General features: G+C 25.7%; 12 protein-coding genes, 1 long non-coding RNA gene and 1 other non-coding gene across 21 annotated transcripts; 10 read left to right on the top strand and 4 right to left on the bottom strand.

Moving 5' to 3' along the window:
* Positions 1 to 5,863: 5,863 nt before the first annotated feature.
* On the top strand, positions 5,864 to 20,166 carry LOC124429267. Its single transcript, XR_006943403.1, has 3 exons — positions 5,864 to 6,147; positions 19,333 to 19,534; positions 19,671 to 20,166. It is a non-coding gene; the product is annotated as an uncharacterized LOC124429267 (long non-coding RNA).
* Positions 20,167 to 39,718: 19,552 nt separating this feature from the next.
* LOC124429273 lies at positions 39,719 to 39,909 on the top strand. The gene has a single exon (XR_006943404.1). It is a non-coding gene; the product is annotated as a U2 spliceosomal RNA (small nuclear RNA).
* Positions 39,910 to 42,781: 2,872 nt separating this feature from the next.
* LOC124429264 (piggyBac transposable element-derived protein 4-like) lies at positions 42,782 to 50,363 on the top strand. Its single transcript, XM_046974307.1, has 3 exons — positions 42,782 to 42,800; positions 42,941 to 43,023; positions 48,615 to 50,363. Exon 3 carries the CDS (start codon positions 49,088 to 49,090, stop codon positions 50,321 to 50,323), a length of 1,236 nt encoding a protein of 411 aa, XP_046830263.1. The 5' UTR covers positions 42,782 to 42,800; positions 42,941 to 43,023; positions 48,615 to 49,087; the 3' UTR covers positions 50,324 to 50,363.
* A 2,139-nt stretch (positions 50,364 to 52,502) lies between these two features.
* Positions 52,503 to 56,111, bottom strand: LOC124429266 (active regulator of SIRT1-like). Of its 2 annotated transcripts, XM_046974310.1 has the most exons (5): positions 55,989 to 56,111; positions 55,832 to 55,921; positions 55,598 to 55,746; positions 55,403 to 55,526; positions 52,503 to 52,776 (listed from the first exon to the last, which is right to left on the bottom strand). In XM_046974310.1, the coding sequence occupies exons 1-4, from the start codon at positions 56,047 to 56,049 to the stop codon at positions 55,404 to 55,406; spliced, it is 423 nt and encodes a 140-aa protein (XP_046830266.1). In that variant the 5' UTR covers positions 56,050 to 56,111; the 3' UTR covers positions 52,503 to 52,776; position 55,403. The 2 variants fall into 2 exon arrangements, with proteins under 2 accessions (XP_046830266.1, XP_046830265.1); XM_046974309.1 differs by lacking the exon at positions 52,503 to 52,776 and having other exon boundaries at positions 54,381 to 55,526.
* A 158-nt stretch (positions 56,112 to 56,269) lies between these two features.
* Positions 56,270 to 58,910, top strand: LOC124429265 (nicotinamide riboside kinase 1). Its single transcript, XM_046974308.1, has 3 exons — positions 56,270 to 56,411; positions 56,491 to 56,611; positions 57,326 to 58,910. The coding sequence occupies exon 3, from the start codon at positions 57,359 to 57,361 to the stop codon at positions 57,947 to 57,949; it is 591 nt and encodes a 196-aa protein (XP_046830264.1). The 5' UTR covers positions 56,270 to 56,411; positions 56,491 to 56,611; positions 57,326 to 57,358; the 3' UTR covers positions 57,950 to 58,910.
* On the bottom strand, positions 58,438 to 61,155 carry LOC124429263 (COP9 signalosome complex subunit 3). Of its 2 annotated transcripts, none has more exons than XM_046974304.1 (4): positions 60,915 to 61,155; positions 60,225 to 60,485; positions 59,413 to 60,137; positions 58,438 to 59,327 (listed from the first exon to the last, which is right to left on the bottom strand). In XM_046974304.1, exons 1-4 carry the CDS (start codon positions 60,982 to 60,984, stop codon positions 59,037 to 59,039), a joined length of 1,347 nt encoding a protein of 448 aa, XP_046830260.1. In that variant the 5' UTR covers positions 60,985 to 61,155; the 3' UTR covers positions 58,438 to 59,036. The 2 variants fall into 2 exon arrangements, with proteins under 2 accessions (XP_046830260.1, XP_046830262.1); XM_046974306.1 differs by having other exon boundaries at positions 60,930 to 61,147.
* A 1,850-nt stretch (positions 61,156 to 63,005) lies between these two features.
* Positions 63,006 to 69,399, top strand: LOC124429262 (dynein regulatory complex protein 11). The gene is made up of 10 exons (XM_046974303.1): positions 63,006 to 63,730; positions 64,326 to 64,536; positions 64,924 to 65,201; positions 65,708 to 66,020; positions 66,684 to 66,968; positions 67,366 to 67,610; positions 68,375 to 68,662; positions 68,853 to 68,945; positions 69,062 to 69,179; positions 69,258 to 69,399. The coding sequence occupies exons 1-10, from the start codon at positions 63,227 to 63,229 to the stop codon at positions 69,368 to 69,370; spliced, it is 2,448 nt and encodes an 815-aa protein (XP_046830259.1). The 5' UTR covers positions 63,006 to 63,226; the 3' UTR covers positions 69,371 to 69,399.
* A 3,576-nt stretch (positions 69,400 to 72,975) lies between these two features.
* LOC124428953 (fatty acid synthase-like) lies at positions 72,976 to 98,527 on the top strand. The gene is made up of 10 exons (XM_046973559.1): positions 72,976 to 73,316; positions 88,364 to 88,573; positions 88,668 to 89,021; positions 89,762 to 92,925; positions 93,009 to 93,462; positions 93,727 to 94,090; positions 94,168 to 95,654; positions 95,763 to 96,691; positions 96,782 to 97,018; positions 97,101 to 98,527. Exons 2-10 carry the CDS (start codon positions 88,465 to 88,467, stop codon positions 97,200 to 97,202), a joined length of 7,200 nt encoding a protein of 2,399 aa, XP_046829515.1. The 5' UTR covers positions 72,976 to 73,316; positions 88,364 to 88,464; the 3' UTR covers positions 97,203 to 98,527.
* A 538-nt stretch (positions 98,528 to 99,065) lies between these two features.
* Positions 99,066 to 100,820, bottom strand: LOC124428978 (2-oxoglutarate and iron-dependent oxygenase domain-containing protein 3-like). Its single transcript, XM_046973616.1, has 5 exons — positions 100,615 to 100,820; positions 99,972 to 100,409; positions 99,736 to 99,889; positions 99,543 to 99,669; positions 99,066 to 99,478 (listed from the first exon to the last, which is right to left on the bottom strand). The coding sequence occupies exons 1-5, from the start codon at positions 100,728 to 100,730 to the stop codon at positions 99,330 to 99,332; spliced, it is 984 nt and encodes a 327-aa protein (XP_046829572.1). The 5' UTR covers positions 100,731 to 100,820; the 3' UTR covers positions 99,066 to 99,329.
* An 829-nt stretch (positions 100,821 to 101,649) lies between these two features.
* LOC124429147 (serine/threonine-protein kinase dyf-5) lies at positions 101,650 to 117,882 on the top strand. 4 transcript variants are annotated; one of them, XM_046974041.1, is made up of 10 exons: positions 101,650 to 101,772; positions 110,405 to 110,703; positions 111,326 to 111,447; positions 112,307 to 112,519; positions 112,684 to 113,031; positions 113,100 to 113,267; positions 113,379 to 113,501; positions 113,582 to 113,824; positions 115,276 to 115,493; positions 115,679 to 117,882. In XM_046974041.1, the coding sequence occupies exons 2-10, from the start codon at positions 110,536 to 110,538 to the stop codon at positions 115,792 to 115,794; spliced, it is 1,719 nt and encodes a 572-aa protein (XP_046829997.1). In that variant the 5' UTR covers positions 101,650 to 101,772; positions 110,405 to 110,535; the 3' UTR covers positions 115,795 to 117,882. The 4 variants fall into 4 exon arrangements, with proteins under 4 accessions (XP_046829997.1, XP_046829996.1, XP_046829995.1 ...); XM_046974040.1 differs by having other exon boundaries at positions 113,582 to 113,860; positions 115,276 to 115,478; XM_046974039.1 differs by having other exon boundaries at positions 113,582 to 113,860.
* A 1,689-nt stretch (positions 117,883 to 119,571) lies between these two features.
* Positions 119,572 to 127,782, bottom strand: LOC124429166 (equilibrative nucleoside transporter 4). 3 transcript variants are annotated; one of them, XM_046974077.1, is made up of 11 exons: positions 127,675 to 127,782; positions 127,204 to 127,553; positions 126,051 to 126,205; positions 125,825 to 125,953; positions 125,652 to 125,726; positions 125,166 to 125,389; positions 124,960 to 125,071; positions 124,473 to 124,640; positions 123,674 to 123,861; positions 123,148 to 123,388; positions 119,572 to 122,172 (listed from the first exon to the last, which is right to left on the bottom strand). In XM_046974077.1, the coding sequence occupies exons 2-11, from the start codon at positions 127,371 to 127,373 to the stop codon at positions 121,802 to 121,804; spliced, it is 1,833 nt and encodes a 610-aa protein (XP_046830033.1). In that variant the 5' UTR covers positions 127,374 to 127,553; positions 127,675 to 127,782; the 3' UTR covers positions 119,572 to 121,801. The 3 variants fall into 3 exon arrangements, with proteins under 3 accessions (XP_046830033.1, XP_046830035.1, XP_046830032.1); XM_046974079.1 differs by having other exon boundaries at positions 127,686 to 127,769; XM_046974076.1 differs by having other exon boundaries at positions 127,204 to 127,759.
* A 914-nt stretch (positions 127,783 to 128,696) lies between these two features.
* LOC124429165 (THAP domain-containing protein 1-like) lies at positions 128,697 to 129,780 on the top strand. Its single transcript, XM_046974075.1, has 2 exons — positions 128,697 to 128,909; positions 129,168 to 129,780. Exons 1-2 carry the CDS (start codon positions 128,839 to 128,841, stop codon positions 129,778 to 129,780), a joined length of 684 nt encoding a protein of 227 aa, XP_046830031.1. The 5' UTR covers positions 128,697 to 128,838.
* A 491-nt stretch (positions 129,781 to 130,271) lies between these two features.
* LOC124429164 lies at positions 130,272 to 131,645 on the top strand. The gene is made up of 2 exons (XM_046974074.1): positions 130,272 to 130,458; positions 130,675 to 131,645. The coding sequence occupies exons 1-2, from the start codon at positions 130,272 to 130,274 to the stop codon at positions 131,430 to 131,432; spliced, it is 945 nt and encodes a 314-aa protein (XP_046830030.1). The 3' UTR covers positions 131,433 to 131,645.
* A 169-nt stretch (positions 131,646 to 131,814) lies between these two features.
* Positions 131,815 to 138,388, top strand: LOC124429163 (putative uncharacterized protein DDB_G0282133). The gene is made up of 4 exons (XM_046974073.1): positions 131,815 to 131,893; positions 133,361 to 133,810; positions 134,390 to 136,409; positions 137,956 to 138,388. Exons 2-4 carry the CDS (start codon positions 133,556 to 133,558, stop codon positions 138,009 to 138,011), a joined length of 2,331 nt encoding a protein of 776 aa, XP_046830029.1. The 5' UTR covers positions 131,815 to 131,893; positions 133,361 to 133,555; the 3' UTR covers positions 138,012 to 138,388.
* Positions 138,389 to 144,179: the final 5,791 nt, after the last annotated feature.

The raw sequence follows: 144,179 nt of genomic DNA, 5'->3' as shown, positions 1-144,179 counted from the left end.
TAAGTCTATTCGCGCCTCGTAGTCCGAAACGGTGCCTACATCATATTTGTTTTTTGCAAATATAAAATTATATTTTTCTATTAGTTTTTTTATCTTTGTTTTTTTTTGTATTATCCAAGTGATTCAGATCTGATCTAAATTCGTCCTCATTCACATGTTCGTTAAAGTTTATTTTAACTTCTTTTATTTCTTTCTTTGTATCCAATGTACTTATATTTTCTTTTGTCTGTGTTTCTCTCTTTCGAGATATTTGTAGATTTTCATCTTGGGTTAGTTTGAATTTCTTTATCATATCCAACCCAATAATAAAATCTTCAAAGTCATTTCTTTCTACGATAAATACGTCAACGTATTCTTCTTTATCGAAAATTTTTATTTTAATGGTTACTAAACCTTTTGTTTGTGTCACACCATTGACCGTTTTTAAAAATATTTTATTTTTATCTTTTATCTCTTTTTCTTTTTTTTTATTTTAACTAGTCTCGAATTTATTAGAGAGACTTGGGAACCTGGGTCATATGTTCCGTTTACTTCTAACATCTCTTCTAATATCATCTTTACCTTGATCAATGGTGTGGTTATTCGTTTTTTTGTTCCTTGCATAGGTCTACTTCTATCATCGAGTTGCTTTTGTTTATTCTGGTTTCTTTTCTAAACCAACAGACGTCCTCTGAGTGATATCTAATACCTTTGTTTAGTTTTTCACAGTTCTTACATGGTCTTTTTTCTTCAAATTTCTTGTTGTTATCTTGTCTTTCCTCTTTCTTCTTTTTAAAATTGTTCTTACCAGATTTTCACATTTCTTTATCTCCTGTAATAGTTCTGTCGAATTTTGACACTTTTCTCTGTCTATCTTATTTCTTATAAATTCTGTTAGTCCTGCTGCTATAAGCATTATCAGGGTCTTCGTACCTATATTGTTGTCCATATCGAGTAGTAGTTTTTCATTCTTCATAGCGTACTCCATCAGTGAACCTTCCTTATATCTGTAGGGTGTAGCGTATATACCTGTATTCCATCCCTTGTCTGCAAATGATTTCAAGAACTTTTGTTTCCATTCGTTCCAACTAGCCTGTTAATGTTGCTGAGTGCCAATCCACACATGCTCTGTCAAGGAATAATCTTAGGATTTCGATTTTTGTGTTATCTCTATTAATTTTGAATCTTTGACATTCTCTTTCAAATGTCTCCAACCATTGTTCTGCATTTGAATGTTTGCACACAAATTGTTCGATCATAAATTGTTCCGATATATTCTTTAAATCTATTTGGTGTTCTTTTTCCTGTGCGGGTTCTACTATGTCTTTCTCTACTACTTCGTCTAGGTATAGATCATTGAATATTACGTTTCCATTTTCGTCGAAATACGTACTTTCCATTTCCTGTGTGCATTTAATCCATATTTTTTTCTCCTGGCCTCTTTGATTGAGGCTTTTTTTCATTCTCTTATAACTTTCCGTTTTTATTAGTTCGCTGTGATTACTTACGAATTTCTCGTTTTCCGGCAATATGTATTTTTCTTTATCCTCAGTTGTGATAGAGGTTATAGCAATCACGTTTGTTTTTCTGTCGCTTGGTGATGCCACACACTTAAATGCAAACTGTAGTTTTCTTTCCATTATAAACAAAGAATTGTCGTTTTATAATATCTTAATTTTTTTATTTTAACTCGTTTTAATTAGGGTGAAGTGACAAACGGAAATATGTTTCTCTGTGAACAAAGAAACGACAATTCACGTTTATTATTAAATTTTATATTTTACTCTCGTACTACTTCTCTCGTCTACGTTCTATTTCTTACTGCCAGTTTCTCTCCCCAAATCTTAACGGCTCGCTTTGTGGGTAACAAAAGAATTTGTAGATAACAAAAACAAAGGAAGGGCGGGCCATGAGACGCGTGACAAATCTACCTGGAGAAAGTATACTTTCTTTACATATATATATGTATATATAAAAGATATATAAACGAAATGCTTAAAGTTGTATCGTGAGGAGCGCAACTACGAATGCGTTTTCAGGCACGCTTCTCGCACCGGACCAGCAATGATAATATTTGCACAGAGAAAGTTGCCCTATGTTTTTCTAATCGTCAGAATTGTAGACCCACTAGTCACGATAAATAAAGGAGGTGGCATTAGGATAATAGCAAAATATTGAAGGCTATCAGCAAAATATCGCTCGCTACGTTCCGACAAATTGATGGGACAATGTAAATTATTTTGAAGGATCCCGCGAAACTCATAAGTAAATACGAGATAAGAAATATAGTGTAAATTGTAATATATTTGCCGAGTTATGATGCAATTGTTGATATGATGTAATTGATATGTAATAACATGTAATTAGTGTTGTTGGTTTTTTCTGAGAAATTATAGCTATTAATGTATATAAAACTTGAAGGTCTAAATGTTGTGAGTTGGAAAGATGTAAAGTTAACTATTACGATTTTGTACTGAATACCTTTATTAAAAACATAGTTGGTATTATTGGTAAGATCTGTTTGTCTTAATGATGAATGCGAATGTTTGGATGCGACTGTCTGTACATTTTTTTCCAACTATCCGTGAAGGCATTAATAATTTAGGAAAGGAAAATGAAAAAAGAGAAATTAAAGTAAAAAATACTTGAACAGGAAAGCAATATTCTTATTCTTAGTGAGCATGTCGGGATAGTTCGTTCAAAATGTTTAACTAATTTCATGCATAATTTGTCGTGGTGCCCGTATGGACCCATGGATATTGTATTGATTTTTTTGAAAGCTTGATACTCGGCTCGATACATTATCGAAAACTAAGTAATTTACTTATAACGCCTAAACTCGGACAAAGGTGACAATATGTTCTTTATTTATTCGTTTTCTTAACGATTATTCAAGAAATTCCCAGAAACAGATATACCCACTAGGAATATGTAGCTCTTAGGTGAAAGTACAGTGAAGTGAGATACTTGAGGTAAGAAATCTGACGTTGCGCACGTATATCAATATACACTTAGGAAATAGTACTGTAAATATTTTAGGTTGCGCATGTGTGTATGAATAGTAATAATCAGATATTAAACAAAAATTTAATGTTTAATACTTAAGTACAAATCATATGCTATTTAAAATAAATAATTATTTAGTAAATATTTCAAAGATATTACTTACATATAGGAAATTAAAAAAAACAAGCATCATCGAAATAAAAACAGCAATTAAGTAAATCATCTTGGACAAATTATTCAATAATTCAACAAACCTTGAAAAGAAAAAAAATGGAAATTAATTGTGATAATACATAATTTAGGTATACATACTATAAATGTTCAAACTAATGCATACTTTTACAGAAAATAGCTAAACATATGCAACTCAGGAAGAAATTGATTTTTTAATAAAAAGATGGCAAAAAATAATTTATTATTATTTTTGTTTGTAATTTTTAATATTTTTTATATTTTTTTTAGACATTTCCAAAATATTTTCGTATACGTTTCTTGGATATATTTTGTAAAATACTTAAAAAAATATTTTACTAATCATTCGAGAGCAATGACGATTAAATAAAATAATTTAAAATTTTTATCAAAATTCAAATTACACGATTCGAAGATATACAAAAAATTCCGACTTGATCCAACTTTAGATTAAAAAATAACAGCAATTTTGAAAATAACACAATTTTTTTTACAAATGACATGCATCTTAAATAGTTACAAATGCGTTGGAATCTTTACAAAAAAAATTGTAAGATAATTGAAACGAACATTGTCAGTCGTGTTATAGCGAAAGACAAAATATTAAAAAAAAATTTAATTAACACAAAATTTATCTCAAACTTACTTCGTGATTCTTGTATAAAACTTAATTATGTGGACCATCCATTTTCTTTCTCCCTGAGGTGTTGTAATACACCAATTATTTTGTACAAGTTTATAATCATTATTAAATGGTTCACGTATATTCATTCTACAATTAACACGTTAAATAACCCTTGCATTCATAAAATAAAATATATTACTATTTTCTATTAAATCTTTCAATGCAGGAATTATAAACAAATGTTATTTAAGATAAAAGCAATAATACTTTCCCGTACATTATAACACGCAATTGGCCACATGCGTGCTGTATTAATACCCAATACAATGAATAAAAAATAATCCCTATTGTAATTAAAATAAAGACTACTAATACTTGATAAATAAGCAAACTATAATAAAGTAATCCTGCCTGTAAAACACTATTAACGAAAAAAGGTAATGTTAAATGAACGTCTTTAGTTGTTCCAAAAATGTACAAAAGGACGTTCAAAATACTTGGAAACGTTATTGAAATAAGATAGAGATAGAGGAGAACTGTAACAAAACAGAAAAAATGGATATTTGCAATATAATTTTACTATTATATAAACACACTTTATTTGACCTACCCACAAGAACATACACATACAATTTGCTCTTGTTCGTGTACTCTTCCATAATATTTAGTTCCATTTCATTCCTCACAACCTCGTAATCATATCTGATATGAGCAAATAATAATTTGATCTGAAATATAAACATACTATCTTGTAAATAATTATGTTTGAAAAGAATGAAAATTAATGCTAAAACAATAATACGAACCGTTGTTATATTAAAATAAACGGTAATATAACAATAAATTATATATAAACTAGGTATCATTGACTCAAATACTTTGATAGACGGTTGCTGCTTCTTGTCTGTCGTGTAGAGCTGATAGAACTAAAATTGTGGAATTCTTTTGAAATCTGACGTTATAATTAATATCTGATCTTATAAAAATAGCTAATAAACAGTAATAGTCGATTGACGATGGGTAGTTTTGTTTACTGAAAATTACATAAATAATTATATGACAAATCAATAAATTATTTTACTGAACTGAATACTTTCTTTCATGATTATTACAAAATTTAATATAGCAGACAATAAATTTTTTATATCTTATTTTTTATTTGTTTCGAAGATATTGTACTTTTAATATATGATACAATGTAACTAACTTAAAGAAAAGATTAAAGTGATCTTTTGCTTAAACCGGATTTTTCATACAAAATTCTAAAAAAAAATAATAGATTTCAATTTGTGTTTAAAATGATATTAAATATATAATACGAATTTTTTCAAATATTAAATATTAATTTACATAAAAAAGCTTATCGAAGAAGAAAATAGCAAATTATTACGCGTTAATGAAATGAAAACTTACCCAAATATAATATATAACATAATAAAAACAATAATATTACTAACAAAATTTCTATGTACTATTCATGTAATATTTTAAAAATATTAATTACGTTAATATATTAATTACTAGAATCATATTAGAGCAATATCACTATATATTTAAGACAGGTACATTTACCTGATGAACTATCATTGGTAATAAATAAAAAACTGTTACACAAAGTATGATCAACTGACTACGGCATCTTAATCCCAGAACAAATAGGATTAATCGATTTGAAAAAAGAAAATGCTGTTCATAGTAATTAAGACCTCTTGGTAACATTCTGAAGTGTCTTGCGTTTATCAAAAAGAGTTGACGAATAAACTTTACCCTTCTTCTGCATTCTAATTGCCGTCTATTACAGTAGGTATAACGCTTTGTTATATATTAATACAAAAAATATTATCATAATTATTGAACCTATAGAATGTAACGTTCGAATATTACTCCCCATTCGACAATTATAATATCGAATACTTCGAAATACGGTAAAATATGAAAACAGATGATTGTTCCCAACGATTGAAAAGAAAGGTGTTGTATGGTTTGCCTTTGTAAGTCGAGAAACATGCGCAAAAGCGTCGCTCGATAGTAACCGTTTTCAGTCGGCGCCCGATCGCCGTAAGGGACACTCGCTTAAGGATTAGCAAATGTCAAAATAAACAGTTTAGTCGATTAGATAACGTAACTCCTCATATCCAACACAAGTGTTGGATTATAAGTGTAACATAAATGAAAAAGTATTCTGCTGAAATATAAAGTGCACTCCTTTTTTTTTTTTTTTTTTTTTTTTTTTGAGAAAATATAGATATGGTAATTGGAATGTCAGTACGATTAAAAAAATACAATGGAATTTTGATAAGCAATATATACTTTACTACTTATGACTGCCATCTTATCTAATTAATGTGAGTATATTTATATTCTTCTTGGAAAAAAATAGAATCTTTTCAGCGTATAATAATTGGTCTCGTATTTCCATTGTCATAAGATTGTTTTGGTTTATAACATGCTGTAATAAACCGTAGCAAAGGAAAAAGCTTTTTGTATTAACTGGAATAATGTAATTCTCGTTAATATAAAGAGTATTTGAAAATGATTGAAAACAACATTCTGCTTACTGTCGCAAAGATTTCGTGCGATGCTATAAAGATACCACCGATTGAAATCGTACTTTGTTTTATGCTCCTTATTAATAATAATAATAGCAATTTTTTAGTTCTTATGGATAATGTATAGAATGGAATTTGACATCTGCAAAATGATATATTTCGGTTTTTTTCTCATATTTAACAATTAATAACTTTTTTATGAGAACACATTTTAAATTAATTCAATTGAATATGGCATTTAGCTGTATATAAATCTATGTATGTATATATCAGTCTTACAATTCCATGAAAGTCTCATTGCTGTGATCCATAAGCAATTGCCCAACGTAAAAAGTAATATAAATAATAGAAATTGATCCTGCCATGTAAATGATATATTTGATTATTTCGCTTGTACTTTGCAATACCATAGATAATTGAAGCATCTGAAAGCAAAGAAAACATTAAAAATTAAAAATTAAAAATTAAAAATAAGATAATGATTAAATATAAATGAAAAAAAAAATATTCCTCTATAATTTTTTATGATATATGCAAATATGCATATGAATCAAATAATTGTATTATTACTCACATATAAAAAATTGAAGAAAACGAGTATCATTGAAATAGAAACTGCAATTAAGTAATTCATCTTGCAATAATCGTTTATCAAATCAATGAGTCTTGAACAGGAAATTAAAAAAAGAATTATTATCATAATATATATAGTAAAGGAACGTATTTAGTATATTGCAAAGGTACTCTTGTGCTAATATAAAATTTAATAAAATTTAAAGATGAGATTTTTTAATTGTAAAACAAACATATTTGTTCAATAATATCCTTTCAACTATGAATTTTCTTATACATATTTCTCATATTTCATATATTCACCATATTGTTCTTAATAACATATGCAAAAATATATTGCATTATCGTATACCTATGTTTAAATCATTTTTAAAATTACAATTTTTAGAATTTTACGATTTTAGAATATCTAATATTATTTATTGAAATTCTTTGAAAAGGAGTAAGAGGAAAAATAAAAGGAAATATTTAAAAAATTAATTTCATAAAAATATTATTTCTCACTAACTCCGTGATTCTTGTATAACACTTAATTATATCGATTATCCAATTCCATTCTTCCAAAGATGTTGTATTACACCAATCATTTTCTACGTGTTTTTTGTCATTTTTAAAAGGTCGATGTATTTTCCACCTACAATGAATATGTTACAAAAAGAAATAAATAAAAAACAGAAAAAAAGGAACAAAAGCAAACAAAACAATATTTACATTTACATACATAATATCGAATTAATCGTAAATTATTTTTTATATTCAAAATTTTAAAAGCAATTATTATTCAATCCGATAGATATTAACATAAAAACAAACATACTTTTTAAATAAAATACATACTTACATTATAACGCTAAACTGACCACATACGTGTTGTATTAATACCCAATACAATGAATAACACGCACTTCCTATTATTCCTATTATAAAGAGTGCTATTACTTGATAAATAAGCAAACTGTAATATATCAATCCCGCATTTAACACATTATTTACGGGAAAAGGTAATGTTAAATTAATATCATCCGATGTTCCAAAAATATAGAGAAATACGTTTATTATACTTGGAAACGTTATTGAAATAACATAGAGAATGATGAGAACTGTAATAACGAGAAGATATTTACATCATTGAAATATTGTATGTTAATTATAATTATTTTTTACATGAAATTCTTTTTTTTTTGCTTTCCTTTTCTTTTGCCTTCCTTTTTTTTCGCTTACCCACTATAAGATACACATATAATTTGCTTCGGTTTGTGTACTTTATCATAATGTTTAATTCCTCCTCGTCCGATAACACCTCATAATCAAGCTTAAAATGAACGTACAATAATTTCACCTTAAAACGACATATTTTTTCCCGTAAAAATTAGTTTTCTTTTTTTTCTCTTTTTTTTTTTTTTTTTTTTTTTGACAAGAAGAAATAATTAATACGAACTGTTAGTAAATCAAAGTAAACGCTAAAATAACAATAGATGATAAATAGACCAGGTATCATTGTTTCCAGAACTCTTATAGTCGATTGCAGATTGAAGTCCGACACGAAAAGCTGATAAAACTGGAATATATTGTTAAATATAATTCAAAATATTACGTGATAATAAATAAATATTGTTTCATATAAATAATTAATATAAAAAGACTGGGATTGTTTAAATCAATGTTTCTCAATTTTTTATCGATCTAATATTAATATAAAATTTGTAAAAATCTATTGGAAACTGGTGTCACTGTATATTGTTTTAAAGATAAGCCTGTATTTATGAGCAACAACTTTACGAGAACTTTCTGTAAAACTTACGAATTAATTTTAACTTTTTACGCTTCGACTTAAATAGCATTTCACGGCACATTGAACATTTAATAAGTTGAGAAATGCCAATATATAAATAGTGGTATGAAAAATAACGACATTACTTATTAGTCGATCTAATATATTATATCTAATACATTATATAATATAATTAAATTTTCTCGTCACTCTTAAATATTTACTTAATTATTTATTATTTCTGATCATTTCGATACTCTTTAGAAATTATATAGTGTGACAAACGAAAATGAAAGTGTTGAAAGTAGTGGGTAAGTGTAATTGAACCAGTTATTTGAATTTTTTTCACTAAGTTGTAAAGATTAATTGATAAAAAATTATTTCGTTTTGAGGGGGAAAATCTGCACGTAATAATGAATATTTGAAATATTCAATTTTACGTTCCACTTTGACAAACTCTCTCTCTCTCTCTCTCTCTCTCTCTCTCTCTTTCTCTCTCTCTCTTTTTCTCTCTCTCTCTCTCTCTTCCTCTCTCTTTCTCTCTCACTATCATCCCTCTCATCCCCTTAGCCCTTACACACAAATATAAACATCCATACATCATTCTCCCGAAACTCGAAAGTTTTTTCTAAGAAAGCCTAATTATTATCGTTATATTTCATTCTAATTATTACTGTTGTTGTTGTTATTATTATTATTGATGTTATTGTTGTTGTTATTGTTATTATTATCATTATGCGTGAAATAAATGAGTAAATCAACGAAACAATATATATGATGCAGATAAAGAATGTTTAGATAACCATAAATTTAGATGTGCATAATATAAAAGAGAAATGTTAAAGAAACGATTCTAAGAATGGATATCACAAAAATAATGATTGCGTGACAAGAATATATATGCATGTGTGTGCACACGCGCGTGTATAAATATGTATGTATGTATATGTGTCACAGATACATACATATAGATACATACATATAGACACATACAATACAAAAGAATACAAATAGACGATTAGTCTTTGTTTAAGAATAGAATTCTCAAGCAAAACTGAAGAATTATTTATATCACTTCTATATATTTGATAAATATTCTTATTAATTGTTAATAAGTATTTTGTAAAATAAATGATCAATATATAGGTATATGAATACTTTAATCAATATTTATAATAAAATATCAGTATGTAATATAAGTAATCAATATAAATAATTAAATGTCCCGGTTATGTCTAGGTTGATTATAAGTAATTAATGTTAATTTAATATACTGATAGATTATTATATTTACAAATATTTTAATAAAAATTCTGATAATTTGTTTTAATTATCTACAATAGTGTATTACTGACCGCTTATAATACGTACTAATATTATAAATATTCACAATTTATATTGAATATTATTAATTAAAAATGTTGAAAAATACTGATCCAATAAATAGCAGGCTATTTATATTATGGAAACAGTATATTTCAATTGTATTCTTTATATAAATAAATTTGTCGGATAAAGTTAAAATCTCATATTTTTTTTTCGAATAGCCATCATCAATCAGAAATAAATCATAAACAAATTTAAGATCTCAAACGAGATGATGTTAATAATTGTGATCAAGAATCCATGAAGCAATTATCTTTCAGAAAATAAATCCATTTATGCGTTTTGGAATCGAACATGCTTGGCACTAAACATTTAAATATTATATTTCATAAAAATGTTTACTGAATAAGAAATAAAAGAAAATAAATAAAAAGAAAACTAAAAATAAATCCCCTAAAAAGAAATGAATATCTTAATTGATACGATATTGACAATTTCATCTTTATATACAATGAAGAATTTCCTCGTTAAATTTCTGATCACGTATTTATTTATTTAAATAGTATTATTAATAATAAATAATAATCTTGTTTCAATCGATGATGGATAATCATGATGTAATTACTTGTATTAACTAATATAATTACCTGATGTAATATCATTGGTGATACGTAAACGGTTACAGCACAAAACAAAAAGAACTGATCATTCGTATTTTGTTCGGGGCGTATACGTATTATAAATTGCAATAATCGATTCGAGAGAAGAAAATGTTGATCAAAGTATGCTAGACCTCTCAGAGACATTTTTAATCAGTGAACCTCGTGTTTATTGAAACGAAATAAAGAAGAAACTTGACGTTGCTTCTTCATTATGCATTCTATTTGACCTCTTTTTGCAATAGATATAACACTTTATAAAATATTAACACATAAAAAAGAACCATATAATTATTGGAATTCATAGAATGTAACGTTCTAATAATCACCCTCATGATACTTTTTTTTCTTTTTGAAAATTATAGTATCGAATACTCGAAGGTACAATGAATTCTTTTGTATGTATAGTAGCAACAGATGATCGTTCTCAAATAATTAAAAAGAGGGTTGCTATATCTTAGATATTTAGTTAGAAGAGACATGCGCAGAAATGTGCTTGATCGATTTCAATTCTTTTCAGTCAGCGTCCAACCACCGTAAAGAACAATCACTTAAGAAGAAGCAACATATGCTTAAATAAACAGTGTACTAAAAGACTTTTTCAACAAATTACACAAGCCGTCATATTTTTCATACTTGTAAAAAAAAGAAAATCGTTCGAATATACAAAGTGAAAATTTTCTTTTGAAAAATTTTAGAACAAATCGATGAATTAAATGTCATTCATAATTACAAGAGAATGAAATGAAATTTTAATGCACAATATACGTAATACTATTGACACAAGTAAGTATATTTGTATTGCTCTAAGAAAAAATGGAAAACTCTTTTTTTTTAATTATATCTAAATTTGATTGAAATCTAATTTTTTTTTAATTATATTGTTTTCGTAATTTAAATCAAATAAGTTATATTATTTGATTAATAAATATCATAATTTTTATTGTCAAAAAATAATATAAGAATACAACGTGGATACTGTAAATACATTGTAAAGAAATATAATGGTTTTTGTATTAACTGAAACAATAGAATTGATGTTAACGTAAAAAAAATACTTAAAACGAATATTTTAAAAAATAAATAATATGGAGGAATGTAATAGAACATGTAATAGATCCATATACATTCCTATATATTTACGTTCATATATACATTTATATATAATATTCTATAGTGAAACTTACGACATTACTTATGATCAAACTAATACATTAATTAATTAATGATCTCGTTATGGTTAAATATTTTTTATTAGCAAAATATTTATTTTTTATGGACAAAGAATATAAATCCTTTTTTTATATTATTTTTTATAATCTTTAATCATAAATACTTACAAAAAATTATTAATTAAAGAAAGGGTAAGAATAAAATAAATATCGATACTGACAATTCTTTTCTATTTATTGAATAGAATGCAATGACATTTCTTTACTAAATTACTAAATTTTTGATTACATATTTTTTTTTTTATTAAAAAAAAAAATAAATCCACTAATTAAGTAGCTATAATAAAAATAATAATAATCATGTGTACCTTAAGAACAGATAAATTTACCTGATGTAATGTTATTGATAATACAATAGTTATTACATAAATCAAAAATCCGATGCTATGCGTTAAACTTTTAATTTTCAAGGCTATGCATAGTATCGTCGATAATAAATATAACATAATAGGTATATAAAATAATATAAGACAAAAAAAACAAGATTTTATCGATTATTTTGTCAAAAATAATAATTAATAATTGATTATAATACTAAATATCAAATAAAAATAAGAAAAAAAAACAAACAAACAAGCAATCTGCTAGTTCACGGAAACAAAACACACGTCACAAAAGCGTGTATATGAAAATTAGTAATGAAAGTAAGAACTTCGTTTCTTTCATCGCAGATTTCAAGGAGCGCCATTATACGAAAAATGTCAAGAACAACAAAAGCAACATTTTGGAGTTTACCCTAATAATGAATTCAGACGTAATTCTTGACTGATATTGATGAATAATGAAGATTTAAACCTTTATCTTTAAAATAAGATGTTATTTATCGAAATCAAAAAAATTGAAAAATTTTGTCTGAATTAATTGTTTGCATAAATCATTGAGAAACCGGAGACAGTGAACAACCTTAAATAAGACACGTCAGAAAAAACAAACACCTATTTGATAGTAGGTTATATTTTTAGATGACTTTATCGCATACACAGTTCTCCAAATTTTCTATTCTTGTGAAAAAAAGTTGAATGATGATAAAAATTGAACACAGTCGAGAATTAAAAGTATCTATGATCGAAAAAACGAATACAATGCATAATTTAACGTTTAACGTCAAACAATTAATACTCAATATAGATAATGCATATTTTAATCATTACTATCAACGTCTTATTTAATAGATACAATTTCATTGTTGCAACATAAATTATATGTTAACAAATACTATAATATACAGTAGCGAAAGATAATGATTTTTGCATTAACTAAAAGAACAGATTCAATGTTATCAAAATACTTCGAACATTAAGTATTTAATTTTACTTACCATAGAAAAAACTTCATGCGACGAAATGAACATACCTCCGATTGAAAGCACGCATGGTTTCATGCTTCTCACAATCATAAATAACAGCATTTTTTGTGTTTTTATGGTAAGATTATTAAACGGAACTTGACGTCTGTGTAAAAAAGAAAAGAACAAAATTGTTGAATTTTTTTCTGTAAAAAATAATTAATGATTTATTTATCGGACAATCTGTTGAATAAGATTGTTACGTTGCTATTCATGTTAGACAAATAAATAATCGGAGTGACGAAGCTTTATAGAAACTTACAATTCTTCAAAAATTGCATTGCCATGATCCAACAGTTTCTGTCCGACGTAAAAATTAAGGTATAAGATTACAATTGTACCAACAATGATAATGCAACAATCTATTATTTCTAATGCATTATGCAACATCTCCGATAATTGAAACATCTAAATAAAAACCATATAATATAATTCATATAAAAGAAGAAAAGAAAGATTTCTATAATAATTTTTAAACGGCATATAATGAACATTTACAAAAATAATTAATTGTAAATATTTCGTAATATAAATACTCAGTATCTATGAATATTATATTATCGATATAAATAATTAATATGTCAAGATTGCATTAGTATTTCGTCAGGATTATAAATTATCATAATTTGATATTTACAAATATTGTAATTAAAATATTAACAGTTTTTGTATTAATCGGTGTTATATTGACAACGGGCTATATTACGTATTGATATTTTTTATTATAAATACTAATTAAAAATATTTAAAATACTGATTGAATAACAGCACAAGTAGGTCAGTATACATAAATATTTTGATCAAATAATTTTACCGAGGTACGGCATCGATGTAATATCAGTTATATTATCTACTAATATTTTTTGTTAAAAATATTAACTATTTATTTAAAATACTAATGAAAAATGTGTAAAATACCGATCGAATAAATAGCAACCTACTACACATATGTCACTTATTGCAAATATATTTTACTTACATAAAGAAAATCAAAGATAACGATCAGCATCGCAAAGAAACATATTATTATGTAAGTTCTACTGGAAAATTTGTTTAACAAATCAACAAACCTTAAACAAACAAAAAAGAACAAATGAATTACAATGAGATGTAATAAAGGAAAACAAAAGACAAAAAAGAAAGAAAAAAAAACAAAAATTTTGTTCAGCTAACTCGGTGGCTTTCGTATAACGTTTTATTATATCGATTATCCAATCATATTCTTCACGAGATGTTCTACAATACCACGGACTTTCTATATATTTCTGATCCCTTTTAAATGGTTGACGAATTTTCAGCCTGAAAATAGTACGTTATAAAATGCATATTCTCTTTTAAATTTAATACTTGTGACAAAAACAAATATAAATAAGTACTTAAAAAATTAAACACGTACATTATAACGCTAAATTGAGTGCACGCGTGTTGTACAAATATCAAATACAAAGATATAAACAAACTGGCTACTGTTATTAAAAGAAAGATTAATATCACTTGATAAATAAGCAAACTATAATATAACGCTCCTGGTTTTAATGCATTATTAATGGATAAAGGTAATCTTAGTTCATTATCATCCAATTTACCGAAGATGTAAAAGAAAACATTTAAAATGCATGGAAATATAGTTAGAAATACATAAGAGTTAGAGAAACCTAAAACAATAAAAAATTATATATAATTATAATATCATAATTAAATTTTCTTCATTAACATTGGCATAGACAATTGACATTCTTACCTATGATAACATACATATATAATTTGCTTTGTTTTGTATAATTTTCAAAAATATTCAATTCATTCTCATCCGACAGCTGATCGTAATCATCCTTAAAACGAGCGATTATAAATTTCATCTAAAATTAAATGATATTATTTTTCCGTAGTTAAATATTTTTTTTTGTTTTTTTAAATATGAAAAAAGGAAAAATATATACTAACTGTTACGAAGCCAAAGTATGATGTACTATAACCGTAGAGAATACATATCCCTGATAATAATTTTTGCAGTATTTTTATGGTGACTTGTAATGTCATGTCCAATGTGAATAGCTGATAAAACTGAAATAAAAGTACGTATTGACAAATGTGGTCATACATTAAATAATATAATTAGGTAAAATAAGAATTAAAGCCAAATAAAAAAAAAAGAAAAAAGAAATAGAATAACTAAGGTAAATATAATAATAATGATAATAATAATAATAATAATAATAACTATAAATATAAAATAAAAATATTAATATAATAATTATTATTATATAATTACATAAAAATCCATTTTTTTATAAATAAAAATATAGATAATAATAACTACATAACGATAATTAAATAACAGATACTTATACGAAAATATCAAAATAAAAATGTTTACCTGATACACAATCGTTGGAAATGAGAAAATTGTTACAATAGAAACAAGAAACAACTGCTCGTTCGAACTTTGAGAAGGTCGTAGACCAATCAATAATTGAACTAATCGGTTTGTAAGAAAGAAATGCCGTTCGTAATAACTTAGACCTCTCAGGGACATTCTGATATATCTGAAGATTACTACTGAATTGAAGGAAAAAAAGAACTCCACGTTTTTCTTTCATTGCGCATTCAAATTGCTTTTTATTACACCCAATAGCAGGAAACGTTTTTGAAAATACAATTAAATCTATAGAACGCAACTTAAAAATTTTTCTTTATTTTCTTTATTCTCATAATACTAAACACTTTCTAATACAACTTGCGTGCCACATATGTGTTTAAGCAGATGGTAATTCTCAGCAATTAAATAAGGGGAAATATACCTTTTACTGTTAATTTTCACGGACATGCGCAGTAGAGTCTGCTAACTGAAACCATTGTCAGTCGCTCACTGACCACGATCTAAAACATTTGCTTAAGAAGAAGCTAACAAATCGATACGAAAACATTAGTGAGGTATTGTTGATTATATCGATCACATGACTCGTTAAATGTTGTATAATTGTAAAAAAAAAAAAAAAAACATTTTGCAGAAAATGAATGCACTTAACAAAAAAAATTAATTATATGTAATATTGAATTTCATTATATATTTATTATATTAAAAATCTATATGTGGACATGCACAATGAATAATTTCATTTTAAATACCATAGTCCTGATTAATACAAATGAGAATATCTCTTGAATAATTAAATCTTTTATATACAATAAAAAGGCATATATTTGCATCGTTGTTATATCAATTAGACTAAATTCACACGAAGATACATAGCATAAAAAAGACCGTTACAACTATGGATGAGCTGTAATTGATTAATTATTTATTATTAAATATTATATAATTAATTAAATACTAATTCATTTTTGAACAGAAAAAGTTTAACAAATCAGAATAAATATCCTCAAATTTTATCAATTTTCAATATAACTTGGATAAAAATTTTTATCAAATAAGAAATATAAAATAAAATATCTTAATTGATATGATCTTTTGTAGAAATCTTCATTATATAACAAATTCTTTTCTTTTTTCTTTTTTTTTTTTTTTTTTTTTTAAATAATTATCATATTATTACATGGATTAAATAAAAGCATTCCTTGTCTTTATATCAGATTTTGACATCATCTGACGTATAATTTTTCTAATATTTCATAGATATTGTTTTTCTTTCTGTTTTTTTTTTAACATACTTAATAGACATTTAATATTTATGTTTGAATTTTACCTTAAATTGATAATTAGTTGTCTTCAAATTCATCTGATGAAAGAAGTGGAACTAAATATTTTGGAAAAATATAAAAAAGAAAAATTATGTAGTACGATTATTCTCGGTAAATATATATATATATATATGTTTAAATGTTAAAAGCTAAAATAACATATTTTCGATTATTTTATTGTTGCAACAATCTTCATCATTTATATTAGTTTAGTAACAATCCCGTCTATCATAAATATTATTTTTCATCTCTATGGAACATTGGATGTTAATCAATTAACATTATCTTTTCCCATGTTGGAAATTTCATACCCTGGCCCGTTATTTTATACTTTACTTATTTATCAAGTAATAATTCTTTATTCATTGGCAACAGTAGGCTGTCTATACTATGTCATATTAGGTTTATGTACAACATATACGTTGTCGATTCAGCGTTATGACGTACATATATAATTTGTGAGAGTATATTTATTTGTTTTTTCTTTTTATTTATTTCTTTTCTTTTTTACTTTTTTTGCTTAAAGTATCATCACGAAAGCAAATTTTTCATCATTTTTACAATTTATACTTTGCAAGTTGAAAATTCCTCAACGATTCAAAAACGATCAGAAACGTATATAGAACATTTTTGAAAGATTACGATTAGATTAATCGATATAGCAGAACATTATGGAAAAATTACAGAGTTAGTCTGAAAACATTTGTTTTGTGTTTTTTCATTTCTTTTTTGTTCTCTTTATTACATCTTCATTTAATTCGGTGTTTTCTTCTTTGTTCAAAATTTTTTGATTTGTTAAATAAATTTTCCAAAAATACTTACTTGGAATCAATTATCTTTGCGATGTTACTCATTGTCTTTGATTTTTTTTTATGTAAATAATACGCTTATAAATAAGTTTCGTATATAAAAGTAAAGAAATAGTTGTTTTTTTTTTTTGCAAGAACAATATAATTATTTTACTTCATCGATATTAATGTACAGATGATAATTATTTTTATGAAGTAAAATAAAATATATGATTGAAGTAATTGATAGTAAACTTACGAATGAAAAAATAAGATGAGATTAAAAATAGCAAAATTCAGATTATTAAATGAGATAAATTAGATCATGATGTTGGAAGAAAAAGAAAAAATATGTAGAAAAAGAAGGGATTGTAGGTATAAGTGTGAAAGAAAAAGATTTAAGATAGAAACAAAAGTAAAAAAAAGGTGGAGAGTAGAGGAAACCGAGGCAAGTTGATACGTTTTTTTCAGTTTTCACTTTCGCGATTTTTGTTTGAATTACTTACTTAATAAAAAATATGATAAAATATAATTTGCTCAATTATTCGTTATATATCGTAAAATTAAACTTTTGACAAAATACATATAAAACAAATTAGAAAATATTTATTTGACGAAATAAAAATTTATCAATTTACACCACTATGTGGCAAGTTGTAAAATATCTTGTTATGATTCTTAATAAATATTTTTATTACTCAAAATATGTTATTAAAGTCATTATATACTAAATGTTAGTTATATAACTAAATTATAATATTATTATAGTGAACAAGATTTAAATAACATATTTTACATAAATAAATTCTTTTAGAATTTAATCGGCGGTACGATAAAAAATTAATTTCAATTCTAAATAACAATTAAATCATATATAATTAGAATATCTGATAATTAGAATATATCACGTGAGAATATATTTCATACAAAATATGCATTGAATTCATTCATTATCTAACTTAGATTTTGAGAATGAATCATTTCCATCGTGCACACTTTGTTATTGATCTCTTTTTTAATTGATATTTCCATGATATTTTTCTTACTTCTACCTATGGCGTTCATTTTTTTCAAATTCAAAAAAAAATTTTTTCAAATCATAAGAAATTTCACACATAAAAACAACGTCACAAAAAAAAATAGAAATGTGGACCACATAAACAAAGTAACAAAGCATAATCATTTCATATTCAAATGATTCAATAAGAAATTAAACCCAATCCATGATCTAAAATGTTATATAGGGTCTCAAAGACAAATTCAAATGTCGATACGAATATTTAATTTTTCTTCATAAAAACGAAAATAATTGAACAAAAATCGTTATTGTCATTGTACGCAAACGTAACATCTCTTTCATATTAAATAAATAAACAATAAACTTAAAGCATCTAATATTGTTGGAGCTATATATATACAGTTTCTAAATAATTTCTATTTATCAATTTACGCTCCCATTTTCTTCGGTAAAAGAAATGTAATAGAAGTAAAAATAACGTTAAAGGTTCAAATATTTATAGAGAATAATTAAAGTCATATGAATTAAGGATTCTCGTCAATGACTAATGTCTATTCGTTTTGATAGATATTTCAAAAATGACTGTTTACCAAGCAAAACAATTTAAAAGATTTGGAAAGAAAAAGGACGAAACATTGAAAGTATTAAAGAGTAATGAAGGAGGAAAGGAATGAACTGTGACCCGAAGAAATGTATGCGATGTTTTCGTGAAATAAGCAACTGCGCAGATTTATAGCCAGAAATATTTTCGGACCAAATTCAAGGCAAAGTAATAATTCAGCCATAAATCAGTAATATTTATATATAAGTAATTATAAATAATAATTATAATATATAATTCAATAATAAATAGAAGTTTATTTCTTGACTTGAATTTTCATAACTTGTCCATGAATTCTTTTCAGTGAACCCCCGAACAAACTTTTAGTGCCAATCATGTCATATAAAAATAAAAAATTCGTCTTTGACGAATGTTTAATTAATGCCAAACGATATACTCATTTGACTTAATATATAATAAGTAAAACCTAATGTAAATTTTACAGTTTCCGGGGATAACATTTTATTTAATAGAAGTAAATACATTTAATTTTATCTGATGCTAATTAATTTTACTACGTATAGTAATAACAATTAATTATCATTTATCAATTCTGACTTGGAGTTATTGAACATTATAATACATCATAGCAAAAGAAACTGCTTTTTGTATTAACTGAAAAATAAAAGTCGCCGTTAAAAGAGATATTATCATCAACAACTTATTACTATATACCTGAGAAAAAACTTCATGCGATGAAACGAATAATCCACCGATCGAAAGCATGCATGGCTTCATACTTCTTGCTATCATAAATAACAATATCTTTTGAGTTTTTATAGGTAATAAGTAGAAAGGAATTTGACACCTGCAAAAAAGATATATTGTTTCCCAACCAAAATAATTAATAACTCATCCGATAAATTAAATTTTGTGAACTTTAAACATTTCATCCATAAGATTAATTTTAGCTAACAGATTTGTCAAATATTATATATTAATTAATGGTGTTAAAAAGAAACTTTGTAACATCTTACAATTCCTCAAAAACTGCATTGCTGTAATTCAATATCTCTTGGCCAATATAAAAATTAATATATGTGGTAAATATAGAACCCATAACGTAGATAGTGAACTCGATTATTTTTGAGGCATTTTGTAATACTATAGATATTTGAAATATCTAAAAGTAAACCATATACAAAATAAATATTTAACAATGATTTTTAAATAATAACGACGATTTGTTAGATCGGATAATAAATAATACAGAAATATATAGTAAAAACTATTGAATTAAATTTATTTTATTCAGATAGAAACCGTTAAAGATTCTTCTTTTTATTATGATTTCCGATTGATAATGTACGTAATACTTACACAAAGTAGATCAATTACAACGATGGTCATCCCAAGAAAAACTACAATTAAGTAAATTACATTGGAAAAATAGTTTATCAAATCCACATACCTTAGGAACAAAAAAATGTGATTTAGAATTTAATATAATAAGAGAGAATGATGGAAGTTTATTTCGAACTAACTCCGTGACATATCTATAACGTTTTATGAGGTCTACTATCCAATGAAAATCTTGGCAAGGTCTTTGACTAAACGAACTTCTTTGTAAATATTTTGTATCATTTGTAAATTGTTGCTGTATTTTCAATCTGCAATAAATAACATGCAAAATTACGTTTAAATAATTCATAACAATTAGATTAAAAACGTATAACATTTGTTAACTTAGCACGTACATTATAATACTAAATAGACAACATGCGTGCTGTATTACTACCAAATATGATATAAAAACCACACAGCCTATTATCAGCACAATATAAAATGCACCAGTTTGGTAAATAAGCAGAAAATAATATAAAGGCCCAGAGTTTGAAAAATTATTAATGGGAAAGGGTAATGTTAATTGATTATTGTCCAATGTACCAAAGAGATATAGAAGAACATTCAAGATGCATGAAGATGTTATTGAAATAAAATAGATGCTAAACAATACTGTAACAATGTAAAGTATTGCAATACCTTGTTTAAAGTTGTTTTTTTTTGTTTTTTTTTTTTCTAAGTTTTTTTGTACTTACCTATGACAGCATATGCATACGTCTTAGTTTTCTTCGTATATTTTTCCACAATGAACAGTTCCATCTCATCAGACATGTGCTCACAATCCAGTCTAATACGAAATAAGAGTAATCTTACCTAAAAATTATAAATACTTTTTATTTAAATACATACGATTTCGACTAGTAAAAAAGAAGCTAATATAATAAAGCTAATACGAACAGTTACGAACTGAAAGTAAGTGGTACTATAAGCAGAAATCATAATAAGAAATGCTACTATCTTTCGAAGTTCTATGACAGTCGTTGTCAAATTGAAATCCATCGTTAATAGTTGATACAGCTGCAGAAAAGTAAGATTTTTACTAAAAGAATGTTAATGCGTACGCTATAATTAACAAGGACAGATTTAATAAAAAAAATGTATAAGAATAGATGATACAAATTTATTGCATTGAATGCCAATATAAAATATTTATTCAAATTTGTATGAAAATAAATATAAATATAATAATTATAACAGCAATAATAATAAAAATGCTAATAATTTACATATTTAGAAAATAAATGTTTACCTCATAGACAATTATTGGCAATATGTACACAGTGATTGTACAAACCACAAACAACTGTTTTTTTGAATTTTGATTAGAACGCAGTCCCAATATGAATTGAACTAGTCGATTCGACAAGAGGAAGTGCTGTTCAACAAATCTCTCACTTCTTGAAGCCATAACTAGTGAACTAAGTTAGTGAACTAACTTATGTTATCCACAGTGAAGTAATCAATATACTTCCCACTACTATTTCAATAAAAATTCTAATTGCCATCTATTAGATACAGTTATAGTATGTTATGTAAAAGGGTGACATGAAAATATAAGTGCAATAATTTAATCGATAGAATACAATATTAAAATGTTTCGCCCCTCTATACTACCGTAGTGTTAAATACGTTCAAATACCAATACATTATAAATACTTCTATAGAAACAGATAATAGAAACATCTATAGAAACAGATGATTATTCGCAATAATTAAAAGAGGAGGATTAATACCTTTTACTTTTCACGGACATGCGCAGAAAGTTATATTCACTAAGAACTTTTTCAGTTGCTCTTCGACCACGCTCTAAAACACTTGCTTAAGAACGAACAAAGACATCGCTATAACAGTTAGTAAAGAGAACTTAAGTTTATGGATAATACAATTTGTGAAATGTTCTATAATTGCGAAAATAAATTCTGCAACAGTTCCAGTGCATCTACAGGTAAAAAATATTTATTTAAAAGTTTTCTAAGGAATATATTATTATGTTTATAAAATCAATGTGCAAAATAATTCTGCTGATGTTAAGTAATAATAAAAGACATTTAACCATATTTTAACCATTGCTACCATCTAATTACATTATTCAAGTAAAATTCTATATTATATCCAAAAATACGTTTCAATAACTAATTAAATATTTATAATAATTAATTATTACATATATATAATAATTAAATATTTAATAATATATATAATAAAAAATATATATAATAATTAAATATATTAAATATATTAATAATTAATATGCCTAATAATTAAATATATATAATAATTAAATATTTATATATATTAAGAATGATCAAACAGATTTACAATTACAGTTTGTCCGATATAATTGATATTATCGATAACACAACTGGTCAAATGTATACTTGTAAAAAATAGTCATCGTCGATAATAAATGAATATGATGAGATTATTTAAAAGTGAATCAAAAGAAAATATCTTAATTTAAGGAATAAGGACAATTTATAAATAGACTAATATCAAACAACAATACGTGAAATACATAATGCACATTTTGACTATAATTATTATTTTATTAATTAATACATGTGAGTATGTCCGATTTTTTATGAAAATTAAATAATAACTATAAAATTAAATAACAATAATTTATAAAAACTTCGCTATTCGATAGTGGATCTCAAATTATTGTAGTTGTAAGATAAATTGTAGTTAATTAACATTATAATAAACCATCGCAAAAGAAAGTGCTTTTTGGATTAACTAAAATAATACATTCGTTATTAACGTGATGCATTAAAAAAATGCTTTAAAATATGTAGCTACGTACCCCAGCAAAAATTTTATTCGATGATATGCACATTTTCCCGATTGAAAGCATGCATGGTTTCATACTTCTCATAATCATAAATAACAGCAATTTTTGAGATTCCATAGAAAGATTGTAAAACGGAATTTTACATCTGCGAAAACGATATACATTATTTCTTATCCCAAATAATTAACAGCCCATCTGTTAAATTTAATTTTCAATTTGGCTTATTATTATTAATCATTTCGTTATTAAAATTTATATTAGCTTTACAGATTCAACAAATTTTGTATATTAATTGTTGGTACGACTATATTTTGCAAAATCTTACAATTCATCAAAAACTTCATCACTATGATTCAATAAGTTTTGACCAATGTAAAAGTTAAGGTATAAGATCAATATAGATACAAAAATGTTAATACTGCATCCAATTGTTTCCATTAGACTATGCAATATTTCCGACCATTGATACATCTAAAATGATTATATGATTTAATGAAAGAAAATTCTTCTAAAACTTATATATGTTTAAATATATATTAAAGTAAATAAATGATTATTTTGAATTCATAAAAAAGAAAAACAATTATAGAGGCTCATAAATAATATAGGATGTATTAACATTAAAAAGTTGAATACAATTCTATGAAATTATAAAACCTACAGAAATCGGATTTTTTGTAAGAATTTTTGATTTATTCATAAATTATTACTTACGTAAAGAAAATCGAAGACAATAAGGATTGTTGCAAAAAAAACTGCAATCAAATAAGTTATCTCGGAAAAACAGTTTATCAACTGAACGAATCTTTAAAAAATATTGATTCTAGTAAACAATGTATACAAGAGAAATAAAAAATATAGTCTTAGACTTACTCTGTAACATTTTTATAATGTTTTATAATGTCGATCATCCAATCATGTTCATCCAGATGTGTTTTGCTATTACTATTTGTTTTCTTATGTTTCTGATTCATTTTAAATTGTTCACGTATTTTAAAACTGAAATGAATACGTAATAAGTGATAATATTTGAAATAAAAATAAGTATATTTTTCAAATTGAATTATACCAACATTATCAGGCTTAATTGACAGCACGCGTGTTGGACACACACCAAATATATTGAATAACACGAACTACCTATCGTCAATAGGATAAAGCCTCCTATTAGTTGATAAATAAGCAAATTGTAATATAAGGCTCCTACTAATAAACCATCATTTTCGGTAAAAGGTAACGTTAATTGATTATCGTCCAACGCACCAATGATATAGAGAAGAACACTTAAAATACTTGGAAACATCATTGAAATAATATAGAGACTGAAGAAAGCTATAATAATACGAAAAACAATAAACATTACAATATAATAGTTATTTTTAATTACATTTTCTTCCTTACAAACAATAATATAAGTATACAATTGAGATTGTATCGTATACTTTTTTATAATGTTCAATAACTTTTCATCACCAAACTGCCGATAATCACATTTAATGCGTGCAAAAATTCTTTTCATCTGCAAGTAATGAATTTTTGCTTAATATAATTAATATTTGTAAAAATAGAGCTAATGCAAAAATAAATGATACAGACTGTTATAAATGAAAAGTAAGTAGTAGTGTAAGTAAACAGCAGAAGAAGAGTACTGAATAATTTATGCAGCAATTTCACAGATGATTGCAAGTTCAATTTTAACGTAGTTAGATGATACAACTGAAATCAACGAACGCTTTTATAAATCACATATAAATATATTTATATTAATAATTGTTGATAAAAATAGATAATATAAACATTTTATTGTAATTCGACACAAGATATCTCTTTGCAAATATATTATTTTAAAAGATATAAATAATAAAATTATAATATCGAAATAGCCAATAATAATATAAGTAATAATCGTGCATAAAAATAGAAAAAATTGTTTACCTGATGCACAATAATTGGGAATAGGTAAATAGTTACCAAACAAACTAGAAACAATTGATTATTTAAATTACGATTAGGATGTAGACCTATAACTAATGCAACTAGCCGATTCGAAAACAAGAAGTGCTGTTCGAAATTGGTCAGATCTCCTCGAAACATTATAGTATATCTGAATCAAAACGAACTTTCTCGAAATAAATACAATATATAATAATTCTAATAATAATAATAATAAAACTAATAATAATGTACATATTTAGGAAAGAAAAATTTACCTGATGGACAATTATTAATAATACGTAAGCAATTATTATACAAAGTAGAAAAATCTGGTGGTAAATAATTTTGATTAGGACGCAGTCCCAATAAAACTAATCGATTTGAACGGAAGAAGTGCTGTTTAAAGAAGTTCCCACTTCTCGAAGCATAGTGAACTAACTTATGTTATCCACAGAGAAGTAATCGATACACTCCCCATTATTATTTCATTAAAAATTCTAATTGCCTTCTATTAGATACAGCTGTAGCACGTTATGTAAAAGGATGGCATGAAAATATAACCATAATAATTTAATCGATAGAACACAATATAAAGATGTTTCGCCCCTCTTTCGTAGTGCTGAATAAGTTATAGCACTTATACACAGTTATATTACTTATTACACAAGTAAGTAATACCACTAAGATACCTATATGTATAGAAACAAGTGGGTATTCCCACAATTAAACGAGGGAATATATATCTTCTACTGTTAATTTTTCTGGACATGCGCAGAAGATTCTATTGACTAAGAACTTTTTCAGTTGTTCTTCGACTACGCTCTAGAATACTTGCTTAAGAACGAGCAGAGAGATCGCTATAACAATAAATAAAGAGAACTTAAGTTTGTCGATAATACAATCTGTGAAATGTTCTGTGAATTGCGTAAACATGTTCTGCAATGGTTCCCAGTGCATCTACAGGTAAAAAATAATTATTTAAAAGTTTTCTAGGGAGCATATTACGTTTATAAAACTATTATGCAAAATAATTCTACTAATTTCCAACAATATTAAAGATTTTCACCATCTTTTGTTCAAAGCGTATGTAACTGTAACGACAGGTATAGATAAAATATAAACTACGAATACAAGCCCGGAATGTTGTCACCCATCATCTGTCTATCGTATATATGTGAATAAGCTTATTTGATTATTACCTCATACGTACATAACAATTGATTTCGTGTGAGTATAGTAAGTATGGTTAGTAAATTGTGAACTCACACTTTTCAGTTTCTCATAAGTGTATCTTTCTTTGATGGTAGCGTGCGTCTCGTAGTAATCCGTGCTAGATACGACATTAATATGCATTTATTTTACGATAAATGCATAAAGAATAATAAATATAATTGACACATAGAAGAATTAGTATATAAATCTACAATAAAAATAAGAATTTGTCCAATATTTTCTTAAAAATTAAAAATAAAATTAGTGAATATTTATATACTATATTATTATAATACAAATTAAAACATGAGTTCATTTCCACACTACCTATGAAGTAGAACTAGTGCTTTTTTTTTACGTGATTGCCCTTGTAGAACTACTCCGCTCTATATGACTTCGATTATTACTACTACTAATAATAACATGATGTTATTACTATTATTGATAATAATAATAATTAATATAATGTAATATAATATAATATAATAATAATAATAAAAGTGTATTTAAATATTATTTATATACATTTAGATATTATTTAACATATTTTATATTATAAAGACAATTAGCTTCGACTGATCATGAGTAAGAAACAGTATAAAAATCATGAGGTAATAAGACAAAGAGAAACAATAGCGAACGAAAACAAAAGAAACGTTTTGTACTTCTCTTCATATGTCGTTTGTCTTAAATGGATGGTCATGTGTTGACATTATCAAGCAAAATGATACATTTTTCCTTCTTTTGTTATCAGAAATTATATGTGTACATAAGCATATTCTTCTGTTTCTTCTTCTTATTACTGTTTTTTATTACTATATTATTACATGACATTATTATTATAGTAATAGTAGTAGTAATAGTAATAATATGAAGTGAACTTCTTCAGAAGAAATTATAACAAAATAGCGTTAGGAGAAAAATCTCGTAGATAATGTAGAAATGAACTCGTATTTTAATATTTATTCAAAATAAAATATATGTATGTTCAATAATTATTAATTTTGAAAAAATAATTGACAAATGTATATACTTTATATGCATTTGTTATCGAACAAAATTATACTGCTGCTGTGTCCTATCTAGCGAAATTCATGTCAGCCATCACTGGAAAAAAGTAAATATAAAAAATTAGATAGACACCTTACTAAATTATCAAAAAAGGAAAAAAGAATAAATTTGTTCATTATTTTCGTTTACATCGATACAATAAAAAAAAAAAACCAGCGAAATTTACTTAGCTTCTAGCCTACAATTCCTAAATTACGAATCCAGTCATTTTGCCAATGACCTGCACATTGTAGTCTTTATCTTATTAGTCAATAAAACCTAAAAGAAACTACAAATTTTTTCAAAATTTAACAATATTATAGAAACTCAGATCCTTTAATATAAATGATTGGATAAAAGATATCATTTTAAAGACAAAGCTTTAATCTATGACGTTCTTTTGGCGGACTTCTAAAAAAGCTTTTTATTTGTGCATAAGCTATTCTTGAAAAATACCATTTTTTAACATGACTTTTTTTCAAAGAAAATAAAGCTTTTTCAAAAATCTTCCAAAAAAGCGACGTATATTAAATCTTTTTCTTTAAAATGAAACCTTGTTCGTCAAAATCGGCCAAGAATTATGTCTGTTCTCATTGATGACATAAATCATTAAAAAATCAAAGCCTTGAGAAACATATGTATTAAACGTTTTAACAATTACCAGCATCTGATTACTTTATTTAAATGAATACACTTTAATTTACTTAAAACTAATTCAATATTTTATATATATATATATTTTTAATATATAAAAATAATCGAACAGATCGCAATGACGATCTATATCAAGTGATATAGATTCGTAAAAAGACGATAATAAATGAATGTGATGAGAAAAAATAATTATTTAAAAGTAAATCAGAAAAATATTTCATGATTTAAGATTAAGGATAGTTTATAAATAAATTAACATCAAACAATAGTACGAAAGATACCTAATGCACATTTTGTTTATAATTACTATCATACTATTTAATACAAATGAATATGTTTGTTTTTCTATGAATTTTTAATAAAAATCGTAAGTATCAAAACATCTTCATTTAATAACAGATCTTACATTTTCATATTTCCAAGATGATTTGATATTAACGAATACTATAATACGTCATTGTAAAATAAATGCTTTTTGCATTAATTGAAATAATAAATTTGTTATTAACGCGATGTTTTAACAAAATCGATAATTTGTTGTTATCTACCTCAGCAAAAAATTTATGCGATGATACGAACTTTCTTCCAATTGAAACGATACATGGCTTCTTGCTTCTCGTTATCAAAAATATCATCAATTGTTGAAATTTTATGGAAAAAGTGTATAACGGAATTTTATACCTGCAAAAAGAATATATTCTTTTATTATGACAAATAATTCATAAGTCAACCGTTAAATCATATTTTGAATTTGATCTATTGATCGCAACCTTTGTTAGTCTTTCTCCAAGTACAGTCTAGGATACTTACTTAAAAATGAGCAAACATATTAATATAACAATTAATAAAGTGTACTTAAGTTCGATCTGTAAAGTATACTTAAGTTCGATCTGTCAAATATTGTATACTTGTAAAAAACAGCTCCACAACGCTACGCAGTGCACGTGTATTTGAAAAAATAATTATTAAAAAGTTATTCTCGAAGAATAATATGTTTATAAATCGTATGCACATAGTAAATCTATTAGTATCAAGAAATTATACGAGATTTACATAATGCACGTTTTGATTAATTTATTGGAATAGAAACATTTTACTTTTTCTAAAATGTATTAAATCTTTTACATATATGATATTAATATGTATAACTTTTTATGCTGTTACTGAACATTATGATATACCATTTATATTTAGCATTACTGAACACTATAATATACCATTGCAAAAGAAAGTGCTTTTTCCATCAGCAGAAATATAATATTAAACTCGTCGTTAAAATATTATATTAAACATCGATAATTAATTGCTATTTACTTGAGCAAAAACTTGATGTGCCGATATATACAATCCACCAATTAAAAGCATGGATGGCTTCATGCTTCTTTTTATCACGAATAACAACATCTTTTGAGTTTTTGTAGAGAGAATATAGAATGGAACTTGACATCTACGAACGAAGATATTTAAAAAAATATTAGTAATTATATCGTTAAATTACATTTTTAACTATATTAATTATTATTAATCATTTGATTAATAAAATTAATTTTAGATTTATAAATACGTTAAATCTTCCATAATAATTACGGGGATTATAACGAAACTTTGTAATATCTTACAATTCCTCGAAAACAGCTTCACTATGATTCAGTAGCTTTTGCCCAACGTAAAAATTAATATATATAGTAAATACAGAGCCAGAAATGTAGAAGCTATATTCGATTATTTCTCTTGCGTTTTTCAATTCTATAGATACTTGAAACATCTAAAAGTAAATCATGTAATATATAAATATTTTTCAATTATCTCCAATGATTATAAACATACATTAAACCAAATGATAGTATAATCTTTGTACGTTTTTATTTTATTATTACCAATATGTAGTATTGAAATTTTCGATAAAAAATATAGAAAATATAATGTTTTTTATTTAAATATAAAAGATTTAATATTTTAATTTTTTATTATAATTTCCGATTTATGAAAAACTTATTACTTACATAAACAAAATCAAAGACAACGAGGATCACCGCAAAAAAAATTGTAATTAAGGAAGTTACCTTTGTGAGAGAATTAAGCGTGTCAACGTACCTTAACAGAATATAAAACATGTGAATTATATTGATCTATGAATCTATATTATATTATATATATATATGTATATATATATATATATATATATATATATATATATATACATATACACACACAGTCACATGCTCACATATACACAAACAGAGTATTATAGAAATAAAGAAATTATTTCAAAACTAACTCCGTCACCGTTCTATAGCAGTTTATAATTTCGACTATCCAATTCCATTCCTCCTGAGATGTTTTGACATGGCAAGACTTTTGCATATATTTCATATGCTTCTTAAACGGTTTCCGTACTTTCGATCTTTAATAAAAAAAAATCATTAAAATTCACTTAGACAAATAATAACATTTGAGTTGAAAACAAATATACTTTCTTTAACTGAACACATACATTATAATATTGAATTGGCAACAAGCGTATTGTACAGCTACCAAATATACTCCAAAACATACACTTCCTACTATTAGCACAATATAAAATGCTATTGTTTGATAAATGAGCAGACAATAATATAATGACCCTGCATTTGAGACATTAACAGGTATGGGTAATGTTAAATGATTATCGTCCAATTTACCAAATAGATATAGAATAACATTTAAAATACAAGAAAATGTTATTGATATAACATAAAGACTAAGCGATACTGCAACAATGTGATAACATAAATAATTGGAAGATATTGTTTAAGATTGTTTGCATAAATATTTTCGTTATTACCTACTACAATATACACATAAGATTTGGATTGTTTGGTATACTTTTCCATAATATTCAATTCATCCTCATCAGACAACTGTGCGCAATCCCGTTTAAAATTAATTAAAAGTAACTTCACCTAAAAATAATAATAATTCTCTTATTATGTTTCGATTAATAAATGATTAATAAAAATAAAATTAATCCGACAAAAATAATACGGACTTCTACGAAGTGAAAATAAGTGGCGCTGTAATTAGAAAGCATAGCTAAAGCTCCTACTATTTTCCGCAACTCCATAGTCGTTTTAAGTTTGAAATCAGTCATGAAGATCTAATATAACAACACCAAAAAAATACTTTTACGAAACAAAAGTTATATCACGTTAAAAATTTATAAATGTATATAATATTGTAGATATTTATTTTGTTGTATATCAACATAAAGTAGTTATTAATAAGAAAAATTAATGTAAATATAATAATACAAATAGTAATAATAATAAAAGTATTAATAATATACATAGTAAGGAAACAAATGTTTACCTGATGAATAATAATTGGTAATACGTAAGCGATTACTGTACAAAGCTGAAAAAGCTGATCGTTAGAATTTTGATTAGGACGTAGACCCAATACAAATTGTACTAATCGATTGGAAAAGAGGAAGTGCTGTTCAAAGAAGCACGCACCTCTAGTAGACATTGTGAAATAACTTACATTTGCCTCAGCGAAATAATCGAAACACTCTCTATCATTACTTCATTAAAAATTCTAATTCCTATCTATTAGATTACATGAAAATATAATAATAATAATTTAATCGATAGACGCTATGTAACCCCTTCATATTTTTCACCCCTTTATATTTTTGTAATATCTAACATTTTCTAAAGCGGTTAAATTATCTACATGTGTAAAAGCAGGTAGTTATTCTCAACAATTAGACAAGGGGAGATATACCTTCTACTGTTAATTTTCCTGGACATGCGCAGAAGAGTCTATTCATCTGCAAACTTTGTCAGTCGTTTTCCGGCCACGGTCTAGAACATTTGCTTAAGAATGAGCAAAGAGATCGCTATAACAATTAGAGAACTTAAGTTCGTCGATAATACGATCTGTCAAATGTTGTATACTTGGCAAAAACAGCTCCGCAAAGCTACACAGTGTGCGTATATTTACGTAAAAAATAATTATTAAAAAGTTCTTATAGAGAATATTACGTTTATAAAAAGTAATATACAAGACAAATCTCTTAATCACAAATAATAATATCAAATATACATAATGCGTATTTTAATCATCACGTACTCATTATTATCTAATACAAATGAATACACTTTATTTTATCTAAATCTTATTAAATATTATATATATATATATATATAGCTTGGTTACGGTGACAAAAAGCTTGTAATCATACATTATAGTATACCATAGCAAAAGAAAGTGCTTTCCGCATTAACTAAATGATCAAATTTGTCATTAACACAATGTATTAAACATAAATAATTTATTGTTACTTACCCCAATGAAAACTTCATGTGACGACACGAACATATCTCCAATTGAAAGCACGCACGGTTTCCCGCTTCTGACTATCATAAATAACAGCAATTTTTGAGTATTTATTGAAAGCATATAAAATGGAATATTACATCTGCAAAAAGATATTTTGATTTTCATATGAAATAATTAATTTCTGATAAATGATGAATAATTTCAGAAATAAGAATAATCTTTTATTATTATTCGTTTTATTAATAAAATTTATTTTTGCTTTATAAGTTCATAAAATTTTGTATATTAATTTTTAATGTGACGAAGCTTTGTAACATCTTACAATTCGTCAAAAGCTGCATCATTATAATTCAATAGCTTTTGTCCAATGTAAAAATTAATATATGTAGTAAATACAGAAGCAGTAGTGTAAAAGCTGCTTTCCATTATTTCGATTACATTTAGTGATTCCCTATATAAATGAAACAACTGAAAATAAGTCATATGATAGATAAATATTCTTCAATGGTGCCAAGTTTATAAATATACATTGAACACAATAAATGTATTGTACGCGTACAAACAATATGTTATTGTAGTAAGCAAATAGTAATATTTACATTTTTCCTCAAAAAAAATATAAAGTATATAATGTTTCTTTTTTAATTATAAAAAAACTGAATAATCGGACTTTTTATCGTAATTTTAATTAATGATAAATGGTATTACTTACAAAAATGAAATCGAAGGCTATGAGGATCATCGCAAAAAAAATTGCAATTAAATAATTTATCTTTGAAACACTATTTATCAAGTCGATATACCTTGAAAAAAATATAAATTATGAATTATATTAATCTATAGATCTATATTACCTGCATATGCGAGAGTCGAAAAAATTATTTCGTACTAACTCCGACACCTTTCTATAGCGCTTTATAATGTCGACTATCCAATCCCATTCTTCCCGAGCTGATTTATCATTCCAAGTATTTTCCATACATTTTTGATTCTTTTTAAATGGTTGTCGTATTTTCAAACTATAATAAATAGATTTGTAACATGACGCTCAGATGCATGATAGGACTTGAGTTATAAAATATCCTTTTTTTAATTAAAAACGTACATTATAACGCTAAATTGGCAGCACGCGTGTTGTATAAATACCAAATATGTTGAATAAAACACACTTCCTACTATTAGGAAGATAAAACTGCTTATTATTTGATAAATAAGCAAACTAAAAAAAAGCGCACTTGCGTTTGAAACGTTATTTACGGGGTTGATTAACGTTAATTGATTATCTTCCAATATATCAAAAAGATAAAGAAAAACATTAAAAATGGATGAAAATATTATTGATATACCATAAAGATTGAAAAAAACTGTAACAAAATACATGGAGATGTACCATTGCGATATCGTGTTTAGAACTGTTCGCATAAATTTTTTCATGCTTACCTATGACACTATACGCATATAATTTTGTTTCTCTCGTATATTCTTTCATAATATTTAATTCCTCCTCATCGAACAACTCCTCGTAATCCAATTTAAAATGAGTGATAATTAATTTAATCTAGAAAATAATATATTCTCTTTCCATTTCTAAATGTATCTTCGTCGAATAAAACCAAAGCTAATTCAAAAAGAAAATAATACAAACTGTTTTGAAACTAAAGCAAGAGATGCTATAAGCTATGAACATCATAATAGACGGTATTGTTTTCTGCAGCTCTTTTATCGTTTGCAATGTCAAGTTTGATATAAAAATCTGATACAACTGCAATAAAAGTACATACATTTACAATTACGTACATTTATTTAATTACATAAATATAATAACGATAATAATAAAATTATTAATCGTTTATACATTTAAGAAAAACACTTACCTGATAGAAAATTCCAGGAAATAGAAAAATAGTTATTATACATAGTGTAATCAATTGGCCGTTCCAATTTTGATAAGGACGTAAACCTAATACTAATTGAACAAGTCGATTAGAAAGGAGGAAGTGCTGTTCAAAGAAGTTTACACCTCTCGTAGTCATTGTGAAATAACTTACATTTTCAGCAACGAAGTAATCAATGTACTCCCCACTATTATATTATTATAAATTCTAACTGCCATCTATCAGGTATAGCAAATATTCCGTTATGTAAAAGAGTAACGTAAAAATATAACCATAATAATTTAATCAATAGAAAAATGTTTCTTTCCTTTATACTTTTGTAGTATCCAACACTTTCGAATGTGACTAAGTTGTCTACATGTATAAAAACAGATGGTTATTCTCAACAATTAGACGAGGGGAGATATACCTTCTACTGCTAATTTTTCTGAACATGCGCAGAAGGTTTTATTGACTGCCACTTTTACCAGTCTTTCTCCAACCACGGTCTAGAACACTCCCTTAAAAATAAGCAAAGAGATTGCTATAACAATTAGTAAAGAAAACTTAAGTTCGTCGATAATACGATCTGTTAAATGTCATATACTTGTGAAAATAAGTTCTGCAACAATGCGCAATGCGCATATACTTAAAAAAGTAATTATTTAAAAGTTAACTTATTAAAATATCTATATCAATTATCATCTAAATCTGGGTAACATTTTTTATCTCAATTTTTGCTGGAACATGTAATAAAATATAAGAACAATCGATTTAACTTTTTTCGTTTCGGCACAGTTTCTAAAAAAATGCGATCGGCGTGGACTAAGTTTGTCATTAATATCCTGATGTTCAAGTAGGAATGTACTGAAACGTCACTGAAAATCAAGAAACTTTGAAATATTGGAAAATTCGAGACTTTTCATACGAAACCTATATAAACACATACAGCACTTCTTTTCTTAGTTCGAGAGAGATTAATTTTAATTAATTGCACAATAATTGCGACTCAATAGAGATCGAATACGAGATGAGCGTAGCTAGATCTTTCAATTAATCAAATATAAATAATTATTTGCATTAATTACTAACATTACCATTAGCAAATCAACTCAAACCAGAGCTGAACTACTCCTTCGAATAGAAGTCCAGTTGATCTAGATAAGGCAGGCATGAAAGCCTCTTCCAAGGAAGATTCTCATCACCATCTGCACTACACGATTGGGTAATCCACCGAAACAAAGAATCGATGTTCTTATAACTAAACAATCCTATTTCGACTATAAGGAGTCAACGAAAATCTCAATATTTTGTTCTTACCAATCAGTCCATTATAAATAGTTGATTAACTCGGTCTATTCTAAAATCTAATTTTTTAATTATTGATCAATTTTGGTTATAGTCAATTACAATCATAAAGTCTAATTCATTTTCAGTCTTAAAAGTATCACTTTTATTATCGAATTTATTAAATAATGAATAAAAAAATATAATTCTAAAAAAAATTGTAAAAGTTCTGTCCCACTCAAGTTCTATCTCAAAAAGCTCAATCAATTTTCATTTCATTTTTCCTGTATACTGAACATTGTAATTATTATCCAAAATATATTTTTATTTGTTTATAATATATTATTTTGTACTACGGGACTAATTATCAATACAACTCTCATTGAAATTATTTCTTATTGCTTCTCCCCTCAACTCCTTCGATCTCTTCTACCAATAGAGATTTTACACTACAAATCCAACTTTTTGCAAATCAAATTCACCTTTTTATAAATCAAATTTTTTTACGAAATTATTTTCTTACGCATTTATAATAAAAATCAAATCAAATGTGAATTTATTGTTAAGTAATTTAAAATTGTATCATATGTAGTACAATGATATACATAAAATATTTAAAATATTTATTTAATAACAATTACCAATTCATTACATATTGAATTTATAAATATAAATTCAACATTATCCACATCTTTCTCTTGTTCAGTAAAATAAAATCGAAGCAATTATTATTTTTATTAAATAGATAATCTCTAGACAGGTCTCGATTATATTTAACATTTAACTTGCCACTTGAATTCTTACAATCTACGAAAAAGAGAAATTTTATATAAATATGTAATTTGAGTTGGAACTCAAAATGTAAATTCGTATAGATTTTCATGATTATTGAGCGGATAATTTTGATAAATTGCGGTTTGAAATTTTAATGTCGAGTAAAAAAATATTTAAATTTCGAATTAAAAATATTTTTACTGTTACTTTCTATTTCAAAAATTTTATATAAATTTCTTCAATTGTTACTGACCGATCTATTTTAATAATAAAACTTCTTAACATACTAACAAGTATTCCCTTCATTTCTAACATAACAAATTTGTAACTTAAAAGAATAAAATCAATTATAAACGTATTTTGTTGTGGATAACTATAACTTTTAATGGCAATTTCAAAATGACTTATTAAAATATTTAATTACCTATGTAATTTCTAAGTTCATCGCTGAACAATAAGAAATTATCAGGATGAAAAATTTTCTTCCATTGTCTCGTAAAAACCTATCTATATCAATATTATATATATATATATATATTGTACACTGAAATAAATAAATATGTGCAATACATTAATAACCTCTATAAAGATATGTTTAAGCAGCTTAAAAGATATACGATAAATAAAAATATTTATTTATTTAATATGCACTTCTTAATACATTATTCCATAAAAAATTTTTTTAGTGTACATTATAAACAAAATATTGTTCAATGTAATATCTTTTATTTAAAATAAATATATCTATATAATATTAAATATTTAGTTTTTAAATATAAAAATTAAATACAGCCGGTAACCAGCGATATAAATTTATATATTGCTTAAGAACTTACAAATTTATAATTTCAATTATAAAATTTTATAATAATAAATTACCTCATATGGCTAGTCGTTGAATTCATCTGAACAAATATTATCGAATTACAACTTACTAATAAAGCAGAAATATACAGTTTCATTACAAAAAAAAATGAATTTGCCTTTGAAAATTTCTCTATCATTGGTCTTGCAAAAAATGTCACCATACAATGTGTCTCACCATACGAAATAAATTCGTAAAAAAAATTGTTTGATAAATCCAATCCGTCACGAGATATTCCAATTTTTCAAGATAAACGGGACATCCTGTATATATATATATATATATATGTGTGTGAAGGAAATATAAATACCATTTCTAATTCAATAATAGACAGTAAATTACTTATTTCTAATGTCCTTCATGGTGACGGGCTAACGGTCGCTCTATTGAAGCGGTAATCAGAAGAGAGAGCGGTAATCATTACACAAAGATCTCCTATTGGATGAAAATTGTCGACTAATCGGAATAAACCATAAATGACGATGCTGAAAAGTTGCTAAATGTGAAAAAGTAGCAAATAATGTGTTTATTCATCCATTAATGTGTACATATTTATTTATTTATTTCCCTATCTATTCTAATAATATATTTATTCACCTATTGCTTATATATTTATTTATTATGTATTATTTATTTAATGCTTATTTATTCATTTGCTATGTTTATCTAAATTTCATTTTTCTTTTTTTTTTCCGTTGTCATATCTTTGTCACTCTTTTGTTCCTTCTTCTTTTGTCACTATGATACATTAATAAGCCAATAGTTTAATGTCAGAGTAAAATCTTCAAATATATCAGTTCTAACGAAGATATTATCATTCAGCAATTAAGTTGATCTAAGAGTGTTCTTTAGCTAGTAAGATTTACAAATAAAAATAAAGAAAAGTAAACTTTATAATGTTTTATAACATGTAATTCGATAATTATAATAGCTAGGGAAAAAAACCATTTTTATAAAAAAACAAAAAAAAAAAGAATTGAAATCTATAAGAACAAAAACAATAGTTACAGATAAGAATTACAAAAGACAAAAAAAATTCTAACGGTACATAATGTTTCTAAACGATTCCTCCAGGTACTAACCGTGCCCTACATTACTTAACTTCAGTTACTGAACGAGAACTTATTTTTTTTTTTTTTTTATAAATAAATATCCTTTATTTGTCAACATATTAAAATACAAAAATCTGTGTAAACAAGTTCTACAAATAATTATACTAAAATAACAGTTTTGTATTTTTATGTAATTCCTGCCTAATTGATCTAATTTTTTGGCCTTATATGAAAAAATATTTATTTTCTTTTTTTTACATGCCATTCAGTCTTTGATTTTCGCTCAATATTCAGTGAATGTTGTACTGGTTTATATTAATATATAATAATAGTTGTGTTTGAGTGTAGACAAAATTTCTAAAAAATTTATTTTATACCTATGGTATTCGGATGAGAACTGGTGTAACAACATGATATGACCATTAACTTGATAGAAATTGGTTCACTAGTCTATTAAATTGAAAATTTTATGTATTCCTTATATTAGTAATTATATAATTTTATATTAAGTTTTTCTAAAAGCGTGATCGTAAACAAAAATGTAAATGTTCTAATTTGAATGAACTACGAGCAAGAGCTTTTGTGATTAAGTTAACATAAAGAAAAATTGATGTTACTTAAAATTGATGTTAATAGAATAAAATTTATTAACAACAAAACCTTCAAATTTAATTGTATTTTATATGACTTTCAATAAACTTATTGTAAAAGAATACGAATATATTAACAATGAGACAATGAACATGTTTACAATTATCTTGTATATTATATTTTTTAAATAAAAAATCTACGAGTTGTAATAAAATTGTAAAAAATTGTAAAACAGATATATGAATGAAGTAATTTATATATATATACATATTAAAATTTTCTTTAATCTTTTCATTGTAAAACATGATAGTAAAAGTATCGTAACAGGTTATCGAATAAATACATTCTATTTAAATATCTAATTTAATTAATATTCTCTATTAATTATTATTCTCTAATTAATTACTATTAATTATTATTCTCATCGTTTTAGCAATCGTATTGTCAATTGTATTATTGATCGATCGTACTACCATCGGCATGCGAGCGTTTTTTGAAGAAACAAATAATTCAAGCGACGACCACAACGTGTCGTTCTATACTCGAATCCATTTTTCGATATAGAAATGCTTATTTGAACGATTCTAACCATTTGTCTTTATCGCTTCTCGGCCTATGGCTAAGATCAAAGTGTAGTATCTGTTCTTATCAGCTTAATATCTGATACGCTGCTCATGGAGCAGCCAGAATATTAGCTAGATTTTTGAAATTTGGCGGAAGGTCGGAGCTTGCTCTGCCTCTGCCGAGGGTTGAGCCGGTATTGCAGTATCACCGGATTCAGCCCATCCTAAATCATATAAAAACATAAATCTCTAATATTTATTTTATTATAAAGAAAATTACAGTAAAACCTGTTTTTGTGCAGTGGATAAGGATCGCATAAAAGAAATCGTACAAAAAAATATTCGGAAATCTTATAAATTCTTACATATAATAAACAACTTTGTACGATATACTCCCAAAATTTTTTTTATGCGGTGGACAGGGACCGCATAAAAAGTTGGACTTTTAGAAAATACATCAATAATTTATGAAATAGATGAGAGAATGCTTTCAATTAAATTAAATAATTAAATTAGACCTAAAGAAATTGTAAAAATATTTAATTCTTCATTGTACATACATGGAAAAGTTTTCAAATTATACATTAAATAGTTTGGTGCTACTCGTCGTAATCCAAAACGCGCATCTTCTTGTGATGAATTAGTTCAAAATCGTTATCGTCGCTTGAATATAGGATTTCAATTGATTTATTTTTTGGTACCATAAAATCAGTGATCAGTTTTTGTGACGACGGTCGACTAGTCAATTGCTTATAAACATCACGATAGCGAAACATGCATGATCTCAGCTCTTTTTGGAATTAAGCGTCTTTCCGCATTGGTATCTATTTTAAGAAAATGCGTTTCCAATTTTTTAGAAATCTGGATCCTTGCATATATTTTATTTGCTGTAATAGATTCCGGTCCTTCTTGTCCATTTTCATAATCTATCAAACTATTGATAATGTCTCTATCATTGACAGTTTGGTCCTCAATCATCTCGTCCAGATCATTTTCACCGAAAGTATCAAAGCCTTCTCCGCCGATGTTATGTGCGAACGCACTAATTTCAGATAATAACGTTGATGCGTTTTCGGTAACGTTTCGATTAATTACACATTCAGGCCAGATCGCTTTCCAGCACGAATTTAATGTCTGTTGTTTTATTTGTCTAATTGCTGCAATAATATGGTTTATGCAGTCTAAAATTGAGAATTTTCTCCAAATTTCAGTCAGGCTTAATTTATCGTTCTTTAGTTTTTTTAAAATGTAGCTGAAAGTTAATTTGATATAATGTTTCTTAAAATTTGTGATTATGCCTTGATCCAGTGGTTGTACAAGGCTAGTCGTATTTGGTGATAAAAACACTATTTGTATATTAGGATGTACTATACAGGGATGACCGGGTGCATTATCTACAATTAGCAAAAAATAAAAATCGCACAAAACCAATCGCACAAAAATAAAATCGCATAAAAAAGGACCGCACAAAACCAGGTTTTACTGTATAAGAATTACATATTTTTCGAAAAACCAAAACAATTTAGAAAAATTGCAAAAATTTATGCAGTTAATACACAATTATAATTTAGGCAATTGTAATTTTTCTACGCAATTTTTTAATCATTTACTACCTAATTTTAATCATGTAATTGTTAGAACTTAAAATATAAAATAATAATGACAATCGCACATTATAATAGAATTTTTCCAAGAAATTCCAGACCAACGATTTTGGGAACAAAGTTTCAAGAACTTTTCTAAATTATCAAAGTAGGAAATTGGAGAAATTGAGAATTATTATATATAATGAAATCCAAATTTTAAACATTAATAAAAAGTATGAAGAAAATAGATTTTTTGATCATCAAACTTATATTTTCCATTGAAATCTCTTGATCGATCTTAATTTGTCAGCTAATTCGCGTTATAAAATATAATTATTTCTTCATATCGTGTAATCAGTGTAGATGAGAGAAAAAAGAACAAAAATAGATAACATACATATATGATTATGATAAAAAATAGAAATACAGATTTCGACTCTAGTTTTAATTTCATACAGTAGACTTTGTCTTGTAACTAAGAAAATAAAAATAAGTGAATAAAAAGAACTAGAAATGTACATAAAAATGAAAAAGTATAATAAATATAATAAATAATATAAATAATAATAATAAATTATAATAAATAATAAATTATAATAAATATATAAATAATAATAAAGTAATTAAATAAAAAAGTATAAATATTGATCAATAGAAGATTTAAAAAAAGGCGATATTGTAAAGATGGCCAGTAAAAACGCTTTACCGACACGTGATTGATTAGTTTGTGTCGATAGGCTCTACTGGGCACACTCATTGGTCGGCAAATCGTTGTGTGATTGGTCGACAAATCATTGTATGATTGGTCGGCAAATCATTGTGCACCATTTGGTCATATCTACTTTTCCTGACACCATTAATGTTCCTTTTCAAGAAAGAATAGATTGAGAAAAACGTTAGATCAATTCGATGACATGCGAATTTGTATATAATGTATATACCTTTCCTTCTTGTTTTAGCAGGTGTTCTCGAAAAACTTGATAGGTAATAATAAATTAACTCCGCCATGTTAAATTCCGTGAGATAAGGAAACACATGCTACTTATTGCTACTACAATTATTAGCAAAGATGGAAGAGAAATGGCATCATACAAGAAAAAGAGAAGTTGAAGGTGAGAAAAAAATATAATAAAATAATAGAGATAAATAGATATGGTGTATCTGTTTTTTCCTTCTTCGTTCTCTTATGATATTTATTGTGATAAAGAAACTATGTATAAAAACAATTTCGAAAGAATCGAATATAATCGATATTTGAATATCGATCATGGATAGTGATTAATGAATAAATGAGTCTTCAAGCAAATTGGATCAGAAAATGGTTTGACGATGGATGCATTGAACACAACATTATGCTCCAGTTGGTGATCGCAAATATACGTCAGGAGAGGAAAAAATGCGCGATAACATTACTGGATTTGTCCAATGCCTTTGAGTCAATATCACATCAGACAATATTTTGAACTGAAAATATGTTAAACTGGACAGGACTAAATGACTCGGGAATTGTCACAATACAACGCTTTTATACCGGTAAGAAGCAATAGTAGAATCAGACAGATCATTAAAATTAATATAATAATAATGAATAACGTAAGACTACCTTAGAATTTATATTTAACCTATCCATGAAGCCCGTACTGTGATCTATAACCTACCCAAATGCGTTACAGGTACGTGACAGACCACGTGAATGAAAGGTTTCAGTGGTTCTTCGACCGCACGGAAGAAGTAGCCAACTTGTATTCAACACAAAGTAGGTCTTTTATTCGATATACGGAAATTTACTTCACATTAATAAACGCAACTATGTAGCTCTTCTAACAACCTTTAATATTTAAAGATCATCGAAGTTACTAATAGAGCAGCTATTAGCCATATAGCCGTTTCAGAGCATCTGTTGAGTTCCATGTAACGTAATCGGCGATAAAAGCATTAGATATAATGAACAACAATATAAACCAAGTCGATTATTTATACCATGTGGGCAAAAATGTGATGCGATTTGTACATTTATTCTATCATGCATCTCATTTCACCTGAAGAATGGAGTAGTCCGAAAGAAGTCATTAATGGTATTGAACAAGAAGATCAAAGCAGCCGATAAAACATGGCTCAATCTTCGGCAAAAGTGAAAATATGTCTCAATCACTAAATGAGAGGAATAAATATGCTATCAATCAATGTCCTGACAGATTATCTCATAGCTCTCACGGTTATCCAGCAGTCTAAGCCCACTTTTGATTATCATACTCCTCAAAAGTGTAATTATAATATGAAAGTTAAATTATAATATAAGTGTAATAGATGTTGCAAGGTAGCATGAAGGTGGAACTTTCGAACGAGTCCACAGAAATCATTAACAAATAGACCCGCCTAAGTAATGTGACTAAAAAATTATCTTGTAGGATGAATGTCCACTAGTCAACGTCACCAAAGCCTCAACAACAAACCCCCCAATTCAGGCTTCTCTCCGAAACACGATCCGCGGATATTATCATAATCAACTATTTGCTAAATCGAACCAGAGAAAGATATACGAGGACACGTTAGCAGCAACTATACTAAATCACTTTGTTCGAAATGGGAACTTTGCTGATTCGCAGACCAGTGTTTCATTCATCGCACCTATCTTGACTATCTACTGCTGAATGAGACTTGACGCTTGAAAATAATAACAAGAAATGCCGGAAATGTAATGCGGTCAATGAGATACTGTCACACGTGATCTCACCATTGCAAATCTAATAATCTAGTCGCTGTCATAAAACAGTATAATGCCGTCCTAAATTGATTAATAAAGGCCTTTAATACTTTTAAACAAACAATAAAAACAACGGTAAAAATTAATTAAACGTCATTAGGATTTGCAAAAGATAATATGATCTCGTTTTCATTCAGCGAGAAATTAAAGAAGGTCGACATTACATCCCCAATTGAGAACTGCTACGCCGCATTAGAGACAGCCCGTTAATTGAAGAAAAAAGAATATGAAATGGTAACTATTTCCAGCAGCAAGCTTTCAAGATAAAACTGAAAAGCTTCATCGTCGATGCATTAAGCAAATGGATTCCCTACAATGAAATAATCTTACTGAAAGTGGGGATCAACATGTCCTATGTCAGGATAATGAGGAAACTAATGTGCAATGAAGCCATAGAGTAGAGCTGTGATATCGATATCGAGCACGTAACTGATAAAGAGATAGTATTCAAATAAAAAAAGGAGAAACTCACAGATATTTTTAGCGATCGGAGCTAAGAAAAACCATAAACAGGACTGAAGATGTTAGGTAAACACTAGAATAACATATCATTATATATAAAGGAAGAAATCTAATCAGTAGGTGGTTATAGGTGGTGGTTAAAGAATATCACTTACAATTGATTACCTCTTGTTTATATATGTATCTGTTTAATTATATTGTAAAGATTTTTTTTTAAGTTTATCTTGAAAAAATGACAATTCTGTATAAACATGGCTATATAAGTTTGCTTAGTTCACTCTTAACACTTTATCGACTGGTTGTGGTTGAGGCTGCCACTCAAGTAAAAATCGGCTTAGTCACGTTCGCATTTGCTCTCAGTACTGGCTAAATTTTCGCTATTCATTGTGTTGTGCTTATTGCTTTTGTTTCAAAGGAATGTAATTTTATTGATATTTATACTTTATTTTGCATTTATTTTATATAATAAAAACCCTTATAAACTAATATACATAGAATATATTCAAGGTAATAGTAATTCAATTTTTAATAATTTTTTAGAGTGTGATATCGCTCGTAACAGTCACCCTTATGTAATGGAATATTACAAAATTTACATACGAAACATGTTCTACTTCTTATCTTTTTCGATGCACATACTCTACATTGTTTTTGAGGTATTTTGCTTTTACCACTTGTCACTATTCTTATAAGTTTATGCTTCTTTATGCATGATAATCTTTCTGGAGGATCTGATCTTGGTGCTCTTCTCGTAGGCTCTGAAATATTTGATTTGTTAGTTGAATCTGCTGTTTCGTCACTTTCAGAATCTATTGGTGATAAATCGGATATCCACGCAATTGCCGCCTTGTGTAAGAATTTCTTATATGTCAACTTCTTTCCGTTCAATATTGTGTACGTTTTAAATGCATTAAAAAGCGCACAATTGATTAAAAACAGTACTACTCGTTTGGTCCACTTCTTCGTTTTTCTAAAAATAGAGTAGTAAGACAGATATTTATCTGCGCGATCTACCCCCTTCATATACTTGTTGTAATCAATTATCGACTCAGGCTGTTGAACTGATCTTCTATTTACACTTTCGGATTCCATTATTCGCGCCGAATGTATCGTCGATATCATGTTTACTTTTCGTTTACCGTTATTCCATATTTGTAACAGAATATCGTGTTTTCTACGAAATGTAGCTTGACCATTTGAAAAGGTTATTTTTTGGAGACATTGAGGAAGACCACTATTTTTCCGAATAATTCCACATACCCGTACTTTATTTTGTAAGAGAACTTCAGCCATATCGACACTGTTGTAATAATTGTCCTGATAAATGTGATGCCAAATATTTTTATAAGGATCAATAACTTCTAGAATAGTGTTTTCCAATTTCATTTCTTGGCAAGCATACACTTCAAAATTACAAACGTATCCCGTGTGAGCTTCACAGACTGCTCTCACAAGTATACCGTACTTTACAATTTTCGCGGAATTGTTGATTCTGAATGACAGTCTTCCCCGCCACGGAATAATATATTCATTTAATGATAATTGTTGACAAGGTTTATATACATCAATAAATCTATTCTTTAAATAATTTATAACTGGCTGAACTTTTATAAGTCTGTTTGAATTTGTGGGTATATCTTCATTGTTACAAAAGTGCCAGCTCTGCAGTATCTGCATAAATCTGGTTCTGCTCATTACTTTCGAAAAAAATGGAGTTTCGATGCTTGGATCAGTTGACCAATAATCGTGAAGTCTGTCTTTTTTTACTTGTCCCATTAGAACAATTAGACCTAAAAATTTTTTCATTTCTGACAACGTAATATCCATCCATTTCTTCGTCCTTGAGATATTTTTATATTTATTGATTATTTGATAGTGATATCTATTCGATTCTTTAACCAAATATTCCAAAAAGTCATCTCCAATAAATAACTTTACAATGTCCATTACACTTTCTTCATATTTTGGTGGAATTTTTATACCTGGGCTACCTTCGAAAGGTTCCAAAATAATTGATTTGTCATTTGTTGACCATGTGTCGATATTTACTTCAGTGATGTCATCATTATCACTTTCTGAATCGCTAGATTGCAGTGACAATAATTTGCGCAGCATTTGTATGTTTATAGAAGAATCACTGCTATCACTATCACTGTTACTTTCTGAATAACAGCTATGGTCTGACAAAGTATCTAAGCAAAACTCTTCATCTGGACGATCTTTATCCATTGTAAATGGTAAAAAATAAAAATATTATAATTCGTAAAAATATGGAAAGGTTAATATACAGCTACTAACAAAACAGTAAATCCCACTGGACGAAACCCGTCGATAACTAAAAGCCGATTAATAGGCTATCGGTCGATAAGCGTTGGCCATCGAAAAGCCGATTAATAGGCTAGCGGTTGATAAAGTGTTAAGTGGCTTAAGTAATTTTCCTGTTTCATCTTTTTATAGCATCATATGCGTCTCTTTCCTGCAATTCCAATAACCCAATATACAAAAAGTAACGAAAAATATGCAAAATATCTCTGCATATAAAATTTATAAATTTTTATAAGTAAAAATAGTATTTATTTAAATTTAATACTTTTTTATGAATTATTAAACAAAAGATAATCTGATAATACCAAAAATAAATTTAATACCATTTTTCTGTTTTATAAATTTCATTGTAATGAAAAAATATTGAATTAAATTACTTAAATTTAATTCAAAGAGGTTCCTACCTGATGATATAGATCATTATACCTTACAATTATTTAACATTCAGAAGTAGAATTAAATATTATACACGAGCGAATACATTCCAAGAAGTTATACATACATTTATAATTGATTTCAATTCTCTAGATTATAAACTTGCTATGTTTGAAATAAAGTCAATAATCTGCAATAATTATGAGAAGATTAATTATTAAAACAAATAAGCCAATACAAATTGAACCAATTGAAAGTAGACAAACTGAGATTATGTTAAGATCTAAAAAAAAAAGTAATATCTATATAACAAATGATTGAATTAAAAATTCTTTATTTTCTGAGAGATATTAGGAAGCTTCTTTATACTTTGTCAAAAAATAAACAGAACTAAGACAAGTTTTCATTAAATTGTATCACATTCTTAGAAACAAGATCAATTATTTATATTAAAAATAAAATATTCTTTTCAAACATAAAGATTAATAAAATTGGTAAAATGTGGAGAAAAATAAACGTTCCAAGTAACCAACTGCCATAAAATGTAATTTGTGATAAATTTTAACAATTATTTTTAAGTAGAATATTTAACTCTTGTTGTTCATATCATTATCCATGAAAATAATTATATCATATAAATTACAAATAATTAAAAAGTAAATAAATAAAAAGAATTAAAAACATGTATAAAAATGAATTAAATAAAAAAGTATAAAAATTAATCATCGATAGAAGATTCAAGGCGGTATTGTAAAGATGGCCGGTGAAGATGCTTCGATGATTGGCCTACGTCATCGATATTCGCTGAGCGCACTCATTGGTCGGCGTTGTGTGATTGGTCAATCTGCATTGGTGTACCCTCTGGTGACTGTATGTTTATTCTTCCTGATGCTCTGCTACGAAACAGATGAATTGAGGTTAGATCAGTTGGACGATTTACGAATTTGTGTATGATGTATTTCTCGTTTTAACACTATGCCGTCCGGCGGTACCACAGTGGTGTCGTGCGCAAAATAACGGCCAACGGCCGGCGATACCACAGTGGTGTTGTGCGCAAAATAACGGCCAACGGCCGGCGACACCACAGTGGTGTTGTGCGCAAAATAGCGGCCAACGGCCGGCGACACCACAGTGGTGTTGTGCGCAAAATAGCAGCCAACAGCCGGCGACATCATAGTGGTGTCGTGCGCAAAATAGCGGCCAACGGCTGGCGACAACACAGTGGTGTCGTGCGCAAAATAGCGGCCAACGGCCGGCGACATCACAGTGGTGTGTGTATAGTATAGCTCAGTGGCCGGCGACAGCACTTTAGTATCTTTTGCATTCTATTAGTTGTTTAGGTTTTGTTTAGGTAACAATAAGTTACATACGTGAACAAGTTTTTTGTTTTTATAAATACTTGTGTCCTTTCATCATGACAGACGAAAGAGACGATACGATTATTTACGATGAATGCGCGGACGTCTTGTCTGACGTTCCGGACGACTTGGCCGATTGGGAAGAAGACAATGGATATCAAAAAAATGAAAGTGAAGCAGAATCGTCAGAAGATAGAGAAATACCTACAAGAAGAATTCGGCGAACACTACAGTTGCCAACTGATTCGGATGAATCAGACGAAGAAGACAGTCCTCAGTGGTCAGACTTTGATTTACCGAGGACCAATAATAAATTTGAAGGATCTCCGGGTCCAAACATATTTCCCAAAGATACACAAAGCGTCGAGGATATCGTAGAATTATATATTGGAAACGATCTATTTGAATATATTAGCAATGAAACTAACAAGTACTACAGTCAAAATTACAATAGAAGGAAACTGAATAAAAAAAATGCCAAATTTGTGGACATTACGGCAACCGAACTTAGAAAATGGTTTGGGCTTGCTATACTTATGGGTATTATAAAAAAAGCAAGGATCGATGATTATTGGTCAACGAATCCGTTGATAGACACACCGATATTTCGCAAAACGATGTCCCGCAACCGATTCAGACAAATATTATCATTTTTACATTTTTTCGACAACAACAATAAACCGGATAATGCCGATCGGCTTTTCAAAGTGCAATTCGTAATTGATTATTTTTCCAAAAAGTTTAAAGAAAATTTTAATCTAAGTCAAAACATCTCAATTGATGAAGGAATAATACCGTGGCGTGGACGGTTAAATTTTAAAGTTTACAATCCGTCGAAAATTACGAAATATGGCATACTTATTCGGATGCTGTGTGATTCGATTACGGGATACATTTCTTCATTCAAGATATACTCCGGCGTTGAACAGCCTTTAGCTAAAACAGTGATGGAACTATTAGCACCTTCTTATGGAAAGTGGCATCACCTCTACATGGATAATTATTATAACAGTGTAGAACTTGCAGGGAATTTACTTGAAAAGAAAATCCGAGTTTGTGGAACGATAAGACAAAATAGAGGATTTCCGGAAAAATTAAAGCGCGTAAATATCAATGTATTTGAAGCTTGTCATCAACGGAAAGGTGAAGTACTCGCACTGGTATGGAGAGCTTCGAAAACTAAAACGATACGAATGATCTCTACAATACATAATGCCACTTTGACTAACACTCAAACAAAATGTAGAAAAATCAATTACACAATAAAAAAACCTGAAAGTGTTTTAGACTACAACAAATACATGAAAAGAGTGGATCGGGCAGACCAATATTTGAGTTATTACCCTATATACAGAAAAACTATAAAATGGTCAAAAAAGGTTTGCATGTACCTCTTTAATTGCGCATTATTTAATGCATTTCATACATATCAATATTTCAATACAGAACACAAAAGTCTCCGATTTCACGACTTTTTATTGAAAGTGTCTGATTCGTGGATAAAATACCATGTACCTGTTTCTGAGCAAAACTTGGAGGTTACCATTACATCGCGTACGTCTCATTATGATCCGATTGACAGACTTTCCGGTCACATAAAGCAACACCAACTAGTACTTATTTGCGAAACGAATAAACGAAAACGAAGAAACTGCCACGTATGTTCCAGAAATAAAAAAAGAAGAATAACAAACTTAATGTGCAAGTCTTGTGGAGTTGCGTTACATCTTGGAGACTGTTTTGCTGCATACCATACGAAAGAGAAATACTAAGTACCAAATAAAATGCAAATGAACAAATATATAAAACAAACAAATTTTGTATTTATTTTATCTTCGAAATTTCATGAAATTAGGGGAACAGGGTTGAGAACTTACGAGAACTAACGATGAGATTAGTAAAACTTAACAATTTATAATCTCCCGATAATGAAAAGAACGGCCGGCTACAAGCCAAATAATCCGAATTAGCGCTGCCGGCGCCAAGCGAATAAATTTTTACAAGACGTGTGGACGGCAAAGTGTTAGTATATGTTTTAGAAAAACTTAACAGATGACAATAAATTAGCTCCATCATATTAGATTTCGTAAGATAAAGAAACTCATGCTTTCTACCATCACTAGAAGAGGTAGAAAAGAAATATATAGTAAGAGAAAAAATTGAAGGTTAAAAAAAAATGATATATAAGAGATAACAAATAAATAGAGATAGTGTAATTATTTTGTTTTTCTTCGCTCTCCCATGATTTTTATTGATAATTATGTTTGTAAAAATATAAAACAATTTCTTTTATTTCCGTTAAAAATAAAATCAATTTGTATGTAAAAAGATTAAGATAGATCTGATTACTGTATAAATTAAAATTTCTGATGTTACAAATTCATAACAAGAATGTATGTTTCAGAACGATATATATATATATTTTTTTTATAATATATATTATATACATAAAATACATATAAATGAATTGGTAATGAGTAGTTCGAATGTATTAATTATTTGATCAGAAAATTTCTTTGTGTTATAATAACAAAACTAAAAAATAGTTTTGGACTGATAGGAGTGCTAATAATATTAAATGTATTTCCAACCTAAGTAAACAAAAAAATATTAATTATAACATAATTATATATTTAATTAGAAACGATGGAAAAACAATTGGTCGTTGCTTAAAAAAAAAAAAAGTTACATTTTTGTTATATTCTAATAAGTTAAGGAAAAAAGTACTATTGTTTCATTGTCCCATTTTATTTTGAATTTATTTAAGTTATAAAAGTATAATTACAAAGATAATTTACTATGAAAAAAAGAATTATATTAAAATTTGGTTATATTCAATGAAGTTAAGTAAAAAAATTATTATTATTATGTCTTTTCTATGTATTTAACATAATACCAATTTAATTTTGATAAGAATTCGAAAGAAAACAAAGATATTTGATTAGAAAAGAAGAATAAACAAATAAAAAATTAATTTAAATTGTTTTGATTTTCTAAGAAATAACAAATATTTATTCCAAATAAATTTTTCGTGTGTCAATGAGGCTCGCAATACTTAGAGACAAAATTTTCTGGATTTAATTATAACAAGTATATATTAAAAACAAGATATTTCAGATAAATACTATTTATTTTTTATATTTATAATAAAAATAATTATTGATATTGCAATATTCATTTTAAAAATCCTTCTAATTAATAAAATGAAATTCAAACTTCATATAATTGAATGGTATGACAGCTTTACTCATATATGATAGTCTATGAATATGAATACAATAATTCTATAATTAATATAACTCAAACAAGATAAAAAATTCTATTATATATATATACATATAAATTAAATTCTATTATATATATAATAAAATGATTATCCGTTAATTATTTAGTGTGTTTCATTTCTGTTTGACCTTTATAAAAAGAGTAATGGGATATGATTAAAGTTTAATATTTTAATTAATTAAACAGTTAAATCAAATATTCGCAATAAAACTTAAAGGTCTTAGGTTAAAATAAGACAAAAATAATAAATATAATTTTATCAATAGAAAAATTTAATTTATGTAAAGTATCAATATACACATGTATTTGTTATGTAATAATAACAGTCTTGTTATTATTATTGTTATGTCGTTATTATTATTGTTATGTTGTTATTATTATTATTAGATATTAAAATTTGAATACACCACATATTTTTATAATTTTAATTGATAACTTTTTTTATTCATTTCCTGTTAAAATACAAAATAATTCTCTATAGAACTTGTTGTACTGTGCCAACATAACATACGTAAATCTCTTAATTATTATTATAATCATAAAATATCTGTTTATTATGAAATAAAATATAAGTTTTTTTTTTTTCAAATAAAATTGATCATGATTTCAATAACAACAATAAATGTTATTATAATTATTACTTGTATTGTTCTATATGATATAGAATATTTTTTAAAGAAATTACATTACAATATTATAAAAATTTGCCTTATTAAGAATTAGAAAATACAAAAAGATGGATAAAGAGTATGAAGCGTAACTTTAATATATTTTATATTCTTACTTAGTTACTTATGGTTTAAAGATTACTTATGAAGTAACCCTTGTTACTTCATACTCTATCAGTATCGTACTATTTATTATTTTTCTTTTGAGTACTCACAATATGATCAGAAGATTCTTGATTCGCGACTATATTCAATAATTGGAAATGGTGAATCTGCAATATTAAGGTAAAATTCATTAATTTTATTATAATTATTTATAAAGAATTAATATAATTTACTTTTTTTCCATAAAGTATCAGATATAATAAACTTGATGAAACAAAAGTAAAATCGATCTTATATGTATTTAGTCGTATAACTTTATGGAATACAATTAGATATGCAATTTTTAACTCCTCCCCTAAACGGTTAGTAATTGCACGGATTACGATTGTCTATGTTTTATGAAAAAAATCAATCATTTCAACGGTAATATTTAAATCTTTAGTTGGAAAAAAATAAATATTCATTATTATGTGATTCATTGTACCCTAGCTATATTTTACGATAAATTTTGAAAATTTGTTAATATGTACAAAATTTATATGTATTTAAGTAAATTTATTATAATTTTTTCACATTTTTTTAATTGAAAAATCGTATGTAGAATACTCAAATAAATTTGCAAACCAATCCGGATTGTAAACTAGGTGAATCTATAGAATGTTAATAATAATACAGATTAAATATTTTTAATGTTTTATTTTTTATTTATTATTTTTTTTCCCTCAATGGGATAGGCATAATTACAAGAAGGATTTTAAAACATTAAAAATATTAAAACTATTGAATATGAAATATATGAACTTTGCTCGTGCGATCAACACATGTCTCAGGAAATTATTTCTTGTTAGATCTGAAGTGCACGCAAATATATGATTCACAGAAGCAATAAAAAGTTAATTCTTTTCTCTTATATAAAATAACTGAATATAAAATATAGAATAGTAGAACATTAATTTCTTTCAGGAGGAAGGGAAAATTAAAAGCAAAATGTGATATAAGTACATATACAAGTTATTTGTTGATATTGCAAAACAAAATTTGCATTAGCTCTTAGTAAACTATAATTTATGTAAACGTTTTTTTTTTTCATTGATGATCTTCCTCGATTATGTAAGTCAGATACTTATTTGTTCCCTTTTTTTTTGCATATTTATATACTAAACAATCATTAAAATTATATTTACTAAAACAATTTCTACTATGCGTCGTTCATGAAATAATCAACATATTAACAACTGATTAACAGATTCATACGGCAATGAAATTTATAGTCCATGCGATAAAAATATATTATTTATGGATCAAGCAAGCCAGTCATATATTTTGACGAATTCGAAGATCAATAATCTTGATACATTAAGACGTAACCGATTTTACAATATTAAATATAGTCCGATAAACATTTTTTAAGTTTATCGTATGAAAAAGAATTAAGGCTCGATACATATTATCGATTCGATTAAAAATTATTTCATTGTTTTATATTCACATTATGAGAATATACTACAGCGTTACTTATATATTTTTGTCATATAAATACTGACATATTTTATAATCAGTATATATATACTAATTATAAAATATCAGTATAAAATATAAGTGATCAGTATAAATAATTAATCGTCTAGATTTATTATAAATATTAACGATCTATTTAAATTACTAAACATTGTTTTTATATTAATCTGTTTAACACTGATCACATATAATATTACGTATTGATATTTTATTATATAATACTAATCATTTATTTAAAATTAATGATTAAAAATGTTTTATAAATACTTTATTTCAAATATTTACATAAGTGGTAAAAATTTCATATTTCTCTAAGATTTTGGGAATTCTTGGGCTATTTTTTTATTATGATATTATATATTAATGCGTAAATTAAATACTCGCTTAAATCACAAAGTTATAAACTGTTTGCCAATATGTCAATTTTACACAACATTCTTCCTTAATATTTCTCTTAAATGACGTCCGTTTTATTTCTCATAGTGTTGTTTTTCTACATTCTTTTTTAAGTTTAGTTTAAAAAAAATTTATCACACATTTAATATCAATACACTAGCAATCAGTGATTCTTTGAGTCTTAAATCTATCCCAACATTTATTCCCAAAAAAATCTTCTGGAACATGAGCTTAGATAACCTATACATCTCATAGTTCTAGAATATATATAAACTACTAATTTTTCTAATATCTTTTGCGCCAGATGAATACTGCTTCATTTTTAATTACAAAGGGCTCGTATCTCAATTTTAAATAAATAAGAATGTTTATGTATTCCAAAACTTTCGAATAATGATAGAGAAAACTTATGGAAATTTTAAAACAAATTAAAGTCAGTTCAAATAAATTATCGACAACTCGTAAGATAATTCAAATATATTATCTATAATTCATAAGATAATTTAAACATATTATCAACAATTCATATGATAAATAAAGAAATATTACTGACAACTCGAACGATGAATTAAGATTATTTTCAATAGATAATAAGAGAAACTGTAATATCTATCACAATTTTCATCTAAATAAATATTATTATGTCGTGAAACTACAAATTCACGATAACCTAAATGAAAAAAAATGTTATTTAATCTTTTACACTTTCTAAAATGGAAATTTATCGTTCCACAATATAAAATAGAAATGACGTATAGATAATCTTAAATTTATTATAATTTCAGCTTTCTTTCCTTTGTTGTAAATTATTTACAACAAATAACGTGAACAATTATTAATTTTTCTTTACATATTAATATACAAAAGATATTATTCTACCTTATTCGTCTACATATTCTTGTTCAAATTTCTTAAAATCTTCCTCCGAAAATGCAGTACTTTCTTGTTTTGGCTTCTTTTTCTTTTTTGGTATATATTGTTTCTTAACAGCTCGTTTTAAAACCTAAAGCGTATAAAATAGTAATATATTTAAACACATTTTTATATAATTTCAATGCTTCTTATATTCCATACCTTGTCAACTGTATGTTGATCCAAACAATTACTACTCAATAATAAAAGATTCTGTATATTTTCTTCCATTAAATCCTTCTTTGACTCCAATCGTTTTTTAGCTTCATATACAGTAACTTTATTGGATCGACCCAAAATATTATTGATATCTACAAAAACATATTTAATATTTAATTAAACATTCTTCTATTATAATATGCAAAATATAAGTTAATAAAAATAATAAATATATACTTGTCTTTTCCTTAAAAGAAATAATTCTATGCTTAGCAGGAATTAATTCTAAAGTTCCTTTATAACTATTATGTTTCTTCTTCTTTTTTTCTATAAATGAACAATCACATTTAATTACACGTGCTTTATATAACCTATAAATTTCATTGAATTTTACCTTTTTTCAAATCATCGTATTCGAAGAGTTCAAGACTCTTACGAACAAGCGAATTGGACATGTTTTAGTTATTTTTTACTAATTTATTATTGATTAATAATAATAACAAATATATATAGATTAAAGATCTACGTCACAAAGTTTACAGAAATGTCACGCACATGTCTCAAGTTACATAATACGCATAGTATATATTATACACGAAGTATTACACGTCATAAACAACGAGAAAATGAAATAGTGTGCATTAAATAAATTATTAATTGACAATTCATTCTAGAATTTATTTTGTATTTTTTGACCAAGGTCATACGTATGTACAAGAAAAATATACGTATATCGAATGACATATGAAATATCAATTATTATGTCATGATATGTATACACGAAGGTTACAATTTAAGTTGATGTCAATCGATAACGGTAGATAATAAAATTTTCTTTAATTACTAATGTTTGGGTGTAAAAATTTGTAATTAATTTTTTGCATTTTCTTTTACAGCATTCAAAAATACATAGATGTAATTTTGCAAAAGAAGAATAATAAGAAAGATAAAAAGATCTCAGTATTACAATTATGCTTATATCTCTATAGTTTCTAATAAACTATATTGCAATTGTGTGTAAGTTAATTTTAATAAGCTTTATTTATAAGTTAAAAAAATAGAATAGTATAGATAATAGGTGAATATTTGTAAAATATTCTTGTCAAGTGATAATTTTGTAAATTTTAGCTTTCATGCACTTACATATAAATATTTAAATTGATAAGACTTTCATGCATTGTAAAATTATTATACATGAAGGATATTATTTTTGTGATTAAATTTAAGTCAATCAAGATGGAATAAGTAACAAACTAAGTTTACAATGTCCGTTAGTGATCATGATAAGGGAAAACAAATATTAATATTTACTTCCATCATTTTTTTGTATTATACTCTGTGGATAATCGGTTTGCCTTTCATTGATGATGATAGATTACAATCTTTCTTTTATCCCCAGCATCTAGCTTTATTAATACCTGCAATTTCTGGTTTATGTTTTGTTGGTGGTTTAATCATTTTTACGTTATACCATATACGATCATATATTTCTAAGAACAAATGAAAAAAATAATGGTATTAATAATTAATTATTAAATATAATAATCTTGTACAATTACAATGTATTACATAATAATATGCACAAATAATTAACACAATCATATTTAATATTATAGTTATTACTCTATACATATGTGATTCTTGGAAAAAATTTGTGTCAAGAAATACTTGCTAATTATCGTATAATAAAATTATATAATAGTTAGATATAATCATAATTTGACATTACAGTATATCGTAAAGTTGATATTTTAAAAATCAGCGATGAACAGAAAAAACTGGTTAATAGTTGGCATCTCAGGAGTAACATGCAGCGGAAAAAGTACCTTAGCTAAAGAATTACATAAAAAGTTAGATGATTCTATTGTAATACATCAAGATAGTTATTTTTTATCTCCAGATGATCCAAGGCACGTTAAAATTCCAGCATTAAATCATATTAATTGGGAAATTTTATCAAGCTTGGATATGAACAAAATGTATTCGGACATTTTAAAATTGATAGAGTCTAAGCCAAAAAGATCTGATAAATCTAATAAAGAGTTAAGACGAGTATTAATATTAGAAGGTTTCTTATTATTTGGGTTTAAACCGATTTCAAATTTATGCGAACTTAAATATTTCCTTACATTGACCAAAGAAGAGTGTTGGAAACGTAGGAGCATAAGAACGTATTCTCCTGCTGATGTTCCAGGATATTTTGATGCATTTGTTTGGCCAGAATATTTAAAATATCTATCAGTAATTAAACAAAATGATCAGGCATCTACAGAACTAATATTCCTTGACGGAACAATGGAATCACATGAAATGGTTCAAATGGTTTTAACAAAAATTCAAGATTTGTTATCTTAAAATATTAATATACTATTGTTATTATTCTAAACAAATGCTTGTAAATAGAGATTTTTTTTTTCATTATCAGCTACAATTGTTGTATTTTATTATAAGGATGGACCAAAAGAAAAAGAGAAACGAAGAACAAATTTATTTCTACTTACAGTTCAAAATAGATTAACACAAGAATCAATTAAAAATCTTAAGTTTACATTTCTATTATTAAGCACAAAATTATTTGCATAATAGTTTACTGTTATCATGTTATTAAAGATATTACATGCTTTGGTAATTTTATATTTGAAACATCTAATATAAAAAGACTCACTTTCATTTTTCACTGTAAAAAAAATATATTACTTACCTGAAACTTTGAATTTGTCTAATATATAAATGTAATCAAAGAAATATAAATAAATTTGTAAATCGCTCAAAAAGAAATAATAACTAAGATCATACTACTAAGTACTAATTTTGTAACACATACTTATACATTTAGAAAGCTGTACTATTTCAATAATTTATTAAGTTTACTTTTAGTTTTAAAAATGCTCATGTATGAAACAGCGTGTATCCTTATTTTTCAAAACAATACGACCTCTCGTAGATAACTACCACAATATTTTAATCATCTACGTAATTTTATTCATAAAGCCTGCTTCAGATGTTAATTATCTCGTGATGTATTTTATATGCAAATTGAAACAAACTCAATAATAATTATGAGATAAAGCATATTGGTAACTTTATACAGATACGTACTACACTTCTTTTTTTATTATCTTGCGTTTGTGTTTTTACTATATGTTGTTTTTAAATTGTGATTTTACAAATATGAGCGTCAATACAACTGTTAAGAAAAATTCTAGAATCGATAAACTGCGATTAGTTTCAGCCTTAATTTCTTATTGTTTAGAATTTTACTAGTTGTTAATCGTAGTCTTGTAATCTTTGTACAAAATAGATTATTTTAGCCAAATTTTGACAGATTTATATATTTCACCCAAAACAGGCTTCAAAATGTACTTGTGCTTGACCTTTAACAAGACTTTTTCGTTAATTTCCTTCTTTTTTAATAAAGATAATGCACAACGACGTATGTATGTTACATAGAGTAGGTGTTATGTTTTAACTGAGCTTGACCATTTGTGACATTTGTGGGTCCAACTGTTTGATCGTCTTGATCGTTTTGACCACAAGTTTTTCGAACATATTGTGGCGTAAGAACAACTTCCTCTTCCATCTCGAGCACTCGCTTATCTAATTCTGCGCACGTTTGCATTTCTTTCTGAAGTTTAGCTAACATTTGTGGTGAATTATATTTTTCGGGATCATCATGAAATACTACCATACCATCCTTCTGATTTATAGTCGCAAAAATTTCTCCATCTTCTATCTACAATCAAAAAGAATTTGTAATAAATATATAATAAATAAATATATATTAAATATAAGAAAATTGTCGGTAAAATAGAATTTACCATATTTAAAATATATTTCTCTGCTTCCGAAGGGCCAGCCAGTTGAACTCTGCTTGCAACATCGCTTAAACTAAGTGTTAAGAAAGTTTTTGTCAGCCTCTGTATATTTTTTTTGTACAAATAGCTGAGCACTTGCTTAACTAATCCCGAGTTGTGCTCTCTTACAAAAAGTTCTTGGTATTTTCTAATAACGGTCAGCACTTCTTCACAATTATTTGTCAAGTAAGCTGTTGCCAATTCTTGATATGGTAGACTTAATGGTTTTATGTACCTATTTACTACCTGACTCGTGTACCTAGGTAAATTTAAGATCTTTCCATGTAATATTAAAGAGACCAGAATATATTTCTTATAGGCCTCTAACATAATATGACTGACAGCCATAGCAGGAGTCGTTACACACACTTCAAAGAAATATAATGCACGATCATAATTTTTTAGTGCTGTATATATCATACCACCATAATAATAATAAAGTAAAAAAAACTTTGAGTCAAACTGTGCACCTTCCTGGCTAATACCAGTAACATCAATATCAAGAAACTCAAGCGCTGGTTTAAAACACTTAGACAGAAGGCATAATTGGCAGAGATCAGCATGTATCGAAGTTAGCTGACTATCAAACAGTTGGATCTTACGTATAGCTCTACGCAGTAATTCTATACCACGTAACGGCACTTGCAATTCAACTAGAGTTTGAGTGAGTAAATGACATAGTTCTGCATCTACAAGATATTCGATTTTAATAAAAATTTTGTATTTAAAAAAGACTATACAATTAATATAAATATTGTAAAACAAAATAAGCTTACATGTATCTGGTGCAAATTGAACTTGTTTACTGTTGCATCCTATGAAAAATTCTTGAACCTGATTAAATAATGGCTTATATGCATCAGGATTATTGGTACTACTGGGATTAGGCAATGAAAATTTAATGCACAATACTGCCAAAATTCCAAGGGAGTGTTGTTGCAAGTCCAACGTTTCCAAAACATTATCTAGGTGTTGTCCATTTTTCATTAGTGCGTCAATATTCTTATTTATAATCTCATATAATTCTCGGAAGTTACCTATAGTTAAGAAACCAATAGAATATATATCCATTATTCTTTTCATCTATTGCATCTATATGTGTATATGTATGTGTATGATATATATATATATATATATATATATATATATATATATATATCGATTACATTAAAATAATCTCATCGATCGTATCAAAAAGTTATTAATAAAAGTAATGAATTCGATCTTACAATAATTCAAAAAAATTTCAATCCTTGAAAGATGCATAATTTGGTTCAACAAAGCAAATATAATAGTAAATGTTGAATGAATGAAAGATCGTTTCATTAACGAGACAAGTAATAGAGGTTATTTTAAAAATAAGATAAAGTAATAATATTGTAATATAAAAATAATGCATTTGTAAGATAAAAAAATAGTACAAATTATTTAGAGGTTATGTTATCATCTATCAGAGAAAAACTCACACATTTTTACCGTACCTTGCTTCGAAAGCGTCCGCACATTATTTACAAACTGCTCTAATACCGTCGCCATTTCTACGAATGTCTCGTTATCATCACCACCCGTAAACGGTGGTGATCGGTATATTTACAAGAATATTATTTTAGCCAGCAACTACCAGCCAAGATGACGTTTTGAAACGAGCGACTGTGGCCAACCGGAACGGTCTGAAGTACGTTACGATGTTAAGTTAGTTGCATCGCAATGTAAATCTTCTATCGAATTCGGACTGTTGCTGCCCAGCGTGTGTATTCTTTACATACAATATAATATATATGCATTATAAATGCAAAGAAATAACAATCGAGAAGAAATACAAACTTTACTTGAATGAATGAAATTATTAAAATTATGAATAACTTTATATTGATACTTCAAATTTACTTTATCTGTATCAATTTTATAATTTATTTAGATATAAGATTTATATAAATATATAAATGAAATATATATATATATATATATATTTCATTTTATTTATTATTAAAATTTCAAAAATCTTTGTATGTTTAAAAATATTTTAAAATAATAACTTTAATAACAATGATATTTTTTATTACAAGTATATGCAATTCTATCTTCAAATTTATATAATAATATATTTTTAAATATATTTTCACAATAACTTGTTTTTTATTAATAATTATTAATAATTTGTTCACAAATGTTCAAAAATTGTTGAAATAAGCAACTGCGGCCATTTATGTAAATTTATAATCTCTAATTTTCTAAATAATCTCTAAATTTTTATAAATAAATTGAACCATAGTAGAAATAAGGCTCTTTTCAGAATTTTTTTACAGTTCAATTTTTCTATTAATTAGTGATTAATTTATCACGACTATCTTCTTTAGTCACCATGCTTTCCTATTACTAATATTTCCTTTTCATTGAAATGACAATTTTATTTACATGTATATATAGATTTATTTTGTTTATGCTAAAAATGTAAAAAGATTTTGTTTTTTGTTATTATTGCAAAATTTCATCGAAGCTAGAAATAGATTTAATATTTAAAATTTATGTAAGAATATTACATAATTAATAAGATTTAGGAAATTCTTAACTACTAATAATCATAAAATATTTTTCAATTAAATATATCTGGAAAAAATAATAATAAAAATAATATCATAATAATATTTTCATCTTTAATACGGTGCTAAGAAAATAAAATCTAAATATCACTTATCTGATATTGAATATTGAAATGATGCTTAATTTATTCTCTAGAAAAAAATTATATTATTCTTCAGAGTTGATTATAGAGGAACTTCTGTAAACATTATTGTAAATATTCTCTAATTTAATATTTAAATATTTTTATAATTTAAATATTTATATATGTCTAATTTAAATATTTAACTAAAGAAACAAATCTTTTGAATTGAAGATATGTTTTAATTACAATTATTAATCATAACATATATATGCACAATACTACTTTTAAATATTAATGAAAAGACATGTGTTGAACTGAAATTACAATAAATTATAAATTTATCTTTCATTAGTAATTTTAATTTAAATAATTATTAAGATTCATGAATAACAATCAGAAATATATAATCTCAATTATATTTTGTTGATATTCTCGATTAGAAGAATTTGTGTTCAGTCTCATTGTATAATTTGTACAAAGAAATAATAATATAATATTATTGAAAATTACAAAACACTCAATTTTTATAACATTATATGATATTAACTTAACAAATTTTAATATCATTAAATGTAAATCTAAATGCGTCATCTCAAAACTATACTCGTTATATAAAGTTACAATAAAATAAAAAACACCTCTGTATAATATAAAAAAACATAAGAAATGTAGATCTTTTAATATAAACAAATATTTCATTATTTCGTTCAATGAACAATAGTTTCATATTCCATATTGGTTAGATTTGGCTAAATTTCTATCTATTTTAAATATTCTTATTGACATCACATCTATAATAAAGAAATAATACATACAAATAAATGTTTCTATATAAAAAAAAAATAAAAAAGCAAAAAAGAAACAATGATATAATAAATATATTATTAAAACATAAGACACGCATAATCAACTTCAATCGTGGCGCGCGAAATTTGATTGATGTAACCGGACGAATGAATTATAATGCTTTTAACGATCAAACGTTGCTAAGGTAAATAAAACAGTATGTATATACTTTCGTCCAAAGAATTAGTTGTAACTTCCATTTAGTTAGAAAAGTCTAGTTAGTTGAACTTAGAAGTACAGAAACATTCCTAAAAATAAAATACAAATATGTCGAATGCAACGTATAACGAACTTTGGAAAGAGACCCAAAATACTTTAGACGAATTAATACGGACTGATTCGTCTGTGCAAAGCTCAAAACCGCAAAAGGATCGAAAGAAGGCACATCAAATTGTCTCGGAATTGTATGTAAAGTACATCATTGTTTGTAATAAGTTAGAAGAGTGTTACGATCAAATAATACAACCACAAAAACGTATCTTACTTAAAAAATTATTGGAATCAACTATAGGAAGAGTTTTAGAATTAAAACATGAATTAGTAAATGTTGATCTTTCTGAACACAGTTATTATGATGACATATTAATAAAATATGGCGTTACCCCCGAAGATGTAGAAATTCGAATACCGAGATATTTTACGAGAGAACGTCGAAAAGAAATAAACGATAGACGAGAATTCATAGAAAATACTTTGAGAAATTTGGGTTTTCTCGATGAGATTATTGTGTCTAAAACAATGAGTGAATTAGAAGCTGTAAAATTGATTCAGGTAGAACAGAAATTTTGTTAATATCAACTTTTATATCAATTTTATTTACCATTAATTATAATAAATATATATTGCACATTATTATATTGTATAGTATATTTATATAATTACATTTAATAATATTTATATAATAACATTACATGCTTTTTATATTATTAATAATGTATTATTATTATTATTATATTAAATTAATTATATTAAATTGTATTATTCTGTTGATTGGCATTTTTATCATATGATTTTGTTATTTGTGTAAAAACAATAATTTCGTTTATAGAATTTTGAATTTCCCGCTCTGTCGCTTTCAGATTTGTTTCACGTAGTCTTTTTTTTGTTTTGTAACAATAGAATTCGCTTGATGTGATTATAATATGTAAAATATTTTAAATAAACCTTTTTATTTAAAATATTTCTTATTTATTTTAGGATACTCTATATATATATATGTATATGTACACACACACATTATTTATTTTCCAAAGAATAGAATAACATAATTAAATATAACTAATTTAATATAATAATAAAAATAATATATATACATATGTATGTATGTACGTACGTGTATATACATATATATATATAACTATTTTAGGCTCACGAAAGAGCAAGACAAGGACGAGTAAGATTCCAGTTTATGAAGGAAATAAGACAAATGAAAGAAAAATCAATAGCTAAACAAGAAATAGAGGAAATACAAAAGGAAAATGTTGAAGCTGCTGCGACAAAGATTCAAAAAATTTGGAGAGGTTATAGAACTCGATGTTGGATCCGGAAAAGACGATTAGATGAAATGTTATTAATAGGTTCAACATTTTTTTTTTTTAGATTCATTTGATACACAAAAAATCATCCGTCTAAGTTTAAGCAAATGATTACAAGAAACAAATAATTTATTTGTTATTATTTCGAATTCTTTTTAATTTTTAAATTATAAATAAATAGAAATTGTTTTCAATTAATATTTTTTATTGTAATAATTATAATTTCAATAATGATAAAGAAAGAGATTTAAGATCTAATAATAAATAAAAATGAATTTATTAATAAATATTATCATTGAATACGAATTTATAAATTCTGATTTAACATGTATATTAGTTTATAAATTTTGATTTATTTAGAATTTAAAAAAAAAATATATATATATATGTATATACACCTTAAATAGATATATACATATACTTTTTTAGGTATGCTTCCACCTAATCAAGTAAAGATGAAAAATATTCGGCAAACAGAAAAAATTATACATTATCGTCATGAAAAGCAAATCAAGTTTCAAGAAATTTATGAAAAATTGATAAAGGAAACAACGGAAAGAATTCGTAAAGAAAGGAGTGCTGTGATGGAAGAGAATATGAGAAGTGAAATTCGAAACTGGATAAATGATTACTTTCAACAAACTGGAAAAATTCCGGATTTACCATCTGCTGAAAGTGGAGGTTCCCGATTTATCTTCAGTAGGCAGGTATATAAATATATGTATTTTATATATCTATATATACATATATATATGCGATTATGTTTTTCTTTATTATTAAAATAAATCAATAATAACTATATAACGTTTTATTAACATAATCAAATATTTTTATAATTATTCAATAATTTTTTTTTCACAATTTATTTATTTATTTACTATTTATTAAAAATTAGTAATATACCATTATTATAATATTTTATTGAAAGTTAGTAATATAATATATCGGCTTTAAGAAAAAAGAATATATATTTTTTATTTATTATCATACTTATTATTGCTATTCATTTGAAATATATTAGAAAGCTAAATTTAATTTAAAAATAAAGAAAGAAGAAGCAAAGAAATTAACCGGGCTTAATTCCAATCTATAATTAATTTATTATTAATTTCTACATAATTACAGAAAAATATAATTATTGCAATTTCAACAATTATTCTAACATTGCTATGACTCATTTTAAATAATTAATACGACTAATCTAACGTAAAAGGGAACAGAAAGTACGATAAGTAAATCAACCGGAGTGTCCTCAAAGGAATCAAAAAAATCAAAGAAGTCGAAAACGAAGAGGAGCAGCGAGCCAGAAAAATCGGAAGATGAAACAGAGCAGAGTTATTTGAAATCGATGCCTTCTAATTTTCTTCCATTATTGATTAATTTACAAGAAGAGTACCAAAAAGTATGGAAGAACAAAGATGAGTCTATGAATACTATGCAAGAACCTTATAAAGATATGATTGAAACTGATAAAATTCGAGAAATTGAAGATGAAGTTAGAATTGGAGTGGATCAAACATTGAGAGGTTTTTTATTCTTAATTTTTAATTTTTTAGATAATAGAGCCTTCCAATGTACGAATTAATAAACATAATTATATTCAAATATGAAATGGAACAATGAAAGAATAAATAATTTTATTTGTATTAAAAAAAGGATTACTTGACTTTTTCTAAATTCTGTATTAATTCAATATAGAATATATTATATTTATTTACAAAAAGATAAAACAATTTATTAAAGGAGGATAAAATAATTTATTAAAATTTTTTTAACAATAAATTAACACATTATCATTCGTAAAAATTTTAATAGATATATTCAAAACCGAACTTATCTAGAAAATTTTAAAGGTAATTTTAACATTGTTTTGTTATTAGGCTATCGGACTAATTTGTAAATATATAATTTATAATATATTAGCAATATAATATATTATAAATTTATTAGCAGTATATTATAAATTATATATTTACACATTAATATAATAATATATTTACACAATAATATTATAATAAATTATAATATATTGCTATTATTTATTAAATTAATTCTCTCTTTACTAAGTAATAAAATGTTTTATAAAAGAAAAAAGGAAGTTGTTTGCATAACATAAAAGGTTCTACTGGAAATAAAACAACCCTAATATATTTAAAAACAATATTTAACAATTTTTATAATAATTACAGATGACATAGAAGCTCTTCAAGCAGCTTTGGACAGAGATAAAGGTATTAAAAGTAAACGTGGTAAGAAAACGCAAAAACGGATTCGTCGTAGTGGAAAAAAGAATAAAAAAAAAAAAGAAAAGGATTTGACACCAGATAGAACAACAGAATCTCTTTTCGAAGAACTTCTCACTCAAGGTATTATTAAACTTTATCGAGAAACTCCATTAGCTGATTTTAAGGTCGAAAGATCTTATGCCAATTATGAGCTTCTTCAGAATGATAAAAATACTTTACCAACGTTAGGTAAATATTTTTTTACTAAAAAATGAACGTACAATGGATCGCAAAAGTATTCGAACGTTTCTTTATTTAACATTAATTTGTTAAAAATATAATTATATATATATATATATATATATATATATATATATATATATATACATATATATGTTTATATAAATTATGTTATAAAAATTATATAATGTATATATATATATATATATATATATATATATATATGCATATATAAATTATAAATATCATAATTTATTTTTAACATAGTTATTTATTTAATATTACGCTATTTTATACTATTATATATTTAATATATATATAATATACTTTTGTGATATACTGCACATACGTTTTTCATGCATTTTTTGTATACACTTACAATTATTACTTAGTTATTTATTTTTAGGTGACATCAGACAATTAATCAGCGAATATTGCATCCTTCCTTTAGGCAATAGTATACTTAGAGAATTAACACCCCTTGTAAGATCAGTTTTAATAGCAGGTCCTCATGGTAGTGGCAAAAAAATGTTAATCAATGCAATTTGTACAGAATTAGGTGCTACTCTTTTCGATATTACACCTGCCAATATCGTTGGAAAATATCCTGGAAAAACTGGATTGATTATGTTAATGCATTTGATATCCAAGGTAGATTGATATTTATCTTACTAGGATAACGTTTATAAGAGCATTGTTTATATACAAATTTTTATATAAACAAAACATATTTTTATATATTACACATTTTTTATATAAACAAAACATCTTGTAACCCTTTAGCAACTGTGCGCTACTATAATAGCTTCCTGATAATTGTATGTTGTTTTTGGGACGAAGCTCTATTATAATAACATCCCTTTGGATGACATTTTTTTTATGAACTATATAGTTGTTCATTTGTTTTCTTGCTTTGAAACCCGTATACGTTGCGTGGGAGATGTGAACATTTTGGTTGTTTCCAATTTTTTATATATGAAAATAAATAAAAATAGTTATAATTTATATCGATGTTAGTTTATATTAATGCAGGTATGGCTGAATGAAACTTTCGATAGCGAAAACATGTTTATATGCCCGTCGCGGGAGATACCACCAAATCTAAAGGGTCAAATAAACAATTTTTCAAACTTCACATTCGTTGATGTTTTTACTATTATGTATATAACGTTTTTCTTTTATTTTTTGTATATCTAAAGCAATCAAAATGAATATCAATATAAAAGACAACCTTCAACATAATATAACGTACGTTTTAATGACAATATAATTACTGTATGTATCTACGTAATTTATCATTTGTACATTTACATATATAATTAATCAATTTCAATATCGAACAAGATGAAAAAGACGAGGAAAAAAAGAAAGAAGACCTGATGATTAATACGTTAATATTAATTTCTTTTTCCAAGGTAGCGCGATTATTGCAACCGTCAATCATTTTTATGGATGGAGCTGAAAAACCATTCGTCAAAAAACCACCTAAAACTGATAAAACTGATCCAAAACGCCTCAAGAAAGATTTACCAAAATTGATCAAGGGTATCACCAATGAGGATAAAATCATATTAATTGGAACAACCAATTTACCTTGGGATGCAGATCAAAAATTATTGTATCAAACTTATGACAAAATTATATATATTCCTAGACCAGATTATGGCAGTATGTCACTTGTCTGGAGAAATTTATTATACAAGGCAAGCCTTTAATAATAAAATTATTACAATAAAGATAATATAATATGTACATAAAAATTACTAAAAATTGTCTACAATTTTCAAATAATTTTCATTATCATCATCATCATCGTCATATATATATATATATATATATATATATATATATAATATAATATATATATACTTTTTTGTTTTGTTTTTAATATAGTATCCTGGAATAAGTAGACAATTTGATATATCAGCAATGACCAAAATCTGTGACGGATTTACAATTGGTACAATATTAGCCGCCATTAATGAGGTATTTACGTAATAAAATAACTTTCAATTGAAAATATTTATTTAATTAGTCTGATATATGTCGAAAAAGAAGTGTGTGTGTGTGTGTGTATAATAATGAAATAAAGTACATTATAGGTGATGACGACGAAACGAATGGTACAATTAAGAACACAGCCATTAACACATGCAGAATTAATTAATGCTATTAGTACCAAAAATCCTGTTTATCGTGAAGAAGAGGACGCATTTTTATGTAAAAATATATTTCATATCGATTATGTATTTCGATACTCTTAGCTCATTGCATATCATTATATATCATTAATTGTAGCATGGTTCTCGAAAACGCCGACTTGTCGAAGAAAACAAAGAGCTTTGGAATTGGAACAACAAAGACTCGAGGAAGCAAACGAAGCCATTAAAAAAAAAAGAAAAAATGAATAAAAACAAAATGAATGAATGAAAAAAAGAAAAAAGAGTATGGAAATTATTTTCTTAATATATAAAATAATTATAATTTAATAATAATATATAAAATAAAAATAATTTCAATATATTTCAAAATTCCTATTTCGGAAAATATTTTCAATCTAATCAGTAAATATTTCATAGAAATTTCAGAAAAAAAACCATGAAAGAAAACAAAACGAATAACAATAATTTGAAAATATTCAAATTTTATTAGAAAAATATAGTATATCTAATCATTAAATATTTTATAACAACGATATAAGTTTTATTACATGACACAAATATTATGAAGTAAATACTACAAAGGAAAATGTCTGTTATTAATGAACTTAATGAAACAAACAAATACGATAAAGATTTACGTAATACTAATCATAATATATATTGCATAACCAAGTTTTTATACTAATTTCAAACTGTTCATTGCCTATGTTATTATTCCAAAATGAAAAAAAAAAGAAGAAATAGTGATCTCTCGAAATTATGAATGAAAATTGGATATATAAAAAGATAACTTTCTCTTGTGATTATTGAGTGATCACACCATAATCATTGTTTCAATAGGTCGTTACACGATTGATATTATGTATGTACATTCATTACATCTGATTAAAAGTTTAAAAAACGCACTTCCAATATGCGCTTGACACGACAGTTAATCATGACCATAGTTCTATGATAACAAATTAAACAGAAAGAGAGAGAAAGAGGGAGCTGGAGAGAGAGAGGGAGGAAGGGAGAGAGAAGGAGAGAGAGGGAGAAAGAGAGAGAGAGAGTGAATGAATGAATGAATAAAACATTAATAAGAATAAAAAATTCAAGTGTTCTTCGTAAGACGTAAGATGTTATGAAGTTTTTTGACAATGAAATAAATAATCCCATCGTTTTTTTTATCAGCTTTTAAATAATTTCAAATAATGAATAAAATTATATTTCTAAGAAAAAAAAAAAAAAAGCTAACGAAAATCATCTAATAAAATATTTTATGTTATCTTGAAAAAATAATACTTTTAGGTAAAATTAATCATTTATTTATTCCTTTGTTTTTGTTTCTATTTTTTTTTTGTTGATAATTATTTATTTTTGATAATAAGATATTCTCTTACGTCTATTTGGAACTATTCGAAAGTATTTTTGTAGATAAAAAATGAAATTAACTTTTTTCTGACGTAGCATGTAAGTAAGGTTAATGACAAACAAAAATACAACGAAATTGTAATTTCACGTGAAAAAGTAATGTATACAGATAATAGCCGTGAAGAAACAGCTGTGAATTCTTTTGACGTAATTAGGTTTATTAAAAATATTTTTAAATAAAATAATTTCAATTTTGAAATTTCGTGGGCATAATTTACATGATGGAAGAGTTAAATTTTATATAAAAAAGTAATACGAACAGATGATAGCGGAAATAAGCTTGACTTGACTGTTTGTATAGTACCATCGTCATTCGAATATGGTATAGTTCGTAAGATCGCCTTTATGTAGTTAAGCAAGATGCTTTGGATGTAACACAAAAGTCTTGTTAAGAGCGAGGTTATGCTGTTTGTTTCGTTATGCCTTGAAGTATCGTTCATGGGAATATATACTTTTAACTTCTTTAATGAACAAAATTTTTACAATTAATAAACGAATAGTATATACGAGAAAGAAAAAGAGAGAAAGAGAGAGGAAGAGAGAAGAAAAAAGATATCTTATTTGTAATATGACGTTATGTCGCACGACTTAGATTTTTAAGTAGATTATAAAAACCAACTAGAGGTTATCTGTACAGAAATAACAAAAATAAAAAAAAGAAATAAGTATTTTTTAATTATTATATTAGATCAAATTTACATTGGAAAATATTGTAAGCAAAGATAAGAATATCTTACTTAGACATTTGAAACATAACGTGATTGGGGTGACGGAAATGTCTGATAAACTTTTGGAAAAGTGAAAACAAAAAATTTACAATTCAGTAAATTCTATGAGTTTCAATAAATTATTTGCTTCAATAAGTTATATAGTATGAATTTAAATTAGTTGGATTGGCTATAAAAAAAATATCAAGAATAAATGATAGATGATATTTTCTTTTTAATTTTAAATTACAACACTCAACAATAATTAACAATATACAAAATTGAATGTAAGCTATAATTATTTCATATAAAATTGTGATATCAATAGAATATTAAGCTATTATTCATTAAAATAAATAAATCATTATCTCTTGATTAAATTCTTATCAAATTCCGAGTGTCCTAACTTCTAATGTCATTTAATCTTGTAATCAAAAGCATTTTTACATAACATAATCAAAATATAAATGAGATAAAATGCTCTTAAATTTTTTGTTATTTGATGAAAGATCGATCGTACATGTAAAATCGATTAATAAAAATATTTACATAATGAAGCTCAAATTTCTTTTTTTGTTTAAATAAATAGATAGCAATTTTAATATTTGAATCAAATTCGAAGTACTCTAACCTCAAATAAGCTCATTCCTTTATAGAAAATTATTAAATAAGATTAGTTGATATTTATACATGCTTTTTTCTTTATATCTAATGAAATAATGATAGATTGGATTGATAGATCAATTATATAAAATCGATTAACATAAATATTGATATGAGATATTGTAAACGTTTTTCCGTAATTCGTTTCATCGTTAATAAAAAATAATTCCGTTAGACGGCAGCACAATGTTCCTGGCACATTGAAAATAACGTCATTGACTTACAACTCTCTTTTTTCGAACTTATTATACAATGATAATTCGTTGCTACATATTCACGAAAGAAGAATAATAATAAAGAATATAATGTTTCTTATTTAATATAACAATGATCATCACTTTCGAACTAAAAAAAGTCTTCCTTACCGAAATTAATCATAATTGACAATAACAATAGCTTGATAACTTCGTATAAAATACAGAATTTATTCGATCAATCTTATTAGAAAATAGGTAAGAGACTGAAAAGTAAATTATACGACGATCGAATGATCTATTGAAAGTATTATCGTTGATATTTAAACGTTCTGTAAATACGTACTTTTGAATGATAAAAAATAACATTTTCTTTTTCTTTTCTATTTTTTTTTCTTTTTTAGAACATACATATCGATTGAGTAATATCAAAGATTATATTTATTTCAAAACAAAGAATATTAAATTATATCTATTTCAATATAAAGAATATAATAATACATAAGCTCTCCTTTTGGACGTAATATATAAGAATTTGGTTAAAAATATTGATATTCATATCAAATCAACGATTGATTGATTGATTAATTAATTAATTATTTAATTAATTAAATATCTCAAATTTGTAGAAAAGAAAAATTGTATAGAATAGAAATTGATGATGTTAGAAAAAAGAAAGCAATAAAGCACAACGTAAGGATTCGAAGTAACAACAGTTGGTCCTGCCGACTTGGCGAGAAGAATGACGTCGATGCGGCATAGTGGCATCGAAATACGTAATACGCATGCGCGAGTAAAAGATATGCTCCGATTGGTCGGCGCCACATGGTCTGATGTCAGACCACGGGCCTAATTCAATAATAACAAGATGCTCCCGAGCCGGACGCCAGTCAGTCTTCTGCGACAAGCCGGTGGTAAAGTTTGTAGTTTAGCGCCATTAAAGAGGAAGTGTTCTGCGTCGAGTTTTGTGTATCGTCCTCGCCGTCGCCGTCGCCGTCGCTATTGCTGTCGCTGTCGCCGTCGCCGTCGTCTTCGAGGCCATCTCGTGTGTGCTATTAAACTAGAATCTCAATAGAAAAATAAACATATAAAAGACTGGCTGTTGTTCTTTGAACGACAAGAAAAAAAAAAATTAGCGAAAAAGAGTATATATACAAATATATACAGAGAGAGAAAGAGAGAAACAACGGAGAGGATATTACGTTTCATTCGTATCGGGTGAGTCTTTCTAGCATTCGATTCCAATTCTTTTCTTTAATTATAACATTACATATCTCATAAAATAATATCGTTTAGGTAAGTATATTTCTAAAAATTATCGATTTTCAATAGAGAGTTTCTGCATGGATTAGAAGACGCTTAAAGATATAACAGTACAAATTCGCGCTTTATGAAGAGACGCCTAACTAAAGAAAGGAAGAACGATCGATCGTCTCTGTATTTTCCAGCATATGAATATATATATAAAAGCGTTTATATTATATATATATATATAGATATACATATATATATATGTATATCTATTGTCATTATTATGTAGATAAGAGATAGATTTGCATTTCTCTGTCTATCCAAATAATGTGAACCGGTTTCATCTAATACACGTTAAAATTTTTTAATCCTGACCTTTCAATAAGGTATGTATATAAATACAAAATTTGCTAAATTCATATTCGCCATTGTCCTCTATTGCGTTTTTATAAATATGGACCTATGACTCTAACCTATTGTGCGTATATATATATATATATATATATATATATATATATATATATATATATATATATATATAGTATGTATATAATTCGATGTCATTGTTTTCCTTTTATATTATATATTAAACTATATATGACATTGTACATATATATAGAAGTTATTCAAGAAATATTATTATAGTGATATCAAAGAAAGAAATAAAAACGCACTACTTTTCGTTTTCGCGGAGGGATACGACAAAGTGTCGAGTTTCTCGATCGATACTTGAGTATACTAACTTTATTTTTCTAGCATGTACATACATATACATACATATATATATATATATGTATGTATACCTATCATACTAAAAAATGATATTGTTCATTATAGATTTTAATATAAAAAGGGCTTTTTATCAGAGAAGAGTAACGAAATGCGAGAGAGAGAGAGAGAGAGAGAGAGAGAGAGAGAGAGAGAGAGAGAGAGAGAGAGAGATGGATAGTTAGAGACAATTTATCTATCAAGCAAATTTGTCGATGTGAAAATATCGACAAATATATATGTACATAACTATAATAACCTATAAAACCGATAAATTAGCTATAAACTGATTTACAGAGAAAATATATATGTATATATATATATCTAGAGAAAGAAAGAGAGGACAATAGAGTAAAACGGTATACGAGCAAAGTATCAATATAGTAATAAGATGAAACACGCGTCGAGAGCGTAAATTACAAACTATAGTAATGGTCAATGATACCTTTGTTCTTCCCGGTTATAATTACAGGCTTTTTCAGAAATTTCTATTCGCCATATTCATACAAAGTATGTATGTATATACAATGTATAGACGATGGCGTGTGTGTTATTAGTTTCGTACTCGATAAACTTGAAATTTGTTTCATTTTATTATTTAAAAATGTTCTCTTTCTTTCTCTTTCCTTTTTTCTTTTCTTCTTTCTCTTTCTCTCTCTCTCTCTCTCTCTCTCTCTATATATATATATATATATATATATATATATAAGAGAAAGGGATAATATTATAGGTCTGACTCAAATAATACACGCTATTAACCGTATTATAAACTAGTGATATTTTCAAGTATTATGGTTCATTGGCAGTGATAATCTCAGTGTCATGTCGGACGCGCAATTTTCTCTTTCAGAAATTAGAAGCCATTTTTATTTTTATTTTTATTTTTTATTTGGTTTTCTTTTTTATTTGTTTTTATTTATTTATTTATTTATTCTATTTCTATTTTTTCTATCTTAATTTGCATAGTAATTATTAATTTAGAGATTATACTTAGTTTAACGACGATTTTTATAGTCTTCATTATAACATTTGTCATTTTCAACAAATGTTCGAATGATTGAAAAGATCGATTTTTTTTTGTATTGTTTTAAGCGAAACGATATATCTATTAAAGAAAAAAAATATATAGTTTATGAGGCCAAGAATGTTCGTTAATTGATATGATTTATTATGGTATTATATACAGAACATTTTCTTTATATATATATATATATATAAAGAAAATTGATTATTAGTCGTATTGATATAAATTAGATTTATATTCGGGATATTAATATATCGATTATTTTGCATGACAGTATAATATTCGATTAGAAAATATGAACAATTAGAGAATATGTATTTATCGATCGAAGAATAAGAACTGAATTTGAGTTGATGGAAATGATCAAATTGTGTTATTTGAGATATTAGAAGATATATTTTGTTTAATACCCTGTTTTTAACATTTTAATATTATATAATACTAGTATTTTTCAAGAATAAATGTATATACTTACTTTTTTTCGTTATTATAGAAAAATAAATATTAAAAGTTCTAATGTCAAAATATCAATACTGATAAGATATAGACCATTATTCCAGACCATTTACATAAGTACTAGCTCATTTTGTATAATATATGAGAGAAAAAGATTACGTTACACATATATTAGGTGGACCGGAAAGTAATGTCGCTTTCTTAAATTAAATTCAAACGAATAAATTTTTAACAAGTTTTTATTTTTAATCATAATCAAATATCGACATGCGCAGAAACGAAATTACTTTCCGGTCCCCTTATATATATATATATATATATATATATATATATATATTACAAATATATATATTCTGTAAATATATATATTACAAAACAATAAAAAAATGCGATTTTTAACATGACCTTTTTCGAAACATTAAATTATTTTAAAAGAATAATAAAATAAAACGTCGTTGATATTTCTTTGGAGTGAAATTCGAACTTTTTGCATTTAATATACCAATATACCAATAATTGTGGGTAAGCCTTTTTTCTTTATTCCTTTTTTTTTTTTTTTATATTTCGAAATTACTCGTTTATACAATATCATTTCGCGTATCATTTTCGTATCAAAATAAATACTTTTCATAATTTTTTTCGTTTACAATTTAAATAAATATTAGAATATTATTTCTTTTTAGAAATAATATTTCTTTAGAATATTTTTTTTTTTTTTTTCCATCGAAAAATTATCAAATCTTTTTAATACAATGTCAATAATTATTACAAAATGTTCATTTTTGAATGCTGCCATAATAGAGAAAAAAACAAATTCTTTTTCTCTTTTCCCACATGAAAAATCTTATTTATTTGATACACTTTTATCGATCGATAAAAGTATCTACATATTTCTTAATTGGAATTAAACTGAAATATTAAATGATATTGTCTTAAATAATAATGATAATAATAATATTGAATGAGTAATAATTCAGGGAATCATTTTTTTCCTTGATTACGCGCACGATGAGATTAGGTCATTTGAAATATGATAAGAGATAAGAGACAATAGAAGAAGTAAAACAATACGATATAAAAGCTATTCGTAGTATACGAAATTATTCGTCTTATACTTTTTCGATTAGTTGATAATATATTCTATATATATGATATTATAATATCAGAATCCGTTTTTACGAATGGATAGGAGACAGAAAAAAGAACACGATGAATAAAAGTTCATACAAAAAAGTGTCTCACGATTGACCTTATCTCAAAGTTATATTTATTTCTGTGTTTCTGTTACTCTTCATAGAAGATGATAGAAAAAGATACTTTTGGTTTGTATATAAATTTGGAATCAAAGTCATATCAGAAAAATTTCTCAATCTTTCAAAAATTCTAGATATAATAAACTGTATCTCGTAAACGTTCACCTAATCTTTGAAATGTTTTCTTATCTGGTAGATGTCTATTAGAAAAACGATTCACGTATAGACGTCTATATATTAGATGACTGAATTACATTCATCAAGGACTTACATTAATTGTATGTTGCCATGAGTCCTACATGTATGATACATCCTATATATACACATATACAATATATATATATATATATATATATATATATATATGCTAGTATATTTTTTCTATGTGAAGCATGACGTCATAGAAAAAATAAAAATGAATTGTAATTATAGTGAAGTCATAAACATACAGAAAAATTTTGAATTTTATGTTATTAATATTTATTAATTTAGTCATGCGCATTGGAATTTTATTTGTTGAATAAAAAATTTGATTTTTTATTTTTATTTTTTTCTTTATAAAATAAGAATATCATTACAAATTAAGTAATTTATACCTTTGGATGGACATAATTTCATTGGACAATAAGAGTTTTCGATAAATTACAAATATATACATACATTAAGATTTTCATATCAATATTAGATTTTTTTGTATAATATGTATATATTATATAGATCATAATATAAATTAACTAGATATTTTAGTTTAGTCCAATAAGTTTTACCGTTCTTCTTTTCTTTCTTAAATGTAGCGTTTAAAATAAAAAAAGAAAAAAGAAATTTGTGTGTGTGTGTATATATATATGTGTGTATGTGTGTAACATATAGTGTCATCGACCACAATTATGTATGAATATCGATAAAATTGCACACATAGCACTTTTTGAACAATACTATTTTCTTTTTCCTAGATTTTTGATGACGTTTTGATGTAATTGAGTTACAATTTCTCCAATGTCAGCGATCGAATTTTATTTTGAAGCTTTTTAATGTCTTTATTTGTTGGTCATTAACATGTTAAATGAAATATTATATATAATAGATAAATTAAGGTGTATAATCATGTTTAATGAATTTATTTCATTGGGGGTCTTCATACCATTGTAGTAACGATGATTACGTTGAAAAATTTATAAATATTGACATTTATTCTAAATCATATGTTTTTACTAATCATGGCATTGGTGATCAGCAATGACACCCATGGCATTCAACATATTAACTTGATTTTGAACATAGGATAAAAAAAACAATAATCAAGCTATAACAAATCATACGATCATGGCAATTAATTAACGATATTATTTTACAAAAGAATTTTTCTTCTCAACTTTGATCATATTATATAAAAAGAGCAGCGGGAAAAAAAGAAATAGAATAAACAAAAAAAGTATATTTTATCTATGAAATTAAAAATTAAAATTTATTCAAATGATTCATTATTTTTGCCGTATGATTTTCTTTTACGTATAGTAAAAATCAGATATATATATATATATATATATATATATATATATATATATATATATATATATGTATAAACGTATTTAAATGAGTTTCCAAATAAATATTTTATATTATATAAGATATTACTATTATATTATATAAGAAAGTTCTCCTCTTAAACTGTATTATAACCGTATTGTGCAAAAAAATAATTATAATCTAAATATATAATCAACCTTGCTATGTTACAACACAAATTTTTTTTTACATTTTTTTAAATATTTTTTTTTAACTCATATTGCAAATCTTTTTATATATCATTGAAGTAAAAAATTTTATTAATGAAACTACAAATGTATATTTATACGTAGATATTCACGATTGCAAAAAATTAATTAACATAATTTTACATTAGGTTTAAAAAATATTAATTAATGCAAGGAACATTGAAAAAACTTCTTTTCAACAAGAAAAGAAAATCTTTTATTTGAAAGTCAATGAGATAAGTAGTTAAAATTCATTCAAATGATTTACGTATGTTTTCATATGATTGCCTTAACACTTGTCTGTATAGTTAACACCAGCAATAGGCATATACATATATTTTATATATAGTACATATACCATCATATTCTAACAAGTTTTTAAATAAATATATAGTAAATATACCATCATATTCTAACAAGTTTTTAAATGAGTCAATAATAATGATTCCATGTATTGAATGTTTTCAATGTTACGTCTATGTCGTAAGATTGTGATCTTTGATTTCAACTTTAATAATTTATTTAAAGATTTTCGTCTTTTTTGTAATCTTATGCAAGAACATATATAATCAATGATATTCTAAAGTTTTCGATAAATTTCGAAAGAAATAAAAATTATTTCTTTTTGTTTTTTTCACATTATTGATGGGCATATATAAAAAAAAAAGATTGTATTTCAATATTGACAATAATAATATATAATATTAGGGTATATATGTATATTAAAATATATATAATATTATTAATTATATTTAATTAATTTTACTTTCCACTATATTAATTAATTTAATTATATATTATTATTATATTATATTATATTATATTATATTAATTAATAAATATTTATATAAAATATTAAAATTTATACATACTTGCGACGCGCACGTGTGTTTATGTATATATATATATATATATATATTCATTTTTTTAATGATTAATACTTTTACAAAATTAATAGAAAATATCTATTTCAATTGTTTTTTTGTAACCTTGAATTTTCTTTTTTGGCTCTATTATATATATACACGTGTATGTATTTATATTTATATATATATATAAAATCCCTATGAATTAATTTTTATTTCTTTTACAACTTTTTTTCTTAAAAAAAAAGTAGCAAAAATAAAAAGAATTGTTCATGTTTGCACGTATGTATATCTATCATTTGGAAGATGGAAGAAAAAGTCATTTGGCAAAGTAATATGTTATAAATAATCTGTAAATGAGAAAGGAAAGAAGGAAAAAAAAGAGTGGAAAAAGAAAAGTGAAGCGTTGGTGATTTTGAAAGTAATATTCGTTCATATATCATTAATATAATTAAATATTAAAACGTGCATTATCTTTATTTGACTTTCAGGTATCATATCTCTTATAAATTAACAATATTGAATACTTTTATCCATTTAATTATTTCTTTGAATTCAAAAACCAAACTGAAAATATTCACAGGAGCAAAATTAATGATATTCGAAAGTGAAAAAAGATATTATAATTGGAAAATAATTAAGAAATAAGGCACGCATCTAAAACAAGATTTCTCGTTATGGTTGTTCATTAAAGTATGTATATTATATAAAACCGAGAATCTTGTTGTCGATTTCCAATATGTTATGATTGCATATGTGGTTGACTTTAGTAATGGTTTTAGATTGGACTAGTATCTTCTTCGTCATAAAGTTAGGTGTAATTTTTTTTGTCCGATTGTTGCAAAATTAAAAAAGAATTTGATAAATGATTTCTCTCTCTTTCTCTCTCTCTCTTTTTTTTTTTTTTTTTTTTTTTTAAGTAAAAAATGAAAGCAATAAAGAATAGATTAAGTGAGATGTTTAAAATGAGAAGTGAAATAAACTTTTAAGAGGATAATTTGATCAAATAAAAGAGATTATGAAATATTAAGAGAAAAGAAGACAAACAATAGATAATGACATAAATATCTGAAAAAAAGGGAAGATGATTACCTTATTAAACATAATATTTCTTTTTTTTTTTTTTTTACATAATATTAGCATATTTGTTCGGCAGGTAATATGTAAAAGTCGATAAACTTATTAGATTATTAGAAGGAAATGAGAAGTGCTACCATCTAATGAGGAAGAGAAGAATTTTATTTAATATTAATCTTTTGTAATTTAATTTGCTTCATAGAAAAGAAAATTATATAAGTGAAATTTATGTTATTATGTATATAGGTATGCATATATATTGTACTAGTGTATAGTATAGTATAGTTATACTAGTATACTTATAATATATAATTATATTATTGTAACTTATAAGTTTCTATTTATAATATACAGTCTAGTTTCTATAATATTAATTTCTAGTAGATTTATTGGGTTGGCAACTAAGTGATTGCGGAAAGTGTAAAGTCCATCTATCGTCAAAATTCGCAATCATTTAGTTGCCAACCCAATATAACGTATAGTATACTATATAGAATAACTTATAAATATACTTAGCAAATAATCATTTGAATATGGACAGATAATTAATGTTAAAATGAAATAAAATATATATATGAATATATGACTTAAAAGTTACAAAGCGTTAAAAATAAAACAAAAGTTTTATAAGGTTTACTTAATGAATATGAGAACTATACAATTTTGTTTAAAGTTATAAGACTAAGGATTAATCGAATTGATAGATAACAAGTACTAAAACTAAATGTTTCAAAATAATCAATTTCTTTCTTTTATTCAAAATCTCAAACAACAAGTTAGATTTTGAATCTAGTTATCTTGTTTCTGACATAGGAGTCAGTGAGACTCAAGTTAAAGATTAGATCTGTTCTGAAAGTTCTACTATTTCCAGGTTTTCATTTTGATTAAAGATCTAAATTTTTCAAATATTTCTTTATGCTACTTTTCATTTTTCAAGGCTTTTAAGACAGAAATGTCTTCAATTTCCTCCATCGTAATTGCACATGCTTGATTTCCTTTACAACAATGGCCCATTGTATAATTTGTGAATTTGGCAGGCATTTTCAGAATACAACAATTACACAGATTTAAAGTTTTATGCTGAATTTGGTTTGATTTGATAGTTGAATGAAGTTATCAGAATCGTAATGATCTAAATTGTTAGATCATCATTTGAATCTTCAGAGACAGAGCTTTTTGATTCAGAACTTTAGGCACTTCTTTTGAATTTTTATTTCGATTTCCTATCAGAAAAACTTTAGTTCCAGTGATTCTTTTTTCGACACTAATTTTTTCATAAAAATTATATTTAACATTAACAATATCATTTTAAATACTCTTATTAGGTTCTTATTTGCACCATTAATATTATCCCAAATAATAAAAGAATGCTGAAATTTTGATGGTAACATTTCTAACATTCTGTTCATAATTCATTTTTCTTTAATCTCTTTATCGTCAACAGCTAAATACTCAATATATTGTTGAATTGTCATGCAATTTTCAATAACTGACTTGCTAATGTCATACTTAAATTTAAAGAACTGTCTTCGTTAGTCTGATCATAATTATGAGATCAAACAACAACAAAGCAATTCTGGCCCCATAACTCATTATAAGGTTTACTTAATAGGTATCAGAACTATACAAATAATCACTTCTATTTACAATGGATATATATTTTTTTATTTAAAAAAATTAATTATTTTAAAGAGTCTGTAATATAAGTACTATGTTTTAATTAAATTAATAGTACGTATATTATGGGCTAAATATGTAATCTAAATGTAGCATGTGATGAATTAATTGATATCGTTTCTAAATGAGACTAACGTATCTAGTTTTATTTTGTAATTGAGTATGAACTACATTGGGGAAAGAAAAAAGTAATAATAATATAGTCTAGAACTAGATTTTAAGATTGATTTCTATAAAACAGTTGTTCAATGCATAACCAGTTTAATGATATAAAATAATTATATTTCAAGAAGAGGTACAGTTAAATAAAAAAAAGTATTTAATAAAAAAAATCTTTTATATATATATGTATATAATATTATAGAATAATATTACACAATGTGTGCGTATTATACGTGCGCGCACATATGTAAACGTAGATATTTATTGAATATAAAGATATGAAGGTCAATAAAAGAAAAGATCGTATGACGGAATTAGAAATAGAAGTTACAATTAAGAATACAATAAAATAGAGAAAAAATGAAGAAGTGAAGAAGTGAAGAAGCAGAATGAGAATAAAAAGTATAGTTAAATATAAAGTTAAGAGATATAAATGGAATAGGAATTAGAAAGAGGGGATAATGAAATAAAAAGAAAGAAAATTAAACGATAAAAGCGAGGAATTTAGGAAAATGATAGGATAATTAATAGAACAAAAAAAAAATTAGTAAAGATATGACAATGGAAATAAAAAACAAATGGAGTAGAAAATTTGTCATATAAAAGAATGAAAAGTGTGAGTTAATTTATGACCTATTAGAACTATCTATTTCAACTCGTTTGCGCTTTATAAGCGAAAAATGATTCTTTTCTATATCAATGATAAATAACATTTACTATGTTAACATTATATCAAGGTAAGGGATAGCAATCTTAATCGGTATTGTCGTAAAGTAATATTTACATAAATTTTTAATATTCTTGTCATTATCATTATTGTTAAAATTCATATCAAACTTTATTCAAATCAATTTTTTGTGATGTATAATGAATACAAATGAATACGTGTACAAGGTTATTTTCTCTTTCGTTCACAGTTTTCGTCTTTATTCGAAATTATATTTATATATAAAAAAAAAAAAGATCTTATTTTAAAGATAATACTTTAAATCAAGAATTAATTTTATCGAATTTTTGAAAAAGTTTTATTTTCTTTGGGGGAAAAAAATGTATCAAAAATGGTTTTTTTTTTTTTTTTTGTTGAGAATAGTTCACGTCATCACTTAAAAAAATCTTTATCTTTAAAATGAAATTTTGTTAATCAAAATCAATCGAGAATTACGTCTGCATTTCAGTGTTGGTACGTAAAAACATTTGTCATAAAAATTAAATTTCGTATTTTGGTATTCTTAAAATATGTAATAAAAGAGAAGAAGTTCTTTACATATTCTTACTGTTGATTTTCATATATACCCTTGAAGGGTATGTTTGTAAAGTAAACTGATCGCCTGCTTGTTTACTTATGAAAATTGATACTCAAATTTTGTTAATCGATTTAAAGCGAAATAAAAGATCATAATGTTCACACAAAAAATATATCACACGATAAATTAAATTAATCCATTTTAATGTTGAACAGATGATTTTATGATCAAAATAAGTGAAAATATGTTCAACCTATGCTAATGTCATTTTCAGTTTCTGAGATGTTGTTAGATTTTAGAAAATTTTGTAGTTTACCTTTATATATTGGAAACAGAAATTTTATAAGCAATGTTTAGTGCAATGACAAGTGTTTAGATTCGTAATTCGAGTAAAACCAAGGATATGATATTTTTATACTATATTGCATATTATAAGACTTTCAATACTATAATTAGATAAAAAGACTATAAATAATAATAAGGAATAATATAAATAATAATAAATTAGATAAAAAGACTACAAAGACTACAAATGGTTTAATATACTTAACTCGTTAAATCTATAGACGTATATTTTTGCTTGTATATTAATAAAAGTTCTATATATATAAAAAAATGAAAATCGTAATTCGGAATAGAGGTTAGACTATTTCATCAGGGTTTTTCTTTTCTTTTTATTTCTTGTTCTTCTTTTTCTTTTTTTTTTTTTTTAATCCATGAAAAGGAATATAATCAACTATATATTTTTTTGCAATTACATTTAAATTCTAATTAAAATTCAAGTTACAAAAAACTAATCGCTTATTAGTTTGAAATTCACACACTGTCATTTTTATACTTACTATTATATATCGTATGGTTCTATATACATATATATATATATATATATATATATATATATATATATATTATATTTTTTATTCCTTATGTATTCATATCCGTTCGAAAAAGTTGATCGTAATATCATAATGTTCGTAAAAGCGTAATGTATGCATGGAATATATAGTATGTATGTATTGTAAAAACTAAAAGGGAAAATTAACATAATAAATAATCTTGACAATAATCATGATGAAAACAATTTTTTATTAATTAATGAATTGCACATGACATTTTAACAGAATTTCCAGTGAAAAATGCATGTATCGTGATTAATATTTTTTCATAGAGAAATATTCATACACTTGACTTATGACTCTTGCTCGCCGAGATTTACAGTTTTTTTTCAATATCATCTTTCATAACATTATAATCAGTAAAAAAGAATATCTCTTTTATGTGTGGAATATTACATGAATCTTTAATAACTGTTTGAAAGCAATAAGAAAAAAAAATGTAAAAAAATTGAGAATCGAATGTTATGAAACGTAATCCACGATTATGAGCAAGACGATTTCAAGAACTCTTGAGAGTCATACATCTAAAAAAAAGTTATTTAGTTATTTTAAAAATACATTAACTGATCATTATCCTTTCTTTTGATCAAGGAATCGAATTTTTTCATATTTATTTCTAAAATTAATAAAGATAAAGATAAGACAAAAAAAACAGGACAATATCTTTCGATCCTTATAGAATGAATTAATAATTATTTATTTTTTTCTTTTTGTTTATCGAATTTTCGTTTATATTCATTTTTGTAAGTCGTACAATAATGTGTGTGTATGTATGTATACCAAATTATTATCATAAATGGAATTTTTTTTAATTTAATGTCAAGTGAAAAATAAGAAAACATGTGTGTGTGTGTGTATAATTACACACTATTATCTATATATTATGCATTATTGAGGAAAAATTTTCGAGGACGTTTTCTAATCACGTGATTTATGGAAATATGTTACCAACATGTAGGCGTAAATTAGAGTTCATATGGTCAAACAGTTCACGACATATTCGTAATGTACGTGACACTTATACGTTACGATTAACGGGTACTATTTTATGACGAAAGTCCTTCAAAAATGTACAATAATTTGTTGCTTAAAATTGCGAAATTCTTTAAAAGTAAAAATTCTTTAAAAGTAAAAATTCTTTAAAAGTAAAAATTCTTTAAAAGTAAAAATTCTTTAAAAGTAAAAATTCTTTAAAATTCATTCGTTATCATCTTAGTAATTATATAGATAACAATATTACCATACGTATATATGTCATAAGTTGTATCGAATAATGATATGAACGTTTACCATTAAGAACGCAATACCAAACAAACATAAAGATATGATTATTTTATTCATAATACGTTTTTTCCCTTTTTTTTCTTTTTTTTCTCTTTTTTTTCTCTTTTTTTTCTCTTTTTTTTTTCTCTTTTTTTTTCTCTCTCGATATAATCTCTATCGTAATGCTGTTATTATTATTACTATTACTTATTAATGCTGCTCCTCCTCCTCCTCCTCCTCCTCCTCCTCCTCCTCCTCCTCCTCCTCCTCCTCCTCCTCCTCCTCCTCCTCCTCCCCTCCTCTTCCTCCTCCTCCTCCTCCTCCTCCTCCTCCTCCTCCCCTCCTCTTCCTCCTACTGCTACTACTACCATTACACTACTGTTACTACTACTACTATTACTACTACTATAATAATAATAATAATATAATCTAATTGATTAAAGGATATTTTTTCTTCCGAGGTGTAAGATAACATTGATCATGTTATACATAATTTATGAGTTTTAAGTTAAATATTTGCTGACAGTAATCAATAAGAATGTGCAGTGCTTTGAATTTTTTTGAAGTTTAAGCATAGAATTTTTTCAATCAAAATATATGCAAAAAGGGAAAGAATGAAAAAAGTTAGTATTAATTATAAATGATGCCTTATTCGATGTCAAAAATTAACTCTTATCTATAATAATGTAAGATGAAAAATACACGCATACACACGCATATATAAGAGAAAATTTTATAAATAAGACATTAAAAATGTTGACAAATTTGTTTTTTACGTTTTATTTAATGAAAATCTAATTTAAAAACAAAAGTCGATATTCTCTTAGATAACGTAGATAGGATTCGTAAATACTTATTAAGCTGAAAAAAATTCAAACTTAAAAAAAATCGTTTATTCACTTAATGTGGATGTTTAATTTTTCTTATTTTTATTTTTAACATTATATAGAAGATAATATCGATTAAAATTATTTACCTTGTTGATTTAATGTAACAGAAATTTTTTATTATCTATAAAAGTTTATATTCGAAGAAAAAAGAAGAAGAAATAAAAGAAAATAGAAGAAAAAAAAAGAAAGTTTTTTTTTAATAACATATTTTTTGTTTTAATCTTGTATTGTTTAAGATAAAATTATTGAAGTTTTATATAGAATATAATATACAGAAATGTAATAATACTTTTTAAATTTCTATATTATTAATTATTGACTTGTTTACCGTCATAAAATTTACTGTTCCTCTAAACGTCATTGGAATTTCTTTTTGTGTGAAAAATATACACAAAGCAATTTGGTAATAATTTTTGTTTTTTTACATTTTTATCAATTACATAAAACATTAAATAGATATGTTAACAATTGTTGATAACGTTGAAAATATTGTTGATAGGAAAAATTATTTATATAATTATGGAAATATGAAATATTTTTTTCCTTATGTATATACGTATATTCGTACCTATAAAGTGGAATAAAAATTCTTAGATAATTTAAAATATCAGTTATTTTTTTAGAAACTTTTTAACTTAGTAGTTTGGCTTACAGTTTTATCAAGTAATGTTTATGATTTCATAATTTGAAAAAAAAAGATAAAAAAATATATATATATATATGATAATTCTATGCTGATAAGACAAGTTTCTTATAATTTTGATGGCCGTGAACTTGATTGAATCAGTTAACACGAGCAGCAATGATAATTTAATATTTACTAATTTTAAATTAAACTCTATTTGTCATGTCATGAATTATACATTTATCAATCATTCAATTATTAATTAAAAAATGTTTAAATATTTGGTAGCAAAAAAATTGATTCGTATTTGCTTTTAAAACATTTTTCTTTTTTTATTATAGTTATCATTATTCTGATACATTAAATATATAAATTTTGTATAAATTATAAATGTATAAATTATTATGATCATCTATTTATTATAGCTTTTCCTTATAACAATAATGTAATAATAATGGTTCATTAACGTTACGATAAAATAAAAGTTAAAAGAAAAATTTTTATTTATTCTTTTTTAATATATTTTTATAAAACGATGATAATAATATCATATGCACATTTACACGCAAGATCGATACGATAAAATGCGCACATGTAAATAGTGTAGATAATACACATTCATACTTGAAAGAATAGATATTTCAGCCTTTTTCAACAAAATTAGCTCATTTACGAAAAAATTATCATAGTTTTATATTAATTTATACGTAACAACCAAAAATCATTTTAACGAAAAAGATATTAGACAATGGTGGTTCTTAGCTCATCTCTGTTCAATGAATATATATATTGCTTTTATTAAAAGATAATTATGTTTAAATATACATAATAAAATATAAATAAAAATAAATTACTACTATTATAAATACGCACATGCTCAAATACACACATATAGATAATTGGTAGATTTTGGAAGTTAAGATACAGAGAGCAAGATATTTTTTTTTTTATTTTATAAAAGCAATAAACTACTACTACTTTTACTGCTACTACTATTACTACTTTAAATAAAATTAAATTTATCTAATCATCTAATCATGATTTTTTTTTAATTTTCAGCCTATTGTCCACTAGGCTACCACGTTCAATAAATTATCCAGACACTTCAAGAATCCTAGAAGTGTGTATAATTAAACAAAGAAACAAAATAAACTGCAAAGATGCCTGCTCGATTCGAAGGTGTTAACAGTCCTATCGTACGGGAGCCAGTCGTTTCAAATGGAGTTACCCGTAATGTGAATGAGGATATTGTCATAAGTGGTTTCTCAGGTAAATCCAAATTATTTGTATGAGTATATTTTTAATTTTTGTTATACTGATGTCTTTCTTATTGTATTTATAACTAATTTAAATAATTTTTTAGGTCGTCTACCAGAGTCATCTAATATAGAAGAATTTAAAACACAATTATTCGATGGAATTGATTTAATCACAGACGATGAACGTCGTTGGACCTCTGGTATATATGGTTTACCAACTAGAAGTGGGAAAATTAAAGATCTTACATCCTTTGATGCCACTTTCTTTGGCGTACATGCTAAACAAGCTCACGTAATGGATCCACAACTTCGAATGCTTTTGGAAATAACCTATGAAGCTATTATCGATGCTGGCATCAATCCTGTTTCATTAAAAGGCACAAGAACTGGTGTATTTATTGGTGTTTCTTCTTCGGAATCTGATGAATATTGGACAAAAAATCCAGAAACTGTCAATGGTGTGTATACACATCTAATTCATGTTGTTGAAGCATGAATAGTGTCTATAAAAATATTCTATTTATTGATATTTCTATCCTATATACATTTCATTCCTATATACAATTAGTAATAAAATTATTAAACATATTAGAAATATACAGAATGACTTAATTAAAACGAATTATCCTACTATCTGATATTTGTTTTGAAGATGGACAAAAAATATTAGCTAAAACTTTATAGTTCATTCAAATTCAAACTATTTTTACTATAAATGTTTTCTTTCTATCTTCTATAGAAGATATTCGGATTAATTGCTTGCCTTGAGTCACTTTGTATGCAATTATTTCTATTTTAAGTATATCCGAAAGTATGAGAATTAAAAAACAAATCTCTTCAATTAAACTTGAACGATACAAAAATAACTGTCTTTTTTTTTTTTAATGTTAAAAGGTGATTATAAAATTATGAAGATCATTTTCATATTTTTATATGTGATAGCAATTTTCGAGACAAGGCCTAAGTTCAAGATTATTCAAAATCATGCGTTGTGAAGAAAAAAATATATATATATCTTTTTTTCACAACATATGATAACGCACGCGTGTGTGTGTATATAGATTGTAACTCATATCTCTAAAGCAATTATTCTTTAATAAGAAATATTATCACTGTGTCATGCTTACAATCTATTAGAAATCATTAGATTACTTTGGGTAATATTATATAATAATATATCATATATATATTTAAACAGGATATGGTTTGACTGGATGTTGCCGGGCAATGTTCCCCAATAGAATTTCTTACACTTTCGATTTCCAAGGACCCAGTTACGCAGTAGACACAGCTTGTTCATCTTCATTATATGCAATGCATCAGGCGATATCTTCAATAAAATCTGGAGAATGTGATTCAGCTATAGTCGGTGGTTGTAATCTACTTTTGAAGCCAACAAGTTCACTACAGTTCCATAGATTAAACATGTTATCTTTGGATGGTATGTGCAAAGCTTTCGATGCTGATGGAAATGGTTATGTAAGAGCAGAAGCAGCTGTGGCAATATTGTTGCAAAAATCGAAGGATGCTCGTAGAGTCTATGCCACTATTGTTAATTCTAAAACAAATGTGGATGGTAAGAAGATTCAAGGAATTACTTTTCCTAACGGGGATATGCAGAATAAATTGATGCGTGAGGTGTACTTAGAAAGTGGTGTTAATCCAGCTGATGTAGTTTACGTTGAAGCTCACGGAACTGGCACGAAAGTAGGAGATCCACAAGAAATCAATTCGATTGTAGATATATTTTGTAAGAACAGGAAAGGACCTTTGCTTGTTGGATCGGTTAAATCAAATATGGGTCACTCTGAACCAGCCAGTGGATTATGTTCAATTGTAAAAGTTCTTATTGCAATGGAAAGTGGTATTATTCCACCCAATTTACATTTTAATAATCCTAATCCTGACATACCTGCGTTGTTGGATGGAAGGATACAGGTCGTTGACAAACCAACACCATGGAAAGGTGGTTTAGCAGCAGTGAATTCATTTGGTTTTGGTGGAGCAAATGCACACATTATTTTACGTAGTAATCCAAAGCCAAAATTATCACCAGTATTGGAAACTAAATTACCGAAACTTGTAAATGTATCCGGCCGTACCGAAGAGGCTGTTAACTTTCTGTTAGATACAATCAAAGAACACGAACAGGATGATGAATTTATTTCAATAATACATGATATACATGCTAATAATATATCTGGACATTCTGTAAGTGGATTTCAAGTATTAGGAAACTCTAATATTCGTGAAGTAGACCAACATAATAGCTCATCTGAACGACCTATATGGTTTCTATTTTCTGGTATGGGTTCCCAATGGGCAGGTATGGGAAAAGAACTATTATGCATCGAATCTTTCCAACGTAGTTTGCAACGTTGCGCTGAAGTATTGAAACCAGAAGGAATTGATCTGTTAGATCTCATTCTACATGGAACAAATGAAACATTTAAGAATGTATTGAATTCTTTTGTATCAATCGCTGCTATTCAGGTTGCTTTTGTTGATTTATTAACGTTATTGGATATACATCCAGATGGTATCATTGGACATTCTGTTGGAGAGTTAGGCTGTGCATATGCCGATGGTACTTTTACACCTGAACAAACAGTCTTAGCAGCATATTGGAGAGGCAAATGTATAGTAGAATCTAATTTACCACTTGGAGCTATGGCTGCAGTTGGTCTTGGTCGGGAGGAATTATTAAAACTTTGCCCACCTGATATATCACCGGTTTGTCACAATGCTGCCGATTCCATAACAATCTCAGGCCCAGCAGATTCTCTTCTTAAATTCGTAAATGAATTGAAGAGCCAAGATATCTTCGCTAAACTTGTGGACAGTTCTGGTATTGCTTTCCATAGCAAATACTTAGCATCAGTTGGACCAAAATTACGTACAGTACTTGAGAAAATTATTCCAAATCCAAAACAACGTTCTGCCAGATGGATCTCGACTTCTATACCAGAGAATGCTTGGGGTGGTCCACTCGCGCAGCTTAGCTCAGCTGCATATCATGTGAACAATCTTTTATCGCCTGTATTATTCCAAGAAGGATTAGTTTATGTACCAGAAAATGCAATTGTTATAGAAATTGCACCTCATTGCTTGCTCCAAGCAATTTTACGCAGATCTTTACCTCCAACTGTAACAAGCATCGCCCTTCATAAAAGAAATCATAACGATAATTTAGGCTTCTTTTTAAGCAACATAGGAAAATTATATGCCGCAGGCGCTGAACCCAAAATTTCCAAATTGTATCCACCTATAAACTACCCTGTTGGCCGTGGCACACCAATGTTAAATTCCCTTGTTAAATGGGATCACTCGACGTCATGGAGTGTAGCTAATTTTTCAAAGAATGTAAGTCGTTCTGGAGAAAGTATCGTCGAAATTGACTTATCCAAAGAAACAGATGCTTATCTTAGTGGGCATACGATTGATGGAAGAATTTTGTTCCCTGCAACTGGTTATTTAACGATCGTATGGAAAACATTCGCAAAACTGAACAATACTGATTATCAACAAATGCCAGTGATTTTTGAAAATGTACGCTTCCAACGTGGTACGATCATTCAGAAACAAGGCACAGTGAGGTTCCTGATAAACATTTTTGATGGTAGCGGTGAATTTGAGATTTGTGAAGGAGAATCAGTTGTAGTTACTGGTAAAATTCGTTTGCCAGATGACTTTAAAAAAGAACAACTGAACCTACCAATACCTGACACTCAAGATAAACCTGCCTTTATGGAATTAAATACAAAAGACGTTTACAAGGATCTCAGGCTACGTGGTTACGATTACAGTGGCATTTTCCAAGGTATTAAGTTATCAGACAATCGAGGAATCAAAGGACAACTTTCTTGGAATAACGATTGGATTTCATTTATGGATACGATGCTTCAATTTTCTATAATTGGCAAGGATGTAAAAGATTTATATATTCCAACACGTATACAATATGTCTCTATTGATCCTACCGTTCATCTGAAATTGGTGAACGAACTACCACAAGAAGGAGGAAGTCTTCCAGTTTATAACTATAGAAATATTTCTTGCATTAAGTCAGGTGGTATTGAAATTAGAGGTTTGAAAGCAACATTAACATCAAGGAGACATCAAACTCAAGCAGCACTCAAACATGAACGATACACTTTCGTACCGTATGAAAATTATCAAATTCTTTCTGAAGATCCTGATAAAGTTAAGTTACATGTTTTAACTGTTTTATTGGGTATTGTAAACGAAAATGTACTAAGTATGAAATTGAAAATAGCTGAAGTAGTTGGAGAAAGACCAGCGGAAGCGTTACTGTCATCATTGGTGTTACAAATTTTGTACGATGAACCTGGAATAATTAATGTGAGTATAATAATGATAGTCTTATTAAAATCTTGTATAAAAATAAACAAAATTGTATAAATCAATCTTTTTTCCTATTATAGGTTGACTTACAACTGATAACCACTTCGCCAGATAATTATGCTACATCTTTGGATCAATCTAATGTAAAGATTGTAGCTAAAGATATAAACAATTCACCTGCTGGACAGGATTTACATCTTGTATTAGCAGCCGATGTACTTAGTAATAAATCTCTGACCGTCCTAGGAAACTTATCTAACTCATTGAAAAATGGAGGTTTCATTATTTTGGAAGAGACTGGAAATTTGGATGTAAAACTATTGAAAGGTACTGGATTAATGGTCGTTAGTACACAAGTTAATACTGGAAAGACTTATGTGCTTTTGAAGAAACTCGAAGAGAAAGGTCAACCAATAATTATACAAATTACCGAAAAAAACTTCTCATGGCTCGAAGGAGTTAAAGCTGCATTGAATAAATCTGAAACAGAAGGCCAAGAGGTTCTTTTAGTTAGTCAAGGGGAAGAGTTACTTGGTAAATTTATTTTTTATTTAATTCTATATGAGATTATACAGGATGATTGACAAAACTTGTTTTTCATAAGAACTGATCATTTTATTAAAAAAAATTGAATTTTTTCAATTTCTTCATTTATAAAAATGAATTACGTATTATTTTATTTATGATATCCTGTATCTTTTATGATATCCTGTATCTTTTATGATATCCTGTATCTTTTATGATTATTGTTAATGAATCAGGATTGATAAATAATGATACAAATGTTTCATTTTATAGGTTTAATCGGTTTCATGAATTGTCTTCGTTTTGAAAGTGGTGGAAACAACACTCGTTACGTTTTCATTCAAGACAAAAATGCACCGAAATTTTCTTTAACTTCACGATCTTACGCTGAACAATTGAATAAGCAGTTAGTGGCCAATGTATTGAAAGGAGGTCATTGGGGAAGTTATCGTCATTTACCTTTGGAGCAACAGAAAGATGCATCGTCTCTACAAGTTGAACATGCGTATATTAATAGTTTAATTACAGGTGATTTGACAAGTTTAAGATGGATCGAAAGCTCTTTGAGTTATTATCAACCTGAAAAATATCCAAACACTGAAATGTGTAGCGTTTATTATGCTCCATTAAACTTTAGGTGAGTTCCCGATTGAGATTTTTCATTTATTTATTCATTCTGTTTAATAACTTAATATACCTTTGCATATTTAATAGAGATATTATGTTGGCTACTGGAAAGTTACAAACAGATGCATTACCAGGTAATATCGCTTCTCAAGACTGTATCTTAGGTCTTGAATTTTCTGGTAGAGATACTAAAGGACGAAGAGTCATGGGAATGGTAGCGTCCCGAGGATTAGCAACAACTGTTTTAGCTGATCCTGGGTTTATGTGGGAAGTACCCGATAAGTGGACTTTAGAAGAAGCAGCAACTATTCCTGTTGTCTATGCAACTAGTTATTATGCACTTTTTGTACGTGGTAGATTACAACCAGGTGAAACTGTTTTGATTCATGCTGGTAGTGGAGGAGTTGGTCAAGCAAGTATTGCGATAGCTTTACATGCTGGATGTAAAGTATTCACTACAGTAGGATCTCAAGAGAAAAGAAACTTTTTAAAGAAGATGTTCCCACAATTGACCAACAGAAATATTGGTAACTCAAGAGATACTAGTTTTGAGCAGCTGATTCTAACTGAAACTAATGGACGTGGAGTTGATGTTATTCTGAACTCATTGGCAGAAGAAAAATTACAGGCTAGTGTGAGATGTCTTGCAAGGGATGGTCGATTCCTTGAAATTGGCAAATTTGATTTAGCAAATAATAGTCTTCTAGGAATGTCTATTTTCTTAAAAAATACTTCGTTCCATGGTATACTTTTGGATGCATTATTTGAAACTGATAATTCAGAGAAAAGAGAGATAGTAAGATTGGTTAACGAAGGAATTAAAAATGGAGCTGTGAAGCCACTCCAATCAACTGTCTTTTTGGAACAACAAATTGAACAAGCATTTAGATTCATGGCTACTGGTAAACACATCGGCAAGGTAATGTTAAAGATTCGTGAGGAAGAAACACAAAAGGTTGTACAACCATTATCAAAGACTGTAGCAGCTATTCCACGAACATATATGAATCCAGACAAATCATATATACTTGTTGGAGGTCTTGGTGGATTTGGATTAGAACTTACAAGTTGGATGATAAATCGAGGCGCCAAGCATGTCGTTCTGACGTCAAGATCAGGTATACGTACTGGATATCAAGCATTATGCGTTCGACGTTGGCATGAATGCGGTGCAAATATTGTCATTTCTACAACTGACGTTACTACGTCAGCTGGTGCAGAGAAATTAATAAAAGAAAGTAACAAGATAGCTCCTGTTGGTGGTATATTTAATTTGGCTGCTGTCTTGAACGACGCTCTCATTGAAAATCTTAACGAAAACAATTTCAAAACTGTTACATTACCTAAAATCGATGGCACCAAGAATTTAGATCTAGCCTCGAGGAAACATTGTCCTTCTTTGGATTACTTCGTTGTCTTTTCATCGATATCCTGTGGAAGAGGTAATTTAGGACAAACTAATTATGGTCTTGCTAATTCAGCAATGGAGAGAATAGTAGAACAGAGGCAATCTAATGGTTTACCTGGTTTGGCTATTCAATGGGGTGCCATTGGTGATGTTGGTTTAATTTTAGGTATGATCATATCTCTTATGAAAGTCTAAATATACTTTTAACATATACAATAATGCTTATACAAATATTAACATGATATTATTTTTTTCTTTTTTTTTTTGTTTACAGAAAATATGGGAGATAATGATACAGAAATTGGTGGTACAGTTCCACAACGTATAAGTAATTGTCTCTCAACATTGGACGTATTTCTTCAACAATTACATCCTGTTCTATCGTCAGTAGTTTTAGCAGATAAACATAAATCAACAGATAAAACAAATCAAGTGACTCTCATTCAAGCTGTTGGAAATATTCTAGGAATCAAAGATCTAAAATCACTTAATCCAAATAACACTTTGTCTGATCTAGGAATGGATTCGTTGATGGGTACAGAAATAAAACAAACTCTTGAGAAAAATTACGATTTAGTTCTGTCAGCTCAAGAGATTCGTGGTCTGACGTTGAGCAAATTGTTGGAATTGTCATCTGATAATGCAGATACGAATGATGCTGCTCCAACTGTAAATAATATCTCAGAAAATATAACAGACGAATTACTCTTCCAATATTATGAAACAGAAATTGTACCTAAGATCTCTCTTGTAGAATTAGAGACAAAGAATTCAAAGGGTACACCATTGTTCCTGATTCATGCTATAGAAGGAATTATATCTCCTCTGAAAACTTTAGCTGCTCAATTAGAACGACCTGTTTGGGGATTTCAATGTACCCAAGATGCTCCACTTAATTCCATATCGGAATTAGCTGAATTCTATATAAATATCATGACACAGGTACAGAAAAAAGGTCCCTTCCATATAGCAGGTTATTCTTTTGGTGCCTGTATAGCTTTTGAAATGGGCTTACAATTAGAAAAAGCTGGGGAAAATGTTGTGTTAACTCTTCTTGATGGTTCACCAGTTTTTATCACTTTACATACTCAAAAAATTGGGAAACAAGCTATTCAGATGAATGAAGATGAATTATCTGATGGTCGTCGAAAAGCTTTAGCATTTTTCTTGAAACAATTTAGAAAGGATATTAATTATCTTCAGGTAATATAATAAACTTAAAATTTTTAATATTAATATATATTATAATGATACCATTTATATTTTTATTTATATCAAATATAACATTTACAGGCATATAGTATCTTAAAAGACACACAAACAGAAAAACAGATGCTAGATAAAATGTTAGATGTAATTGGTAGTACACCGTTTAAACCAGAGGAATTAAAAATCGCTGGAATATTATTTTATAAAAAATTAAGAGCTGCTAATCTTTATCAACCTAATGACAAATTTAAGGGTGAAATTACATTACTCAAAGCCAAAGACAATTTTGTAGCATTGAATTACGATTATGACCTTTCAGAGGTAATGATATTTATGTAAAATCTATTCTTATTATATTTTTTACTTTTTAAATATAATTTCAACACACTTTTCTTTTTTACAGATTTGTAGGCAAAAAGTTAAAGTCGAAGAACTACCAGGTAATCATAGAGATATCTTAGCTGGCGATGGCGTCAAGAAAATAGCAAACGTTTTGCGAGTATAAAATTATTTAAAAAAGAAAAAAAAATTCAATACCAAATTTAATACTTTATTTTATTGCAAATCTAAGAAGTCGTTAAAGAAGATTTAAATTTTACAAAGTATCGTGATATACTATTTCGCTAAGAAATAACAATAATGAAAGAAAGAAAGAAAGAGAGAAACAAAGGTATATATGTATCTATAGAATTTAGTAATAATAACGACTCGTATGCAAAGTTTTAAAAGTTCCTTTTGTACAAACATAATCTTCGTTGTAACTGTTTATATCTCTTATTAAAATATGAACTTTCGCTTTGGTGATTTGGATCACGGTAATCTTTTAAAGAAATGTGTGTTACATAAATTATAAAAAAAACGTGCCAAGCACAAAGCTTTAGTTTATATACATAAGCTATAATTAATATAACTTAAATTAATTGTGTATAGAGAAAGAAAAGAGAAAAAGAGGGCTACTTTAAATAAGTAGTTAATAAGCACGAAAATAATTCTAGAAAGATGAAGAAAGGTGGAGGTGCTTAGTGCATTTTTCAGAAAGGTCTCAAGTACTATAAAATCTTTTCAGTGGTTATTGGTGGACAAGGTAACCATTGTTAAGTTTTTATAGATATTATCATTATATTTATTCTGTTATTATATAATTATAATTATAATAATAATAATAATAATAATTTGTTGCGTCGTTTCTCTCTATTTGTTTTCAATATCAGTATGAAAGGCACGTATACAGAACACAGGTGTCTTAATTAAGTTGTTACAAAAAGTGTATAACCAGGTATTTACACGTGAAGTTTTAAGTGAAAAAAAAATTTATATATATATATATATATATATATATATATATATATATATATAATACAAAAAAAGATAAGAATATAAAAATAAACAAATGCTTGTTGAAGAGCGTTACAATAAATGGTATTTGTAAAATATGTACTAAAAAATATATTTTTTTTTAATGTCTTCATTTACGTCAATATTTTTATTGTACTATATTTTCTTTTTTTAAGAAATAAGATATTTTTCTTTTTATTGTTTATATTTTTTTTTTTTTTTTTTTTTTTTTTTTTTTGTAAGAAAATTACATCCATTATATGAAGATGTAAAATCGAAGATGGTGCATAGTACATAATATACTTAATCATTCCTTTTCAAAGTAGGAATTAGATCTGTTTTGTTTGATAATTAAGTATAATATTTTGTTAAAATTAATCTGTGGATATGTTGATATTTATGGTAACCTCAGTCAGACTTATACGATGTTGAGCATAATGTCTGTCGTTGTTTATATATTCATGTGTATTAATCTAATAAATTCTTAAATGCGTCGATTTGTGTATTATTATACATGGTATTTTGATAAGATTTATGTAATATAGTTTTATTTCGAATGTATTCTATGTTTTATTTTATTTATCAATTTTGAGGAACAATGAAAATACTTTAAATAATAATTAATGGAGATATAATCGAAATAAAAATTATTAGGTAAGTATGTAAATGTAGACAACAATAATCTATTTCTATTAAAACCTTTGTATCGATAAATGTAAACAATAATATTACATGGTGTAAAAAAAAATTGTCTTTCTTTGGGTACAATATTTTTCATAAATTATAATAAATATTAATATCACGCAAAATTTAATTTGAAAATTAAAAAGAAACTTTAATATTGTTTATATATACATACCAATTTTTTATTGTTATTATCTTTATTTTAATACATTCCACTTATTATTAGTTCATTTTAGAAACATCTGAAATATTTTACATTACAATTTTTCAATCATGATAATAATTATTACAATTTATTTCTATTTACCATTATTTTCTCAATTATTCATAAAATAAATAATACCTTGTATAAATGTAAGAAGTCAGTTTCAATTCTTAAAATGTTGTAATATCAAATTATATAAAATTATTATAGATACATAAAAATATTAAATATATTCTAAAAATAATAACGTTGATACGAATGATGCTAGTCCAACCAACTGTAAATAATATCTTAGAAAATATAACAGACGAATTACTCTTCCAATATTATGAAACAGAAATTGTACCTAAGATCTCTCTTATAGAATTAGAGACAAAGAATTCAAAGATAAAAATGATTTAATATACTCTATTTCAATATATTACGGTAACTTGGATCAGAAATTGCTTCGTTCATATTACATGTGAAAGATATAGTCAATGCATATCGAGTTCCAGAACTTATTTTTTCAACTGCATGCAAATTTTCACTACCAGATGTGAACATTAATACTCTACCTACGAGATTATTTTAATTTTATATATTAAATATTCTTTTAATGTAAAATATCACATGACTTACCCTTTCGTGGTTCTACAGTGCTATTAACATTATTTTTGTTAATAAACATAAACCTGCCCCCTTCGAAATCTCTATCAAAATCATTTAAATATAATAAAGAAGTGTAATGAAAATACTCGTATGTTTCCTGTAAATAAAAAGAATCTAAAAATATTTTTGTAAAAGCATAATATATGATAGAACATTTTTATACCTTATCAACATGAGGATGCCAGTATTCATCGTGTATAGTTTTAGCTGGTACATTAGTCATTTGTGAAAAGAAAGTTGGTTTGGTTAGATAAATCTTGTCGACATCTACGCCAAAATTATGTGCTATGGCATGTTGAACCTTTGTTTTAACTACTCTATGGATAAAGATAAGTATTTATATAAAATCAAACATTAGTTTTAAATATAATTTTTATCAAAGTAATTAGCTTATCATACTTATAAATGGCAAAATCTGCGGCATTAAATATTTTATTTTTTCCTTTTAGTTCATATATGTTAACGAATTTAGATCCTTTACTTAATGCACCAGAATGAAGATCTAAGATAGTCACACCACCATTGGAACCACCGAGACTCATACCATTTATTGCTAGCCTTAACAGAACATCGCTTTCTGTTGAAGTAACTAATTTATCTGTCACCACCCTTCCACACTTTTCTGGTAGACAACCAGAAAATTTATTTAATTCATTTTTATACTCTTCCGAACACTCTACATTTTGCGTTCGGCTTACCAATATATCTTTCTGTTTTGCTAATTGTATCTCTTTACCGTGTTTACTGTTATACCATACAATAAATAAAACTCCAATTATTAGAATACAACGTGACCATATTCTTTGATATGGGAAGGATATGGAAGGTCCAAATTTTCTAAAAAAAAATAACAGAACATTATATTATTATTATTATTATAAATAATATGTTTAAACTAAAATAACAGATAATTTATTATGGAGAAGGATAGTTGACAGGTTTGATTTTTCATGTATATTACACTATATTTATATAGTAATAATTAAATCAATGTCTCCCCTGAATAAAAAATATATTCAAGTTAAAAACATATGATACATACGGTTTGTCATTTTTATTTGCATTAGTATCTACAACTTCTTTCACATTATTTTGAACTTGCATTATCTTTTCCTTTTTCACGTCTTTTCTTTTTGACTTTTTTGTTTCTTGTGACATATTTTAATTAATATATTTTCTGAATGTTTATGTTTACAGTAATCGACTAAAGAAAATCTTGCATGACTTGCGCACTAACAGGTGGTATAGAGAGCGCCATATGTATATGAATATCAATCATTGATAAACCAGTGAATCATAAAAATTATTATTTCACAAAAAATTGACAATATTTTTATTGAAATTATTTAATTATTGTAATAGAATTATAAGTTTAATTATTATTATTTTATTATTAATTTATTTTTTATATTAATTGATGAAAGAAATGTTTTTATATCAAATTTCTTTTTTTTATAAATCCATAACTTTTTATATATTCAATTATAAAAATGGATTTAATTATTTTAAAAAGATTATTATTTATCTTTTGTTTCAATAGAAAGTACAATTTGTGGATATAAATACAAGTTATATTTTAAGGTTATGGAATAAATAAAAAATTTACATATTATTTCCATAGTTAAGTTAAAGTCTTTAAATAAAATTCAAATATCATATAAATGTTTTAAATTATTTTTATATTTTCTTTTATATAAAAAAATATATATCCTCTTTTATTATATTATATTATCACATATTATTATTATTATTATTATTATTATTATTATTATTATTATTATTATTATTATATTAAAAGAAAAAGAAAACTTTCTATAAAAATTAAATAAATTAATAAAATTTACATATAATACAAATATCAGATTTTCAAATAATTGATTTTGCTTAATCAATATATCAATAATCTAGATATTCTATTATAATTAAAAATTTTAATATTTAAATACCTATCATATTCTGATATTATACTGATCGAAATAAAATTGTAATTAATGTTAATATAGATTTTTTCAAATTTTATGTTATGTTCGAAAATAATTAGTGCACATGCGTAACGAAAGGACCTTAAGTTATTGGTCATATTGTCATGGAAACAGATAAAAGCATGGCCGATTACACGACAGTTTACAATTACCAGCCATACAAGAAGGTAATAATTAAATATCTAAGGATATCTCATCGACATTATATGACATTTTAGGTGAGTACTCAAATTTTGTTAATTAGTTGATTAAGATTTTTATTTCTTTTTTTTTTTTACATAAATAAATCGAGTTAACTATACTGATTTTTTTCCTTATTGTGTCGAGGAACAACGCAATTTTTTTTGGTGATCATTACAATTAATCATTTATGATGATAATTAACATTTATTTCGTTGTAAAGTTAATTGACATTGTTGTATGACTATATTATTAATAATTCAAATAACCGTAACTTGTCATTTATCATATTTTTTTCTTTTTTATAAGCAGCATGAATGAAGTTGACATAACCTTTGTATAAAAAAAGAAAAGAAAAAAGAAAGTAAATGAGAGCACGGTAATAAAAGTTGTTTAAAGTGATAATAAGTAGAAAGAAACAATTCTAATCGATGCGATTGTATAGATTTATTTTGCATTTCTAAGAACGATTTTGTAAAAACTTCGTGTCAATTTATAAACCGATTACTATGAAATACGTATGTATAAATATGTATATCGTAAATATATTATATGTATATGTGTATACGTATTGTGTGTATATATAAGTATATAGAGTGAATCATTTAAGTAAAATTCATATTTTATTGGCTTATTTTGTGTATATGGGATGTTTCCATACATTATACGTGTCATAAGCTAGTGTTTTCATTCTAAGAATTTTTAAATATTGATTAGAAACGTAAGGCCACAGATATACATGCGAAACATTCGTTTCTTTTAAAAATGAAATAAACAAATTTATTGTTATTAGGTTAGATAAAAAAAAATATGTTTTTCATTTGTACATTTTCTTTTTTGAGCTTTGGGACCCGCATGTACATAATCGTATTTCCCGCTTTATATATAGGAGACCTACTATATAAAGATAAATCAATTTTTGTTGTAAAATGTTTTTCTTTAGAACAGAGGTTCTCAATTATTTTTTTGAATCTACTGCATATTAGCGAATTATTAATCGCTATAAAAAAATATTTTTACAAGTTTTATAAATTTACAAGTATATGCGCGCACGCGCGCGTACACATATACATACAGAGCTTATCTCATATATAATGTTATCAACTGTTCTCTTCGAAGTATATATAAAGTGAGTAAAATAAAACAAATTAAATAATTATATATATATATATATATATATATATATATAATCATTATATATATATATATATATAATTATTATATATATATATATATATAATTATTATATATATATATGTACTATATGTGATATATATATTATAATATATATATTTAAATAAATATACGTAAGTACATATTTATATACAGAATGAATTATTAAACATCGTAAAAGACGTAATTACTTTAAAAAAACTATGCAATAATGTAAATTTCTTTTGTATTAAATAAAAGAAGATAGCGAATAGTTTATTCAAGGTCATTATTACTGAAATAAACAAGCAATCATGTTGAATAATTTTGGTATTTTTTATCAATATTATCTTTCACATTTTTACATAATTCATATCTAATATATATATATATATCTATATATAATTCACAGTATACACAGAATGAGTCATATCTAAAATATTTTAGACTGACATTTTTGAAATCGTGAAACAAACAAAATTTTTTTTATTGTTAATCAAATTATATAAGATGGAGAATATACTCTTTGCGATTATTATCATTGAAATGATCAATTAAATATCTTGAATAATTCCGATATCTTTTTTTATCGATACTTCTTTCCCATAAATTATATACATAATCTCATACTATAATTTATTTGGGCTTATATAAAATAAAGTGACATAATATATAGCCATTTAAAGTGAATTACAAGTTGACATTTTTGAAAATCATTAAATAAATTTTTTCTTTTTCCCTTTTTCTTTTTTTTTCTTTTTCTTTTTTTTTTTTTTTTAATTATATAAAGCAAGATGAAAATTATTCTATTCAAGGTCATTATTATTGAAACAACCAATTAAATATTTTGAATAATTTCGAAAGTGAACTTTTGTTCTTTTGTCAATACTTTTTCTTTCTATAAATTATGTACATAATCTCATGTACAATTTATCTGGACTTATGTAAGACGAAATCACATAATATACAGATTTAGCCATTTAAAGTGAGTTACAAGTTGACATTTTTGTTAAAATCATTAAATAAATGATTTTTTTCTTTCTTCTTTTTTTTATGATTAAATAAAATAAGATGATTTGGAATATTCAATTAAAGATGACCATTATTGAAATGAAATCAAGTAAATATATTGAACAATTGTTTTTTTTTTTAATCAAATATATTGAACAAAACTTTTTTTTTTTTAATCAATATTTTGTTTTCTATATTTGTAAGTAATCACATAAATAACCTATCTGACAATTATCAAACGAATTTATACATAAATTATGTATATATATATATATGTATAAATATATATGCATCTTAAGAAAATAATTCTGTCTTCTATAAAGGAAGTTGCAAGAGGAGAAAGAGGAGTGGAGGGGTGGGAGGGAGAGAGAGAGAGAGAGAGAGAGAGAGAGAGAGAGAGAGAGAGAGAGAGAGAGAGAGAGAGAGAAAGTGCTTAGGAAATCCATAGTTTCCTCGCGTGTCTTGAGTTTAGCTAAGAAAATGGTAATCTCAGGAAACGGCACACATACATACGTACATATACGAGAAGTAACCCAGATTAGATTCTGTACCTTCGTTTACCACAAAATTCAACGTTTGCGTAGGAGCGACCTAATTATTGGGGTGTAACTTACATTAGTTTTCTTTTATCAAAGTACACAATCATTATACACTTGCCGTACATTTGAATAATAAGTATATTCATGTTATTTACTATATTTATTAAATACTCCAATTTCATTTGAATATTTTCCTTATTTTTGTATAAATATTATATAAACATTTAAAAAAAAGTATTATATATTGTCTTGGAACAATGTTATTCTTAAGGTAAGAAATATAATGGAATAAAAGTAGTGATTTCTAATTTTTTTTTTCCTTTTATTTTTGTTTCCTTTTTCTTTTTTTTTTTTATACAATAATAAAATGAAACTTCAAAGAAAAAATAATGTCGACTAAAAGTTACTTTTATATTATTATCTCTCTCATTACAGTGTAATGTGTAATATTGTTTGATAACATTATTTTGTATTTTCAAAATAAAACGGAAAGGAGAAAAAGAAAAAAAGAAAAGAGTTAAATTGGACACCCCGTATATATTTTACGTGCGTAGATATAAATGACACATGGTAAGCGTAAGGAGTAGGATATTGATCGATCGAATTCTCAACATGCAAGCAATAATGATTTAGCTTTGAGACCTTTGATGTTTGTATTTTCTTTTTTTTTTTTTTTTTTTCATTGTCAGCAGTAGTATCGTTTTCATTTATTATTCTAAGAACTTTACAGATAGAAAGAAAAGAGTAGATATTGAAAATTTAATAATTTGTAACGTATAAGTTTTACGTGTGTCAAGAATGAACCATATAGTTTGGATGATTAAATGGTTTGGTTTATTGAACGAATAGAACAGTTTTCTAAGATATGTACTAAGATTTGTGTGTGTGTGTGTGTGTGTGTGTAGGTATATATTTTTTTTTAACTTTATTTCAATGAAATTATTTTTTTTTATATTTATTATATTTATTATATTTATTATATATATATGTATATATTTTTATTTTATTTTCTTTTCTTTTATTGTATTTTATGAAAATAATTATTATGAGGATGTATGGGACAAAATCAGAAATTTGTTGATCCTAATTTTTTTGATTAGCACGTGTTTAAAAATTAAAAATAATTTTATTCGAATTATAAAAATAGAGTTTAACAGGAATGGTTTGACAAGTTATTCTAATTATTGATTAGAATGTGTTTGGAAAATAGAAAAAATATTAAAATTTAATATTAAAAATTATTTAGAAAGTTCGTATAATTTAGATATTCTTATTATTGGTTTAGAATGTGTTTAGAAAATAAAAATAATTTTATTTGAATCAAATAAATACGAGATGAAGAATTTCATAAATTGATCAGATTTTTTTTTTACAATTTAGATGTTCCATTTGGATATAATAGAATAAGAAATATAGTTTAAGGTATAGTATAAAATATAAATAGTTTAAGAAATAAAAATGAATTTTATTAGAATCATAAAATTTCAATAATCATTATTTATATAAATTAATTACTTAATTTATATGATCTACGTATATGTTCGTATATTTTAATAAAATTTTTTATCATTTTATTTCAATCGTACGAGTTTTATAATAATAAATTAACTAATAAAACTGATAATTTAGATATTCTAAGCTTTTATAATTGAATTCATGATAAGTGAGATCAATAATATTGTATTTTCTTCTTTTTTTTTTATAATTCTTTACGATAATCGTCAATCTAATAATTGACAGATTTAGTATTCAGATAGAAACTTGAAAACAAAGTGAATGGAAATGTCACAGAGCGAGTATATATAATTCTACAAATATCTAATATATTAGTCCTCGTCTATTCATCGATTTCACGTTAAGTCATTATTTCCTATGTAAAGGGATAAATTGCTTGCTATTTTCGATGTTATATATTTAGACCTGATATTTACATTTGTGCTCGATTACTGCGAATTTTTGTGTTTACCTTCCTTGAAAAAAAAAAAAAAAGAAAAAGATGAAAGAAAGAAAAAGGGAAAAAGAAAACATGCGAGACAATTTATGTTCTATTACAAAGTAATAAGAAAATAAGAGTAAAATAATAAACAAATAAATAAATTTTATTTTTATCTTATAATAAAAATTCTTTTTTTATTATAAAAGAAGAAAATAAAAAGGAAACAAAAGCAAAATTAAATTCTATATTTATTTCCCATAAAAAAAAAAGCAAGAAAAGAAAAGAAATGTATATTTGTGTAGTTAATACAAAAATGTAGTGAAATATATACATATATATATCCAATATAAAAATAAAAAAAAAATAAATAAATAAAAACGGAATAAACAATTATAATTTTTTCTCTTTTCTTTTGCATTGAAAAATTGTTTTTTATTATGAACAAAAATATATGTCTAAAAAGATTGATTTAAAAAAAAATACAAAGATTAATGATTCTGAAAAATTATATCGTTGTTTTTTTTCTATATTTTTATTTTTTTTGAGAGAGAGAGGGAGAGAGAGAATGTGTATATGTATATTCACAAGAAAATAGTTTAATCGATAACGAAGATATTCAAGAAATTTTTTTCTTCGTCACGAAAAAGTGTACAGTACATATATATATATATATATATATATATATATATATATATATATATTATATACTAATATATATATATATATAAATATATATTATATACTAATATAGATATAATTATATACTATGTAAATATACAATATGTATATTTATATAGTATATAAGCGTGCCTTAACTTATTTTTTCGATCTTTATCGAACAGGTTATAACCTTTTATGAAAACAATACAACTTCTTCTTTCGTGACAACTCGAATCGACCTTATTCGCTTGCTAAAATCGATATAAGACGATACTCCGTGTATCACCGAGACGAAAAAAATTTGATTCATTCGTCATACCAATTCAATAAATATCTGATTTCTTATCCGGTTTTTATTAACTTCTTGAAAAAAATATTAGATTGATTAATGATAAGCATCAAATGTTATATTTTCAATTAAATCGGAAAATCCAATTAAATGAGAGAGGGGGAGAGAGAGAGAGGTCGAATATAATCAAATAGATTATCTAAAATTGATATTTATATTTTATAATGTTATAAATTATTATATTAATACTATTAATTAATTTTTATTTTTACATATTAGAAAGAATTTTTAAATAATATATTTTACTTTGTAAAAATTATTTACTTTATTTATTAATCAAGAAGATTTGTTTTTTGTTACAATTTTTTTTTAATAATATATATATACATATGATAATATATATATGTATATATATACATATGACATATATATTTAATTATTATATGGCAATATTATTAATAAAAATTCATATACAATTTTTTTGATAATAATTTTTTGTAACGAACAATTTTGTAACAGATAATAATGTAACAATTTTTTAAATAAATTATTAATGAATAAAATCGATTGATATAAATCAATTATTTTTTTTTTTTTTTTTTTTTTTTTTTTATGAATGTACTCTTTGTTAGTCACGTTGAAAAATTATATATTTTATAGCAAGTTTTTATTTTTTTTTTTTATTGAAAAAGAATTTTTTATTTCTTTTTTTTAACTTTTTTAAAATTATTTTTTTTATATTTGAAAGATTACAATAAGAATTTGAAAGATTAAGTAATTCATAAAGGTCTAGTTTGAATGAAAATAGCGAGGAAAGGTTTGACGTGTCATTCGCAAAGATATCATACGAGTTATATGACATTATATCGATTTAACCTTCAAGTAGGCATGATCGAGCCTTCATAACATGTATGTAAAACGATGCCATTGTGGTAAAGACAAATGCAATGGGATGTTGATTATCTGAAATAATGCGAGGACAAATCATTTCCAATCATAATTCATTCATTCATTTAAATGGAATTATTTAAAGAAAGATTAAAGAAAAAAGAATATTGATTTAACTTAGAAATTTATTTATATTTACTTATTTATATTTATGTACATATATATTTTCTCTAAGTACAGTAACTATAATTGTATTGTATTATATTGTGTACGTACAAATTTATTTATTTATTTTTATTTATTTATATATTTATTAGTTATTTTTTAATAGTATTATAAATATACATTTATTTATAAATTATATATACATATATATATATATATATATATATATATATATACATAAATATTTATATGAGAATGACAAAATAGTTATTATATTTATTTAATTTATTTTGTATTGCAAAAACAATATTATTGCAATAATTTGTTCTTTTATTTTAATCGAATTAATATAAAAATAATATATAATAATATAATTCAATTCATTCAGAAAATTTGATTATTACTAATATCAAGATAATAATTGAAATGATCTTTGAATATTTTTTTTTTATTTTTTGATGAGATTTCAAAGTCATCGGTATTTTTCAAATTATATATTTTTTTTTCTTTCTGCATCAATTGATTTTTGGTATCACTTCTAACGAAAAAACTATTCAAGTATGTAGAATATTGTACAATGATTAATTTTCGAGGTATTTTGAAAAAAATATATGATGGTAAACACAATTACAACAAGTCATATTTTTTGCTTTGATCGAAATTAGATAAATATGTTTTAGATAAAAATGTTAGAAAAAAGATAAATAATTCAAGATCGATTACATATTCGCGATCATATTAATAGTTATTGAATCACCCGATATTTACTAATCTGTGTATCAGTTTCTTCTTTTTTCTTTTTTAAATAATTTGATTTGTTTATATTCGATGATTTTTTTAATTAAAATTCTATTATTTTTTTGTTTTTTTTCCTTTTTTTTTCTTTTCTATTTTTTTATCATTCATTTTAATTTCATTTTTAAAGGAAAATTAATGTGAATAACACGCAAAGTTTTGTATCTGTCATCTGATTAGGAATATGGTTTTTTTTTTCTTTCTTTTTTTCTTCTCTACAACGCTGCGATATGTATATATAAGATCTCGATCTGCCGAAAAAGTTATTTCATTTGTAATGAACTTGATTTTACCTTTAGACTGATTAAATAATTAATCGTGTAAAAACTGCTGAGCATGCGCGCAAGTGTTTAATATTTTATCATTGAAGTTGGCATAAGTTCTGCCGACTGACAATAAGTGTAACTTTTTTTATTTCACTTATATATTAGTACTCGTATAAACAATAAAAACAGAATTAAAAATTAAACAAAAAATTGAACATTATACGATATAAAAAGTAAAGGAAAGTGAAACAATGAAAGTAACAAATGAAAAAAACAAGAAATTGATTTTTCTTCTCCGTAAAACAAAGAAAAAGGAAAAGAAAAACCGAAGTTTTTCTCCTTTCGTATTTTATATCATTCTAATAATCTACAATACTATAATATTGGGTTGGCAACTAAGTGATTGCGGATTTTGTCGATAGTGTCCGCAGTCACTTAGTTGCCACCCCAATAGAAAAGAATTCAATTATCTTGAAATAAATAATACATCTGTAATGTTATCGAATTCATCTATCATATTAACTTAAGAAGTAATTTCACAATATACATCAAGATTATACGTATATATATATGTACATAGTACATCCAATTATAATATTACAATTCTAGATAATAATAATAATAATGAAAATATAGAGATTTTCTAATAATATTAAATTCAATATGATAAAACAATTAAATTAATGCTAACAATAATAATAACAATAACAATTATATCTACAACAACAATAACAATAATAATGATATATTATAATAATAATAATAATAATAATAATAATAATAATAATAATAATAATAATAATAATAATGAAAATACAGAGATGTTCTAATAATATTAAAATTATAGCATGATGAAAGATTTTTTCAATAATTTATATAACGATAAAATTGACAATAATATTGATAATGTTAAAGAAAATATTGTGATTTTCTATAATCTATTAATTTATTTATTTATTTAATTTACAGTGATGTGAAAAAACATGCGAGACCACTCGTGTTCAATGCCGGACACGTGTACGGCCGTGCGGTTAGCGTGATAGATCTCGAGATATTAATTTCAAAGGTTATCTTTGCTGGTCGAAACAAGAATTGGACGAATGCGGAAGAAGATGAATCGGTATATAACCTTGAACCAACTTGGTGACGGTACCTTTGGTTCCGTTGTGCTCGGCGAACGTATTGACACTGGAGAAAAGGTCGCCATAAAAAGAATGAAAAGGAAATACTATTCTTGGGAAGAAGCCATGAATCTTAGGGAGGTCAAGGTTAGATATTAACAACAATAACATATATCTCTATTATCGACAATTTCAATCATTTCCGATCTAAGAGATTTATATAAATTTCTTTTACTTTTTCTTTTATATTTCTTTCACTATTTTGACAATGTACGAATTTTGTTCATCCAAGAAATTATTTTTTTTCGAAGGTTATATAAAGAAAAACATAAATGCAAATCATTATTAATATAAATAATATAAGTTAAAAATAAGAATTACTAAAGATCTTACTTTTTTATGTTATTATTATTTTGTATATAAATTGAATATAATTTTTGCTATATTGAAACACGCATTTGAATTAATTTTTATTTGTCAGTCATTTTTGTTGCTGTCGTTGTTGTATAGAAAAACATTTAATTGTTATAAGCAAAATACAACGAATATTTTCGTCAATTTCTGTTTTTTTTTTCTTTTTTAATGTGGAAAGAAGACGAATAAAGTGAAATAATAATGACTTTTGTTAGAATCATGTATGTATGGAGGTATAACTCAGGGCCTTTTCTTAGACAGGTGTTATACCTGTTATCGCTTCTTCTACTCTGATCAAAGTTTTATACATGATTCCGTGTGCGAACGCAATTGACGATAATGAAATTATTTACAGTCCTTGAAGAAACTTAGCCACGCGAACGTTGTGAAGTTGAAGGAAGTTATTCGAGAAAATGACGTATTATATTTTGTCTTCGAATATATGAAGGAGAACTTGTACCAATTAATGAAGGATAGGTATACATTTTTTTTCTTAAATATATATGTATATATAAATATATATATATATATATATTTATTTATATATTTATAAATTATTAATTTATATTTGTTACATTTATTTATTTATTTTTTTATTTATGTAAATTATTATGTAAATTATAATATTTATGTAATAATTATGATATTTATGTAAATTATAATAATTAGTTGCGCCTGTAGATAGGCAACGCTTTGTATTTTATTCGGTAAATATGCATATGCTTTTAATACATAATAATCTATTTGACTATCTATTAAGAGTGAAGAATTACCGATATATTTTATTAATTAAATTGTAGCCTATCTCTAGGCGTCATAGTCAATATTCTTTTAACTACAATTTTTTTTTCTTATAACAATATATTATTTATTTAATTCAATTATTTATTAAATTCAATTATTTATTTATTTATTTATTTATTTATTTTTTCTATAGATATATCTAAAAGTTATAACTGAGAGTTATATGCTTCTGCAGATAGACAACCCTTCGTATTTTTTTTTAGAAATATCTATTAAAAATTGTAAATTTCTGACGGTGAATAACCTAGTAATCTATGTATAAAGAATAACACATTTATCTGTCTATTAGAAGTGAATATTACTGATATATTTTGAAAAATAGAATGTAGCCTATCTCCGGGCGTCATAGTTAACATTTTTATAACTACAAAAATTAAATAAATAAATAAATATATATATATATATATATATATATATATAAAATTAATAATCGAATTAATTATGATATAATTTTTATATCTCATAATAACATAGATGTACTTTTTGACATAAATCTTTTTTCTTTTTTTTCTCTCTCTTTTTTCTTTTTTAGGGACAAACTTTTTCCAGAACCGGTGATCAGAAACATGGTGTATCAGGTTTTACAAGGACTCGCCTTTATGCATAAACACGGTTTTTTCCATCGTGACATGAAGCCGGAAAATTTATTATGCATGGGGCCGGAACTGGTAAAGATAGCTGACTTTGGATTAGCCCGGGAAATACGGTCAAGGCCACCCTACACCGACTATGTGTCGACCAGATGGTAATTAATGAATTTCAGATAATCATCGTTGAAATTGTAGATATAAAATGAATCGATTTTTTTTCTCAAACTTTTCTTTTTTCACAGTAATACAAAATTAGGATTTTTAAATGTATGAAAATAATTTTTTTTTTTTCTATATTATTACGTTTCTATATTGATAGGTACAGAGCACCAGAAGTGTTGTTGCATTCGACGAATTATAATAGTCCAATTGACATTTGGGCTGTTGGATGTATCATGGCTGAACTTTACACATTTAGACCTTTATTTCCTGGTAAAAGTGAGATAGACGAGATATTTAAAATATGTTCGGTCATTGGGACACCGGAGAAGGACGACTGGCCTGAAGGTTATCAATTAGCATCGGCAATGAATTTCAAATTTCCAAATTTCACGAAAACGTCATTAGCTGTATTGATACCCAATGCTAGTCAAGAAGCTGTGATACTGATGGAAGATATGTTACAATGGAATCCTTTGAAAAGGCCAACAGCACAACAATCATTGAGGTATAAACAATGTAAATCATTGTGCCATTTAATAATTCAATTTTTATATTTCAAATGAATCTTCTTAGGTATCCGTATTATCAAATTGGAATTCAACGTGTGGTTAGCAGTAAAAAAATTGGAGTATCATCGCAGAGAGAATTGATAATGAACAAAGTCAACCTTCCACCGCCGATTCCAAAACAATCAAATTATCATCAGCACGAGGAGGTCATGAATAACGTAATACAATCTAGGTAAAATATGTTGATATTACGATTAAAAAGAAAAAAAAAAAGAAAAAAGAAAAAATACAATATATTACGTTTGAAACATATTTTTTTTTCTTTCTTTTTTTCTTTTTTCAGAGTACAAGAGAAGATTGTACAACCACAGCAACAACCGGTATTACCATTATTGAATCATAATAATCGTAAACGTGAAAACAACTCGTCCAAATGGGACGAAGATGATTTCGCTGATATCTTAGGGTGTGTTGCACGAATAACATAATCAGTCCTAATCAAGACGTCGTTCAGTAATCTAATACTAGTAATTGTCCGATCGTCAGAAGCAAGATAATCCCAGAGAGCATCGAAACAAAGCTACTGCCTGATCGTGTTTACAAAGAAAATCGTGCCAATTGGAATGCCAATTATACCGTTGGTGAGAATTTCAAGCAGACTAATGCAAATTGGTCATTGCCGGTTTGGAACGAGACGATGCAATTAAAGAATTGGAATCAACAATCTCAATCGGCTACGAAGAACGCTAGGAAGGTTTCAGCTAAACAACATTATCTCAGCGTGGCTCGGTACGTCGCTGGCCAGACCACAAATTTGTCGTCCAGGTATCGAAAGTTACGAAATATTATCGTGGTCATTTTGATTCTACATTTGTTAATAATAATAGTTGGTAGTATTCTATTCTATAATGGTAATCCGATCGAACTTTTTCAATATTTTTATCAAATTATCATGATATTTTTTAAGACTGATAAAACTCTTCTCTCTGTACAATGGTTACATAAATTTGATACTTATAATTATACAAAATCGTCGAATACAAAATTGAGCTTTCGATCGTTGATTATTCATTTAAAAAATACGCTGTCCAATTTGTTCGAAGATAAATCGTTATCAAAATCTTTCAATAGTTTGACAGAACTTAGACGATATTCCATTAAAGCTTCTATCAAGTTAAACGATGTAATTTGTAAAATAATTTTCTTCATTTTTTATCCAATATTCAGGTTGGAATATTTTTTAAACATTTTTTTGTCTCTCGCTCAAAATGAAGGACTATTTTCATTGAAATATTTATATAAAATTCTCATGTCGTTTTATTTTATCAGAGAACTTTGCAATAACAAACTTTGGAAATATTTTAAAGTATTTTTTTTGAAAATGTACAACTTATTTTCAGATTTCGTAAATTATCTCGATATTACGTGGTTGGGAATTTATTTGGTATTATTTCTTACTGGGACGTGTTGTTTCAGTTTATTTCTTTTTAATTATTACAAATTGAAGAAAAGAAATTAGGGGAGATTGAAAGAAAAAAGAGAAAAAAAGAGAGAGAATTGGTGGTAACTATTAATCCCAATAATTACATATGTGCATTAATAATTATGAAAATTATTCAAGCCTAATAGGTAGAAAAAAATTAGTTAATCGTCTTTTCTCATGTATATATGTATACATATATACACGTATATATATACATATATACGCTTTCTTAAATTAAATTCAAATAAATTTTTAAATTCGAATAAATTTTTAACAATTTTTAACAATCAAATATCTACATGCGCAGAAACGACATTACTTTCCGGACCCCCTAATATATAATTTTGAATATCTAAAGATCAAATAAGAGACATTAATCAATAACAAAATAATTATCAACACATATATGTAATAATAAATATAAAAAAGAGACCGAATTGAATGTCAATGAAAAAAATTTCATTTTTTTTTTTTTTTTTTTTTTTTTTTTTTTTTTTTTTTTTTTTTTTTTTTTTAACTAACATCTTATTAATTAAATTCATATTACTTACAATTTCCATTATTCCTGAACTGTATACCGTCCTCCCATGTAAACATAAAATTCCTTGAATAAAACTATTCCTTAACCGTAATCCATTTGTTCAATTATCCGACGATTTACTGTTGTTTATATCTATGTATATTTTCACTTTTGTTTATTTTGTTTATTATTATTTTTTTTTCTTTTTTTTTCTTTTTTGTATTTATTTCATTCAAGAAACGAAGACACCGACTCGAATCAATCAAGATTGACGATGAACGGCATGATCGGTCCATTTAGTTCAGCAAAATATGAGGAATACAATGACAACTTTTGGGGACCGAGAGAGAACGTTGAAAATCAAACAAGGCAACATTATCTCTCACGAAATCGTTTTATAGCCGAGCAAAATTCAAGAATACCTTATCCTAGTGTTTATGGTACGCATAATATCAGTGAGTACATATATACATACATACATAAATACATACATACATACACTGATGTACACATAATATTAAGAATCCGATTCGAAAAAAAAAGAAAAAAGAAAAGAAAAAGATTAACAATATAATTTTCTAATGAATGATTTCTCATTAATGGCATTATAATCTCTAATAATTTTCTTCTTATCCCTTAGAACAACCAAATAAATCAGCTTTACAAACGAATCTCTTTGGAACTGTCTTGAATGTTCGTGGAAGTGGCAGTGGACTCCATGGTCGAACTGATTGGGCTGCTAAATATCTCAAATGACCACGTTAAAATTCCTCCTAAAATGAAAGATTTAGTTTTTATCGACACTTACCTTAATCTGTGATAGAATGATTCCAATCGTTCCAACAATTTTGCATTTTGCATAATCGTTCGTTTTAAAAAAATAGATTTCTATTTTGTAGTATTAGATCTACCAGATGATGCTGCTTTGTTTCTCTTTTTTCTTTTTTCTTTTTTTTTCTTTTTTTTTCTTATTTTCTTTTTTTCTCAATCAATCATGAGTACCGACAAGATTAGAGAAAAGAAAAAAAAGAAAAAAAAAAAAAAGAACGAAATGAAAAATTAATTCGATACATTCATTACTCCGAATTTTTCATTGAATAACATTCTGATAATATTTAGAAAGCAATGAATGGAACGTGTGCGTGATCGTTTATTGTTCATGAATATAAATGAAAGCTAAAAGAAAAGCAGTCATATTATCATATTAAATATCATAATATATATATATATATATATATATATATATATATATATATATATATATATATACATATATATACACATACGTACATTTATTATTTGTACATAGTAACATTATCGCAACATTGAGTAATATCTCTGGAAACAATTTGAAATAATTTTCTCTCTTGCAAATTTTTATTAATGCATAATGTAATATGAATAATTGATATATGATTCATTTCGATCTTTTTCTTTCTTTTTTTAAATTTATTTATTCAATCAAATAACAGAGTAATATACTCAGTATCGCGTTACGATACAATAAATATATGGAAGTAGGATGTAATAAAAAAGAAAAAGAAAATAATAATAATAATAATAATAATAATAATAATAATAATAATAATAATAATAATAATAATAATCATAATATAATATACAGCAATAAAAAATAAAAATAAAAAGAGGATTTTTTGTATTATTTACTAAGTATAATCAAAAGTAAACATAATGATTTGTTATTATTTTATTATTATTTATCATTCGCATAAATTTTTCTCTCTAATTACTATAGTCTTTTTATTTATTTTATCCTTTTCATGTATTCGTACTTATATTTATTAATACAATTCGTATCAAGATAGAGTGTCATTTTATTTGAAGAGCTATATAAAGCATTTATATAGTCTCTACACAGAGCTCATATTCCTTCGTTCCTTCATTTATTTCATTCTTCATCGTAGGAATGAATTATTTTTTTTTATTAATTAATTAATACGATTTCAACTCGTCTCGCAAAAAAAAAGAAAGAAAATGATTTCTTTCTTCTTTTTTCCTTTTTTCTTTTATTCTCTTTTTCCTTCATTAAATATAACTTGATTAAACGATCGATGAGATTAAAATTTACACTAATAACATCATGTGAATTAAATCTTTTTTTTTTCGTTTTTTTTTTTTTTCTTTTTTTACTTCCTTATGTCATGCGTATATTATATACAATAGAATGAGCGATATGTTTGATTAAATTAAATATAATATTTATCATTAGTACGTATGAATGTGTATATGCGTAATACAATATGATTAATGACAAATGTGATTAATTATTATGATTAATTTTAGAATCGGAGAAATAACTTATATTATTTGAAAAATGAACAGGATACTGTTGCTTAAAAAGAAATGTTTTAATAAATTTTCTTTTTTAATTTCTACTTTTTTGAATCTTCTTTTCTTTTTCTCTTATTTTTTCTTTTTTAAATTATCGCAGCAATTATCATTTCTCTGTCGGTGAATTGGTTTCCTTTTGTTTTCTTTTTTTTTCTTATTTTTTCAATTTCTTCTCTCCGCGTTCGAGATGTAGCAAAATGATATACATAGATACGTCTAACAAAAATATATATATATATATATATATATATGTGTGTGTGTGTGTGTATATATATATTTTTTCCTTCTTTATTCTTTTCAAATACAATTATGTAGTGCGCATAATGTTTCCTTTGCACACATTTGTAAGTCTTTCTAATTTCTATATAAACAAAATCTACGGCTATTTCTCGACTATATCTAGATATGTATTTTTGAAAATTTTTGAAATTTATTTTTTTAATTTAAAATTTTTATCTCACGAGGAAAGACTACTGGTATTGCTTCTTTTTATTTTCTTTTTCCGTTTTTTTTTAATTTTCTTTTCTTATCTTTTATTTTTTTTATCTTTTTTGTTTTTATTTTATTATTATTTTTTTTTTTAAACAAAGACGTTTAACACGAATATAATTAGCATGTACATAAGCAATCAACGTTGTTTTTTTTATCACCGATTACGACGATTAAAGATTAAATTGATTTATTAATTTTGTTTTCCCTGTTTCTTGTGCTGGTAATGATTATATTATAACAATGGTTGCGAATTATGAAAAATTAAAAATTTTTTGATTTGTACCGAGTTCGTGATAATAATTTTTAAAAAATTCAATTTTTTTTACAATTAATAAAAAGAAAAATGTACTATTAGATATATAATGTAATATTATATATATATATATATATATATATATATATATATCTATATATATATCTATATATATATATATAGATATATATCATAGAGAAAAGTTAGAGAAATAGAATTTTGAAAATTTAAAAAAGAAATGCATAAACAAAATGATTTAGACAATAAGTTATATATTTTAATTTTTCAAATATTAAAAAAAGAACGAATGTGTTTCAAAATATATTTTAGAAAGAAAGAAAATTAAGCACAGGGAAATAGAAAAGAAATTAAAAAATGAACAATAACTTAATTTAATATTTTGATTTTTTAATTATATTAATTATATATTATATAACAAGAATTTGCAATTTTCATTTTTCTTAGAAAAGAGCAAAAGATTAGAAAAGTAAGAAAAGAAAAAAGAAATTAAAAAAAGGATAAATAAAATATCACAATAAATTTTCATTTTAAATGACTTACAATAAATCGGATATTTTCATTTTTTAATTATGTATCATCAACTTCATTTATACAAACTGTATTATCTATCGCTTTCTTAATTATCAGTTTACAATTCCAAATTCTCTGTTAAAAAAAATAAATAAATAAGTAAAAAAATAAATTTGTCTTGTATTTGGAAAATTACAAGAAAAAAAAAGGAAAATGAAGAAAAAAAAGAGGAAAATGTAGAAAAAAAAGAAGAAAATAAAGAAAAAAAGAGGAAAAGAAACTTATTGACTAAAAAATAGATCTATTAATTTCTTGCAAAACATTCACAAACTTAGGATTAGTACAAGTCACAAAATTTCTAATTTCCCATTCATTCCTTATTGTAAGAGGCTATTTATGTAAAGTACGCAAAAGATATAGATATTTATGCGTGATATATTAATGTTTTTCTTAATAGACGATATGTTGTTTTTGCGAATATGATTTGCGTGTACATTTAACCATTGATAAAATATGTTTATATGATTGACAATACTCTCAATTGCCAACCTCAGTTAGATGTTTTATAATCCTTTAGAGAAATATTCTACTCAATTTTATATGTTAGAATAGTAAAGAAAAACAAGAAAGAGAGATAGAGAGAGTGAGAGAGAAAGGCAAATATTCGTTTATATATATATATATATATATATATATATATATATATATATATATAATATATAATATATAATATATATATATATATATATAAATATATATAATATAATATATATATATATATATATATATATGTTTATACATATATTGTTTATATATAAACAATATATATATGGACAATAGAAAAAGAGAAAGAAAGAAAGAAAGAGAGAGAGAGAGAGAGAGAGAAAGAGAGAGAGAGAAAGAGAAAGAGAGAAAGATATTTTACTATACAAAAACATTATCGTATTTGTTTCATCGCTACTTCACAAAATTCATATTGTTTAATTGTTGTTTTGTTGGTTTAAGATATTAATTTCTTTATTTATTTGTTTGTTTGTCTGTTTGTTCGATTTTCTTTTTTTTATATTTTATAAAATTTGATTGTATCCTTCACATGTTCTTCGATGTTTTAGATACGTGAATAATAATAATAATAATAATAATAATAATAATAATAATAATAATAATAATAATAATAATAATAATAATAATAATAATAATAAATGCAATTGACTTATTTTTATAACAGAAATTAATGAATTATAATAATAATTATTATTTTATTTCTTTTTGTTTTGTTTTTGTTGTTGCTGTTGTTCTTTTTGTTTTTCTTTTTCTTTTTTTTTCTTCACATAATGTAAACAACTTTGAAGTGATACATATATCGTTAGTTATATGACAGAAAGAGAGAGAGAGAGAGAGAGAGAGAGAGAGAGAGAGAGAAAGAGAGAAAGAGAGAGCTTAATCAACCTTTGGATATTTTTCCAAATAGGACGACTCACTTTTTTCTTATTTCTTTTTTCTAGCTAGTAATGTCGATGATATGCTTTTTTTAATTTTTTTTTATTTTTTTATTTTTTTTTTATTTTTTCTATTATGCTTTCATTTTTCTATTATGCTTTCATTTTTTTTATTTTTTCTCTTATCGCTATAATGATGAGTTTTTGTCTTGTTTTTTTTCTGCTTTTTATTTCTTTTCTCTCCTTTGTTATGTCATTGAAATCGTATTCTTTTACGATTTTGAAACTCGACAAGTTATTTGCGCTTTAGTGATTCATCAAGTTTTAAAGTTCTTTTGTGATAAACGAAAATGTATAAATTCATACATTGTCTATTATCAGAGGCTAATAAATTATATACCGTTGAATGCCAATTGCTGATTTTAATGAAGTGAATTGTATAATTTTAATGTCTTTTCTTCACATTTATTTATTTACTTTTTTTTTGTTATGTTCTTTATCTCAAGAGTGGAATACGTCGTTTTTATTTTTATTATTAAATCGATCGTCAATTTTGAAAATTATTATTATAAATAATTATTAGATCACATCATATATATTTTTAATGCAATCAGACAGTATTCGATTATACGTATGTTCGATAGTTTTAATTCGTTTTTATATACCAAAATTTTATTACAATTATTTTGATAAAATAATTTCTTTAAAATAACATTTCATTTTTTTCTTTTCTTTTTGATACAATCGATTTATTCCACTTTTAAAATAAAAACTTCAATTATTGTATAAACAAAGATATACTAGATCTTACACTACTTATCACCGATCATTATCGTCTATTAACAGTATTCTTTCTTTCTTTTTCTTTTCTTGTTTAACAAATATTATCTACTAAATAACAACTAACAATAAAATTAATTAATATTATTCAATCGATCTTAGAAACATTCTAAATAAAATACAAGTGGCATTCAACGTGTTAACAAAGTATCAACAATTTATTTAGATTAATTAATTTTTAAATTTATATAAATTTTTTTTTCTTAGAAACAAAACAAACAAATATTATTAAGTTGTCATTTGATGATAAACATTTTTTTTAACGGAACAATAAATTCATAAAATCACACTTATCAGTCTCTAACAAGTTTATCCTTTTTAGTTAAAATATTATTAAATATTTCTATAGGTTTAAATCCCTGACTTAGAATAGACTCAAACAATGTTCTACGAACTTATGGAGATAATAATATTTCAAATAGTTTGATTTTATTTTTTTGTATGTGTGTTTAATCTGGCGTTACATTAAAAATAAACATGTTAATTAATTAATAAATAATTTTTATCATCGTTCAATATCAATAAGATTTTCGAGAATATTTATTTTTCTTTTTATTTTCTTAGCTGATGATATGAGATCTAACAAAATGATAAATAAAAAAAAAAAGAAAAAAAAAAAGAAAAATTATGAAAAATCATCTAAATGATCGATTACGTGTTCATCGTCTTTTTCTAATTCTTCCTCTTATTTAGTTTGAATATCTTCTAATTATCTTTTTTTCGTTCTACGAGAATGTCATATGTTCGCGCAATTTTTATTCATTGTTCATGAATTTTATTTCTTTTGTTCTTTTTTTTTTACGAGGAAAAAAATAAGTAAAACACCAGACTCCACACAGTACACAAACGTGCGCGTTTAGTGTTGCACAATCCCATTACTGGCCGAGGTCGTAACATTGGCGAATATTTTCGGTAAGATTGTCGTCGGAAGGTCTGTGTAAATTGTGCTATTCGTTAACATAGTACTCGTCAATACAGTTGTTAAAATGCTAGCAGTTGTCTTTAATTTAGGTAACGCTGTTGATTTCTCTATGGTAGGTAATGTGGAAGACATGACATTTGTTATAATATTTATGGTTGTATTAGTGATTGGCGTCGTCGATGGTTTCCATGGTTTCGGGCATAAATATTTCGTTTGAAACGGCGGACCAAAGCAAGCATCCATTAAATATGCTACCAATGAGCCAATTGTTAAGCCCGTTATATATGATAATGTCATTATATTGCCTGGTATAATACATAAAATAAAAGAAAAAGAAGAATTAATTTAATTGATTTGCTTTCTCGATCTGTTTTGTTTAATCGATTGTTTTCTGTTTTTCGTTTTTTTTTTTTAAATTTATTCGATAAAACGATTGAGTAAATTTAAGATTATAAGTAATCAATTATGTTTATTTATTTATTTGTTGTCATTTTTTTTTTAATATTGTTTATGTGCTCGTAGATAGACAATAATTCATGCTCTAACAATAGCCTATTAAGATATATTAAATATTGAATTTTTTTAAAATAATTTATATTCTGTCCGGAGCCCCTTATGTTAGATTAAAATGTCTGTATGCATACATTGCCTGCTATCAGGGGAAAGAATGTGGAAATTGTTTACAGACATAATAATATTGACAAGCAATAATTACATTAAAATTAATAAATAAACATAATTGTTCAATGATAATATTTAAAATGAAGCAATCAACGAATCGATTATTTTATTTGAATTATTTTTGTAACTCTTCAAAAAAATGAATAATCAGTTAAATTTTAATAATTAATTTTACACGTATATAATTTATACTTCTATCTATTTCATTAATATTTTTATTAGTTAATGTTAAGCATTTTGATAAATAAATGATGAATATATATGAAGATTTTGATGTGTATTTATTATAAAATATCAATACGTAATATAAGCGATTATTATAAATATAATTGCCTCCTGTTTTATTATACATACTAATCTATTTAAAATACCGACGAATTATTATATTTAATTAAAATATTAATAGTTATTTTTATTAATCGATGTAATACTGATCATTTATATTACGTAATGATATATTATTATAAATACTAAGAGTAAAATCTATTTAAATCTCAATTTTTAATAATATTGATATAAAGAATAGCTTATATGACTATAATTTATATTTACGTATATGTTAATAAAAAATAATATTTAAAATTGTGATTAATTCATACCTGCAAGCTCGCGATGTTCCTCTGGTACTTTGCTAGGTGCTTGAATCATTGGTATGCTTCCAACAATACCATTTGTTAAACCAAGCAGCCAGGAAAACACTAATGGATAACATTCGTCGGATAATATAGGACCACTTCTTGGTATAGCGCATAACAAAAACAAAGGTATCAGTATTATCCTTGCACTCGAGAAGTATAGTAAATGAGTACGTTTCCATTGATACGGTATTGTTGCTAATAACTGTAAAAAAAAGACAAAGAATATATATTTAACAATAATTAACAAACAATTTTAAATAAGAATCAAATGAATCTTAATTTTAAATATAATAATGCATTAATTTTATCCATACAATTTTATTAATATTTATTTCAGTTAATAATAAATATTACATTTGTAATTTAATTTCTGGATATAAATGAGTGTAATAAGTTGAATATTTTTCTTTTTTTTTTCTTTTTTAATTTAATTCATTAAAATTTTTTCTTTATCTATTGTTATATTAATTTTATCTTTGTTTATTACCTTGCCAAAGAGATCAGAAACATTGAAAGCTGTCATCAAAATGACCGGCATCCATGATTCGTATTTGCAAGATACTATTTCTGACACTATTCCTGGATATAAACAGAGAGTTACGAAATATGCAACTCCGATGCTAGCCATGTATGGGAAAATAAGTTTTGAGACTTCGTATCTTGCCAATAATCCTCCTGAAAATAGTTCAAACGAAAGAGTTTTTATTAATATCAAAAAAGAAAAGTAATAAAAGAAAAAAGAAAAAGAAATGACGATTTGTTCTTTCAAAAATATTGCCTGCGTGCTTTCGAAATGATGATCATTTTATAGGAAATTGACGTTAAAATTTAACGAAATGACCGGATTTATTTTTTCTATATTTAATAAAAAAAAAAAAAGAAAAGAAGAAGTAAATATTGCTTGATTGCTTTCAAAATGACGATTATTTTATAGCAAATATTTTGACGTTAAAATTTAATAAAATGACCGGATCGATTTTTACCAAAATTAATCAAAAAACAAAGAAAGAAAAGAAAAAAATCCTTTATAATAGATATCAAATACATTATTAATTAAGATATTAATTATCTAATAGATATAAAATACATTATTTAATAAATTTCAAAATGGTGACGATATAATTTTAAATATTGATCGTCAGTCTCTAAAGTAACGTCTCGAGTCGAATTTTTAAAAAATGTTTTTTATAAAAATTTGGCCAGAATATTAATTGTATACAATTTTCAATTAATTATTTAAACAAATATTGTTTTATCTGACAATTAGACGTGAATGAAAAACTTACTTTTAATACCAGACCAAGGCTTGCTATTCTGATTAGCGTAAGAGCCTCTCATCACCACAACGTCTTCAACTTTGTAAGTTGGACCAGCACTTCCTGGAGGATTCCCAGACGGTGCACTAGGCTCATAAACGGGATTACTAAAGGAGAATGCTGAATATTGTCCGGTACCTAAAAGGAATAATAATTTTTTAAAAATTACTAAAAATATTACTCCCTTTTTCTCTCTCTCTCTCTCTTTATATATATTTTCTTTAATATTTATCAAATCTACGAATTAATAAAAAAATTCTATGAAATAATTTATATAAAGATATGAAATATTCAATCGGTATATATACAAAATATAAATAAATATTATAATTTGTAATAACATTAATGAAAATTAAAAAAAAAAGAGAGAAAAAAATTGCCTTTTTAAATACGTAGAAAGAAAAAAAAAGGAAGAAAATTAAATTAAATAATATTTTGACGTTAAAAAATATATTACCATTTAGATCTGTACTTGCACTGGCAGAATCAGTTCCCAATGGACTTGTTTGTATTTTCAAAATTCCGTATTGACCTTTACTTGGGTCACCCACCTGGTCAAGCGGATCCATCTGTTGAATGAAATCATTTAATCTCTCAATCTCTAATCGTTATTGTCAACGTTACGTATGTGTAACAACGTATTGTGTAAAATCACTCGGTTACCAGGCCAACGTCCTCCGTTGGTTCCAATGTAATACGATTTCTCTCTTGGCATAGTGTTATGTAAAATTGTACGAAATCAGACTTTCGTACAATTTGATGTAACAGGAAACACATTAATATCGTCAAATTCGACAATACAAAGAACATCGACGTATTACCACGTTCATCTTTTAGGAGCGATTTCGTCAAAATTCGATTAATCGAAACCCAAAATCCGGCAACACCTATATACACAAATATCATTACATATAAAAAATTCGTTGAAAACAATTTTCTTAAATAAACTTCGTAATTTTATTAATCATTGCAAAATTAATTGAACTCTCATAGCAATAAATAGATCTTTTTTTCCCAAATTTTTCTTTTCTGTACTTTTTCACGAAACAAAGAAAAATATTTAACGATTGATGTCTTTTTCTTTTTTTCCAAATTGTTCTTTTATTTCTTTTTCTTTTTCTTTTTTTTTCAAATTTAATATCTACTTACTCTCTCCAGTCATAACAGCTTGCGTATATCGACTAGGAAGCATCGAAGTATATCCATAAAAGCTCGATTGTTGAACTGTTAATTATCAAAGAAATTTTTTTAATAAGAAATAAATAATTTTGATGATTTTATAAAGTAATTATAATAAGGTATAATAACATTGGACACGATACCTGTACAACCAAGCGAGACAATTGCAACAGCCATTAAATTAATATTGTACGAAGTACCAGCACCAAATACTTCCCACCAAATTTCGCATATTACAACGAAATTCAATGTAACGAACGAGACCAAGTAACCTGGTAAAAAAATGATGATAACGATAACGATAATAATTATAAATAAGATTCAATAAAAATGTATTATATACCTATATATATAATACATATCCCTTACCAAAAGTTATTCGCATATTCAAGGACAATGTTTCGACTAAAATATTATTAGCGAATACTGCAAAAAAGGCCATTGTAATATAAACGACAGACATGTCGAATATTACTGTCGTACCAGGGTATCTTGTTTGAAAGTAATCTACAGCGATTATGAAGCTGTAATAATAAGATATGATGACATATTACGGTATAATGTATGTACTTTTTAAAAACATTAAAGATGATGGTATATATATATATATATATATATATATATATATATATTATTTTATATCGTATATTTATTTTTATATTATATATTTATATTTTATATGGATATGCATATATGAATTATCTTTTAACATTATTTTATTTATTAGGTTTTACGACTTAGTAAATTAAAAATATAAATCAATATGTTATAACTTTTTACACATTATAAAATATATATATATATAAAATTTGAAATTTTATTACAAAGAAAATAAAACTTAAAAAAATAATATAATGGCTCAACAAGTTGTAAAAGAAATTATTGAATTAAAAAATATAAATAAATATATTATAATTACTTAAAAATTAAAAAAAAATATATATATTTATAGCATTCAATGAATCCTCAATTCTAGTAACAAATTGATCAATTAAAGATATAAATAGATATGCTATAACTATCTAAAAATTTTATATATATATATATATATATAATTCGATATTATATCATAAAAAATAAAAATAATTAAAATAATATAATAGTTCAATTTGCACAAAGAAAAAAATTATTGAATTAAAAAATATAAATAGATATATTATCTAAAAGTTATATAAAAATTATATATATATATATATATATATATATATATATATATATATAAATCGATAAAATTTGATAATTTCTCATGAAAAAATAAATTTATCTAAGAAAAGAACATATTGTAATAACTCATGGTTGAATTGACAATTTAATTCAGAATCTCTCATTGATTCTGCAAGGTGGTTCAATCGATTACAGTCTATGTTCTTCAAAGGTCAGACCACGAGATACTATTTAGTATTCGAAGGTCTTTGACATAGGCTCTGGAAATGTATATGATATGTATTTACTCTATAAATATATATATATATATATATATATATATATATATATATATATAATGAAAAATGATTAATATGACCTGTTGTACGGTAATAGGAAGCCTATTCCACCAAGTATCAAGGCCAGATAGATTAAGTTGCATTTGTCGACCGGTGGTGAAAGATGTGTAAATCCATTAGAGAATTTAAACTCGTTCATGCCTCTTGCTTTTCCTAATTGCACATATCCACGACTGAGATTTTCGTCCATTTTGTTCCTTTTTATTAATTTCTTGTTGTTGTACAGTAGAATGATTAGGATCGACGAATTTTAAGATTGCGGAGATTAGAAACTTTGGACGATCAATCAAATTGATTCCTTTTTCTCTTTCTAGAGATACATGATAAGAGTCGTTGTTGGATACTTGTAATTTATTTTGAGTCTTCAAAACTGAAAGATAACTCGAGAATTAGGAAGAAAACGACAGAACAGAGATAGATAAGTAGAAGAGAAGAAGAACAAGAAGAAGAAGAAGAAGAAGAAGAAGAAAAAGAAGAATAGAAAGCCGCACCATGTACACACTTTTCACTGATCAGTTAACAGCATCTGATCAACGCATTATTTATTTCCTCTGAGCACTTTGTTCAGACGTGTGTTCTGTGCCGGAATATCACAGGCGCATGCTTTGAAATTTGTCTCATTGATTTCTGCGCGCGCAAACATTCTATCCTTTTCGTGATTCTTCACAGCTGACAATAAATATCAACTTTCTTCTCTTGTCGGTAAAAAGAAAAACATTTATTTATTCATTAAAACGATTTATTTCAAGTACATTATTTCGACACATTGCGTGTTTGCGTGAAAAATTATCATTTTGTAACTATAATTGTTATGATGTATTAGCTGATTTTAAAATCCATTTTTTCTTTTTTTCTCTCTTTTTCAAAAGTTTTACACATCAATTTTTTTATATTTTTTTAACGTTTAATTAATCAAATACATAAGAACATATTGATAAATAAATTAATTAAAGTTTTGATAATTTACTTTATTAATTTAATCATGTTCATTAATTTTTTTTTGTTTCATTATCATTTTATTGATAATGAAACTTTTATCTCCTTACAGTAGATTACTCGTTTTACATTATTTATTATTAAGAATTAAAGATTTCTTATCGATAATAGTAATTTTACCGACGGAATATAAAATTTATCGACGCTGTTTTAAATGTATTAAATTTATCGACGGATTATGTTTCATACAAATATAATTATATACAATTGATAAGTAAACTATAATTGATCTATAATATTCTTAAATTAAACAATTAACGAATTGATTATATTTAAGTATTTTCATAGTTCTTCGAAAATAATTAACGATAAAGAATTACGATAAATTAATTAATAAAAATAAAAGAGTAATTATTAAGTACTTGTTTTCTCTATTACTAAATATATAAATAATGAATATATATATATATATATATGTATGTATATATTATATAAAATAACAATTTAAACAATATTTATCATATAAGTAATGATTTATGGAATACTACTGAGTCATCTGGTGTTAAAAGAAGAAAGTAGTTTTAGTTGAAAGATCGCCATTTGTAAGCGATAGACAAAACAAAAGTTCAATTTTGTAAGAATTGAAAAGAAACTATTAAAAATGATGTTTTAAAAAATTTCATTTTCGTTTAACTAGTGCAAAATATCGGCTTAACAAAATGCCTACATCGTGTAGTGTGTATGGTTGTAGTAATAGATTTTCCAAAGAGAAAAAAATTCAATTTTTTACGTAAGTATTATTTTTCTTAAATTATTATTTCTTTTCTCTCTAACATTCAATAACTAAACAATATTTGTTGTGTATATATATATGCATATATATATATATATATATATATATATATATACGTATATACATGTAAAATAATAGAATATAACTTTATTCTTACCGAACTAACCTAATTTAGAATAGTATCAATAACATTTGTATCGTATTATATATATGAATACATATAATATATTTGTTATATATGTATTTTTTTTATAGTTTTCCATTCAAGGATGAGCATAGACTCGCAGCTTGGATAACAGCAGTTCATAGAAAAGATTGGAAGCCTTCTAAGGCAAGTAGAATTTGTAGTGCGCATTTCAAGCCGCAAGATTTCTTGCATCGTCCTAGTACAGCTTGGTATCCATATATCAGACGTTTAAAGCACGACGCTGTTCCATCTGTATTTTCAAACTATTCTGATACTTTGGAATCGAACAAGTCAAAATTAAAAAAAGAAAAAATTATGACATCTGCTAGAAGTGAGCCCAAATGTTCTAACAAATCAGAACAAAGTTTTGACGATCGACAATTATATTCTAATGGATTAAACAAAATAACTTTAGAAGTAAAAAACAACGAGGAACAAATGGAAGTTAAATTTACAGACTCGAAAAAAGATTTAATAATTGATAAATTGCAACATAAAATTCATATATTGAAACGACAAATAAATAAAAAAGATACAAAAATAGAACGTATGAAAGAATTGATATCACGTTTGCGAAAAAGAAGAATCTATAATCTTTCTTGGAAATTATTAAAAGATAATAGAATGTACATTCTTACTCGACAAAGTCGTCGTAAATCTGTGGCGCCACAGATAAGTTAATGTTATTTTGAATCAATATTTATTTCATTATTATAAACTATGACATATTTTGACAAGAATTTTGATGTAGCAAAATTTCTTCAATTTTTACAAGATTATGTCAATGATCGTACGCATAAAAAAATTCATCATATCAGAAGTTTCAAAAATTTTTATACGCCATCTGCGTTAGCGGCGCCACCAATGCGGCGCCACATCCCTACTATACGTGGCTCTTATGTGGAAGAGGTTACTGTATTGTCATCATCAATTTGTGACGGACACAAAATTCAAAAGCATCGAGTTATTTTTTGTATGTGTGCTTTTAAATGTAACAACAATTTTTATAATTAATTAATAACAATAATTTAATGTATTGAATCGAATGTTTCGTCTTGAATACAAAAACGTTCGTTGTTACTCTTTGTGGCGCCACCGAGTTGCTTTGTGCAAGTATTTTGTGGTCTAGTGTGGCGCGGTAATGTTACTTATAAGAAACACGTAGATACAACATGGAAGATATCAATAATATAAATACTGAAGATTTTATTTCGGAAATTGAATTACGTCCAGCTATTTGGGAATTATCCAGTGATGATTATACAAATAAAATTACCAAGAAGAATGCTTGGGAAGAAGTTATTAGGAAATTTTGCCCAGAATTTGAAAGAAAGTCTAATGCAGAGAAAAATAATATTGGTAAGTTTTTTAATTTTCGAGACATTTTTAAAATTAATATAGTATTCGATATTATAATGAATTATTTGTTTTTTTTTTCTGATAATTACTTCGGAAAATCTTTTGTTTATATTGACATACGATAAGTAATAGAATTAAAAATAGCTGAAAGAATGAACTGATGAAAGAATAATTTTATTTATATTATTGTATTTTAAAGAGTCATTATTTTTGCAGCCTTACGTTTTCAAAGAAAATGGAAGAGTTTGCGAGACTGTTATTCTAGAGAATTATTAAAAATAAAAAAGGAAAAGTCAGGTTCGGGGACCCCTGCTAATCGAAAGCAGTATATGTATTATAACAAATTGAGTTTTTTACAAACTGTTGTAAAACCGATGTCAGGAGTAATAGAAAACGTAGAAAATATGACGATGTTGGTGAAGAAAGAACCAGAAAGACAAGGAGAAGTGGAAGCTAGTCTAAAATCACGTTCTCGAAATAAGAGAAATATATCTGATATGAAACAGTTGGAGGAAGATAAACTTTTTGTAAGTGTAGCTGAAAAATTAATGAGAGGAAAGAGTCAAGAAACTATGGAAAAGGACGAAGACACGTTATTTGTGTTGTCGTTAGTACCTGAATTAAAAAAGATTCCAGATGATATCAAGCTCGATGTTAAATGTGAACTATTAAATGTCTTTAAGAAAGCTAGATTAAGTCAAAGCTTTCCCTCTTCTGCGTCATCACCCTCAACGTGTTCGATCCCTTCTTTAAATTTTCCATTTACTAATCAATGCCAATTTACTCAAAGCTTTAAACAAAATAATCAATCCAATGTAAATAGATCAACTACTCATACGCAAACAGCAACATATTCGTATCCACAAACGCAAAGTCCACTTTCATCTTCGGTACACACAACGCCTTCTCCAACATCATCACAACTTTCACATTCTTCACAAAATTCATATATTGACTTTACTGACAACATGTAGTTCAATATAAATATTCAAGATTTATGTATAATTATATTTTATATCTTACAATTGGAAGGAGTAATTTGGAATTTTAAGAGAAATAAAATCTTCTAAACTCTAAAGCTAGTTTTAACTCCAGAAAATCTATTAGATATATCTGTATTTTTTTAATATAATAATTTGTCAGATTTTTTGAATATTTTGAAAATAAAAAGAAAAGAATTATCATTATTTTCTCACAAGCTTTTATATTTTATACATGTAAATCTTATATACAAAATTAGTTTCATACAATTTTTATAGGCTAATCGTGGCTCACTTAATACTGTGCATAAATCTAACGGTGGCGTTAGTGTCGACAGATATATATATATTCATAATCTTTCTCTGAAAGAGTTATGTGACTTCAGCGACAAGTATGGACAAAATATAAAATAGAAAAGCGATAGGGTACCTAAAACCATAAATTTATCTTATCGGTATATAAGTTTGTATTGAGGTTATATTCCTCTTCCATTTAACCTAACAATTGAATTAGTGAAGAGTACTCCCATTTAACCTAACAATTGAATTAGTGTTAATAAAATGAATGTAAACTTTTTACTCTCTCATAATTATCTTTTTTTTTGTTAGTAACGTGATTCTTTCAATGATTTGCGTTAGATAGGACGTAGGATCGATATGATTTTAATTTACGCGCAAATGCATAGAGAATAATAATACAATCGATAAATATTATAGTTAGTACATAAATTTGCGACAAAAAGAAAAAGATATAAAAAATTTTATCCATTATTTTGTCAAGGGAAAAGAGTAGATAATAATTAATTAATATTTATATATTACATACAATATTATTTTATTAAAAAATAATGTGAATTCATTTACGTATTATCTGTGAGATAAAATTCTCGGTGCTGTTTCCTTTTTCTTTGTGGTTATCCTGCAGGTCTAATCTACGTTATATTATTTTCATATTATTGCTACTATTACTATTATTATTACTAATAATATATAATATAATAATATAATTATTGTAATTGATTTAATAAATAATAATAGAATTAAAAATAACTGAAAGAATGAACTGATGAAAGAACAAATTTTGTTTCAAAGAGTCATTATCTTTGCAGCCTTGCGTTTTCAAAGAAAATGGAAGAGTTTGCGAGATTGTTACTCTAGAGAATTATTAAAAATAAAAAAGAAAAAGTCAGTTTTTATCTCAGGACCATATATATAGATAAGTAATTAGTGCCACAAACGCATAATATTGACGTGCGTTATGTTAACTTAGCGTTTTGTTTTCTATCTTTAACATTATCTAAAGAGAACGAATATAATTCCTTATATCTTTCAGATATTTGTCTGATCTTTTTTTCATCAAAATTATTCGAATATTTTGCTATATAAATAAAATATTATTTTTATCGTGATAATCTTTGCTTATAACGTACAACTAATTTCGCAGTATTTTCTGATATCGAAAGAGATCTCTATCATTAAAAAAAAAAAAAAAAACAAAAAGAAGTTAAATATAAAATAAAGAAGAAACTAAATTCAATTAATTACAAAATAGAATATATTTTTGGATATTTAAATGTTAATATATATATATATATATTAACACAAAATAGAATATATTTTTGGATATTTAAATGTTAATATATATATATATATATATATATATATATATATATATATATATATATATATATATATATATTGTTGAATAATATTATCGATGTCCCTCACGTTAGTTATTATCGATTATGAAGAAAAAAAGAAAAATAAAAAAATATTACGATCTGAGATATGTTCATATCGGAAGATACAAAAAAGTCGACATCTCATTCGGTATAACCTTTTTCAAAAAGTAAAATCGAAATTTTTTTTTCGCTTATACAAAATGATTTAACAAATTCAATAGTAATAATATCCTGTAATAGGAAACATGGCATCCGAATCAAGATATTTCCGGTAACGTAATTCCGTTTAATGTCCGATTAAAGAGAGAGAGAGAGATAGATAGATAGATAGATAGAGAGAGAGAGAGAGAGAGAGAGAGAATATTGAAAATAAAACGAAAAAAAAGAAGAAAAACCAGAAAGGAAGAGAAGAGAAAGAAATCAGAAAAAGTTAAAATGAACGCATTCTCTGAAAATCCATTTTATTTCTTTATGGATAATGCTCATCCAATATTCCCTATGGATGTTTATCAAGATGTCGGAAAAATAGTCGAATTATCGGACACCGGATGTGACGCAATATCTCCTTCGTCTTCGATTCAACAGAAAAAAGATCAAAATCAATCATATTGCGAAAGGAAGACACCCCGTTGTGATCCCGTATCGAAAAATATTCGGAAAGTATTCGATGAGAAACAAGAAACAAATCGGGTTTGTTTCAATTAATATACGCAAATTTTAAATAATAAAATTAAATAGGATAATAATTTTAAATAGTTAATAAGACACGTTTTACATACGATACGATAAAATGCAAATTTACTGGGGAAAAAAAAAAAAAAAAAAGAAAAAAATTAGAGAGATGAAATTAATAGAAACTAATAATATCTATAGTAAATATTTTATATTATACTGGATGTTTCCATTAATAAGTAAGGAAATATTTCAGGGTAGTTTCAGAATATAAAAACAATAAAAAAAAATTTCATATAAATATTTGTACTATTTGACTTTATTTTCGAGCTATATATATATATATATATATATATATATATATATATATAAATATATATATATTTTATATTATTAATTAAAAATAAATGAAATATACATATATATATATATATATATATATATATATATATATATGTATATATATATATAAATATATATTTTTTTTAATTATATATATATTTTTTCTTCTATTTTGTCTATTAATCCTATTTCGTTTTTATTTCTTTTTATTATTATATAAATTAATGTTTTTATATTTATATACTATTTAAATAGGAAGAATTCCAGAAAAAAAGTAATACCAGAGGCAATGTATCATCGACAAACAAAACATCATCGAGAAAAATAAAAACGAAAGAATTTTTAGAGGAAAGATCTAATACTATGAATCGAGAGATTAATGAAAAAATTGAACAATGGGAACGAAATATCGCTGATTTTGAAAATACTCTTCTAAGGAGCCAAGATCATATGGATGATCTGTCATCGAACGAGAAAGTTATTGTTGATTCTGATTTATCAAATTATTTCCTTAAAAAGGCAATTAATCGGAAAAACAAAAGGGAAGAAAATGAGACTCGAAAAAAAGTTTTTGATTCGTACAAAAATTCAAATGAATCGACATCTACAACAAGATTATCTCATTCGCCTGATGGCTTGAATTATTTAAAAAATGATAATAATAAAAGAAAACGAAGAATACCTTCGACAACACGTTCACCACAAAAAAAGAAAGAAAATTTCTCGACGAAACCTGCATTCAATGATATCACAGATGATATCAAGATAAGAACAGATTTTTCATTCGTAAATAATAATAACGAAAGTAATAACGAAATGTTGAAAGATCTTAATGAAAAAATAAAAAAATCGATCGATCGCGCAGTGGACATAGACAGTATTTCGGATATGTTCGATAATTTTAATGAAAATATAAAAAATAAATTCGAAAATATTAATCAAGAAAAAAATGATTTTACTTTGAATAAACAGGAAAATGTCGAAAGTTTGAAAGAAAATTTTAATCATCAAGATGTTAATCGCGAAACAAATAACAAAACTGAAAGGAGATCTGACAGAAGAAAGGGCAATTCAAAAAGTGCCGATCGTGATAGAATGAATTATCGTGACAATATGGCGAAACGTTACGTTAATAAAAATTCAATAAAATTGGATGAAAATAATTTGGCAGCTAAGAAAAATCAAGGTAATAAATGTTTTATCGAAAAGGAGAATTTCAATAATGAAAATAATAAAACGAAGTCGAGAGTTCTTCCAAAAAGTGCTGGTTCATATTCACAACGAAAAGAAAATATTCAAAAGGAAAACATTGAATCGAAAATGGAAATAAACACGGTGTTCTCTTTCGACGATGATAATTCCGACGCGTCGAAAAAATTGAAAAAGAATATCAATGAAAGATCACCGATTAAAAATATTTCTGGATATTCTTTATCAAGATCTGTTAGAAAAGAAAAGGAAAATGACAAGGCGGATATTCAAAGAAAAGATTTAGAAAAAGTAGGCGCTATTTTTATTTCCTCGGTTATGAAACAATCTAAAAGATGGTCGAATTCGCAGACGACCAATAACGAAGGTAAAAATTCGAAAAGCAATAACGACCTAAAAGATAAACTTTATCAATTAGAGAAAAACAAGATCGAGGAAGTTAACAGTGATCGAACGTCATCTTTTTCAAAAATTCATTCGACGATTTCAAATCTTTTAAAATTATCCAATAAAACAGAAAAATCGATGAGATCGAGAATACCAATCGCGATTTCTCGATTGAAAAAGGAATTAGGAGATAATTTCAATAATTCCAAATTAGAAGATCGAAGAAGATCGAGATCGAAAGTGGTCATTAGAGAAACTAATCGACTGAAAGATAACAAAATCGATGAATCAACGTCGACTGCTCTAATTTTGGTCGATAAGTCGGATTGCACGAGAGATGATGATAATGAAAAAAATAATCGAGAAAAATCTACATCAGATTTGTCGAATAGAAAATTCGAAAGAGTTTGTAAAAAGAAAATGGATGTTGAAACGAAAGTTTTCAAAATGGCAAAAGCTGAAAAAGAGGAAAGGAGAAAAGAATTTGAGAAATGCGGTTTACGTGAACCAGTGAAAAAATCGAAAAACGGATCTCAGGAAATAGTCGATATCGCTGTAACGATACTTGAAAGGAAATCGAAAGAAGTAAAAACAGATTCGAATTCCGACGGCAGACATCTTGAAAACGTTCACGCGAATCACGAGGAAGTTTATTCGAAACCTTATTCTTTGAGAAGCGGTATATATTCCAGATACTTTCCTAATTTTTCATCTAAAAGTTATCGAACTTAATTTTTATTTTTCGTTATTTTCATGGTATGACGAATATATATATATAAAATCATACTATTTATCTTCCCCTTAAATACAAATTCGATCACAATTTTTCAATATTAAATAAAAAATATTAATAAAAAGTTTTAGTAATACAAAATAATTATTCTTTTTTATAAAATGATATACATATATATATATATATGTATATATATATATATATATATATATATATATATATATATTATTAAATTATTATTAATATCTAACGTTTCATAGAACTAATTTATATGTATTATTCAAATTCTTTTCTACATATAGATATCTGTCTTGTGTTACTGAAATATTTGACTTTATGCGAATGTTTGTATAACATTTCCTAAATAATAATAAACTAATATATACAAATATAATAATGTTTAATAAATAAGTAACAGCATAACTGTGTTATATTTTTAGAATGTATTTATAATTTTGTTTAAAGTCAAAGCTGGCAATAATGGAAACTGTTTTATCGATTGGTAAACAGTCAGTAATAATTGAGTCCCCGTTGTGTCAGCCGAGAGAAAGTTGGTAAATGAGATCTTTGTTTTATCGATCGATGAAAAATCGACCGGTAATATTAGCATCCTGTTTCATCAGTCGGTAAAAACTTTGTTGGTTTTTATTTTTGAAATAATTGTTTTTAAAAAATATAAAATATAGATATAAGTACATGGATCTGTACATAAAAATGCTGTAAAAGAAATTAATTTAGATCATAGTTTGTCGATAATAACTAAAATGATAATGTAACAACCATAAAGATAAAAGATGAAAGGATTTAGTTAAAAAATTATGTCAAAAGCTCAATGTTTGATGTCTTTTTAAAGTAATTATTGACGAACTTGCTAACATTGTTTATTACCCAATAACAAAGTACATTAATGTGCATATAATAAGTAAAAGCAATGCAATTAATATAATCCAAACAAAAAATTATTTATAGATCTGTATAATGTATATTATGTATATTTGTGTTATTATTCTATTCATTTTCGAATAGTTGACGTTAAGTACGATGACTTAGAAGAACGATTCGCTTGTATTGCAAATTTAAAATAATTAAAATATAAAATAATTTAAAATAATAATTATGTATATATATATATATATATATATATATATATATATATATATATATATATATATATATATATATATATATATAAAATACTATATAATGAAATTTTATTGTTATATAAATTTCAAATAATAATAGAATATTTTTCAATGTTAAATAATAAATATTAATAACAATTTTTTAACATATTAACAAATACATATAGACGTGTATTAACACGTGTATTAATGACATTAAATAGCGTTATTCTTCTTTAACAAATAAAATAAATATATATTTTATTTTAATTGTTAATATAAAAATATATAGAATAATAATCACATGGATATTATGAAAAGAAAGAAAAGAGATATAGAAAATGTTACATGTTTTTTCTCCTGATTTTAAGACCACATCAGGAATCTCCCACTGTGTCGAGAATACGTGTCGTATTATGTAGCATGAAATACACGAGGGTGGTGAATGAGAGCAGGGGTTAACATGCGGGTGAAGACTATGCTGTGACAGCGACGTAACAGAAAAGAGGGTTGCGCACGCTACGTTGATGACATAATTGGTATCATTCTGCTCCTTCTTTTGAGGTAACACAACATTCAGCTTCTACTATCATCCATATGTAGGCATACTAATTCATACACCACTTTTTTTATCGTTTCATTGATCGAAAAAAGAAAAAAGAAAAAAGAAAAAGAAAACGAAGAGGAAAATGATGAATAATGACGAACATTAGAATTTTTTTTTTTAATTGGAATATTCTTACGACAATATGTCGCATTTAACTTTTATGCATATTTTAGTGTGTCCTTAAAAAATTTCTATGCCTCTTATTAATTTTTATTATTTTAATAATTTTAATACATAATTTTTTGGTGACCAATAGAAATTTTTTTTATTGTTTAAATATTAAATTGTGTTGCTATGGGACAAGGAATTTTATCATTTTAAGAGAAGTATATATATATATATATATATATATATATATATATATAATGCTGTAATAAAATATAAATGAATGCTATATATATATATTTTTTTTTATTAAACATATATTTATTCGTTATAGTTTAAAGTGTTTATTAGGCTTTTTATTTAAAATACAAACAAATAGAGATATATAAGAGTATATGTAGTATATATATATGTAGTACGATGTGTGTTCGAAGTAAAAATTTCAAAGAATATCATAAAAAATTACTAACTCAATAATCGATGGGATTATATATTGCAGCATATTCATCGTAAATTATTGATATGTGGTAAAAAAGTGCAAATATGACTAACAATAAAACTAAAATGGCTGATAACCAGTTAAGAAATCAGAAAAAAATTATTATGTTCTTGTAATACCGTTTATTACATCTCTATTTGCAGCCATTTTAAAACGAACGTTATTTAAAAAATTCATATTTATGTAAGAGGTTCGATCGAAGAAATTTGCAAATAATAAATAATTTTTGTTGACAATTTTTTTGTCCACCGTTAAATTTCATATTCCTATGTGTATTTATTTTAAAATAAAATAAAATGGGATCAGAGCTTCTCATTACAAAATTTACATATATCAAATATTAATATAATTGACGGATTGATCAAAATTATGACAAAAAAAAAAGAAACTACTACGAAATACGGTACACCTCATGTATTTCACATTCTACAAAGTCAAAGCTTTTTTCATTATCAACAAATTCACTATACGCAATCTTCAAATAATATCAAAATAAATTCGATTATCAATGATCGAAGAATAATCTTTATATAAAATATCGAGGAATATGTATGATCTTACGAATGTTTGTATGCGTGTATGTAGTTAACAACAAAATTACTTAAAAAAATAAAAAAATAAAAGAAATGGAGAAAGACAGAGACAGAGAAAGAGAAAGAGAAAAAGAGAGAGAGAGAGAAAGAGAGAGAGAGAGAGAAAGAGAGAAAGAGAGAAAGAGAGCTAAAGACAGAGATAGAAAAAGAAGATGGGGTGGATACGAGCCCAGCTGGGGACAGATAATCAAATAACCTGCACGCACCGTATAAATTATCAATCAGGGCGCGATTGTGTAACCCTAACAGAGGGAGCCAGTCGCGTCACTCGGTAAGGGTTGACGCTTTATGTTCGTTTGTGCAAGAGGAGACACACACACATGTATATACACAAACTTTACCCCTATACATATTTTCTTTGGCACACGTATACATACAATTTTATTTATATATTGTATGTACGTATATACATACATACACACACATACACACAAATACATTTTTGCACACATTAATATATTTTCATATACATAAATAAACGCTTCGTACACATAAATTGATATATCTACATACATATATACGCGTATGCACATACGTACACATACACACAATAAGTTAAAATGATTTCTACAGAACAGTTATCTTCTTTTTCGATGTGTGTATGTGTATAGTGAACGTGAGTTGACGCCCACTTTCTGTGTGTACCATCGACACGTGTGTCAGAAGGGTGTTAAAGAAGGTCAGAGGGCGCCACTCTGTAACGTCCATGCGTTCACGCAAGGTGTAACGCGCACGTGCGTTTATGTACACATGTACATTCGTACGTTCGTTGAGGGGTGGTTAAAACGATTGATCTCCACGTCTATCGTCTTACAAATCTCTAATTTTAAAAGTAAATATGTCTAATACATCTTTTTGTCTAAAAGAGATTTACAACAACATTGAAGTGTTGTTAAAGTTACAGTGATCTGTGGAATATATGTGTACAATGGAGTTAGCCTTTAATGTCTTTCAGGATGATTTAATTTTTAATAAGAATGAAATGATCTAATTTCTTTAATTTAATTATATCATATTAATTTTTGATTTTTAAATCGATGATAATTAAGTAAAAAAAGAAAAAAAAAGAAGAAAAAACTAAAGAAATATACTATTAAGAATAAATAAAAATTAAAATAATACCATGTTTACGATGTTTATTAGGAATATTGAAATTGAAAAGAAAAGAAAATGAAAAAAAAAAAAAACAAAAAAAAGAATATGATTATTTATTTATTTTTTTTTTTTCATTGTAGTAGTCACTTATTTATGACTTCAAATACATGAATATTAAATAAACGAATGAATAAAAAAAAAAGTTAGATACGTATATGGTGTAGGTCCTTACACGTTACGAGTATCCATCTCATTGTCAGCGAGCTCTCGAGGGAATTACGCGAGGATTAATTTCGATAGTTCGAACGCGTCGAGAAGCCTAAGGGCATTTACAAACACACACACACATACATACATACAGATATATACACATTTAGACGTCTCTTCTCGACCCTTAATTGGCTTGCGCGTATGTGGATACGCTTGTTCTATGCTTTCTCACTCCTTTCGTGCGTGATAAAAGTACCTCTTTCCAACCAATATTTGCCACATTTAAATACCTTCATCTAATCATCTAATCACGAACCATCTAAATTCACTTGAAACTTTATATTTTACCTTATCTTAATACTATTTTAATCCTATCGATGTGTATTGTAAGTATCGATTTATTTTTTTTTTTTTCGAATCGATTTATGCTATTTCTAATTATTATTTTGATTTATTATAATTTCTTAATTTTATTAGATTCAATTAAAATTTTATATTTCGTTTCAATCTCATAATTAAATTTGATCACATTCAAATATCTTTATTTAATTATCTAAGCATGTCATTTAAATTCACTTCTTACTTTATATTTCGCTTGTTTTAATCTTATCAGTGTGTATTGAAATATTTATTTATTTATTTATTTTTAATCGATGAGTGCTATTGCATTTCATTGTAATCTTCTAATAACACTTTCCTAAATAACTGGAAATCTAATTCTTCGAATCACGTTGTTCTTTATTTAAATAAATTCTATACGTGGACTAATCAAAAGAAAAAAAAAAAGAAAAAAGAAAAGAAGAAAAAGCCAAAAAAAAACAAATTGAAAAATCATAACCAGTTGCGATAAAAAAAAAGATTTATTTAAAAAGAAACAGATTATATTTCTAATACAATCTAATATCTCTTCGAAGATAGATAGATAGTTACATAGATAGTTATATAAATAAATAACTATGCTTATCTATAAAAAATAAATACATTCGAAACAAATTTTTTAAAGCTTGAAAATAATTTATTTTCTATCAAGATAAACGATCCTAAAAAGAGAGAGAGAGAGAGAGAGAAAGAGACAGAGAGAGAGAGATTATTTAACGGAAATATATCAATTAGTCACGTGACGTCTGTAAGACATAGGTGAGACATACATACATTTCTAATCGATATTAGACGAAGGTGTGCGTTCGAACGGAAAGATCGTCTCTTCGATTACTCTTGGACGAGGGAAAGAAAAAAAAAAAAAAAAAGAAAAAGTAGGTAGAAAAGAGAAAGAATAAATAATAGGTAGATCCGGTCGGCACGTTCCGCTGTTTCGCCAAGCGGAATGCTATTGGTCTATTAAAGGATGCAGCCACGCGCCAGGATAAAGAATCCTGGGGTGGACTAAATGCTTTTCTATGGCCGCAGGCAATCTACGAATTACTCGACGAAGCGACAACATTTTCAACGTTCTCACGTTCAACGATTTTGACGGTACGATTATTTTCATGAAATTTTTATTATCCTTTTTTTTTATTATTTAACAATTTAAGTAGAAGTTATTTCTACTTAAATCGTTTTATTTAGAAAAAAGATGCTTTATCTATGTATACTTAGAAACTTAAAAAAAAAATCTATTTGCACTTTCCTTTTTTTTCTTTTTTTTTTTTCTTGAATATTTCCAACCCCTTTAAAAATATCCTCTCTGACAAAAATTTCATCTGTAATATTAATGATAATATAATCTAAATAATATTTATAAATGATATTATAATATAAAAATTTCATTTATAATATATAAATTATATTATATGGATAATTTTAAAAGATTGAAGAAGTTTAAGACAATCGAATATTTTGTTGTTTTGGTATTAAAACCAATATTTGTTTTAAGATTACTTTTATATAAATCCTATTTGGTAAAGTTTTATAAATATCGGTATTATACGTTCAGTATCTGTATTTTCGAACGAAATCACGAGAATAAGAATTGTTCTATTTAAGACAAATTCCATTAAATACATTTAGCAATTTCAATAAAAAAGGAAATCAATTTTTTTTCTAAAAAATTTCTAATTGATAGTATTATTCTATTAAGAATTTTCTATGGAAAAAATTTAATCAGATAATTCTAAAAAAATTGACAAAATGAATAGCTGAAAGCAGAAATCGAATACCGATATATTTACCGGTTTCGGTATTACATTGATATTTATTGTAATATAAATCCCATATGGAAAACCAATTAAATTATAAGTACAGATATTATATCGAGGTATGTAATTTTAAAAATAAAGAAATCGTTTTAAAAATATGAAAATAAAGTAAAGAGGAATAAATTGTCCTTTAAATTTTCGAATGAAAATAAATGATATTCCGTTTCTTCTTCATTGTTTCAATTCTAATCATCATTTCTTTTTTTGCTCAGAATAGAATTTTAGGCGTTAGAATTTTCATTCTCAATGGAAGTGAAATTTCTTTTTCTTTATCCTTTTTTCTTCTTTTTATTATTCGTGAATTATATTATAGTTAAATCGTTTTGTTTAAATGATGACTTATATACATTTATAAATTTAAATTTTATTAATTAAATTAATAAAAGACATACACATACACACACATATATATATATATATATATATATATATATATATATATATATATAAGTTAAAAATCAAAAATAATTTTATTAAAAGTAAACCGTTAGAACATGCCCACCATCTTGTTTTTTTAAAATCCTTTCTCGCATTCTATTCTCTCAATTTATAAATATACATATATATATACATAAATATATAAATTAAAAAACATATATATATATAAAATAAATAATATATATTTTTTTTAAACAAACTCGTCATTGTTAAACGCCAATACGATACGTATCTACATAATAAGAAGAATACATAAATAATCGATCAATTTTTAATATCAGATCGCGATCGAAAAGAAAATGGCGTCCAATACATACATATTTCCGTAGGATAATCGATAAAGGAGAGAGATTTAACATTTGAACGAACTCGAGCGATCGGTTTTATTTATCGTTACCGATCGCTGGCTCTTACACGGTGCGCGTAAATGGCCCTGGGCTTTTATTTAATAAGTTGTTATAAATTAAAGGGCTACCGCATATTAAACCACCCTCGGCATATTTATAGTGATTCTTAAGAGAGTATACCGGTCTAAGGAATATGTAAATCACGTGTTCTGCTCACTGAGTCCGTTTTTACTTATCTCTCTCTCTCTCTCTCTCTCTCTCTTTCTGTTTCTTTCTCTTTTTTTTGTGCATATATATATATATATATATATATATATATATATACATATAGATATATATATCTATTTATGTATGTATGTATGTGTGAGTCGCCCGATAGCGACTAGTATACACGGGCCTTACTTATGAATTTATCTTCAGCGATGAAACGACAAACGGTTTTAATTGCCGCCTTGGGCAAGAGATCGGTGATCTGTACCTCGACGACGCCGATATCGCCAAAGCCT

This window comes from Vespa crabro, chromosome 14 (genome assembly GCF_910589235.1).
Source record: "Vespa crabro chromosome 14, iyVesCrab1.2, whole genome shotgun sequence".
In the NCBI taxonomy this organism is placed as follows: domain Eukaryota; kingdom Metazoa; phylum Arthropoda; class Insecta; order Hymenoptera; family Vespidae; genus Vespa; species Vespa crabro.
The sequence above is the reverse complement of the archived record's forward strand: the minus strand, read 5'-3'. Positions and strand labels throughout refer to the sequence as shown.

Coding starts and splice junctions, on each gene's coding strand:
- LOC124428953 (XM_046973559.1), top strand. CDS start 88,465: ATGCCTGCTCGATTCGAAGGTGTTAACAGTCCTATCGTACGGGAGCCA. Junction 95,655..95,762: donor TGATGTTGGTTTAATTTTAG/GTATGATCATAT, acceptor TTTTGTTTACAG/AAAATATGGGAGATAATGAT. Junction 97,019..97,100: donor ACGATTATGACCTTTCAGAG/GTAATGATATTT, acceptor TCTTTTTTACAG/ATTTGTAGGCAAAAAGTTAA.
- LOC124429265 (XM_046974308.1), top strand. CDS start 57,359: ATGAACAGAAAAAACTGGTTAATAGTTGGCATCTCAGGAGTAACATGC.
- LOC124429263 (XM_046974304.1), bottom strand. CDS start 60,984: ATGGCGACGGTATTAGAGCAGTTTGTAAATAATGTGCGGACGCTTTCG. Junction 60,486..60,914: donor GCAAGGTACGGTAAAAATGT/GTGAGTTTTTCT, acceptor TCTTAACTATAG/GTAACTTCCGAGAATTATAT. Junction 60,138..60,224: donor TCAATTTGCACCAGATACAT/GTAAGCTTATTT, acceptor AATATCTTGTAG/ATGCAGAACTATGTCATTTA.
- LOC124429164 (XM_046974074.1), top strand. CDS start 130,272: ATGGAAGATATCAATAATATAAATACTGAAGATTTTATTTCGGAAATT. Junction 130,459..130,674: donor TGCAGAGAAAAATAATATTG/GTAAGTTTTTTA, acceptor TTATTTTTGCAG/CCTTACGTTTTCAAAGAAAA.
- LOC124428978 (XM_046973616.1), bottom strand. CDS start 100,730: ATGTCACAAGAAACAAAAAAGTCAAAAAGAAAAGACGTGAAAAAGGAA. Junction 100,410..100,614: donor GCAAATAAAAATGACAAACC/GTATGTATCATA, acceptor ATTTTTTTTTAG/AAAATTTGGACCTTCCATAT. Junction 99,670..99,735: donor GGCATCCTCATGTTGATAAG/GTATAAAAATGT, acceptor TTTTATTTACAG/GAAACATACGAGTATTTTCA.
- LOC124429147 (XM_046974038.1), top strand. CDS start 110,536: ATGCGGAAGAAGATGAATCGGTATATAACCTTGAACCAACTTGGTGAC. Junction 110,704..111,325: donor TGAATCTTAGGGAGGTCAAG/GTTAGATATTAA, acceptor AATTATTTACAG/TCCTTGAAGAAACTTAGCCA. Junction 111,448..112,306: donor TACCAATTAATGAAGGATAG/GTATACATTTTT, acceptor TTTCTTTTTTAG/GGACAAACTTTTTCCAGAAC.
- LOC124429165 (XM_046974075.1), top strand. CDS start 128,839: ATGCCTACATCGTGTAGTGTGTATGGTTGTAGTAATAGATTTTCCAAA. Junction 128,910..129,167: donor AAAAAAATTCAATTTTTTAC/GTAAGTATTATT, acceptor TTTTTTTTATAG/TTTTCCATTCAAGGATGAGC.
- LOC124429166 (XM_046974077.1), bottom strand. CDS start 127,373: ATGGACGAAAATCTCAGTCGTGGATATGTGCAATTAGGAAAAGCAAGA. Junction 125,390..125,651: donor AGCTGTTATGACTGGAGAGA/GTAAGTAGATAT, acceptor TTGTGTATATAG/GTGTTGCCGGATTTTGGGTT. Junction 124,641..124,959: donor TGCAAGTACAGATCTAAATG/GTAATATATTTT, acceptor TATTCCTTTTAG/GTACCGGACAATATTCAGCA.
- LOC124429266 (XM_046974310.1), bottom strand. CDS start 56,049: ATGTCCAATTCGCTTGTTCGTAAGAGTCTTGAACTCTTCGAATACGAT. Junction 55,747..55,831: donor TTCTTTTAAGGAAAAGACAA/GTATATATTTAT, acceptor ATGTTTTTGTAG/ATATCAATAATATTTTGGGT. Junction 55,527..55,597: donor ATCAACATACAGTTGACAAG/GTATGGAATATA, acceptor TATACGCTTTAG/GTTTTAAAACGAGCTGTTAA.
- LOC124429264 (XM_046974307.1), top strand. CDS start 49,088: ATGGGTATTATAAAAAAAGCAAGGATCGATGATTATTGGTCAACGAAT.
- LOC124429163 (XM_046974073.1), top strand. CDS start 133,556: ATGAACGCATTCTCTGAAAATCCATTTTATTTCTTTATGGATAATGCT. Junction 133,811..134,389: donor AGAAACAAGAAACAAATCGG/GTTTGTTTCAAT, acceptor CTATTTAAATAG/GAAGAATTCCAGAAAAAAAG. Junction 136,410..137,955: donor ACCTTATTCTTTGAGAAGCG/GTATATATTCCA, acceptor CCTGATTTTAAG/ACCACATCAGGAATCTCCCA.
- LOC124429262 (XM_046974303.1), top strand. CDS start 63,227: ATGTCGAATGCAACGTATAACGAACTTTGGAAAGAGACCCAAAATACT. Junction 63,731..64,325: donor AAGCTGTAAAATTGATTCAG/GTAGAACAGAAA, acceptor TAACTATTTTAG/GCTCACGAAAGAGCAAGACA. Junction 64,537..64,923: donor AGATGAAATGTTATTAATAG/GTTCAACATTTT, acceptor ATACTTTTTTAG/GTATGCTTCCACCTAATCAA.